Source organism: Periophthalmus magnuspinnatus, chromosome 9 (assembly GCF_009829125.3).
Source record: "Periophthalmus magnuspinnatus isolate fPerMag1 chromosome 9, fPerMag1.2.pri, whole genome shotgun sequence".
Classification (NCBI taxonomy): domain Eukaryota; kingdom Metazoa; phylum Chordata; class Actinopteri; order Gobiiformes; family Gobiidae; genus Periophthalmus; species Periophthalmus magnuspinnatus.
The window spans coordinates 12438175-12582353 of NC_047134.1; the positions used below are offsets into that span (position 1 = coordinate 12438175).

The following is a 144179-nucleotide window of genomic DNA, read 5'->3' on the forward strand; positions in this document are numbered from 1 at the left end:
ACACAATTGGTTCGCCCTGGAGTCTGTGCCACACCACCCACCTTCGCATATGTAACCTAGCAACTATTTAATTAAAATAGCATCAGCAAGCATTGAGGTTTTCTCCGCACATGCAAGTATTTCCTCCAATGCTTTCTGCTCACATTGTGAATCAAAAAACATGTCTGCCAAGCAATTTTGGCTTTGTTTAGAAATAGTTCAAAGCAATGATTGGACTTGGTGCAATTGTGCTGACCGTCACTATAACCTTGACCGGTCTATCAGCAATGTTAAGGTGTTTTAAAACATTTTGCTTCTTGCTGTCTGGCGTTTTTAGCCATGTCACGGCCTCTGTGTTTGAAGCTAAAGAAACACTTGGTTTGTATGTATGTCCAGATCGTCAAATACAGAGAAGATTAGCAAGAATCTCATCAGTGTAGATCATTCCAGACTTCATTTTGATATGAGGAAAATGCTCAATATTCATTAAGAAACCATAATAAAAAAATACACCGTTTAATTAACATACAGTGAAGCCCTTTTTACCTTTACTATCTCAAGAATAACCATCATTTTGCATCATTTTTAGCACAGAATAATATCAGTTCACTGCATTTGACCATGTCCTCAAACTATGTCTGAGTAGGAAAAAGAACTCTTTCATAGAATTAAATGAATCTATAGTTTAAATACAGGTTTTAGTGCTGATTATCTGGGTATCAGTTCATTTTTGCAAATAATATACTTCAAACATATCAAAGCGAAATACTTTAAGCTCTCTGGTAAGTTTTGTATAGTAGACATACACTATGAAGACAACCCAACTCTCAGTCCTGTGTTACTTAAGAAAAAAATGCATTGGAAAAGTCATGGCAAATGATTGTTGTAATGAGCCACTTTCCAAATGGGTATATTACAGGATAGAACTTGACCTCTATTTGGGGTTAAGCTTTTCAACCAAAAAAATGACATATTTCTGCTTCTTATGTCCCACTTTGCTGCTTTTCTCACGCACCACTTTTCTGCAAGGCGACAAAAACCACTTCAGACTCTGCAATTCGAAGAGAAAAGAGAGTTAAGAAATGTAAAAAGATAGACATCCTCCCGTCCTTCCTAATAGTCAGTGAGAGTGGATTCAGTTTTAAAGAGGTGCTGACACGGAGACAGACATTTGTGGAGATCTTTTCAATATAAAATCAATGGGCAAAATTCACTTCACTCAAGATGTGAAATGAAAATATATTTATAATTTAAATATAGGTCTGATAAGAGCTAAGGGAATGTTCATTTTTGTCTAAATGTCACTTATAATTCAAAATCCACTTCAGAATCTAAATGCGTTTAATGGCCGTGAGCATTAAAAAAAGATTTAGACGTCAGTTTAAACGGACAATGCGTTTTAAAGGTGCACTGTGTAACTTTTCTGGTGATGTTACGGGTTTGTCGGGAGTGTTGCACATTATGACATCAAAGTTAAACAACACCAGGTCAAGTTACGGGTCAAATCTGCAGAGAGACAACCATAATCACAGTGACAATGCATGTTTTTTCAAGGTATTTTGTGACAGTAAAAATACCTGTATATGTAGATAGGTTTAATGCCATGCCGTGGAACATTCCAGGCAACGCAATAGCATCTCCAGGAAGACAAACAAAAAGTTACACCATGTGAACATCTGTAAATGCATTGTAAACACGATCGCTTATAGGAAAGGTTGTTCGATAGTCCTGTTATGTGATGGGATACGAACTGCACTAAAATAATTGTTATTCACAGGAACTTTTACAATATTGCTGCAGAAACTTCACAATTAGCTGCACCATTCATCATCTCGTTATCCGATTGATGGTTAATGACAGCACCTCTGAGGCAAAGACTGACAAAGATGCTTCCTTTTCTCACGAGGCTTCAGTGACCTCCGAAAGGAATTTACAAATGGGAAGATGTAACAGCACAAGTACAACAATAAACCGTAAAAAAAAAAAAAAACACAACTCAAATGCAAAATACGCCCTCAAATATTAATGGAGTTATAAAAAAAATAAAACAGAATATGTAAATAAAAATCAACAGTAGAGTAGAGTGTGAAATATGAAAAGCAGCGAGTAGTATAATTTTACAGACAGAGCCATGACCTCCAAGGACAAATGGAAAAGCATTGTCTCGTTGGCGTAATTGTACATATGGGGCATGTAGGCATGAGATTAATTCTGCAATCATCTGGATTCTCAGAGTTGCCTATAGCGCCATATAGCCCATGTAAATCCTTGTGTGTGAGTTTGCACCGCTATTTGCATAATGGCACATGATTTTGACAGGCAGGACGAGAAAGAGGGACCCCTTGACATTTTTATAATGGCACTTTACAGGGTGGACAAGGTTGGGGGGTGGGGAGGATATGAAAGGCAGTTGTGTTGGAACAAAATATAGAGACCTTCGCTGTATATATGTGGCACTGGTGAAGCGAGACAGTGACCTACAGGACGCTCACTCGGACCTGGGTGAAAAACACATGCAAGCTGTAATTTAGGGCCACTTTATTGTACGGCAACAAATACTTTACACAGCCGTATAAGCGATATTTCACAACTGCGTCACAGACAGATGAATGTGCATGGTTGCTCTAATAAAATTTAATATGATATGTGGAAGGGAGTGGCGGTTAAAAAATGGACACAGTTATAGTCTAAGAAGTCATACGTAATCAAAAAGAATTACACACACACACATTGAGATGGTCATAAGGAAATCATTTTGCTTTTTAAACAGATTTTGCTGTTTGTCGTGCATGACCTTGATAAATGTAATCTTGCAGGCTAAAGAAATATTGAAAACGACAATAAAAACGCAGCAAGACAATCTATTGATTTCCTTCGAATGTAATTCTGCTAACAGGTCCCTTGTAAATCTCTATGATAGCAGTGGACTCCCTAATCTTGTCCCGGGACATGCTGCTCGGGTCTGTGAGAGAGGCCAGAGACAAATGAGGAGGTCACAGACTGGGATGTGGTGGTCTTTAACGCCGCACACGCCCCTCGAGTCTGCTCCAAGTGACACGTGCAACAAAGCCATCTCCTCACCAACAGAAACAGGACATATGCTGCGGCCAGCGCTCCAGTCCTCTGTCCGCCCGTCCCTCGTCTATCAGCGCGTGGGAACAGACACTCAGCCTGTCTGTCTGCAGTCACTGGAGTACATCATTTTGTACCAGTCTGGGACATGACACTGTGGGGCAGTCGTGAGAAAGTCAATCAGACACATTTGTTTGGCCACTACATAATGAGGGCTGCAGAGACAGAAGACATGCATCCATGTCACATTTATGCATCAGTAAGTCATTTGAATGAAAACAGAACTGATCCATGTGTGGAGACATTTTTAACTGAATGTAAATTAGTTATTAGTTGTATTTTTTTTTGTCTCACTCCTTTCTCTCCGTGTTTTATTTTTTAATAAACTTGTATGTGTTCAAGTTACACTTCCATCTTCCTGATAAGATCCCTTCCAGTGAATTTCTGTCACTAGTAATTTACAGCACTTTGGACCTGCAAACACATCTGCCTTTCACTCCATCTTCAAATCCTTGTCAAACTGACATACACTCTCATTAAAATGCATAAAACCCTTGCACACCCTGCTGCATGCATTAATTAGCACGCTGGTAACAAGCTAGCCTCTCCATTCACACCCTGTGCCTCTTTCATTAGCATGACAGTGGCTAGCAGCGGCCAGGGGCCCGTCGGCTGTGAGCTCCTCTCCTCGGGGCCTCTGATTAAAGGCAGAACCCCTAGGATGCAAAGCCCTCCATTCCTTTCATCATGGCACCCATGCAGCGTCTTTGGGATGATCCCGGACGGCTAACTGTCAAGTATACCTGCTTCTTTGGGCCATCTCTTTGACTCCTCTCTCCATCCCTGCATACTCTATCCTGCCTCTCTCACTTGGACCACTCAAGCCTCTCCTCCATCTCAATGTAATTGTCACCTCCTATTTCTCTCCAACCCGTATGGGCTTCTTTCCCTCCATAGAAGCTAATTTATGTATGTAAAAAGGGGCCAATGGCTGGCTGGTGCGCAGCCTGTTCTGTGCACATATACAAATCATATTGCCGTACTACTTTAGGTGGTTCACAATAGCAGCCCTAGGTGACCCGGGGTAGGGTGCCACTCTAAGGGCTTATCCACATAGGAAGCTCCTATTCGGACAGCCCACCTGGCCAACACAGAGGCTATCATCTGCAGGGCTAGCCCATCAGTGTCTTCTCCCCTCCACCATCCGGCCTGGAATTCAAGGCAAAACGTCTCATTAGCTGTGGTCCTTGAAAGAAGGGCACTCCATTTCAAATTCAGTTACACATTCCCTTTGAATGAGTCTAGGAGGCAAAGGGAGAATGCGAGGAGAAGCCAGTGGAGGTAGTTTTTGTGGACAGCACAGGCCTGGACCTGCCGCGAGGGAGAGCACTGGGGAACTCTGCTGAGGCAGCCATAATTTCACACTATCATTACCTCCACACATTTATGCAAATGGGATTTCAGGGAGACGCCGGACAAATGGGTTTAGCCAGAGCTTTGGACAGACATTTTGTCAAACAAGTAGAATGGTGATTCACACACCATAGTTCTATGATAACTATCACCTGGCACCTTTTTTCATTTTGTCATTATACAATGTTATCATTAGAAATAAAAATTCTAAACAAGTACATTTGTTTGGAGCCACTGAAGTTATTGCACTTAAAGACAATCAAAGCACAACAGTATTAATGTGTGTAATGCGGCTGCAGACCCCCTACAGCTTATGAACAACTTCCTGCTGCTGGAGAAGCTTGGTCTGAAGATCCATCGAAAACACAGAGTCCCTCAGTAATGACAACTGTACAGCAGCGGCTGTATACAACGGGGGGCAGCTCATCTCTCCTAACGAGGAAGCACCTCGTGGAGAGGGAGGTCAGGAGGTGTCATGGCTGGGCATCTATCTCAACATAGCAATATCACAGGAAAATGAATAAAATGTCATTTAGTGCTCCTTCAGCCACAGCCAAAATAATAATTAGGATCAGCCGATGTTACTATGAGCATGTAGGGGGCCGGGATCATGGTGTGTTCTATAGTTAATGACCAGTGTGCAACAGCGCTGAGGTCGCAGTGCAATAATGTGGGAATCGATCGCACTGACCTTTCCTTAATTTTCCTTCCTGACCTATCGATTATGACACCTATTGATCTACCTTTGTGCTGTGTGCTGGACATCAGACAGGAGACTTGTGAGACACACAGGAGGAGGGTGTAGTTATCATGGAGACCACCTGTCACTCCTCAGGCCTCTCTCTTCAACAACCTCATCAGGACCCTCCATACACACAGCGGGAGGTCAGGCCGCGCTAATAATAAAGAGCTGAGAGCCAGAAGGATGCAGACGGAGGCGAACGGGCCATGGCACATCTCACAGCGAACAGCCAATGCACCAATGACATTTGCACTATTCTATTAGAGTTGGGTGCCTCAGCTGCACGCATAATGACACACTTTAATATTGATCAGGCAGCAGTGGAGGAACCTCTGCCATGCATTCAGCAGGCCATGCTTTGGTTTCATTCCACTCTGAAACTGGTACAAACATATGAGACTCACCCCAGGAAATGCCCCGTGAAGCTTTGCAACAATTGTACTTAAAACATTTGATTTTGGGTTATGGACTTATGGATGCCACTTGAATTGTAGATTTCAATCATTTTGTTTTTTACTTATATTGGTTACAATTTGACATCAAATGTATTAACATGTATGAATAAGTAATAAGTACTTCTGAATCATCTGTACATATGTTTAAGAAGGCTGCACTGTAATTTGAAACTCAAGAAAAGCAGCTGTCTTCAGTCCAGACTTACACATATGTAAAAAATGCACACTCAAATACAATAAGTGCATTCCTCCCCATTTAAACCAGCTCATTGCAGTAGAACAGTGCACAGTCTGGAGGAGTGGCACGTTGTTATAAGGCCTGTAGATCCACAGTGCAGTGTGAGCAGTACAGGAGGGTGAGCCGCGTGCCCTCCGGCACACTGCAGGGGCTAAAACGCTCCTCTGCATGTGCAGCCGCTCCCACACACCGTACATGGGATTACACTGAGCGCTCTTGCCCTAGGCAGTCACCAGGAGAGCCCACACCTCCAGCTCTCACAATGCTCCTGTAAGTATACTCCAAACAAATGTGTAATACCAATGAAGCAACTATCTTTACTCCTTTTCTCATTAATGAAGACTTAAAATGAGCCTTTAGCCTGAGGCTGTCCGTGGGTTAGAGCCTCTCAGAGGACACCTCACAGTTTTAAAGAGCTTTTTCCAAAAAGACTTGAAGAGCAAACAGTTGCTTAGATAGTGCTAAAATCCCACATTAGGTCTAAGACCTCTGAGGCACAAAGCAATTTTGCCGTTCTTTTCTGTCTCTGTATATTATAATTTTTCTGAAACTTTTGTCTTGACATGCACCAGAAAAAATACTCCATACGTAGGCAGCAAGACTGAAAAACAGTTGGCATTACAAATAGTGTCATGCCTTACTAATACACCCCTTCAGGTAGCCAAACAAGGTCAATGTATCTGCTACATGCTTCTGCAGCCAAAGGTGGCTTGTTGAATGCACACAAACAACAAACATGATCCGAGCTTCATACCTTTACAGATCAAAGTGTCCATTCTTTGCAAAGAGTGTGAGACCCAAGGACTGTTCTCGGCTGTAAGGTACAAAGCTCTTATAGTCAGGTTTCAGAACTACTTTATGGGTAACAAGGATCGCTCACAAGCATAGAGAACAGATCAAGTTTTTACAAACTTGTTTAGCTTTAAACATTTTATAAAACCACATTTTCTTTGTTATATTTTACAGGAACATGAGCACTTGATACTGATACCACTGTGTGATGACTGTGTAAGATTATGGTATAGTTGTAAATCGACACATCTTCTGTGGGGGTTTGGATAATTTAGGCTATAATCTTTAGTGGCAAACTTATTGTTGGAAATATTTCTTATCCTCCTTCAACTCTTGTGCCCATTAACAGTAGTGCATGGAGTAATTGTGATTAGAATGTAACCCCAAATCTGTATAATGAGCGTGGCGATCCAGAGAGGGAGCACAGGTAAAGTGCTTTTAACGAGAGGGCCCTTATTTTACCAGTCAGAGAGGAGCACTGGAGCTATTTCACATTCACCTTCAAAGCAGCGCTTCAAATTGTGCCGACGAGCCTTTATTTCCTCTTATCTCCCAGTGTATAGGTCCTCCAGAGCAAAAGTGCACCCACTGAAAATGTGAGGGAATGATGGGTGACGCTGTATAGCACACAAAGCCACAAAAAGACAGGAAGACTTGTATTAGCCCAATATGAGAAAGCAAAATGGGGACGTAGTTAGATATTACAGCTAGCCATTTCTCACTGCTTGCTCTACAAAGCACACGCAGCAGACTGTACTTGGCTTTGCACTTAAAGAAGAAACCAATTGTTCTTTTAGGTCTCAAATAAATAACCTTAGTGTTGACATGTTGTATAGACTTGTAAAGTAAAAGGTCAAGTGAAGGAAGGTTTCTAGGCTGCAGCTGAAACGTCCTCTCAAGTCCTATGCAAAGGTTAAAAATGTTTTAAATTATTATGTTTTTAAGGGGAACATCACAGCAGTCACCAGGTCTGCACAGCTCTTTTATAGCCACATTTCCACAGAGGAGGGACAGCCTTGGCCCTGTGAAAACAAACATGGCCCCAAGGAGAAGTCCTCTGAACAGGGCCTCGTTTCAGCAGGTCAAACATGGCTAAAGTCTCACACCGTGTAATGATTTTGCAATAAACTAGAAATGACAAATTATTATTGACATCAGGAATTACAATGATTTTTTATTTTATTTTTTTTTATTACGTTTTGGTGACATTTCATGTACCTTAAGTACTGAAAACACAGAATCTATATTAATCTTAAAGGGTACAGTAAAAGTTTGTTTCAAAATTTCATCTGTGTAACAAATATTGCAAACGTGTTTGTTCCTGTATGCACAATAATAATTGCTGCATACTTTTAAGAAAGAGATAGGACCGTAACAGCCATGGCAGCTGTTTCATGTTATTTACTGTGATAATTACATACAGTTTGGAGAAGTGACTTCATGACACACAAAGTCATTTATTGCGACCCATCTGTGACATGTTAGAGGCAGCATAAATATAAATTTTGCTGGAAATGAAGTGAGTTTCCTGATTCTAAAAGGGGAGCAGTATGGGCTTTCAAACAAGGGAGTGACCAAGACTTTGCCAATCACTTGGAGATTGTAATAGTCCAAATTAATTGAAATTATTCTGCTTACTTGAACTCACAAAAACATCTTAAATGTTCATGTTTGTATGGGGGCTTCCATATGGGGGCTGCGGACATGAGGAGGAAAACTGGATTTCTCAGAAAAAGTCAATCTTGTGGTAAGCAAGTTACATAAAATCTATATTTTGTCAGTCAGATCCTTGCTTAAATCTCCTGGTGTTCCATTACCCATTGATAGAAATCCTAGTTGGAAACTGCCGCCAACTTGAATGCCCCCCTCCTATCCGTACAACAAAGCCTCCTGGACGAAAGAAATACTGCTGGAAACCTTTGAGGTTGGATTGGATGAATGAAAAAAAGAGAAAATGTCACCAATTCCATCTTCGAAGATTTCAGATAGAGAGTCTGACAATGAAAGTACATCAAAGGGACCCCACAGTCTTCAAAAGGCACTGCGAGCAGCACATTCAGGGTTATTAAATAGATGAATATTGACAGGGTTTTTCCTATTTCAGGTGAGCGGCACCTCAGCTATCTCCACTCATCCAACAGGACCGTTGAGATGGCAAGCAGAGCCCCTCGCAGCCATTCACGGCGCCTTTAATTGACAGGCAAAACCCAAACGACTCTGTGCTCCTGCTCCTCACCTCCTCGCTGCTAACTTCGCCCGCCGCAGTGAGCTGTTGCCGAGCCAATCAGGGCAGCTTTTGTTTGCTGAACTCCCGGTACGTCCTTCAGCACTTTGGCCCCATTCATCTCGCCAAACAATCCCCCTAAGAATTTAACTGGTGGGCAAACACACGGCACATGAGTAATGATGGGGGCACCTTGGCGCTTGGTTGGAATATTTACCCTGTCATCAAAAGAAGGGGCATGCATATAAATCTAACGCCTGCTCACCAAGTTCAAGTTCAGGCTTTTGTGAGCGCACAGGCCAAAGCGAGAGAGAAAACGACAAGACCTAACAGCCATATAGCACGCAATCCTGCACAAAATCTATGGTGTGGCAAGAAAATTAGCTTGCTTTGTAACATGGCAGGCAAGCAGAGGTTGTTTAAAATGTCAGATCCATGAATAAATACATTTGAAAATAAAATGGCAACCCTCCCACTCATCAGAGCCATTTGACAAGAAGGTATGTACAAAAGACTGCGTGGCAAAGAAGTGTACTACAGTTATTTTTTCTGATGTAAGGTTCAGTGTGATGGGATTGGAACAAAGTTTGGAGTTCTTGGAAAAGTCATGACCCTTTGCTTCCATGTTTTATTGTCTTGTTAAACACTCAATCAACCATTCCCGCTGCATTGTTCTGCACCTGATAAACTCAATTCGTGAGGGCCAGGAAACAATTCAACTAAAGGGAGAGCCAAGAAAATAACTGCAATCAGCTGGTGGATTGCAATGTTTTGTCTGTGATTTGGAAGAGTGGAGAGATTCCATCAGACCGGTTCTTGTGGCTGATATGCTACTGGTAATGTGTTCTGCCCAGGTAAACTTACAAAGTGATGAATAGACATTTTCAGCCGACTTATATACACAGCGCTCAGCAGCAGTCAGCATGGTCCACTGGAGACAAACAAACCAAAAATACCTCATCGCTCCTGATGTGATTTTCCTACCGTTCTCTTGCCTCATTCACACCAAACTGCACACTATTAACTCTTCCACCATTTCATTGCATTTTTATGTTATCAGTGGCACAACCTGCGAGAGCCTACTTGAGAAACAAAATGAAGTACCAATAGCATAAATAGTTTTCTATGGAGGAAACACCAACCATTTGTATTTGCTTGTTAACGGCTTGATTACAGAACTGTTAATTAAACTACAATAATTTAATGCTAGTGCTGCTGATGAATGCTAGATTCATCAAGCTGAAAATATCACCTTAGACGTGACAGTCAAAAATCTATATGCTTCGTTTTACAGAAAATAAGCATTAAAACTGTCTTTGTGTAATTAATCATGGCGTTTTAATTTATCTTGAAAGCTACGTGTGCCTTGTAACGGAAAAGACAATAAAACAACATTTTAAATTGATGTATGCTAAAAATAGTTATTGCAGTTTGCTAGAATATTTAACATAAAGAGCTGTGAGAGGACAAAATGAGTAATGCCTAACAACAAAATGGCTGCCATTTGTCAACCGAGGCACTAACTCACCAAAGATATAGTTTGCGCTGGAGATCTTCAGCCGCATCTATCCTCAACACGAGCGGCTCTGATAGTAACGCCGTGTGTGCATTTCATACCAGCATCTCTCAAACCCGCGCTCAGATCAACAAAGACGAGATACACACATTACTGTACACACTGCACCTCCAACCTGTCAGAGGCCCTGGAGATAGAGCCGGCACAACATTAAAAAAGGATGACCTTATTATGAGCCCGAATGTGGGTTATATTTTTTCAGGCATGTCGACTAAGAAAAAGGTGATAATGGTACGAAGATATGTTTTATTTATTCATTTTGCTGATGTTAATTAATTATTCAAAAGCTCAGCGTGTTGGCTTCAAATGACATGCAAGCAGTACAAGAGCTAAAATATAGATCTACACCTACGTACTGAGAGGAAAACTAGATGCATGTTTTAATATTGATATATCAGTTGTGGATGGCCATAAATAAATATACAGTAGGTAGAGTTAAAGCAAATGTACTATACTCAAATATAAAAAGTTGCTATTTTGCACCAGTTCATAATAACTACACCTTAAGAAACGTTAATAAAGCATTAACAAAGATGCAATTCATAAGGAAGAAATGGTTTATTAAGAATGATTCAGGCTTAACTACGTCATCAAGGAACTAGATTTAGGAGAGTTAAAGTATTAATTAAGGGGATTAATTAAGGGTATTAATTAAGTAGTTACAAAGCCTGAATTCTTCTAAATGTCCGTGTAATAATAAAGTCCTTGTCCAAGCTTTAAAAATGCCAAATATAGTGAACTTAATTTAAGGTGGTACTCAGATTTTTTGTAGACACTTTTAAACAGCCTTTGTTTAGAATTACATTTGAATATATCTTGATTATTTTGATTTAAATTCTCGTCTCGCCTTCCTCTACTGTCCACCCACAGAGGACAAAGGCCTTTGTACGGGCTTCCACACCAGCTCTCCTCTAGGGGCCAATACCGTGCTCCAAAGCCCTTTACATGGGCAGCAAGCCGGAAAATGACCCCATGCTGTCCCCGCTCGCCTCCGCCCCGCCTGGTTACGCCCGTTTCCCAGGAACCTGCTGTGGGTCCAATGGTGCCTGGGCCTCCCTCTCACGCCACACCACCTCCCCGGGCCAAACGTTAAGGCAGACTCCTCGCCGCGGACAATGGCGCTCGCCGAACGTGGGAAAGAAATGTCACAAGGCTCTCTGACAAGCCCAGCCCGACCCCCTGACCTCCCCATGGGCCTCTTTATGCAAACAAAGAGCGCCCAAATAAAAGCAAACCCTGCGTTAATCAGATTCATAACCATGTGAGAAGACGACTGCTGCCTAAACTTGGGAGCTATTCCACACAGACTAAACACAACATATTCCATCTAAACATGTTTTCTTAATCTAATATATATGACTCCAAAAACACATATAAATCTCACTGGGCATTACAGACACTTTGAACTCCCAATTGCCTTGTAAACAGGCTTGGTCATTTAACCTTTGACCCGTAGTGTCCTGTCACTCAGCCTGTCCAGTGCCCCTCTCCATATGGAAGAAGTGGGTCAGAGCAGGATGTGGTCAGCCAGGCCACCCGCCGCAGGGTCAGACGGAGACACCCAGAGAACACAAGAGTTAGAGGGGCAACTTGTAGTGGGGCGAGGGGTTAACTACAGAATGATTGCCACTGGTTGGTTGCATGGTGCGCCAGTTAATAAAGTAGAAACAGGCATTTTATCATATGTAAAGTTGAGGTTGAACGAGTTAACTTACACTAATCATAGCTATACTCTAATATTTAGCTTGCGACACTGACGAAACGTGAGAAAAAATGGAATTACTAGAGCGACCAATAACTACAAAATGTTACAGAAGAAACAAGACTGAGCATAATTTATATATCAAATATGTTATTGCTATTTAATTCAATTATTCAGTTGCATCTATGGCCAGATTATAACACTTGTCTGATCACTTGAGTCACAAAACACTAGATCTTGTCTCCTCTTTCCGGGATAAAGCCAATGCAGTGGGCAGCTGGTCATCCTATTTACAAACAATAGGTGTAATCTGTTTGCACAAGGCCCAGGACAAGATCCCATTCACAGAACTAATGGAACAAGGCGACAAACGAGGGTCAAACTTACTGGTCACTTGAGGTCAAAGGTCACAAACCACAGCCGATACCGTTCCCAGGGGAGAGTTTCCAATGGACTTCCCTGCAAGTTAGTGGACTTCATTAGGGTCTCAAAGTGGACAAGTGAAGAATTAATGATAACTACACTTTTGAGCCGTGAAAATGTGATGTCTTTCTTATACAATCGTAACTGTTATTCCTAAAGGCTTTCCCTAATTTTGTCAGCCAGTGTCGAGGCTGAGAACTTGGCCTCCAAAATAATGTTTTACAGTCATTAAGTAACACCTCATTTTGTCCATCAAATCCCTGATGTGAGCTCTTCCTATATAAGGCATGATAATAGTGTTAGAGACTAAAGGTGTGCATTGGAAGTCATTAACGGTACAGAGCAGTGAGTGGAAACAATAATTACCTCTCTGGACAGTCTTTGAGCATTGCATTTTCCATGTTGCACTCAAGGTTAACTATTCTGCATAGAAATGGAAGGCCAGAGGTAGTAGGGAGTGCATTTTCTGACCACAAGCTGCAACCACTATTAGCATGTTAATATATGGTTTTTATCCATATGGGCAGTCTGAGTCTACGACGGCGCATTTTCAGAGTTAGTAAAACAAAATGGGATCATAAACAGTAATTTTTTTGGCAAATTAGACCACAAAACATTATTAAATTAACTTAATACACAGTGAATGAAGTGGTATTTCGAACGGAATTAGCAATATGATACAAAGCGAACACATTATTCCCTGTTACGTGAAGAAAAATATTGTTTTGTTTAAGAGACAACGCTCCAAATCACTTTGCAGCTCTCCAACAGGTCAAAAGAAATCCCCCAACTTTTCATCCAAGTTTTCACTGTATCATCCTCCATCTCCAAATCTGCCTAACTGATGATTTCATATATGGAAGGATGCCCTGTCCCTTGTCTCCTTGTAACCCCCGGCCATCATAAATCTGCCTGCATGGCCGATGATCGTTTATGAGCACTTTACATGAAGATGACTCTCCCAAACAACGCCCTTCAGCAGTAATGAAAGCCAGGCATCAAAGCTGAAGATCAATGTCAGGTTATGAGAATGACGGGGCACGCTTGTATGTCTATATGACCCCTGTTATTTAAAGGTGGGTATTCATGGACTCAACAGTCTAGTAAACTGTGTGAAAGTTAGAGGAACCGATTGCATATGCTTTACGGGCCATCAATTCTATCTAAGGGTAAAAGACCATAGATACATTATGGAAAAACAAATCATCCATGGGTTTTCACAACGATGGAAAATCTGTATCATGGCCATAGCGATTAACAGTTTTAAATGTGTCATCTTTTGAATGGAAAGAAGTCCTGAAAATGTTGCGTATAACAGGAAATCAGGAATCCATTAATAGGCAATAAGTAAATAAACAATTGTAGTGGTTTATATTTGGATGTAGATTAATAAAAAATATATATATATGGCCAAATCTGTGTTATTTATTGTTTAAAAATAGATCTACAGTCATATATTGCATACACTCACTCTTGAAGGTAATTTATCCGTTTGACTATAATAACCAATTGTGTTGAAAACAAGCTACACCGAGTGCTTGGTAAATATACTGGGTTGGACTAAATAAAATGAATGGACATTATGGGGAATGCTTTTAGCTTGAAGCACAGGTTAAGGGTTAAATGACTGGGGTCAGAGTGTCTGATGGATACGACGAGGGACCTCTCCGATCAATGAAAGGCTGTTGAACATGTGTGCTCCTATTAGGGAGAGATGGGGAACAGAATGAGTGGATCTGGACACCATTTCCTTCTCGCCTTTCACTATTGCTTTCACCCATTCTTGTGTAATGTTGCATAATCTAACAAGGGCATGTCCACTCAGGCTTTACATGAAAATCGACCAAATATACCTTTTCCATTAATTTATGCATTTCATATTTTTGTAAGTACCTGATTGGGTTGAGGTTATGGTTGTCGGCCAATGAAAAACAGTTCTTCTTCTGATGATTGGTTTGCATCGTCGTAATTTTAGTCAGTAACTTAGCCATAAATCAAATGACAGACAATAACAGAGACTTATATTTGAGTTTTAGTCCCAACATGTTCTAGCTGGACAAATCAGAGTGTGGGGAGTCTTCGAAATCTAACACTAACTCTAAAAATAGATTAACCCAGTAGTCGCAAAACAGAAGAGATAACTATATTCGTCAAAGCCACTGAATAAAAATGTAACAGGCATTACAAAAAATTTTCCTTTCACATTGGTAACCAGCCAAGTGTAATGGCTAATTAGCTGCTCACATTACTGAAGTGTAAGATTCGGACCCTATACTGAGTTCTGACCTGAAACTTCTTTGCCCTTTTCTTGCCCTGGCTGCCTGTTGTTGCCCGAATGCTGTGCCCAGACTTGGCCCTTGCTGTGCCCAGGCAGTTACCAGCTCAGGTCCTCACACTCTCAGATTAAGAGCGCGTCTCCCCTTTGCCCACTTTCATCTTTGGCCAACTGTCCAGCCAAGCATACGCTACAGGCTTCTTCTTATCCTCTTCTTCCTGCCTTCTAGCTTTCCCCGCTCACGCCAGGAGAATCTGAGCGAGGTGCATGGGGACAAACGTGAGACCTCCAAAAAAGAGTGAGGGGTGTGTGTGTGTGTGTGAGGGGAGTGAGAAGGCGAAAAAAAAAGAGGCAAAAGAGAGAAACGCGCATTGTACTTTTCAAATGGATGGGAAATGATTCGGCGGGATTTGCTGACAATTATATGGTGGGGTTTAATCAATTCGGAGCATTCACAGCATGGAGAGGGCTGATCCCCCAGTACAAAAGAACAGACCACGGGGGGGCAGTACCTGAGAAAGCCCCGGCCTGGTGTAAGTAACATGAGGCAACACTCCCCTCCCCGCACATAGCAGCGCAGCATATGGCCCTGCTCTGAACTTATTAGCTGCCGGATTAAGGCCAATCACAGGGACTCAAGGGCCCTGTGGCTGCACCTCGCATGCACCCCATCCCTGGCCCCCTCTTCTTCTTCGTCTTCTCCTCCTTCACCCCCCAGGAATGAGCATGACTGACAGGGGGTATTGTACGGGGGCATCTAGATCACCACACCCCTCACTTACCCTGTCATGCCGTCCAGTTTGATGAGGTTATTTGGTAAGGCTTGTATAGGATCTGACCACCTAACCTTATACCTTATTCCAAAAATGAGATGTTATAACCGCTGCTGTTAAAAATGTCTACATCATAATTTCCCCAAGATAATTTCCCCCGATTGCTATGTTAATGTTACCTGTAAATTAGCAAGCTTCAAGGAGTGGATTAAAAGCACCTGAATGTGAACACAAAGATTAGCCTAGTCGATATGAAAGCTAATTAGCATCTCATTGCAGCACGACATGCAAGCTCGACGTGAGTGCAGACACGCTGGGAGAAAAGCCGCGTTGGCCAGAGGTTGATTATAGGTCCATTATGCGCATGGTACTTACTGATGGTCCGAGAGTAGGAATTAAGAGCTTGATGGCCACTGCGAATGGAGACCTGGCGCTGAAGTACTGGGGAGTTAGCCAAGGGCCTATAGAAGGCGGGGTTGTACTGTAGTCGGAGTATTCATGGAGAGAGATTTGACAAGAGAGGAGCCCCCTATTTAGTCGCTCATTTGATCTGGCAAGCGGCAGGTGATCCTTTGTACTGGACCGCAGGGGTTTGTCCGGCATTCGTGACCTGTCTTACCTGGCGCCCTTCAGGACACCTCATTTAGCGAGGCGAGAGAGGAGCTAATTCGGTCCCAGGTATCCACCCACAACCGCGCTCCACCTGGTCGTAAGGTTGAGGGGTCAGCTCCACACTGGGACAAAGGGGGGTACGCTCAGGGTCTAGTTTGCTAATCCCCTCGCATTCAGAGAAGGTGTTGGGTGACCCCGAAGGTCAGCGATGGAGCATATGAGCCATCTTCTTGCCTTTCTTATTTGGATTAAAGACGCAGCGGGAGAGAAGGGGGCTTCAGAGCTGACGTTTCCAGCTTGGAGATCATGAAGGCATTTCAGAAAGGGGCATATGATAGTTTTCCTTCGAGACCCCCTGTGATCTCTGACCTCGCAAACAACATCACCCCTAAACAACCGATACCACATAGCGAATGCAAGAAAAGAAGATGATGCCCATTGTAGATTGTATTTTTGTAAAAGTATGTCGTAGAGTCACGCCAATATTTTGAAGGAACCTAGAGGAGCGTGATTGGCAACCTCCTTTTTCCTACTGATGTAATGTGGTTTAAAAAAGTCAAAATGTATGTGTTTTTGACTGGTATATTGAATTTGATCAGTAGCGTTTTTAGAAATGTACACAAACCAATTTATGCTTTGGCAATTAATGTTTTAAACGACGTTGCTGCATAGGACGTAGCTGAAAAACATTGGTATCAGGGTAGTGTCCTCCAATTTCTCCATTTCAAGAATCTTTAAATGGAGTCTGTCAAAGCACAAAAATATATTCTTTTTATATACCGTGCACATAAATGTATCTTATTCATGAGCATACCCTACTCGTATCCTATACCAATCTACTCCCTTTCTGTTTGCCTTCAGAAAAGTTTGTCTTGTTAAGCAAAAGCCGAACAGTTGATCTTTAATGAGAGAGGAGACCCTTTATGGCAGTATATGGTGTGTCTATACCTTATCATCCGGTGGCCTCACTAGCTTTCATGTGTCTCGTCATTATGAGCTGAGTGACTGCTCCTCAGAGACATCGCCTTTCAGAAGCAAAGAAGAGAGCAGAACACGGCACCTCGCTATCTTTACATACTGAGAAAAATACTTGGCCAAACAGTGAGACACAGACACAGAAAGGCAGAAAAAAGATTATATGTAATTGTCAAGTCATTTTCTATCTAGAGCTCCCCTGCAGCCAGCTCTGCTCAATCAACGGGTTTACACTTTGTATAGTATAACTTTTGACAACCTCTCACCTCTGAAGACAGACTAGAGCTGCGTGGCCCCTCGAAAGCTTTGTGACACTCTTCGTTACAGCTAAGACATGCGAACAAATATTAATAAAAAAATGCAGAATGTGATAATAATAAAAAAACTTTACCTTTTTTTAAATAAGTGAAGTAAAAATAGCATTTGGGAGGGTGTCTATTTGCGAAACAATACTATTAAACGCATAAATGGCAAGAGTGCAAGGCCAAACGATTAGCTTAATGTCGAACCTACGCTATTAGCTTCCATTATCAACAGTCTAAGCACATTGGGATGGCGCACAAGATCAATTTCACCTAACACACGGCTGCACTTTATCCACAAATCAAGTTACCCAATCAAATCAGGTTAGCTCCTCTTTAGCATCGAACACACTTTTAATTCAAAGCACTACTCCATTGATGCCAGACGTGTTGGCATGCCACGAGTTGTCAATGCCTCTGCAGTGATCCACATCCGGTGGGGTCAGACGTATCGGAGGAACCAAAAAATAAAAGGAAGAGGGGGGTAGCTAGCGTTAGCCGTGTGAGCAGGGGTTTGGCCTGCGAGATATTTTCGGCTTGAATGAGAAGTGTTACTGACAATCTGGCAGGCCTTGACGCTGACGTGTGTGTTTGACGGTACACACAGCCTGTTGTCAGCCTCCGTGACCCAGTGCTGTCACAGGGGGGCGATGGTGTGACAACTCAAGACTGTTTGAGCAGTTAAAGTACCACGGTCTGTCGAGGGTGGGCTGGTCGGGCGAGGACGAGAGGGTGGGGTTGAAGATGCCAGTCTTGTTGTAGGAATTTTTTTTTTTTTTTTTTGAGAATGATTGTAAATTCAGAATTCTCAGTTGAACTTTTCAGCGGTTCCCGAAACAAATTCCAACATTTTGTAACGCTGGCATACATTTTTCATTTGTTTGCAGTTGACAAATGTTCTTTCTCCATGCAAAAAGGATGTACAGACATGTATACTACCCTCACGAAAGGTAAACAAGATAATAGATGGGTCAATCAATCAATCAACGTTTATTTATAGAGTGCTTTACAACACTCCAGGTGACCAAAGTGCTTTCCAGTAAAATCAAATTAAAAACAAGTTAAACACGGCCTGAACTTAACTGTGGTAGAGACTGGTCAATGTATTTAGCTTTTTTCTCACAAATGCTGCCAAAAAACCCAACGCAAAACATAGCAATCAATGGCCAACAAGCTGCTATACGCCAATCAATATTTTGAGGCAAATACGTAAGCCTGATTTGGGTTTTTTCACCCCAAATTACATGATATGAAAATACTAGCTGTAAATTCAGATACAGTGATACGCTCCACTTAAGTATAATCAGAGAAATAATACAGCATTGATTGTAGACATGCAAAGTTTCATAATAAGAGAACGGTGTAATCACATTCTGTCCAGTGCTTCTTCTTTGCAAATTAAGTGTTGTTCCCCTCAAACAAAGTCAACCCATACACTGGAGCTTTAAGGCCACCTGTCAATACACTAAACAGTGCATCTCTACATGTGTAAAGCTTCTGACTTCATGCTACTACCAGTGTGACCTCTAAAGTCTGACATGGAGTCTACAAGTGAAATCATTTTCTATATACTATCTATAATGTATGAATGCAGAACAACAGAGCAGACCTTCATCGTTGTGCTGGAACACAATTCACAAGGTCTACACACCTGGATCTATCTCACGCTATTCTAAACCACTACATATACTGCTTGCAGCCTATTGACTATGATTATTGTCCCTTTCTCTAAGCAACAAAAGGTTTCCAGAGAGGAGAGCTGTGCCAAGGTGCAAATCTAAGCGTCAAAATAAGAATTCTCTCAGTCGAACGCCTCAGGCCACGCTCAACCTACACTAAATAAGTCTTTTAGATTGTATTGAAAAGATAAGAAAGTCAACAAACAATAAATCGACTCCAGCGAATATGTGAGACCAACTCCAGCGACAAAATTCTGCAAAATCGGACAAAACATCAGACATTAACGAGACACGGTGAGTAATAATACAATGACAAATGTAAAGCGCAAAATTAAGTCCAACTTCGTCCTCTGTGGAGCACAAAATATCTGTGTTTTTATAGAAAGATTGTTGTACCTGTCATTTATTTTAGACCTCAAGACACATGCTCTAAAATTCATGGGATTCTTGTATTAGTTTATCAGTTCGTATTTCTTCTCGCTACAGACAAGTTTAAAATGTGCACAATACCAGCAAATTGCAATCCGATTTTTTTTTTTTTCCAAAACGGTGTCATACAAACAAGGTGTACATAATAAAGTGACCAGGTATGTGTACAACCGTTTGACAGACGCCTTCGACACAGAACAATGGAGTAAGTGTGAGACAGCAGGTGGTTGTGACTCACTGCGGGGGGTGGAGTCATGTATAGTTTGATTGTCTGAGGCTAATAAGAGAGGAGTGGGAGGAAGACGACACACACAGACGACACACACGCACACACACACACGCATAAGCAAAGTGGAAATGGGCTGCAAGACTTGACTAGAGCAGGTGTAGGCGGGTTTGCACCAGGGCACAGTGCACACACACAGAGCACGGAGCTGCTATTGACATGAATGTGTGGGATGTGAGGATCATAGTAGAGACCTTAGCAGCACCCGGACTGTCGCCTTAGGGTGCCCTCTGTGGATTCCTTCACTGTTCTACATCTGTGTAATCCAGAGTTGGCACTACTTTAGAATAACTCACTTATTAAGAATTAAGGGGTGGTTTTTGTGCCAGTTCAAAGCTGGTATCAATGAATTCATGGGCATCCAGTCAAGAAATATACTGACAAATCAACAATCAGCAAATCTAGTGCGTGCATATTAACAAACAAACGATCTGTGGCATTTACTCTTAGTGGGAAACACCAAAAGTAAAAAATCAAATCACTGTAAAAGCGTTATTTACTTAATGGAGTTTTTAAATATTTCTATTGTATTAGTCACCATCTCATTGTATTAAAACTGTTTATCTAAATATAAAAAACTGCAATTACTGATGGATGCTCCTATTAAACTAAAAGAATACAAGTGCTTTTTTCCTTCTTTTTTTAGTAATTGAGAATGGTGAGCCTCGTTAAAGGAACAATGCCCTCCTCTGTCCAAGCTGTGAATTAGTGCCTTCATTACAAAACACAGACCAAACGCAGCGCAGCGCCATACACTGCAATAACCCAGCTTCAACAAATAGATGTTTCAAAAATGTGTGTAAAATATGGATGACACAAACACTTTGTAAATGTAATTCTTTTGCATTTGAACTGATGAGTGGTGCAATATGCAGAAGCTAGAATCAAATAAGCCCAGTGCAGAGGAAGAGGAGCATGTAGAGTGTGAGCAGAGAGAGAATAAGGAGCTTTTTGATCAGAACTTTCTCGGGGATAATTGTCAGGACGTGGCGTTTGCGCGATGACTGACGAAAGAGAGAATATGACAGTGGGATTTGTTGAGGAAACATGAAGATGTGTCAAACATCCGTCAAACAAAGAAATGCAATATTTATGGATTCTTGAAGAACCTCTGCTTTTTCTCACACGAGTCCTCCCCACGCATTATTCTACGTCTCACATAGCCCTGCATGCATCATTGTACACAGATTAACATGCAAAAGAGCGTTTATATACAAAACACAAGCCATGCTTTAAATCAACAGTAAATAGTGTGCTCTCAATAGGCAGACCTCAGGTGGATTTAAGGAAATAAACATATCAAAATACAGCTTAAAATACAAATAAAATAACAATTAGAATGGACCGATTTCTAAAGGCTGATTTATAGACAGCTGTGATTTGAATAACAAAAACATGTTTTCCTGCCAACTTAAATATAGGCTACCCGTAAACACACATTCATCAAAGAGGGATTCTTAAAGAAAGACAAACATTTTTGTGGTGAACGCTTGTTGATTAATTAGAGCTATCTGTTTGAGGGCCTCCTGCTGCCTGCCATAAAGCTCTCGTGGCTTACACACTCTCACACACCTCCAAAGAAAACAAAAGGGGCTAATCATTTAGAGCCAGTGCTTTGTAGGTGGGGCCCAGTCATTATCGGGCCTCAGCAGTGCATGGTTTTGTTGGTTTTAGCTTTGCATCCTCAATCAATCGCTAACAGGAAGAGCTTTAATCAGGGTTTTAATGCAGCTGTACAAGAGGTGGGCAGGCCCATTGTCTGCGTCTGAAAGGCTGATCAGAGGGGAGTCCTCTGGCGTTTCTTTACATTCACCTGCTGGGCCTTATTGGCTCTCTTTCTGGGAGAAAAGGACAAGGCGAATGAATAAAGAACACAGCCAAAGTGTGGCCGAACTGTGGGTTAATCAAGGAGCTCCTTGTCAGGCCTTCCTTAAGCTCTGCCTTTCTCTTCCCCAGGCCAATAGAGACGCACGGAGGAGCCAGGCTAGGACCAACAACAGCAGGCCCAACAGCTCCATGAGCTAATGACTGTCCACCTCTGGATGAAGACCAATGTAGGACAGAATAAGGAAGAGACAAAAAGAGATTTTAAAGCTGACAAATGAAATCTGACGCACTATGGATTTTACAAGGATATTCTGTTTAATCAGCATGAGCGTAAAATGACCCTTTAAATTATCTGGAAGACACGAGATATGATGTACTTATTATAAATCTGATATTAGATATTAGATATTATTTTGCTGCCACAGTGACATATATTTTACATCACTTCCCATCAGCAAAAACTCTAGTGATGTATTTACAAATAATCATATCCTGATTTACACCATTGTTACATGTTTTGATAAAACCTGACATTTCTAGAGAAGATATTTTAAAGGAATACTTGTTTTCTAAACAAAGACGAAAAGATACAGCCTAAAAAGTGATGCTCTTACTCCATCTAGTGGTAAGACTCTGTACTTTACCCACTGACTGACCTAGTGTGTGTGTGTGTGTGTGTGTGTGTGTGTGTTTTAAACGAGCCATAAATGGACCTTTTTATCTGTATGGACTGAATAAATGCCTTAAATTGATGTGCACTTGCATGTGCAACATATTAAAAAACATAATAATATAAGATGTTATTATAACATAACAAGAATGCTGCAAAAGATGCTAGTTAATAAGGCTCTGATGCTAAATTCCCAAACTATTTCTCAAAACTATAATTTCTTAACTCACAAAATCCATTAATAATCATTGTTATTAAAGTGAAGGGGAACTGCACTTGAGGAAAAATGATGCCATTTGAGCATGTAGGAAAGTGCTCAGGAATTACCCATGTCCTTTAGACGTCAGATTTGCCTGAGCATATATGCGGACTGCGGTGAGTAATGGCTCATCCACCTGACAGGGCTTTTGTTGGAGTCTCCAGGAAGTCCACATGAAGCTCCAGCTCCTCCTGCAGGGGCCGACCATGGCGCACTTAGAGGCAGTGCTCCTTGCCAACAGAAGATATAGCAGCAATTAGGAAAACAATAGGGGAGGGAGCGGGTGATTATAGCACGAGAGCTCTAATAGGCAGCATCCGGCTTTCACATTGTCATTTTGAAAGGCCACGAGTAGCATCAGAAAAACAGGCCTGTTGGATTTCAAAATGAGATTGGATACATAAGAGAAAAAGAAAAAAAAAATCTAAAACTGCATGACAAATATAATGTCTTTTTTTACCTGCTTCAATTGTTTTTTTGTTTTTTTGTTTTTTTTTTTACTTTTGCTCAAAACTGATTTTAGATAATGTGTGTCTCGTCTGCATTTCTTGGAATTTTGAGAATTTTACACAAACCGTAAACTATTATCATCCATCCAATAATTTTCACTTAATTATAACAAACTCAAGGAAAACACAGAACACACAAAGACAGAATAATGAAGCACTACAATAATTTGAAAGCAACACTGCCATGTCCAATCACGAGTGCAACATCATTAGACACATTAGTTTAAGGTCCAATCACCATTGCAAATCGAATAGTCAACAATAAACAAATACACTAAGAAGGCATTTCTCCATTTGTGGCATACTTTTGATGCTGATTAGAAACCTCACTTGGATTTCTAAAGCAGGAAAAAACTGTTTGGCAAACCTCTCATCAAAAAGGGCCCTACCCACAAGTGTCCGTCACCTTTTCCAATTTCACATTCTTGGTTTATTCATCCATCTTAATGAGATCAAACATGCAGCTCTCCTGCAAGTCAGCTTTGATTAACATGTGTTGTTTTCACACACAGGGTTTCACTCTTCTGTGTAAACACAGAAGATTTAAGTGAATGTTGGCAAATTAAGATTTCGGAACGACATGTGGAGTTACATTTTTAAGAAACCAAACCTTACACACACCTATGGAACGGTGGTGATGCACGTCCCTGTGATGTCATTCACTTCGTGTTCAAAATATGTGAGTTCAAGTACATAACAAATGATAAAGTCTTTGTTTTGCGCACCTAATGTAACCACAAAACACCTCGCCCACTTTGCATTCAAGGTAAAGTTAAAACGTCTCATCAAATTTTCTTCCAAATGCGGCTGTGGAGAGGAGTGTGCTACATGCAGCGAGACGTTCAAGGACAGTCAGATTCACCACAAAGAGCGTGCCATTTTTACTCTGCCTACAGCTATGACTTTGATTGAATTCTGAAATGAGCTGAAATGTCACAAATCCTCCCAATATGTTTGAAAATGAAAATTGGCCTTGAGGCTTGAGAGTTTTCTATTAAAGGTGTGCTTAACACCTTCTGTTAAGCGTGGTTAGAGTGTGTCAAAAATGCAACATAATTACTTATCTGCGTGCTCTTAAGCAAATGCCCCAGTCTGGAGTCTTTTAGGAGCTTCACTCAATGGGACTGCACTATAAAGCAAAAGCAGTCGATGTGCACTGCACTATTAACACTTTCTCCTTTGCACTTCTTTTCGGAAAACAATAAATAAATCAATTAATTAATTAAATATAATCAACATGTTTTACACTGTCAGAATCGTTGTAATTTCAAAAATATTATTGGGCAAAAAAATCTATATTCTACCCTACATTTTGGCCTGATTTGACCAGAGAATTGTCGAGCCCTTGTCTGGAGCCACTCGTCATCATAAAAAAGTGGGACATCTCTACAACAATGTGGCACCTTTTGATATGCAGCATTTTTGCGTCTGTGCAATATTAAACAAACTGCCAAAAGCAAGTTTCTAAATATAAAACATCTCACTTACACAATTTCTTTTTGAACCAATAACCTAGCATTTGGAGAAGTGTGTCTAGCGCTAAAACACTGGTTTGATCCATCTATCCTCCTTGGTCTCCTGTGCTCATGTCTCAGGTAGACTGTATTTTCAGGAAACATGAAAATGACTCCCCTTGCTGCTTAGTATTCACGTCACGCAAAGTGGGTCTGTGTTCCTCATTTAGCGGCGTACTGTACAGCTGGGGAGCTGTCCTGCGCACAGCGGAGGCTCTATGCAAATGACTGTGGATTTGAATGGAGATGGAGGTAGACACAAAGCTCAATTAGAGCCTGGAGAGAGGAAGACAGAGTGTGTGTGTGTGTGTGTGTGTGTGTGTGTGTGTGTGTAGGGGGGTCTTGATTCTGGTTGAGGGGGAAGGGAGAGAGGAAAAACCCTTTGGCTGCTTAATGCCAACCTGAAGAAAAGCAGCTCAGACACATTTGAATACAAACAAATGCAAAAGCAAGAAAAATGTAGTAAATTCTGCAGCTAATCTCAGAGGGGCAAAGACATCTCACGCTATGATGTATTTCAATCACTCTAGATCCTGAATCATCCGTTAAACCCACAAAATAAAAAAGAGATTGGATTCTCTCCCTCATACTCACAGTTTAAATAATATATAGCCATGACAGAAATACACACACACACACATATGTGTGTATATATGTATATATATGTATATATATGTATATATATATATATATATATATATATATATATATATATATATATATATATATATATATATACATACACACATACATCACAATATATATTCACAGACACAGTAATATATAATTATTTTCCAAGAAATCAAAGACAACGTTGCCTCTAAAGAATAATAATATTTTCAAGCTGATCATGAGCAGATGAACCCAAACCAACATGTGAAGCCTAAAGGCCAAAAATCAATGCACTTTTCCTTATCACACTCAGAGGCCCGACCACCATTTTGATTTTGATTCAAGTCAATGCCCAGCAGCAGTACATTGCACCTGACCCAACGCCTGAATGTCCTTGGAGGAGTCTCTCATCCACACTACCATCCTGGGTTACCACAGCAACGGCCATGCAAATAAGAAGGGGGCAGGGCGCCCTTATGCAAAATGAAGGGCAAAATAATTAATATGCACCAATAGACAGTTTGAGCCCAGATTTAATTAATTTGTTCATGTGTGAAGAAAAAGGGGATTGAAGTTTGCATAGTAAAAACTCATCCCATTTTAATATTCAGAGAAGTGTGCCATATATAAAACGATATTCCAAAGAATTCAAGGTATAGGGTATTAGCTTTTGTGCTTATTTTAGAAGGCCATATGTGGATATTTTGTGCTGCTGGTCAAATGTCATTGATACAGTTCAGTAAGGTCATCATGTTACTTCAGTCTAATGTAGTAATAAAGGTAGAAATAAAAGCTTTATAAATTAAATAATTCACTGTGATTAAATTAATTTTGTAAAGTCCAAAATTACTACTGCCTTACGTGGCTTCACCAAACTGTTGATTTAACCAACCAAAACATGGAAAATAAAACAATGAAACAATTGTTGTCAGTAAGACATAATCAACATTCACAGGAAACAAACAAATTGATAACTGTCCCAAGACTGTCCTTAAGACCCTCCTTCTTGACAAGAAAAAAACTAAAAACAATAATTCAATGGTTAAGACAAACCTAAACTGCACAGAGGTTCCAGCTAAAATACAATGCCCCAAAATGCCACTTGTGGGTCCAAACTAAATGCATCATAACTGTTATGCATGTCACTGAAAAACTGAATAACACAGCAATTATAATCCCCTTTGACTATAGAGCACAAGGACATAATAAAGAATAAAAACGCACATAATATTGAATTGTTATAAATAGGTTGAAAATATTGCATCCTTAAACCTCAAAATTGTGAAACAAAAGACAGAAAAGAGTTCAGAGAGCATGATGTAGGAAAACTTATAGGCCAGGCAATCTGCATTAAGTCTGTCAAAATTGTGCCTTAGAAAAAAAAAAAAAAAAGTGTTATCCAAACTGACAACGTGAACGAGCGCATGACGCATTGCGCGCACACATGCTACAGTAAACGTTGCATTGCTCTCATCAATAATGCATCGGCGCTTCATGTTTATGCATTTTCAGACAGACACCAGCCATATTCTAGTCTTGTAGTCTTGCTTACTGGATTTTCAAAACCGAGCGCACAAACCCCATGCGTTTTACAAAACAAACAGCTGCCACAGCGAAAAGGGCACAGAGAAACGCATAGATTAAGAGAGTAAAACCGCCATAATGCAATACATACCTGTTAAAAGCGACATTTCTTTGGTTTCGCCGTTAATGCAAGCTTGAAGGGTTTCATGATAGCGCCGCACTAAGGAAATAAAAGCGTATCTGAGGTGATATGCAAATTAAAGGCTCCCGCTGAGTACACGGGCATTTATTATTCATAAATGACTCATGTTTATGCAAATGACAGTATGGAAACACGGGAGGGGGTTGAGTGGCTCCGTCTAAACATGTACATGTGATTTCTGTTCCACACGTCTGCTCTGAATCCATGCATTTCACTCATTCGTTTGACACTCATTTTAAAACTTATGATACAGCCTAGTAATAACAGTTTGTCTTTCTCCCAAACAGCGTTATTAATAGATTCGCATTACATTGTAGCTAGTAAATATTATATATTTTTTCTAAAACAATACTTAAATATAAATGTAAATAAATGCTTACGATTGATGGTGGGGTGAAAAAAAAACAAACAAAACTTACCAAAAACAACAACACGCGCTCAAGTCTTCGAGCACGTTTGTCTACGTCATCAACAGTCGACACGGGAGGGACGATGTTCTCCTGCTATATGTGTTTGCTTTGAAACAAGAGGGTATAAACTGGTTGTATCGTTTTAATTACTTTATCGTCGCAGTTATTGTGTATTATTCCTTCTACTGGTGATAGTGACACTGACGAGGAACACATCTCAGAGTGTTATAATTCTTAAATAAAACAAAAAGGTGCTAATGCTAACAGGCTAAGCACACCTAAGCATTGTTTTTGATGTGTGTTGAAAAATTGAGAGGAAATCGTGATGTTCCACAGTAGTTCTCATAAGACGTACTGGATATTTAAGAGCGAGGATGAACTCGAGTTATTAAGATGTGAGGCCAATCAGAAGTTTTGCAAGAAAATTATGGAAACTGTCAAGGTAAGAGCTTTAACACACTTGACTTTAGGGCATTTCATATATTAACGATATATATATGTATTTTTGAAAGCCTGGGGTTAGTGATTCCATATTCTTGAAGCGGCACGAAGAAGACGTTTTATTCAGACTCTATGAGAAGAGGCTTCTTGACTTCTGCAACGTTTTCAAGCCTGCCATGCCCAAATCTGTGGTGGTATGTGTAAAAGTTTTGACTTTATTCGAAATGCTCCATCTTTCTTTAATTCTGAATTGTGTAGGGTACAGCCCTCATGTACTTCAGAAGATTCTACCTCAACAATTCCGTCATGGAGTACCATCCAAGGATCATTATGTAAGTTGGTTGATCAGCACAATAGTATTCCTATTTAAAAGGCTGTATCTGATTGGGATGTGTTTTAGGCTGACATGTGCATACCTCTCGTGCAAAGTGGATGAGTTCAATGTCTCAAGCAGCCAGTTTGTGGCCAATCTTGTTCATGAGACCCCTGCGGGACAGGAGAGAGTGGCAGAGCAGATCCTGGAGTATGAGTTACTGCTGATTCAACAGCTTAACTTCCACCTGGTTGTCCACACTCCTTACAGACCCATGGAGGGTCTACTCATTGACCTGAAGGTAAAGATATGGTATACAATAGTAATGCAATACAATACAATAATCTGTAAGTTTAAGAATCTGATTTCCTTTACTTTTGCTTTCATTGTTTGTTTCTCTCACTGCTCTAAAAACTAACTTTATTTTATTTCTAGACCAGGTATCCTACATTGGAAAATCCTGAGTCTCTAAGGAAGAATGTTGATGACTTCCTGACACAGGCTTCTTTGACAGATATAGGGTTGCTTTTCACTCCATCACAGATTGCTTTAACAGCAATTCTGAGCAGCGCATCACGAGCTGGACTTAACATGGAGAGGTATGTCTAAAATGCCATACTCTTTTAATTTATTGAAGTCAAATGTCAGTGGTAAATGTCATGCATGTGTCCCTAGTTACATTACTGAATGTCTGGGCTTGAAACAGGACAAACAGAATCTCTCAAAGATGTACGATTCTATGAGAAGTGAGTAGGCGCAGCTCCATTTGATACCACCAGGTGGCAGTAGAGATCTGCATGCAGCTTTGAACTCGTTGTCTCTTTTATAGGAATGAAAATTCTTATGAAGAAATATGAACTTCCAAATCCAGACGAAGTGAACGTGTACAAGCAGAAGCTAGAGAGGATACATGCTGAATTTGTAACAAGCTCAAGCAAGTAAGGGTGGCCTTTTTGTGTGATAGTTAAAGACTGTTAGAAGAAATTGTTGCAAAATATTTAGATTATTTCCCATCAAAGTTTAATTGGCATAACTTTAAATATGAGCTTCCATTGGTTTTCTGGTCTTTAAAAATGTGTTAGTGTAGTTTTCAAAGCATTTCATGCAAGCAATCCATGCAGCAAGTAATGTATTCCCCACAACTCACTCATGTATTTTTTCTTTATTTCCAAGTTGTTGTATCTAAGATGCAAAAAGGTTCAAGGTTCAGTATCAGGTAGAAAAATAAAAAGGAACACATCAGCTGTATGAAAAAACACAAAAAGCACTACAGCACGCCACATTCCTACCTACATCATCCATACGACATAGCATAGTTGATATTGGAATAATATTTGAATAATCACTTCAAAAAGACGTTTAGGCTCAGTTGTTTGCTGTCCTTGAAAGTCTTTGAAACACTTGGTGAGGTCGGTGAGGTCCGTGGTATCTTAAGTGCAGCTACAGTAAACAGTTTGGGAACTTGAACTATGACAGGCACAGATTTAGACTTTGCAGCTGATCAAAAACTTAGACTAAAAGCTTATAATAAATCTGTGCATGGCATGTCTTTTGTGGTTTAACTACCTGAAAACAGTCAGTGCAGGGATAATAGGGTAAGGAACTGCAAATGCATAAATGTTTCTCCACCCAAGTAAGGTGATGTTAGAGCAGCATGTAGAGAAAGTAGGCCCACACACTAAGTTCAGTCAGGGTTAGCACATGCATGTTACATATACCTCCTACAAAAGTCTGGACTACCTTTTTAGCTACACAAAACCTTGTTACTTTACAGATGCAAGTATGTACGGAAAAATAACCAATGTTAGAGTTGTTTTTGGGCAACATACATGAAAAACAGACACTGGAAGTCATTGATGGATAAAACAGTGTAGTGTATATTAAGGGAGTTAAGGCTTGTGTTGTCTAGGAAAGAGGTTACAATTCCCTGATGACAGCAGATAATGCTACTTCATTGCTTTGGATTCCTATTCTCATTTTTATCCAAACCATGACATAATTTAAAGGTAAAGTGGCCTGGCTCCCCATCCTGTGATACAATAACTTGTAGCTAAACCATTTTGGGAAGCTTATTTTCAGATATGCAGCAGGTGGATTCTCACAGAACCGTCATATTGAATAGGACTGACAGGAGCAGAGGCCACATGCTTAATACAGACTCGGGTCTTCTTCAGGCTGGAGGGTGTGTGGTTCAGCTGCCACTGACTCCCAGGTGGAAGTCTGCTTACACCTCACATTACCTGGATGGCAGCAGCCAGAGACATGATGGTGCACTCTGTCCTGGAAAATAAAGTTGATAGGTTTGTCCAAAGCAGTTCTCACCAACTACATGGGTTTGGCTCAGGTGTAGGACGTTGGCATCTCTAAAGCTAGATGTTCAGTACTAAAACTAATGATGATGACATTATGGAAACTATGAAAAACAAATGGGGAAACTGAGGGGTTTCAACAACGAATGCATAATAACAGTGATATTTTCAGCAAACGGAAAAGAGGCTATGAAGAAGACGGACACGTAGCAAAAGAACCACGTATAATAGAAGAGGTAAAACTCTTTGAAAAATATTAATCCGGGAAATTGTCTTAATTATATTGATTTCTACTTTTCACAGGAGCTGTCTGATGAAGATCTGATGTGAAAAGGAGTGAAATGCACTGAATTAAGTTGTACATTTGTATGTTACTGTTCACAATAAAATAAAATTAAAAACAAAGTAGCTCTGAATGTTTGTAATGTCCTATAAAAATGTATTTTGTAGACTTTTCTCCAGTACAGCACAAATGACGACTCTGGAGTACTTTACAAAACGGTTTAATAAGTGCATGCATGTCTGATACAGTCTGGACTATTTAAAAATTCAGCTGTAAACTCTTTAACTTGGTTTCTGAGTATGTCTGGCAAAGAGGTTCCATAAAGACCAAATAATCACTGAAAGCTGATACAACTGAAAAAAGTAATAAACTCAGTTTATCTCACTTATATACTCATGATTCCAGCAAGAGAATTTATTCTTAATATAAAATAGCCATACTTTTGTAAAAGACCTTGCTCCAATCTAGATAACAAAGAAAATAATGAAACACAAATGCCAGTTTCAGCACTTTGCAGATATTGTCACAAGTTTAAAATAAATCAGTCGCTAATTACAGTATAAAAGCATAATCCAGTTACAAGAATGGTGGGGAAAGAGGACTACCATGTCCGATTCCTTGTAAAGGGGAAGGGCATACTTTGGCAACTTTTGCTATCAACACATAGCAGGTAACACTTTTCAAATTTGGCCCTTATGGTTAAGGGAATGAAATGTACCCAAAAAGTAATCAAAATGAACAAAACCATTGTTTTGCCAAGCACTGTGTGATTGTGCTTAGCTGTTGCATAGCTTTCTTGAGGCAAACAGGACAAACAGGCGGACCAGAAAGAGGGTGTGGCTACTGGAAAGACATGATGAAAGATGGAGATGTTGCCATGGTGATGAGGGTGGATCATGCTCGGTCTGGTCTGGTCCCTTGGAGACTCGGTGGGAGGATGGGAGGAGAGGAGAGGGAGGGCAGTACTACCTGTTGCTGTTGGACATGGCATACTGAGCCTGCTTTTGTTGGAGGAGCTCTGTGATGGCCAGTAGCTTTTTCAGCACATGCTGTGGCAAACAAGCATAGGAAAACAGACCATATTAAACAGTTGGTCAAATCCATGTCAACATTAACCTTGCATGGCAAGATGGATTCTCACAATATTTGTGAGTTCACAAACTCACGAGAATCCATCTTGGTGTGACCTCACTGTTAAGGTGGGCAGACCAATCATGGCAACACCGACAGACGTACTTCAGCCTATTTTAGCGTCAATATGGATTATGTTGTTTGTGAAAGATGTGCTGAGGGTAAGTGCTTTTCTGCATTTGTCAGAGAAGATGTCTGCTTTTTTCCTCAATTGGTTGTAACAAAAGTTTGATTTTCCAGGTTGTTCCACTGTTGTGACACTTCGACCAATCAGATTCAAATAATCGGCATGACGTTTTCCAATCGCTTTCAGCGAGAGTTATCTTGTATAACTATCCTGTAACATGATCTCACAAAAAAAATCATGTTCCATTCTCATTCATTTTTAAAGGCAAAAACATTTGGTAATCGTTGATTAGGACATTCAACACTGTCAAAACACACATTTTCACCCAACATGCCTCATTTGTTCTAATGAATACTCTTGTTTTCTGATTGTCTTTGTTTTGTAATTGTTGTGTGTTGCTGACCTGCTGAGCCCCCTTCTCGTTGCTCAGAGTGCGCAGCTCGTCTGAATGTGTGGCACAGACCTCATGCAGCGCAGCCAGGTCCCGGGACAAGTCTGTCCTAAAGTGCTCAGTCGTTTCAGGGAGTTCAGGGACATTCTGGAGAATAAAACAATTACTGGTAAATATTAAACTTTTTAAGTGTAGGAGGAAATAAAACTTGACTTACCCCCAACTCATCCAGGAACATAATCATCCTATGTTTGTTGTTTTTAATAAATGGATTAACACCCTCCATGTAGGGCTCCTATTCAATGACAAATCATGCAAATGAAGAATAATCTACTTTTCTTTGCTATTTAAACATGCAATATACATTTGATATGCTTTTATTAAATACCTTGGCACCAAATTCTACCAGATTGGCAAGATTCTGGACTGATTTAGCCACTAATGTGAGGGTCCTGACTGCTGTTGTAGATGGTGGATCTGAAAGATTACAATGATAGATTTGAATTTTAACATTGCATTTCACAATAAAACTGCACTTCAACAGGTTGAAGAAAACTCACCAGCAATAATATTGAACATTCTGGGATTGAGGATGGCTGGACAGATTAGCCTTAGAAAGACAAAGCCACTACAAAAAAAAGAGATATTTTTTGAGTTGCAAAAAAAATAAAAATAAATTAGATTAAAGATTGTACGGGTTTCTGGTTGTTTACCTTACGACTCTTGTCCGCATGGTGGTGTTGGTGGGCCATTTCTGCTGTACTGACTTTTGTAGACAACCATAGATATATCTCAGTGTCCTGAATGTAAAACATTTGTAAACATGAGGAAGCAATCAAAGTAATAAATAGTTTGTGAATGCGACTGGTTCTTACGGTGGAAGTATCTCAGCAGCCATGAAGATCTTTTCCACCAGTTCAGACAAGATGTTGAGCAGATGAGCCAGATTTAGATTCACGTCCTCATTCTTTTCAAGTTTGGATGGATTTAGCTAAAAATGAAAACAAACAAAGCAATCAATAAAAACACAACTTGGAACTAAGACATGAAAGGCAAAAATGAACTTTTTTTTTTTTTTTTTACCTCACACGACTGTTTGCTCTCCATGATCTTGAGGATGGTGTCTTTCAGCGCATGATGGACAAATGGAGTGGCGGTAGCTTTCATGTACTGCTCCATCAGTGTGCTGGCCAGTGTGGTGGCCCGGAATAGAGTTGTGGCCTCATCTAGTTATGACAAAATGCACAATTACACACAGTTTAATGACATTTAAAACCCAGGCTCAAAATGGTTCTGCACAAATGACTGCACTTCTCTCTTTTAATGTAAATTCTATGACGATTATTTGAGATTATTTATGTTTTGACTTGTTGTATTGTGATTTTAATGTCTTGCTTATTCTGTAAAGCACTTTGAATTACTTTGTGTGCAAATTGTGCCATACAAATAAACTTGCTTTGCCTTACACAAAATCAATGATAATATATTTAAAGTATCACCATTAGGAAGATGATTTCATAAGGTGGGTTATATAGACAATTATCAGCTTTTTGCACTTTTTGTTTCATAGTTTGATTCATAATTTCCATTCTCTTCTGACTGTATTGTGTGTCATGTTGTTCTATCAATGTTTTAAATTGACCAAAAACTAAAAATAAGAACTAAGAACTGATACATCTTTTCAGGTTTAGAACAAAAATGCTACCTATGCCCAAATAAACATAAAAGTTTAAGTTAAATAAAAAATACCTATATAATCTGCACTGTTGAATATGTTTCTTACCCTCCATGTTGATTTCTCTGTCGTTGAGTGTCCTGAGTAATGGAGCTTCAGCCTTTTCATGTCTAAAGATGCGCAGTAACAGACTGGCCAGCAGGGTGCGATCTTGACCACACACATGGGCCAGAGCATAGATAACGTGGAACTCTTTTTGCAAGATCATCTACAAATGTAAATAAAACAACAAAATATTAGATAAATACTGATCAAATTCTGTATAGAGAACCTGACCTCTTTGAACTCGCTGTACTCCTCTTCAGGCATGATCTTCTCCATGGAGTAACGCGCCCGGACCCTCAGGGACCCTGGCTCGATGCCCTTCAGAGGCACATGGGAGCTGAGGGGGAACCACTCGTCAATCATCTGGCCCTTTTGTAAACGGTTTAGCTGACAGCGCATAAACACTGGAAGAAGAGAAAAGTTTAGAAGTTACAGTATAAATACACAAATATTTCAACAGATCAAAAAATCTGGACTTACATATGTCACTTTCTTTGCTCTTTTTTGTTTTGTTGCTTAGACTTATTTCAAATCTGTTAATTTCATTTGATAAGTCACTGAAAAAAAGAATAACGCAGGGTTGAATTACAAAAGAAACTGAAGAAGATAAAATGTAAAGAGTTGGGTAAAGAGTTAGGAGTGAGACTGACTCAAAAATGAACTCCTCTGTGAACACTGGATTCTGTCCCTCTCGTGGGTGTGTCTTTGCCACTTGCACACTGTTCAGGTAGATGTTACAGTATGGGTTTGTGAAGTACTTGACAGGGAGTTTGTGTGCCTCCTCCACATAGAGCACCAGACTGCTCACCTGGAACAAGTACATATTCATATACAGGCTTTAATTTATACAGTTTCAGCAATTAAATCAACTAAAAAGAAGTAAAATAGTGCCATTAATATATTATGCCAAATGCAAATCTAGAAACCATTTGTTTACCTGTCTAAGCCTTTTATTTGTCGTGGGCGCAGTGGTTTTTCTTAGGTTACTGCAAAAATCTTGAAGGCATTTCATCCAATCCTGCAAGATAAAAATGACAATTACATGGTCTATATAAATAACAAAAAGTACAGTGATTCTAACTTAAGTGTTGTGTGTTGACTCTGTACCTGTGCATGTTCGGGAGCTTCACTAGCAAAATAGAAAATGTACTGTTCCTCACTAAAGTGCTGGACAACAATCTGAAAACAGTTTGGCCTAAAAAGGAAAGTGAGAAACATTCATGTATTTTGTCATTTTCTTCACAGACACATTTGAGTCCTGATTAAAGACTCTGGACCAGTGCAGCTCACCTGCCGAACAGACTGTCGTGAACCCCGTACACTGAGCACACACTCAGGTCGATCAGCCCTTTGGGTTTGGTGGCTCTCTTCTCACTCTCAAAGTAAATGAGCTGGGCGTCATTTCCCTCCAGAATGAAGTACAGGTTTTTCCAACGCTTTCCTTTTCCTGATGATAGAAAAAACATAGAGAGGTAGTTGTAAAAATGTCTACAAGTTAAGTGTAAAATCTAAGTATATCTAAGTATTAATTAATAAAATAAATCCATACCTTTGTTGAACAGGAGGTAGCCTTTCTTGACGATATTTTTGTAGAAAGCATCTTTTGGTTTCCGCCTGATAGTGTTGTAGATTTCTCTTCCGTCCACTGTGTCATTAATGACTTGCTCCTGGTGCTAAACAAATCCATCATCAATACTCAGTTTGGTCTGTCAGTAATAAAACTAAAATAAAACAACCTCATTACATACCTGGACTGACACTGGGTCTTTAAGGTTGTAGCCCTCGACAATTTGTTCTTTTTTATAGTGGTCAATAATGTCATCAACACTAACATAAAAAAACAAAATGCTGATTTAAAATAAATACTGAAATACCTGGAAAATTGGCTTATTAAGATTTGTGAAGATGAGCTTACACACCTGTTGTAGTACCTCCCTCCCATCATGTACTGATTATTTGAGGTGGGGGAGATCTTAAACCTTTGGATGTTTTCATTGGTGCGAAAAAATAGAGAGTAGTCTCCAGGCGTGTTGTCTGAGGGCCGCACTAGAAAGCTGCACACCTGGCCCACTGAAATAACGAGCGCATGTTCAGCAGTTTGTTTATTTATATAAATAGGTTTGTGCAGCTCACAGCAGAATTTTGACAAAAGATGCACATTAATGTTGCTCTAGGTTCATAGTTGTGTTTGATCGATGTCACTGAAGAAGCGTACCTGTCATGAGGAGGTTATAGGCCTCTTGTTTGGTAATCTTTCCATGGTACCAGCTACACACAAAATAATGCATTAGAAAATAGACAAAGGAGAGTAATTCAATAATTCTCAACAGTTTCATGAAAAATACAATTTATAAGCAGCATTGGTAGTACTACAACTATGTGCGACACCACAGCACCACTATGAGCATTACAAGACAAAGTAAAATAAGGTATTTTAAATCAAAAATTGTGAAATTGTTATATATGCAGGTTCCTACATTTATTGCTTTTCAGCTGAACTGAAATAAGTGACGTAAATAAGTGCTTAAATTGAAGTCCCACTCACATTTTTCCCTCATGAGGATCCTCCTCTCTGCCCTGATGAGAAAACACACAGTTGTTAGTAGGACAGAACCCCCAGCCTAATGGTGACACAAATGTACTCTGCATGATTTATCATCTCCTGAAAAAGTAGTGCACAGGAGAAACTAATATAGGCTCCTACATCAACCATAAAATACAGATATTGTGCATTTTACAACCATTTGTTTCATTGACATTTAAAAGAGGAAAAAAAACAAAACAAAAAAACATACCACTTCTTCCACTAGATCTTCCACAATAAGTCCCTGCTCTTCTGTGCGGACATTGGACACCCACATCCAGCCATCGTCCAGTTCATTGTGAACAATAAACATGTCCCCTTTAAGGAAGCTGCACATGTGGAAGATTAAAAAATATGAATACACACAAAATCCACTACAAATAACCAGTAGAGGTCATTTCAGTCTTTAAATAAAATGGGTAAAATTTGCATTATGTTTATTATAACATAAGAAAAGCATTAGACATATATAGCCCACCTGATTTCATCAGTATCTGGCACTTTGGTGTATGGAAGGATGGCCCTTACTCTCCTCCTGTCTTCAACAGGCTGTGAACCATAACACAAGTTATAAAATGCATCTGATAAAACTGTTTATGGAGGAGGTGACAGGGCAGTAGTCGAGAGACCTCAATTACACAAACACAGTCTAATTTGCCCACCATGGACCTTGAACTGCTTATAAAATTAAACAAAAACAAATAATAGGGGCAGTAAAAAAAAAACTATGTGGCCCATGTATTTGTGCACCTCACCTCTGGGGGCGCCACTGGAGACAGCAGTTTCTCTCCTTTGAGCAGACAGGACACGTAGCTATAGTAACCAATCAGGTCTGAGAGGGACGAGAACCGCCGCCCGCCAATGTAATAGTCCCCACACATGGCGATTATCCTGAAACATTCATTCACATTATATAAACACAACATGGTTTTAATTCAATTCCATTTAGTTTTGTAGAGCATAAAATCACAACAGCAGTTATCTCGCAGGGCTTAAATCATCCAGTCTATGGCTTTAATATATATCAATATTCTATTACTACTACACTAACAGAACTCCTGACTTAGACAAAAGTGAAAGGGCTCCTTCGTCTTTTGTACTTTGCTATTATTTGAAAGACGTAGATGACTAAGGACATTTTTTGAATCTGCATTACACATTTTCATTGATCATAAAACAGCGGCAAACATCCTTACAGCAAAACAGCATTTGCTATGATATACTGATCATGAACTTACTTATGCTACACTTATGTTTTGAAGTTCTCCATTTCTGTGTCAAAGTATGACTAGAAAGTAACAATAAACTAAAGAATGAATAACCCCATGATCACCCCATTTAGAGGAAGTCATAGTTGAGGGAAAAAGTAAAAAACTGAATGAGGTTTTCAGACAGAACAAAGTGATTTGAGCAGAGAACAGACGACAGACTGTTAAGCAGACTGTTTAGCGAGATGCGTCTGGTTTGATGTCCAGTGAGAGGGAGAAGCAGCCCTACGGTGACGCTGCTGGTCCAGAGCAGTGTCCTCCTTTGGTTCACGTTTAATGAAAGGGAGCGGAAGTAGCACATGAGTGACTATGTGTTCTACTGAAAACTAACGTCACTTATAATGAGCATGCTAAAGTGTACAGAGACACGGCATCAACAACCTTTAATACACAGCTTAGATTTTCACACTTTATTTACAACAAGATTATGATTTCTCCCCACACCACCGCATAATGAGTCATAATTAATAAGCATATAAAGGTTTGCTTAAGATGATATTTTATTTAACTATTATATTCTTATTTTATTTTACTATGCATGTCCAGATTATATTTTTTGTTGTGTAAATTTGCACGAAATCGTCAAAGACTCGCACATTCTAGTGTGCGAGTCTTGTTCACTGACAAAATAAAGCTTTTCTGATTCTCAAAACTACTCAAAGTACAGGTACGATTTACAAAGGAATAGACTTAGTACATTTGTAGGGATCAGCTATTGTTTATTTTGCAGTTTATTTTCCTCTTGTATAATACAGTTTGAATAAAATATGACTCATGAATGCCCCTGCTCTTTCCCACTACAAACTTGTCTGCAGGTTTGAGTAACTGCAGTACGGACTCTAGTTCCCAAAGGACTGAAAACTAGAAATTGAGCTGGTGTGAAAATGAATGAACGACTCTTTGATACTGGTGCTGTGTAATGGCTAGACTTGCCGACTCTTTGATACTGGTGCTGTGTAATGGCTAGACTTGCCTGAAGTGGTTGACCACATTGGTCATGCTGAGAAAGGACAAGACAAAGGAGCCAGGTCGCCGGTCACTCTCCCTGATGAGGTAACTGCCAGGGGTCCTGGCCTGGCGCAGGCGTTCCTCAGCGATGGTGCGATCCAGTTTGCCATGGTACCACCTGGAAAACACAAAAAACACATTTCAAAGTGTTTACAGAGAATATTTTCTAGCGTTTGTATAATTCAGGTGTAACCATTCTTTTTATTGTCACTTCTATACTCAAGTCACTTTATGAAGATGTTATATTAGAGTCTATTTTTAGTTTATTTTTAAGTCTATTTTTAAATTATTTTAAGCTATTTATCTATTATCTTGTTTTACTGCATGTACCATTTTCCTTCTGTTCTTTAACTGTGTGATGCAATACTGGGATTTCCCCACTGTGGGACTAATAAAGGCAAATCTTATCTTATCTTATAGCTGATACAATTTTCCGTGCCACTCACAGTACTTCATGTTAAGAGTTTTGTGATATTTGGTGTGATCAAAATTGTCGTTTTGCATCTGTACAAAAATAGGAATATAGAGGATATCTGAAAGTAAAAGAACAATGTCAAAATGCTGCACAAGGAACTCCAAATACAAAGTGATCTCAAAACTAGAGCTGGGCATTGCCAAGTATCTCACAATACAATAAGTATTCTGAGCAAAACATATCACTAATAACAAAATCCAATCGGAATTTCATGTCCACAATGAGCTTTATATCAGAACACAACTGATTTATGATTATTATGAAAACCTAACTTTAAGCTCAGCTGCTTATTGCATTAGTTAAGTATATAACTAATCACTTATATATCTTCATGGTATGCAAGTATTGAAATACAGCGTGTTGAGTACATGTAGTACCAAGAAGTGCACAGTATGTACGAATTGTGCTATACAAATAAACTTGCCTTGCCAAGAAGTGCATATAGTGCCCTATCGATATTTTGAGTACAGCTCTACTAAAAACTGCAGTATAATCTTTCAATTAAAGGGATTCAGTAATATTTCTGCATATGTGTGATTCATTTGACAGGTCAGTCCGAACCTCAACAGAGACGAATGTGTTTTAGCGATATTCTGATGGACTGCAAAGATATCATGCATTTCGTATTGGGATTCACTGTATTGTTCAATGCTTTTAACACACAAAACACAAGTGCTAAAATAAATACTGGAAGAGCATCTTTATTTCAACGGTTGAGAGGTTCAGTTCCCTTAAAAGTGTGTATCTCTCTCTGGTTAAATTTTCAGAAGGTGAGGTTGAACTTGACAGGCTTTAGCCACTTCAAGTAAAAAATTTACACGTTTTTTTTTTTCCAAATTTAGGCCACAACATGTGCCTCTGTAAAAGACACAGCAATTGTAGAAGGAGGTACAGAAGAGCAGTGCAAATGCTCCTTACTGAAGGCCATGAAGAGTGAGGTATGAGGAAAACTGCCACTATCGCATCAAAAACTGGGAGAAGCTCAGGTTAAAGTAGACTCTTAAAGGGCCATGCAGAGTTAAATGAGACAGAAGTGACATTTTAAAGCATTTAAAAACAGGGCCAACAACCTACATGATCATGAAACTAGGCCTGTCATAATAACATATTTTGCAGAAAAATATATTGCTTGACAAAATATAGACAATGCCAATATTTAAACTAATGTATTTAGTTATTTTTATTTACCGACAAATAACCCTAAAGTAGAATTACCTCTAAAAACTATTTCAAACACGCAGTATGGTTCAAAAAACAAACTGCAATAAATAGATAGCAGGATAAAACATTTTAGTAGTTAGTTTGTATCTGTAATAATATGTCACTTTAAAGGGTTATTCAACATCTAATAAAGTAAAAATAACAAAAAGCTCCCCACCAGTACAAAGAAAGTATCCGCAATAAATACTGACCCTCAAAAATGATCATTCCATCTAACATATATTGAACAATAAGTCGATATAGTAATTATCATGACAGGCATAGATGAAACATGCAATGACTTAATATTACTACTACTGCTGCTATGAGCTAACAGTGTCCTAAATATCAGGTGATTTCTGAAACGCATCACATTGGTGTCGACAAGGCTCGACCAGTGCCATAAAACTTCACTTTAGTTTCTATTGTGGCTCTATTAAATCATTTCTTGTTGTTTCGATACTTGGATCTGATAGGTTTCTATAATAAAGTTTACCCTCATCTATTGCAGGACTGCAGGATTTATACATTTTACTACGAGGTAAAGGGTTTGAAGAGTCACTGAAGCTGTTTATTTGCAGTCAGTGGAAGCAGAGTCTTGATCGTGTTGATAGAGCTGCGCGTCTGTCGCTGGAGGAATGCCTCGTCGTGTTGGTACATGACTAGAGTACAGCTCAGGGATACAGGGGTTCACTCCTGTACCTATTTGGATTTCTACTTCTATTACAGCAAAGTTTGAAAAATGGTAATTGTACACACCACAAATACACAAGTGTATACAAGACTGTCAACTAAAGTAGTTTTCAGAACCTCATAAAAATGCCAATTCCCTCCCTAAAATGAGTATGTGTCTCTCCTGCTCTATGCACATCTCACACTTTATATATTTTATTAGGTCAATGAACCTTCTTGCACATAAATAAAAATATCATCCTAATCCCAAAACCAACACTAATATCCCAAAACATTTCGATACTACTTAATATTCAATACAGATTTTGTTACTCCAAAGGGATGTTATGTCACTATATAAAATTGTTTTCAGGTTTATTATGAGAAGAAAATAAATATCCCAGTTTTACGATTATTCACTCTGACAACAAAAGGTTGAATTCCTTAATCGCACTTTCATTCACATTGTCTAATAGATTCCCTTTTCCTGTTGTGTATGTGGCCATCTTTATGACAGCACATTTTCAGAATGACAAAGCAAAGTTCAGTTGACATAAACAGATATTGTAAATACAGTTATCGATTAACCAAATAATCTTGATATTCCTATACCCTAATGATTTCAATTTCAACTTCCTTTTTTATAGAATACAATGTAATTTTCAAGACAAAATAGTTGTACTTTCTATATTACTACAATGTGGTGTTCGTCTATTTCTGATAAAGATCATTCAAAAAACATTTATGATTTTTGACAATCGTACTGACTATTGCTCTTTATCACAATCCAGTTTATAGTATTGGCTGTGATGTCAATGTTTGACTTACACTGAGTTGGCTCTCTGCTGCATCTCTGTGCGTCTGTCTCATGCGCTCTGCCCACTCCCCTGATGCTGGACCTTGCTCGAACCAAACTCCTCCATGTCTGAACGCACCGCCATGCTATGCCCCAAGCGCTGCCGGGATACGCTTCTCTTCACCTCCCATAAAGTCAGTCCGATAAGCAGCCAAAAATAGAAAGGTTGACTCCATAGTATCTGCTTGAGTTGACTAATCCCATTTGGTAGAGAAGCAGGTGGATGAAAAACCTGGGCTAACTGTAGCGCTGCGTCTTATGTCCTCGGACTTTCTCTAACTCTCCTCCGACTCTCACTCATCACGAGCCCGAGCCAGAGCAGCCCATTGGTTTGTGAATGAGTGGGACAGCACACACAGGGAGTCGCAGTCTCCACAGTGACAACAATGCAACTATTACATTAAAGCAGAAGAACTGTGGCCACCCTAGAGGTCCGTGAGAAAATCACAATATATAACAACATTTTATTACTCTGTTAACTTTAAGAATTTTAAATTAAACCTATACAAGCAACGTGGAAACAAACTGTACTCTGTTTAGCTTGTATTTCATCTACTCAATTTGTCTAAAACTTGACAGGCAAGGTACTCAGCGGCCACGCATTCATTAAGTCATTCATACACCAGAGTCAGCAGACAGCAGCCAAAAGTGCCTCGTCTAGCTTCTGATTTGCATTTGACTGACACACTAGAGCCGGATGTACACTGACTGCAAGTGCAGTGTGGAGCGAGACTTGCACGGGTCCCACAAGGCTTAAAAAATCATTAAAACCAGTGCGCCCTGCCACACTGACCTCGGCGGAGTATGGGTGAGGCGTGAGTCTCCGCAAGAAGTCTTTTTTCTGGGAGACAACATACAATGTGAGAACAAACTGAATGTACGCAAACAGTGGACAAAACACATGCATACAACGAGAAAACAACCGCAGACGGCTGTTCTACAGCAGCACTTGCTTTGGTGGCTGTGTCCGGAGTTTGTATTGCAGAGCTCACATGAATAAACCCAATTTTAATTTTATTTTTTAATTTACTGACAGAGGATGGATTAAAAAGGCCCCAACTCATTATTAATAAGAAATGATTGCATCTCCATTAAAATTTCATAAATTTCACTGTCCTACATTAAAGCAGACATGAACAGACCTGCCCACGGTGAACTCCAGCCAGAAGACACAGTTTAATCCCATCTGACCAAACTTACTCTTACACTTTCACTTTTAAGTTCATCCCTACAACTTCCGGCTGTAACAAAAGTGGACCTGATGACTCTCCTGCTAAAACTTCATTACATCTACAGTGACAAGACGCCTCCCTGCTCTCTACATGGACCATCTACTTTTTTAACGACAACAACACGATATTGTCACATTATAAAGCTAAACACTCTTCTGGAAACTGTAAAACTTTTGTACAAATTAAAATGGTGGTTCACTTAGACAACAAACAACTAACAGTTTTGTATTCCGATATTTCACTTGACAATTGTGGAATTATAAACATAATACGGTATAAACGTGAATGAAATACAAAGGTTTGTGGTGGTCCATATATTTGACCAAAGTTTGAGTGGCTGAGAAGTCTTGAAAACAGGATGCAGGAGAGAAAAGCAAGCAGAGCGTGGCTATTGGAGGGGCATGACAGGATGTGGCAGAACCTACTGAAATGTATGGAGCTTCCTTATCAATACAGCATATATACAGACGAGACAAGGCTCACTGTAATGCGTTCTATAATCTGCAAATAAAGCAGAAATGTTTTTGTGACTCCTCTTGTTCTGTAATGTTGAGGAGAAATACTGGATGTAATGCCACAGAACAAAAGCTCACAATACAGTAATGTCGTTATTAATTCAATAATGACATGGGCATCCACTATTTTCTGAATGGTGACGTTAAAGGAGATATGAGGAGGTCCAAGTGTCCCTCTCTCATTTTCAAAATGGATCTGACGGCACAGTGGAACACGTCCAGCAGAGTGGAGCTGCATCAGCCTCCTGAGTCCTGCTCCGTATTTGTCGTCTGTCACAGAACTCTGAGATACAAGAGGAACCCAGGAGCAGAAGGCGACGCACTGAAGCCCAGTCCCCTCGGGCCAGTCAGCTGGGAACTACTACTACTACTACTACTACTACTATCCAAAGTACACCTGCCCCAGTACAACTTGCCATTTTATGCATGGACAAAATAGGTCTGTAATTTTTTTTTTCAAATTGATATATTGAAATATGGATTTGTTTTTTTGTTTAATTATTGGTCATGAGTGGAGATTATACCAGCAGGTGTAGAGCCGAGGCAGAATTGACACTAGACAATAACCAGTCCCTCCCCGAGCTCATATTGTGTCACATTCATAAACCAACTGCAATATATGTCTGCTCTGGTGCAAACAAAACACATGTGCTCAGAGAACCTCCAAACCTCCTTGTGGAGAAAACAACCACAATCAATCCCTGTCATCCATCATGTGCACAAGTTTCCCTTTTAGCAAAAACAGACTTTTTATGAGTGTAAAGATTTATCCTCGGATAGAGTGTTGCATATCCAAAAAGACAAAGCAGGTAAAATCTACAAATGTGTGTCCTGGAGCCACAACAGACTCACTGAACACAACGGATGTGCTTTGCCTTAATCCTTGTTTATTTAATCAGGACTCATTTATAGGACATAACTGTCTACAGGAGTCACCAATAGCATTTAGTTAGCTCCAGATATGCTTAGAGTGACAGTTATGCACAAAGATTATATTTATCCTTCAGGTTTAGCTCTGATGGATGTGGTGGGGTATGAAATAGCACATAATAAGCATAGCTAACAAACTGCATATCAGTGAAAGCAGACAGCTCTTCCCTTGTTTAGTTGAAAATCTAGGAAGTGACTATTAATATGCAACTGTGGGTAATATTTCAACATCACCGCAACCAATCCTCAGAAACCACAAAAAAAGAAAAAAGAAAAGAGGTCTCTTTAGTTGGCTTTTTGTTTATAAGTGAAACATGTAGCAAATATGACTCTAATACAACACAATATTAGTAACATTAGTAGGCCAATATTAAAAAATACTAAATTTAATGAGAGATTTGCTCCACTACTCACTTGGCTTACTCGGAAGGTGTGACCCTAAATATGGTAAAATTATTTCTAATCACAGTATAAAAAAAAACAAAAAATGCTGATTTATATTTAGACTTTGCGCCTTAATCTGTATAAATTAACCATGTCATTTTCTAAAGTGGGAAAAGAAAAAAATGTGACAGGAGTTATAGAATGCTCCTTAAATAAGAGCTGATTCAACACTCCACACTGACTCCATTTCTCATTGTATGACATTAAATGGTAACGCTCAGCACTTTTATAATGAGAGTTAAACAAAAGTGAAGGTTTTAGTTAAACTTCATCTTTTAGGTTATGGTCTGTTTTTCTCTAAATGATAGACAGAGATCGTGCAATGTTTTTTTTGTTTTTGTTTTTTTTTTTACAGCGGAATGAGCTGCTCTGTTTTCTTCAGTTTAAACTTAAAAGTTATTTTTAATGTCTTCCAAATATCAAAGCAGTCCCCGCATCGTATTTACCATTTACTATACTGTGGGCGCTACACTAACAAGTATTTTCTAACTATTTCTCTTCAGAGAAACTGGTTCAGTCCTCCCTGATGAGTGTCCAGCTAAAGCTGAGGGACTAATACTGTGTTAGATGCAGCATCTTTCCAGGTCTGTGCTCTTGGTGGTACTTACTGATTGGTGGGAGGCGCAGACAGTGGGAACACCACCTCATCGTCATCCACCCATTCCGGTCCATCCGGCAGGTCGCCTTCATCCAGTGTGCCCCCGAGCCCCCCGCAGCCCATAGACGGGGGAGGAGGGGGCAGAGGGGGGAAGACACTGGGGCCGTCCGGGCAGGACGATGTGGGTGAGACCCGGCTGTCGGGACCATCAGAAGAGGGAGAATAACACAAACTGCCCCCGCTCCCTTGGAAATGTCCACCTCCCCCGCCACTCCCCGAGGCGGACAGTCCTGGTCCCATGTCCCCAACGGGCATGCTGAAAGCCAGGCTCATGTCAGGCACAGAGTCCGGGGATGTGTTGGAGTTCTGACGGAAGGGCTGTGCTGGTCCTTGTCCCAGATCAGACACGCGCACTCTGGACTTGGGATAGTAGGGGAAAGGGGCCGTCTCCGGGCCTCCTCCACCAGTCCCTGTCTTGACTGAGCCCGTATCCTCATTGCTCACCTCTGCTGCCATCATTTTAAAAAGATCTGTAGAGGGGAAAAAGTCCAGAAGGGAACCTGCCCTTCCCCCCTATTTCCACAACTCTCCTTCAGCGTTTGGGCTGCGGAGAAACAACACAAAAAGTTTGAGATACGCGTTGACCCGGAGTGTTAGCATTAGCCACAGAGCTAACGGCTCAGCGGGCGTTAGCTTCACTCGTCTGCTACTCAAGCTAATGCTAACTGAACGGCTAGCTGCAGCCTCGAGACACTTGATGAGTTTTTCTCGCTATGTCTTCATGGTTTATACACTTTAAAGTTGACGGAAAGGTAACAAGCACATACTTACACTTTAACAATATGAAGAAAAACATAAAGGCACGAGTATTTCCGCGTGTGAGTGTCGGGACTTGACCCTCGACACCAGGCTGTCCACTTGTCGGGGAATGTTGTTTTATTGTCACTGCTGTGTGTAATCCAGTCTTTCCCACTGTTGTTGTTTCCTTTCCCCAGGACTGTTGACGTCTTTCATTTAGTACAAAAATGACAGCATCCCGACGTCAAAATTTCCGAGATAACATTTTTCCTCGACCCATCTGCTCAAAGTGTGTGTTTTGCAGCGCGTGCGGGTGAACTTCGTCTTTATTTCTGGTTTGAGGCTGGTACTGGTGGTTCTTACTGCTGCGCTCTGCTCTGCCCTCCCTCCTCTTCCACTGGGCCAGAGTCAGAGCAGACAGAGCCAAGTGAACACCGAGCTCCCCGCCTCATCCAGGCACGCATCCAGGACTACTTTGATCAATAAATTTTTCCTAGAATTTCCTACAACCCGGAATAAAGAGCCTATTACACACGACCACACACACTACAGATTCACTAAACAGAGCTGGGTTGCTGTTGAATTACATATAAGCCAACCAGGGCCTGCTCAGTTTAAAAGCAGACTAAGCAGCTGTTTAGGGGCCCAAGGTCACCAAAGGGCCCCTGAGATCCCATACATTTATATTGGAAATAATATAATATACCAAGTTTTACTGGGCACAGAGCTTGTGTGTTTACAGCAGCCTAAATATCCTTCTGAAACAATCACATTTGTTTTATACCTATAGTAGCAAAATATCTACTGCCGCTACATTTGTTTTTGAGCTGGACAGAGGTGAGGACAACTATGTTTTTACACCAGTGCAAGGAAACTTTATAATGTAAATTTAAGCTCACTGTCAATTGAAACACATTAAAATCCACCAGAAACAAAGAAAAAATGTCTAGAATTTAAAAAAATATTTTATTTTATTTTATTTTATTTATTTATTATAAATGTTATATGTTTGTGTTCTGTTCTTGTGACTATGGTAGTTGTGACATTCTGGATGTTTTCGGTCTGATGTTGGTCATATAAACACAAATACAACTGGTCAAGGTGAGGAGGAGATCAGAGTCATAATGTCATCAAATGTGAATCACCAATAGCTGAGCCAGGAGGGATCCACTGCCAGGGGCCCCAGAGACAAATTTAGTATAGGTCTTCCTGAAAGCTACGCCGGCCCTGAGGCCAACCTAAAAAACATGCGCTTGGCAAGGTACATTTCAGGTGGAGGGGCTGCCAAAGTTGTAGAAGTGAAGACCTGGCAGACCTGGACGACTGAGGGATTACACAGACATCTTAGGATAAAAATATTATTAACCTGACAAACTGCCTAATCGGAGCTAATCAAATCATGTGGACTCATTTGGTGAAGCTGAAAGTAATATTCAATAACCAAAACAACAAAGTTAAAGAAGTAGTTGATTCAGCCTACATAAACCTGTAGCTATTGTGCATTTGTTAGGTTAAATCTGGATATGATTTATTTTGGCCATAACTACATTAGGCTACTTTCTGTCTTTTTTTTCTGGTAATAAATCCCAACATTTGGTATTAAGCGATATTGATAGGTCTAGAATAAATACTTTATATTGGCTTTACACATTTCTGGGCTTTGTAATTGACACTTTGCGTCTGGGTCATTTTACCACCACACCAACCACCATGAACTTTTTGTTCTCTTTTCTTCTCAGTGAGTCCATTGGCATAGACAGAAGCCAAGAAGAAAAGCTGGGCTGCTGTTGAACTACATATAGGCCGACTTCAAAAATACAGACTTGGTAAGGTACTTTTCTGGTGGTTGGTCTGCAACCTACTTGTTTCAAAATGTCCCACAGTATGGCATTAAACTTATTTGTCTGGAATTTAATTGACAGAAAAACATGGGGGGTGGGCCATATTTATATACTCTTATGCTCTCTGCCAACGCCGCATCTTGAGTTTTAATTGTTAGTTCCTGTGCTAAAACTGGACTATGTTATGTTTTGTATCTTCCTATATTTCTCTTCTTTCTGTTTTGATACTAGCAGACTTCTCCTGTGCATGCAAAAGTGATGTGTATAAGACGTAGAGTACATAAACATTCTCTATACCATACAGTCTATGGTATAAGATGTTCTTTGTAACTTTGCATAAATTGTGTGCAGCATAGTGTTATATTTGTTTTTCTTTCCATGCATGCCCACTTGTCTGGTAATATTCTAATTGGGGCTGCCTGCTTGCCTTAGATTTCCGCTGGCATTGCCTTCAGTGTGTGCAATATGTGCCAAACCTACATCCATGTGTCAGAGTTACTAATGTGTTGGGCTAACTCCACAGTCTGCTGCTCCACACCTCCTGGACGAGCCCCGGAGGGAGTACACGAAGGCAGATAAGGAGGCTAGTGTGCTGCTATTTCTGTACGCTATATATAAATAAATGTATGTTAATATTAATGTATCAGTTAGCAGAGGCAAGTAGTAGTTTTAGGCCAGGAGAGAAAAATGCACTGTTGCCATAGTAACTAGCAATTCAAAACTATATAGTATCTATTTTATAATGCTCTGATGGTAAAAAGTTCTTAAAATGGCACCTATAAACAGGAACTTGAAACCCATGAATACATACTTTTTTATTATTTGACCTATTTTCCCTTCTTTTAAAAATGTGTCCAGTATTTCATATTTACCAACGTAATTATGCCTAAACAGTTAATAAGTAGTATACTCGTGTACTTTTCTGTGCATATCATTGTAAGATTCTTAAAAGACAAAAATAAGTAGTTAAAAGTGTTTGGATTCTCCATCTCCCTGATCAACCATATTACATAAATGTGGTGCATGTTTTAAAAAGGCGAAATCAAAGGTCAGAACTTGTTTCCTCTTTGAGATCACACACAAACCCACACCATGGCCAAAAATGACTTTCATAGCATTGTACAGGGTTGTTTTTTACTTTCGTTTTATAGGGCAAGTGGGGGAGTTTGCAGCTGCTACTTGAATGCACATATGGACAGAGTAGTGGTGAGATGGGGGTGGGGGGATGTAGCACACTTGGACCCCTCAGTCACACTTTAGCACTGTGATGGGGAGAGAAAATGGGCAAAACACTCCAACAACGCAGAGACCAGACAGACAAACCGTTTTAGAATGCTTTCTCTGGAAGAATAGTCCATAAAGAAGCTGAATTGCATACAAGTTGATATTTAGTAGTACTGGAGCCACAATAATTGGACATGATGGTACATTGAATTTCATTTGACTGGTGTGGAAATGTGTAAAATGCATCAATTATAAAGATTCAGTTGAACAGTGAGAAATGCTTAAATTACAATTCTTATGATGATTTAAAATGTTTCACTGTGATATCGCAAATTAAGCATTTAACTGTGAGTAAGGGAAGACATTTTGTGTAAAAGTACAAGCAAAACAAAAAGGCAAATTAGTAAATATTTCAAAATAGCCGTATTTGCATTTTGCTTTTAAATGAAACTGCTGAAATAATGCTTTCAAATCCAAATGTATGTTGACACGTACCCATTATTTTGTGTGTCCATCTTAAAACTTAATTTCCTGCTGTATGGGCTCATATTGTTTGTACAGATGCTTGTTCAGATAGGCACCAGAGGGAATTAAGAGCACTCAAGCACACGTGAAATGACAACTGATACTGTACAGACAGCCTACGATTACAACTAATGGACTGCATTAATGAGGGCTTCAGTATTTAAAAAATGACCTATACAACTTAATAAGACTAATTTACTTGGCACACACTCACGCACATAATGGTCGCAGCTTTTCATTTTATGTGACAACCTATTTTTATTTCTTCTACAGGATCAATATTTGCGGACAAAATTGTGAAGAATATAAAAGCTAAAGATATGAAAATGCACTGGATGGCGTGGAGCCCATTCTTGAAGTCAGGATGAGATCAGTTTGGCAGCGGCAGACCTGGGCGGATCCTCGCTCTTGGTAAGTCATGAGGGATGGCCTTCTTATCTCTGGGGACCAATGAAAAAGGCTTGTCATTGCAGTTACTTCCTGTAAAAAGTGAGTTACAAAAATCAGCCTTATAATAAAACACAGAGCGCAGGTGAGACAAAGAAAGGAAGCAATAACATAAACGCAAGCTCTTACCAGGCCATTGTAATGTTGTGGTGCATTACTCACGAGCTCTAATCTCGGTGATGGGTTAATCCTGAGACAAATGGTTATATTTAGCATTAATATTACTACACAGCATGCAGAGAGCCCTATTGGAAAAGATATGTGCTGAGTCTAGCAAATAATACCCAGCCTTTTAAATGTCATAGCATAACAAGAAGGACATTATCTTTACAACGTAATAATTATATTGTTGTATTCAAAACAGTTCATGCTTTTACATAATGTACTCAACACTCATTATTTTTATTTACATTAACTGTGTTGCTTTAACCATTTCTAGTGATAGAATGAATCTGAAAGTCACAATCTATCTAGTGTACATGTAAAAGTGAGCATCAAATGAGATAATAACACACCCCTAACAAGCATATGACAAACAATAGCAAAGTAAAATATATCTCTGCTCCACTTAAAACACCACATGTGTCACAACCCAGTCTTTACCAGTCCTAAGATTGGATAAATGTAGGGACATTATTACAGCCATCCTGACTCACTCAGCATTTACTAATCCAGGTGATGGGTTAATCCATGAAACAACAGTAGCAATGCATGCACAAACGTATTAAAACCCTTATGTGATGAGCCTGGTAAATACTGTAATAACTATCCTTTACTATGATCTAAGCAACCATTAGTCAAATAGCCTTCACTGGGCAACAGGAAGTGCAGCGCTTGGCTCTTTTACTGTTGATGGCTTCAGTGCATCGGCATAGTGCATCAGGTGATGAGTCACAGTCTAAATGAGGTTATCCTTCTATGCGGACGTACTGTGAGTGCTGACACCAGAAGCTGCTCACTGTCCAGCCATTGCAGTCACACAATATGACATCATTGTAGGCATGAATCTGTCCCGATGAGCTATGTGGCTTTCATTTAGCATCACGGCCTTTGGAAAATTTAACACAATATCAATTTTTAAAAGCTATATGCAAGAAACTGGGGCTAAGGTTATTTTGAATCAATGAATCCAGCTGTTATTCTTTCTATGAGTTGATTCATTGTTTTGATTATGCAAGGTCCGTGAATATTAATCATTTCAAAAACTGGACCCAGATAAACCTAAAGAAGTGATGACTAAATACATTTTTCATCAAAAACACTAAACGTACATGTATCATTTTGATGTAATTCTTGCTTTGTCATAGTCATAAAATCTCTTCTCATAGCACATGACATGTTTTAGAGTCTGTGTACTTTCCAGATAACAATTATTCGATTAGTTGCAATTAATCGATTAACTTCTTTCAATTCATTATAAGAAATTAAACTTTTTGAACCCAATTAGGAGCTGTAAATTGTACCTGAAGACTTGGTATAGTCTCAGGTAATCCAGTTATTTACAAACTTTTAGACTGTTGCTATGCTACATTATATACTTGCGTCATAGTTTTCTAATCAAATGAGTCAGTAGTATCAAAATGTGTCTTATTCTTCTTCTCGTGTCCCCAAATGTCCTCCTAGTTCCACTTCTTCACAGAGCTAGCGGCAACAGCAGCGAGCGAGCGTGTGTCCGCCCATCAGCCTGTCCCCTCCCCTGTGCTTTTAGACCCTCCTGTTTAATTCATGAGCTTCCTGTGGCTCCTGTCATGTCTCATTGCAGCCAGAGGAAGGCAGTGTAAATAATGGAGCGTCCCCAAAGACGAGTCCAAAGCACACAGTCACAGCAGCAGCAGCTCACGTATGTCACGCCTGAACATTATCTTAACACTCACAGAAAACAGGAAGGGTAGTCACATTCCAGTTGGATGATATTTGTGATCAGAGACAGTTTATGTTGTTTGGCGTTAATCCTGCTCTGGCTATGGACAGAAACTTCCAGACTTAAATGATCTGGTTTACTTCACTCATTATTCCATCAGTTTGTGCCTGTTTTTATGCTAACGGTTTATAGACATTATCTGTTGCCTTTATGGTGGTGGTGCAAGGCTACAGGTTATTGCACATATGCACCTTATTGTTTAAAATAGCAAGTTTGTGTACTAAATTATGAATCGCTTGAGGGTTGTAGTTGACTAAAGGAATTCTTGGTCACCTATAGACATTCCCTGGGCATCAATTAATCAACTAAAAAGGGGCATGGTGTGGTATTGGAAAAAGCTCTCAGAATGGATCTTGCTCAAAACGACAACTATATAGAGCAATGCTAGTTACAGAATAGTCATGCTTCTTCTTCAAAACAGATGAAACTATCCAGTCCAAAACTCCAGCTAACAAATTTAAGTAAATACTGTATATATTAGCTGTTTAGTAAATTACCATATCGAGCTTATCATATATTATTGCATTCATTCTGTATCTACAGTTTTAGTGACTGCAATGTAATCCACTCATAAGAGCTCAGAATATATTTGAGCCTATCCCAAGTCTGATAGAGAGGGTTGTGTTTGGACAGTGAAAGTAAAACTTCAAGGTAACATGATTAGCTGTGGCGTGATGGGAAGGACAACTGATAGAGGTTAAATTCTCTCACTTTGAGTTACATGTCAAAATATGAACAAAACAAAAACAGTACAAATGCACTGTTTAGTTGGTTCTGTAACTGCACTCCATCGTCAGGGTCATCACTTCCCATAATGCATTACTCAGTGCATCCAGGAGATTGAATAGCTTTTTTGTTTTCCACTTACAATAAATTGATATGTAATCCAGTAATGTAAAAGGACATAAGCATAGGTTAAGAATGAGTCAGCCTAGAAATGTGACTCTTAAAAATGAAGCACCATGGTTCGCAAACATTGATTTATTCAGACAATGATTATTGCATGTACTAGCAGTTTGAGGTAACAGCGTGTCATCCCAGCATGTGCTTATTGATTGTAAGTGTTAGCAGATCTGCTGTTGTAGGTTCACCTGAGAAACCCACTGTGATGTGAATGTAGATTTATTCTGCCCCATCACTTTCCCTGTGGCAGTTGCATTTGTTTAGTGCACACAGTTGTCTGTATGACACTTCTGACACAGCAATAAGGCTTTATGATAAGATATGACATGATAAGAATGTTTGAGAAGTATATGTACATACTGATAACCACATATACATTAAAACTGTAATTCTCTCTCAGATGAGCATTGTTATTGCAAAATAATGGCATATATATATATATATAATTTTTATTTTTTTGGGGGGGGCTATATGTCATGGCATCTTAGGACGCTGTTTTTGTGTATGTGCATAAATAATTTTGTTCCACTGATGTACTGTAATTTCAATTACCATTCCAAATGATCCCTCCTTTTCTTCATTGGTTTTAGTTTTGGTTGATTAATTGGCAAACTGGACAATGCTGATGATTCACTGTTTTACTTATAACTTATTTACTTATAACATTTGAAGTCGAAAAAATAGATTTTTAGGGTGTTCTTTTGAAAGATAGCTTAATTATTTTCAGGAGATGAGAACAAAATATTTTGTTGTGGGTTCTGTACCATTTTGCAATACACTACAGGAAATAGCCGCCTACCTGCAACCACACTTTGATTTCAACTTGTGTATACTATTGTTTGAGTCCTTAAGTGGACAAGATACTTTAATTTTTTTTTTTAATTTTTTTAACAGTTTGGTTCTGTAAAGGTACATACTTAACCATTTTAACATAGAAAAATATTAAAGCTAAACACAGTTCACATCAATAATGCAGTCTGCCTTAATCCCTTCCCCAGGAAGTAGTCTGTGTCATAAAAGTGTGAGTTGGATGTGATGTAGTTGGCTGTTAGCGGTGTAGGTCCCAGGGGCAGCCTAGAGTAATGCTGGAGGAGGCTTTGTTTGGAGTTAGCAAAGGAAGTGAGAAGGAGAAGACACCAGTGTGAAAAATAAGGCCACTGCAGGTGGAGAATCTAGGACAAGCTATTAGATCACAGAGGTTATCCATCTAACTTGTTTAACACAGGATTTACACAAGTGGATGAGGTAGTGCATGTTTGCAGAAGCCGTTTTTGACGAACACCACATCAAGGCCAATTCCATCACATGGTTTGGCGTCACCGGGAACCCACCTTGGAGCCAGACCTGAGGTGGGTGTGTCTGGTGGCACAGCCTGAAGGAGCGACATGGGGGGGGTTTCCTCCTGAGGATGTTGCCTATTGAAGAAGAGGTGGCAGTGTGGCCTCGGCCGCCACTTGTTGGAGTTCACGCCAATGAATGAGAGGGTCACATCCCTGTGACTTCAGGTTGGGGACAGGTCTCTCACTGTTGTGTCGGGCCAAACAGCCGTGCAGAATACCTGGCCCTCTTGGAATTTGTGGGAGGGATACTAGACAGTGCACCAACCAGGGACCGACGTTGTTCTCCTGGGGGACTTCAACGCCCACATGGGCGACACCAGTGACACCTGGAGAGGGGTGATTGCGAAAAACTGCCTCTTTGATCTGAACCCGAATGGCATGTGGCACCAGAACACCCTCGGCCAAAGGTCAATGATCAGCCTTGTTGCCGTGTCAAATGTGTTTGCATTGCCAGCAGTAAGTCAGACCTGTTCCTGTTGGACTTTGCCAGAGCTGCCCTTTGTCACCGGTTTTGTTCATTGTTTTTATGGACAAAATTTTTAGGCGCAGTCGTGGGCCAGAGGGGTTTCTGTTTGACGACTACAGGATTTCATCTCTGCTGTTTGCAAATGATGCTGTCTTGAGCCTGCAGCATGTGCTGGAGTGGTTCAAGGCCAAATGTGAAGTGGATGGGATGAAAATCAGGTCCTCCAAATCTGAGGAAAATGTCTTGGGGTCTCCCTGAAGAAGCTGGAGGAAGTGTCCAGTGTGAGGGAAGTCTGAGAGTCTCCCTGCTTAGATTGCTGCTCCCACTACCTGGCCCCAGATCAGTGGAAAAAAGGTTAATTGGTGGCTGTATGTTTGTCATTGTATGTCCATTTATTTATTTATTTGATAGGGACAGCGCATATTAATGAACATCTGTAAACACAGTGTAAACATGCCAGATTATAGCAAAAAATACTAATTTCCATCTGTTGTCCCTAGGCAGGTACACAGACAACAAATACAACATAGACATTACAAAAATACAATAAAAGCAGCTAAAGGTGCTCACAGACCTGGTTTTCCTTCAGCCACAGTTTAAGGTGCAGTTTGAATGTGGACAGAGATGAGCATTCTCTTATTGTCAGAGGAAGACTATTCCAAATATGAGTCTTCCTCTGACAATAAGAGAATGCTCATCTCTGCCCAGTAAGACTTTTGAACACTGAGGTAAGGGGACATGATGATAACAGAGGTAGGTTGATTCTTTGTCAAGAGATCAAGATGGCTAAAAATAAATGCATATTTTGTTTTCATTTTGGTTTATTGCACGGACAAAACTTGCGTCCTTACTATGAACGGCCTTGCATCTCCACAAACCTGACTCTTATGTGGCCTGGAGAAGAGTCTCTTCCTGTTTGTTTCCATGGAAATGTTGTTCTTTTGGCTATAATATCTCTCAGTATATGGCATAAAACTCATCTATCTCCATGGAGAATATTCCCAAGTATAGTTTTAACTGTCTATTTCCATGGAATCATACAGGTGACGTGCCACTTCTAGAAAGTTACATACTGTACCTTTAAAGTAAACACATGCCAAAATCTACAAAAGAAATACCTGTGGCAATGATCTTCCCTATTTTATATTGCTGACATCTGCACATTTGCACAGTTAAATTACATAAATCTTATCATATTCAGGAAGTAATACTTTATGACAGACAAATCCAGACTTGCTAGACTTGTTCTCCTCTTTCTTCCATGTCTTTAGTTTTTCTTTTCTTGGTGAACCTCTCGGGGCCAGAGCCATTTAAAAGCTTCTTTATGAAGCCCATAAAGAGAAGTAAAGCTGCACATTCACTCACACTTCCTCAGGGGCCTGCTGCAACTCTGACTTTCAAATCCACTCTATTTAGATGTAAGAGCAACAGCTGCAATTAGAAAAGCCTGTTTTTAATCCAAGCTTTGTCCTGAGAATATAAGATACATAAACAGAAGTATTTGTGAACACAGGATATCACCAAATTAATAGAATAAACCAATATTTACTTATATCTGCTGCATTTATTTTGTATATTTGAATACATTTACAAATCAACATATTTTCACTTGGTGTTTGCCAAGTCCAACAGTTGTCAGAGGAAAAATATGGCTAAAGCTCCCTCTGCTGGCCTTAAGGTGAAAAGACAAGATACATATAGACAATAAAACTAATAAATATTTCTTAATATAAACCATACTGCCTGTGACAATAACTTTAATACTTTAATTTGTTGATATTTTAGGATTGACAGAGAAACCTTCTATTCCTGTATTGTTATTCTGTGCCATACAGCAATACAGTTCAGGTGGTGCAGCCCCCACCATAAAAAAGTGCATCTTTAAGCTGTGGAAATGCATTTACAATTTAGGTCAAATTGTAAATGCATATCTGTATTTTTATCTTTTTTTTAACCTTCAGCCAGAAGATGGCACTAACACACCAAGAGTGAAACTGTTTCCTTCTGATTGACACTGAATACTGCATTCACTCAGTATCCTAGTGCTTTGTTTCAGTTCTAAATATGTCCATAGCCATTTGCTCATAATTGTATTTAGTAGTTCTAACATAACATCAATATTCAAAATTCTTGGACAAAATACAAACTTATATGCCCCATGATATTCACCTCAGCTGACGAAATCCACCAAATTCTTTACATAGGGCACTCATTCAAAATCGTGGCCAAGCATCATTAATGATCGCTGTTGTAAAGGGTGAAGTTAAATCTGTCAACTGGACAAAACGAGTGAAGACGTTTCACTGCTCATCCAAGTAGTTTCTTCACAGCAGGTGTGTCTGAAAACAGTTTGAGTTTGAGATTCCGGTCTATTTCAAACCTACAAACACTTTAAGACAGAAACTGGTTCACCCTGAGGACAAAACCCTGAGCCATAAACAAAGTAATGTGGTCTACTCCATTCAGTGTAGTCAAGAGTGCAGTGAGCGTTACACTGGAGAAACTAAACAGCCACTTCATAAGAGAATGTACCAACCAAGAGCGTACATCTCCATCTCAAGACACTAACCACTCCTTTGAAGACACTGAGGTACAAATCTTAACCAGAGAAAAGAAATGGTTTGAGAGGAGAGTTAAAGAAGCAATTTTTGTTAGGAAAGACAACCCTGCATTCAACAGGAATGGATCTATAACCTCATCCTCAGACCCAAAGCAAACAAAAGGAACAATGAGAATCTTTAGGACCATTAAAGGTTAAATGGAAGTTTTTAAGACTGAAACTAGAGACAATACCTGTGTACACCAGCAATCTGACCAGAACTGAAGAAGTGTCTTGGATGAGCAGCCAAACGTCTTCACTCCTACAACGATTTGTCCAGTTGACAGATTTAACTTTGGCTTTTACTATGGATCAGACCTGGACGGCTGAGGGATTACACAGATATGACAGCTGTTGCAAAATTGTTAGTGGCATGTGGGGTTCTTTCCCTGAAAAGGCTTTTGTATGAGGTTTACATGTTGTTAGTTAGTAATTGTGTCTATTATGAGTTAAGATATGCGTTGTCATTATCCATTTACAAGTTCTATGCAACAACTCGGTGCTTTGAGCATGACATGAACACACAAAATAGACTCTACTACATGCAGAATTAAGCTCAGAATCAGCTCAGCACATATGATCCAAGCTAAATATTCCCCAGCAGTGTCTTGTGTTACGTTAATATTAGGCCCCATTGACTCCTGCTCTAGTCACACAAGCTTATACAGCAAAAGCATTCTTAGATTGTAATGAAAAGTGCCACAGTATCCTAAGTTCTTCACAGTGAGTTCATGCCGCATGTTTTGCCCCATTAGCGACCTTCACAAAGACAAATTGGTTGCATTAGCGTCTGCCTAATGCTCATTTATTATTTGCAGTAACATAGTGGCATGTATTTTTGCACTCTTGAAATTGATTGTGTTGTACATCGAGCCATTTAGGGAGAATGACGCCATTTTTACTCCCTCGTAAGTCATTTTAGCGGCGGTGGCAGGTATTAATGAGGCTATGAATTGAGGTGGCATTGGACGTGGTGTGAAGGTCTGCCCCTGTCCCACTCAGAGGCGCAGACAGGAAGACAACTGTGCGTTTAACTGGCACACTGTCCCGGCCCACTCAGCTGTAGACCATCAGGCCACATAACTAATGGGGATTCCCTCCATACTGAATAAATGTGTGAAATAGGGATAGCCATTAAAGATGATGCATTAGCGGTAAACTGGTGAGTGACTGTGGTGTCTGTTTGGACTATGGGAATGTACACAGCCAGATGTAGCCCATTTATCACACTCTAACAAGCTGGAGCTGCAGGGAAACTCTGTATGTTGTGTATATACTGTACTGGAGCAATCGCAGGTGGCTGTATCCTGCAAAGTTTTACGGGGGCAGTGTCAGTTAATGGGGCAACATAGAGATATAGAAACTGATAGACAAAGCAGAAGCAGAATTTTCGAAAGCTGATTCACCTGCGAATTATTTCATTTATGTTCTAATGCAAGATAGGCGTGGGATTTAATAAGTTTTCTCCTTCCCACTCCTTTTTGAGCTTATATAGGAACAAATTTGTGAGACGTGCTTTGCTTCAGGTGGGCTCAAAATGAATAAATAAATGAATGAAATGAAAACGCACGGGTTGCAGCTAATTGACCTTGTGCATAAGTAAATAACAATTGAGTCAAATGAGTAAAAGAGGGTATATACAGTATTTAGTTTGATTTCTGGACTGGTTGAGTAAAGGTTGCATCAAGTGAAGTTTTGATGGAATGTAGTTTTATACAAAAATATGAAGTACTGTAGGGTCCTGGTGTAAGGAAACATGCCAAATTACTTCTGGTTGTTTATTTCCTGAACACACAAGGGCTACTGTAGACTGTAGGCTGTAACCCACGCCAAAACAACAGCGATCACTAGAGCCAGTCTCCAAAACAGACCAAGAAATTACGAAAAGAACAATCCTGTCAACTTGTCGGAATAGGAAACTAGCGTCCATACAAAAGCAGTTACATTAACAACACATAAACAGCAACAAGAACCGCAAAACGTCTCAACTCTGAGGTAAACAAAATATCTTATCATTACAGTAAACTGAAAAAAGAAACATTGCGTGAAAAGATTTGGAGGCAACACTTACAAACTGAAATCATAAAACATAGAAACCGTAACTTTGTCTTTGTCCTACACATAGTACACAAATGGAGATAACACATTTATTTAAATCGTGAAAATCTCAGCTATATAAACAACATATACATTCCCCTATATGTGAGTTCCAGATTATTACCTTATGCACCTTGGATGGCTGTGCAGAAGTGGAGCTCTCATCCAGCCTATAACTCAGAGGTGGATTTAGAGCCCGGAGAGGGAGATTACAGGTGGAAGTGAATCCAGCATCTATCTACAGAGGCCTAAATCATCACACTGTAATGTAGCAGATGAATAATTCAGTAGGAGAAAGAAAGTCTAAGATTCCCACTAGGTACTTCCCACTCCATTTTCTCCAAATATTCTGTTCTGTAATTTAGCAATAAGTTTAAAACTGTGTGTGTAGATGTGAGAGCATTGAGAGAATTGACAAACACAGATAGAAAAGTTTTTGCTTTACAGTTTCTAGTTACATATTTTTATTAATGGTAATGGTAATACATTTCCAGCTAAGTAAAATGCACCATTAATTAGTTTGTACTCTTTTTAAACTCAAAATGAGAAGCTACAGGTGCACGTATGTAACAAGGGTCTGCCACCTGTTTGAAATGTTATTGCTTTACCATGAAATGTTCCACAGTATGGTATTAAACTTTTCAATCTCCGCAGACAAGCAGATGACGCTACCAGGTCAAGTTACTGGAGAGGCAAGCCCGGTGGCAGTGAGAATGCATGTTTTTCAAGGTATAAATACACCCATAATGACATAATTGCTTGATAAATATGTTTACTGCTGTACTGTGGAACATTCCTGGCAAAACAATAACATCTGGATTGAGACATCTAAGTGTCAGACCCCCCCACTGGAAAAGTTACATAGTGTACCTGCATCTCTAAATGTTTTTACTTAAGTAATTGCATAATATTCAGTCTTTCTTCCCCTGCAGTGAGTCTGGAAAGGACTTCACTGCCTCAAATGTAAAGTCTCTACATTAGACCCCTCCACACCTCCTCTCCCTCCTCTCCTGAGTGCACTGCTGCAGTATGTGGGCATTCTCTCAAAGAAAGGTCAAGAGGACTGATTTGGCTTGTCTCTCTCTGTGTCCAGTCCAGTCCCAGTGGTGTCTGGGTGTGATAATGGAGCGGGACTCCCTTCGATTGTAACTCTCTGACCCTCTTTTTCTGTGCGATGCCGATGCAGACGGTTTTATCCTCGCACTGTTAAAGTTTGGAATTCATTTCACGTTGTAAAACAAAGGCTAAATACGTTAAAACTTCGACAATAGGCATTAAAGTAAGCATTTACCTAAAGTTTGTAATAGGACCTTAAAATCCTAGTTTGTTTTTTCTTATGTTCTGAGTACAATAAAACAGTAAACGCAGACAACTCATGTGCACAGGGCTAAGTATATTCTGGTTTAGAGGTAATTTACCATAAGGACACAATGTTATAACTGCAGTAACTGATTATTTATTTAAAATGTTTTTGGAAATAAAATCACAACTAGTTTTGAATCATCTTGTCCACACACAAACAGCATGTTAACAATTTTATCCATTTACCAATTCTTTTTTGAAACGAAATGGTTAACTACAGCCATGTGACTTATAAAAGAATACATTATAAAGGTTATCAGTTATATATTTTGATAATATTCAACATTTTTAATTATTAAAGTACAGTACATTGATTTTATCTTTCTAAAGCCACCTTAAACAGACTGTATATGAATAGTGGAGCCGTATCTTTTTTGTAGGGATGAGCGTACAATACACTTCCACATTAAAAATACATTTTGGTCTCCTACGAATAATGAAGCTTAATGAACTTCTGCACCATTGAAAAGCCCTTGTGTGCAAAGTACAATGTCTACTCGAGGCTGTTTCCATTGGCCGTAATTTCTCTTACTGTTCAGTTCTGATTATATCCACCACAGAAGTGTCTAATTTCATTTTGCATTGAGTTGCTTAGCAGCTTTAGGCCTGGGTGAGAAGATAGGTGTCATTACTGCTGTTTTAGCTGGAACTGCAATTAACTCTCGAAAAAAAAAAGGCACAGGAAACCAAAACAGTGCAGAAAATCACATTTGCCGTGAAAGAACTAAGCTTTATTGTGTTAGCCGACTTTCAAGGTAGGCACAATTTAATTTAAAATCTCTAAAAACCCTATAGAGCTGTTTGAAATTAAGGCTACACACTTTGTTCCTTTTATTCTCATGAAAATTACACCAAAGTAATGAAATATGATGATATTGCCATGGGGTAAGTGTTTCAAGGATAGGCGTATGAATAAGGTTGCTTTGTGATGTGACGACACTGCATGGAGCTAATAGTGCTGAGAGGATGGTAAAGATAGGTTAGATCTCCTCTGCAAATGATGAAATAACTGTGAAATTCAGGCAATGTGGGGCTAAACTTTAGGCAAATTATTTCTTCTATTGAACCTACCCAAAATGTGCTTTATTACAGAGAATTTCAGCAACCGGTATAGCATGTATTCTTGGAAATACATCTTCCTTCTCTAAATTACTTGTACATTTGAATCATACCAGGTGGCCCAAGCCTCCAGGAAGCCATAGGGGTGATATGTTCTATTCAGGGACACTTAGAGAGAGTTTGAAAAGAGGCTTCACTGTCGACATACTGGATTAAAGGCCAGAGTGTGGACGATGTGAGGGTGAAAATGTGATATTCCTGGACTGCCGGAGTCAAAGGTATAAAAGTGTGGGCTTGAATGAAGAGGAACAGGATGTGCCTAGACATGGCAGTCATAGAGGACATAGGGGCTTAGAGTTGTGTCGTGATGTAATTTGTACTGCTAAACTGAAAAGGTTAAATAACAATACAGTGTTTTACAAAATATATTTACAATACTATATGTGCTCTATCTGAGAAGATCCAGCAATTATGATGAATTAATTTGTGTGTTTGTTTGGAAGGCTGACAATATGATTAGTCTTATTAGCTGATTAAATGAAAATAGAAAAAAGCACTATCTATAAGACATGCATTTTTGTGTATATATTTTGGTTGTCACTGTCATATATTCCTAAGCCATGATCCCATTACCAGCTCAGTAAATGCTTTAGTTCACTCAACTCATTTGCTCTGCACACTGAGCACTCTCCATCACTCCTTATCATACTTACTTCCTTTCCTCGCTCTTACCCTTTTCTACACTTTTCCTTGCTGGCCACCCACTGCTGCTATGACTTTGTTCACCAAATTAACTGGGGCACCTAAGTGATGGGAGCAGCCAGTGCAAAGTCAGCCTTAACCTGACATTTTAATTGGGTGCACTGACCTTTTAGTGTTTGAGCGAGAAGGACGCCGAGCGGAAAGATAGAGTTGTTACAGTGAGCAAGAATTACTCACGCAATAGTCTGATCAGACAAGTGGATTTGTGTGCCATATCTGTGTGTTTATAATTACAAAGAGGGATGAGATTATCAGGTTGGACTCACTTGATTTACCCTTGTCCAAAAGTGAAACAGATTAAAAGTAGAAACTTTAGAAGTTTTGCAGAGCTGCTGCAGGTTATTTCTGACTTCACAATAAAAACAAAAACATGTTGTTTTTTTTTGTTTTTTTAACAAAGTACACAACAAGAGTTTTTACAGCTCACACTGGGATGATGAGAGATAATTATGTTTTCCTTTTTCTTCTTTTTCAGATCTTCAACAAGGCTTTAAAATGTTATTATGGCTTACATTGCTGTGCATATTTAAATGTGTACTAACTTTACAGTGAGGGTTCGCCAACTTATCGCTTTAGAGATGTTTGTGCTTTGCCTTGTAATTTTCCAAGGCACAGCATTAAATCGTCTTGCATTTACTCTATTACAGGTGTTTAGCTTGTAAAATGTTCACTGTGAGCACTGTTGCCTCTCCACAGATCTGACCTGTGGCCTTGTAGCATCATCTGCTTGTCTCCATGAAGGTAGAAAAGTCATACTGTGGCACATTCTAAACAAAGTAACATCTTCATGGAGACAAGCAGGTAACCCTCCCCCTGAAAAGTTGCATATTACACCTTTTCTAGACTTAAGTGAAGTATGTATGAGCTGTAGAGGTAATAATATTGCATACGTATAGTGACAGTACTAAAGAAGTATTGGTAAGTAGTTAGTAGTGGTTGTAATTGGATCATTGTTTCATTTGCATGAGTGATTGTTCTACTAGTGTAATTTTTTTCACTTGTCTTTGCATTGGAAGTAAAGCCTAAAGTTAGTAGCAGCATTGCCTAGTTTTCTTCAGCTTGAGTTGTAACACATTGCAGTACTTTGACTTGTCTAGAGCTTGGAACTACTTCCTCCACCTTTGTGTGTACTATAGTCTAACACAGCCCCAGTTGTTCTCCTGATTGCTCGTATTGACTGTTTTGTCTTTGTGAACGTGCTCCCAGGTTCCATGTGTTTCTGTGGGACAGAAAACCATGTCAGAAGTGAGTCCAAGACTGCATTGTGCCTTCATCCAAACATCTGTGCTGTACCAAAGAACATCCAGGACGGGCCCACTCTGAACCATCCCATTGTGTGCACCCCCTGCCCGTCTCCCCCTGCCCCAGTTTTCCTGTTAGCTCTTCCTGTCTTTACAGATACAAGCCTTTCATTCACGGTCCCCATGTGCTGTCAGCCTGCCTCTGTGCCTGGTGGTGTGTCTCCGTTGGTGCCCTGTTCCTATTTTCAAAAGAAACAATTATTGCAGCATCCCTCAGCTGTGAAAAAGTGAGATCAAATTGTGTTTTTGTGGACTCTTACAGCGCACCTCTGAGCTTGTTTTCATATCAGGGTAGCTAGAGGTGAGGGGATAGGGTATAATGGACAGGAGTGGCATATTCAGGTCACAGTTTTCACAAACATGAAAACAAGATGTGTAATTCTAAGTAAAGACGCAGACATCTGGAGAATGAAAAAGATCTTTATGTTTACAACTTGGCTATGATTCATGTCACTGTTTGAATTCATAGGGCTATTCATTTTGTTTTCTTATAACAGAGAATATTATTTAGATTTTTACAATACAATGTGTGTACAATACTATACCAATACTATTACTAAAACTGAAATAGTTTCTCTGTCTGTTTGGCTCTTGCTTTACATCTAGAGCAAACAATGCAACTTCAACTGAAACTTTACATCAGTCCAGATGGGGGCGCTATTAGGCTGTCTCTTTGCTCTGTTGCACCTCAGTCTTGGAAGTCTGCCACAAGTCTTGTCTGGGCTTGGCTACAAAATATAGAAACTAGATTAAGAGAAATTTCAAGTGTTGTCTGTTAGAGATCTGATGAGTAGGGTGAATGTAAATTTTCCACATTAGGCAAGCGAGTAATGAAACATTAATCACTACGCAGAAATACAGCGCAGACAAGAAAATCACCACTTAAGAAGGAGTTTTCTGTGTCTTCTGTGCTATATAACCCCACAGATGCAAAAACAAGAACAACATGTCTATGTCCATATTTCCAAAACATTGCACAGATTCCTCAGCATATGTCTTCACGAGAAATAACCATTTTCTACTACATTTTGTATTACTGGGAAATACAGCTCTATTCAAACTGTGTCTTTTCCCCCAGAATTGGCAGTGCATTTGCCTTTAGACACTTCCCAACACCCTTCTCCCATCCAAGTTTGAAAATCACCCACAAAATTATTATAAATGGTTGTGGTTGGAGTTCTGTTGCAAACACAATCAATACATATCTAAAGTAATCAGTGTTTATTATTATTTGAAAGTCACAGCCCAGGAAAGATATAACCTGTAAGTGAAGTGAAGAGCATGAATCTGCTTTTTGTTAAATGGGGAACAAGACTAACTTCAAAAACGCCGTATTAAAGCCTAAAGACCCAACCATCACCGAGTCCATCAGTGGTGTTAATACAGGCTTTATGTGGGAGGATGGAGACTGAATGCATGACTATTTAACATGGAAACTTTTCTCCCTCAAACTCAATGCAATTAGCTCTGTCCGTCTGTAGTATAGTGCTGCATTATTGAACTAAAGACTTTTTTGCTCTGGCGTAAGTAGGCTAAGAGGATGCAGAGATTATGCCTGCTTCAGATCTTGACCGTGCATGGGCTCTTGGTATCTGCCGCTGCACCCGCTATTTTCATATCAAAGTGAATGGGCAAGAATCTGAAGTGACACGTAACATGTTTCTCTCCATTTGCTTCATAACCTCTGTCATGGTGAGAAGAAGTTGTGGGGTTATAAAGTCCAGCATTTGTTTTGAATAATATAGGCCTACACGTTGTTGCATGGAAGCTGGCAAATGGATTTTTTTTTCCATCCAACTGGTTTGAAGCCAATGTATTATGCAAATTTGACTTTTCAGAGCTTTTACCCATGTTATAGTGTTTTCCTCTCACCATTAACACACTCAGAGTTGTATTAGGAGTGATTTGTGCTTATTTAACCAATCTTTAATCGCAGTATACAATTTTATTTTCTTAATTTCCGATGCATGTAAAATTCAGCAGCTTTGTCTAGTCATTTTGGTACAAATGGGAAACATCTGCTGCTTGCTAGAGTGAGCTGTAACTATCCACTGGAGGTGCAGACAGCTTCACCGCTCTTTGTTGTGATGATGTTTACTCCAATGTCAGCTCCTATTGGGCACTGCGGTTTTCTAAGGCGGAAATCAGCTGACTTATTTCTTTTATTAAGTTGTTTTTGATGAATATTGCGTTTTAAATTGTGCAAATTATACCAAAATGATCAAAGAGTGCCATAGATTATAACTATATAGCACATACAAGCACAATGTCTTCTTTAATTGGCTATAAGGTCTATATGGATGCAAAAGACACATAAAGCATCTACTGGAGAAGCTACAGTTTTCTCCTTAGCACATTTTATATTCAGTATTACTATTACTCATGTCAGAATTTGACCTTTCCTTGTACTGAACCAACTGCACAGCTTCTCCCAATTTACGTAACCTTAAAATCTGCACTTTTGGAAATAAGGCTTGTTAAGTTAAAGTCAAAACATTCAGTAACCAGTCATGGATTTAATAATAACAAACTGCAAAACTCTGTTTTTCATATTCAAACATGTTCTTCCGCATGTTGCTTTTGGTCTTGCAGGTACCGTGTCTTCACAGTGGTATTCCTGCTGTAACCATTCATCCAGGAGGGAGCCTTCCCAGGAGGTTTTGGTGGACTAATTGTGTGGAGTTTCTGGCTGAGGTAGTGGGAGGTGCGTGCACACTTCATCTTGTGCACTGACAGTTCCCTACTTCTCCAGCAGTCAGCATCTTTGTGGTGGAGTGTGGTAAACAGTGAGGTAAGGGAGAGTGAATGGGTGTAGTTAGTAGAAAAGTGCCAGGACTTCAGCTTGCCCTTGAAACTTTATTGACTGACAGTGCCTTGCCATATTGTGAGGAGATGTGGTGCTACCCTGCTGGAACACCTGGACATCAGGTTTGTGGATGTGAGATAAAACGCAGCTGATGTGTGGCTGCAAAATGAGGACGCTGGACAAGCAGTTACAAACAATACGGATATAAAAAGATAATGGCTAATTTGGTCGAGTGGTATTTGCTATACAATTGTAATTCAGGGTAACAAAATAAACTCTCTCTCTCTCTTACTGGATCCACAGCTGGATCCAGTTAGTGTTCCATTAGGGGGTTGTACATGGTTTATGGCAGGAGAAGCTTTGTATAGCTCTTCCTCTGAAGTGCAAATGAGTTCATAATTAGATTCCTCACATGAAATGCACAAACTCTGCAAAACAGTAGGCTTTATACTTTAACCTATTGTAAGGTTGTACGTTTATTTTATTTATTTTTTTAATTTTCAATTTTATCAGGATATCCGATTGAGGTTGCATCTCATTTTCAAGGGAGCCCTGAGTATTAATTTTAAATGTAAAACATTTACAATTAATAAAATGCATTGTAAAATGTACATTTACATATTTACTGAACTTGTGGTCCACAGGCTTCAGTTAAAGCAATTACAACAATTTGAAAAGATGACAGATATAGTGTGTTTAAATTCACTGTTAAGTTTTAGTTGGATTATGAGAGTGTTCCATAAATCTAAAACCATTTTTCTCTTACTCTGTGTTGATTTGTAGTACTACTAAGGTCAGTCTCTCCTGAGACCTGGTATGATAATGTTAAGTATTGAACTGAATCAGGGAGGTGAGATACTGTGGAAGTTTCGTCATTATAGCTTTGTAAATGGGTTAGCCCTAAAAAGTAACCGAAATAAAAACTCACATCTGCTAAGGAAAATATCTTTATAGATTTTTTTTTTTTTTTTTTACATAAAATGCCCAGATGTATTTCTCCTTCCATTTGCATTGGTGGATTATAACTTGGAGGCATCAGTGGCTCAGTGGTTAGAGCTCTTCTAACTACACTAAACCTCTTTGCCAAGTATGAATGTGGTGTGATCAGAGGGACTGATGCTGCAGACTGGCAGCTGTCAGTCTATCCCTGAGCAGATGGTTATTTAGTGGCTAATGCACTTTGAGAAGCTTCAACAAGCCTGTAAATTACATTACTGCTTTTAACTAATATTTTCATTTTATGTATTTCCTTATTATTGATAGAAGATTCTACTTAATCAATTCTTCAGTAAAATGAAGGCATCAACTTGCAGCATGATTCATTGACACATTGTCTGTTGGTATCCTCCACACTTGCATAGTAAATTCACCATGACAAACCCCTGCCACAGTCTTGGCACAGCAACAGCATAATCCTGCAGAAGTTCCTTCCTGCTGCCTCAGTGCCACACGCTCAAACAGGGAAAGGCCATCACTAGAGTGTGTGTACTGTATGTGTAGGCTATTGTGGGCGCTCGAGCTCCCATCCCACTGCAGCATGCCAGCACACCCTCATGCACTTTTCATAAGTCGCCAGCTTTTCTCTGCAGCTTGGTCCATATCCAGACGAGGGCTATTGTCTCTAATTGGACCTCAACGCCACATTGTGGCAGGGACTTGGATTCTTACAACCATAATGGCCAGGAATAGATCAAACATTTATGTACCTGCTGCTTTGAATGTTCTCATAATGTGCAATTTCAGTCCATGCAGTGCTTAAGAGAGTCCATTTTAAAACAAAGAGCCAAAGAATGTCTTCTTAATGCCCCGGTAAATGGCTAAATGGTTGCCATTCTTAATTTAACAGTCTAGCGACACTGTCTAAGATAACATTTTGTGATAAAAGTTTTAACCGTTTAAAATGAGTCCAAATGGCTCAGTCAGTGTTCTAGCATTGACCATAAAGGGAAGATTTAATATGCACTGTTCTTATTTCATAGGGGCTGTCCTTCTGGGTTTATGGGATCAAGTTAATTGTACACACTGATTGAATACATTTTTATTGTAGTTACTAAAATGTGCAGACTCTTTAAATAATGATATGCATTTACATTTCTGCATTAGAAATGTGTGTGACTTCATGTGTGCTTTCAAACTTGCACATTCACCACATTGTTGAGCAACCAGTTATTAAATTTGGAGCTAAACCTGGACTACAGCAAGAGTAACACAAGACTGGAGGAATGAACTGATCTTAAACCAGGACAAAACTAGGACAAGTGTCAACACACCCTACACACTTTTCCAAGTCATAACTTCACTATTATCCAACAGAGGGGCCTGGCCTAAAGGTTTACTCATATGTGAGACTACGTTTAAAAAAGATAAATGGAAAAGGTGGAATTAATGTGCTACTCAGCCAGTGGGATTTTAAAAAGCATGGAAATAGACTTTAGGCTGAAAGTCAAGCTCTTTGCTACATTTTAAAGCATACCTACTTGAAAATTCACCATAGCTGCCATTTAAAAATCTCTTCAGGCACAAACTAATAATGAGTAGAAGTGCAAAGAAAGCCCCTTCACTTTTATACTTGCAGTCCTTCCCAAGTGGGCATACACACCCACCATTCTAATCCTTTGTCCTCAGATTATTACGACCCACAGTTTAAGGATGTAGTTGAAATGAAATCAGTTATTCAGAAGGGCTGGCCTGAGTGCTAACATTTATCGAAAGGGGAAACAATACCAGTACTAATCAAAAAAGCTGAAAGGCCAAGATGACTGGATTGTTCAAGCTCCATTGGTCTTCAATACTCACATTTTATTAATGCTCTGGTTCCAAGGAGCTGCTCAGCTTCCTCAAAGTCTTTGAGTATTAACTATATACAGTTAAAGTATCTCAGAGTTTAAATAAATTTAACATTTACTCTGGTAAGGAAAGCATACTATCGTTTTTCATTGAACGCTTGTTGCATTGTTATATATTGTATTAAAAGTTCATGAGTGCCTTTTTAGACATAAATATATACATTTCTAAGTAAAACATGATTGGTGCTAATTTCTTAAAATACTATAAAATGTACTTATACTTCCAAATCATACTTTAACTACTAATGCGAAATGAAGCCTTTATAAGAATAATGTGTTAAAAAGTACCAAAACATGTTATCACAATTATTATTAAAGAATCAGCAGTGTCAGCATTAAGAATGGTAATTGGTATGATATAGTCTTAGTGAGATTTTATTGTGCAATAATTGGTCATTTGTAGTGTGTGAGTGTGTATTGATTATATTGCATTTCTCACCTGCTCAGGGACTACAGATTGAAACTAGCTTCAGCTATAATCTGGTGTTAAGCATCTTTAATGTTTTTGCACATTGTCCCCATCAAATAAATTAATAAAAGAAAAGAAAGATGTGAAGTTGAACAAGGAGGAGGCATGCACATATTTTAAGGGCATTTATTTACAAAGAAAAATTAACTGGTTCCATTTAGTTGCAAGGATAAAACTCTGATGGATAAATATGTTCCGGCTGATCACCTGCAGAGAGGGAGACAAGAAGAAGAGACTGATAAGGTGACATTTGTCTGATGACAGAAAAGCAATTTCTGTGCCAACATGAGATAAATGCGACAACACAACCTTGACCTGCTCCACCTGATATGTATCAAGTCTGCATTAAACTGTCATCTGTGATCTGCATGTCTAAACTTGCTACTGCATATAAATAGAAATGTGTGCTATATAACCTGTCAGCAGTCTGACATTTCAGGGAAAGCTGATAAGACAAAGCTGAAATAATTACCTCTGTGATGAAGAAGAGCCATTTTACTTCTTCAGAATTTGATGTCTGACAACGATGAAGGGGAATGCAAAGCCACTGCCGAAGAACACCACCATCATACCCAGCAGGCGCCACTTGTTTTCCACAGAGAATGGCAGGTTCTACAAAAGAAAATGTTTAATTTGAAAATATTGTTTGTTTGGATAATGAGTACAATTAATATGAGAAATACTATTAAGCTCCTATTGGCTGGTACATGGAGGAAAAAAATAAAATAAAAAAATAAGTGCACACATACGTCTCAATCACCTCCCTACTTGTTTTTCATTATCTGAGTTAATAAGCCAAAATAAAACAAGGTGACCTTATAAAAAGCAGCCTGTGATGTTAGACCACTCTGCTAAAAAACTAAATACAATTTTAAACTAAAGTGAGTGTTTGCAAACGCTATTCTTAGACGCACACTGTCTAGTGAAATTAACTGTTAAAAAAGTTGTAGGAACGAAGTGTTGGCTGAAAATCATTAGAAGCTTGAGGCAGCTAAGCTAGTTAGCTTGTAGCCTAAATGCTAAAACAACACACGTCATACAAACACATCACACCAGTGTTTATTTTCATTTCCAAATTGAATATGCAATACAGAGTGAGATCTACTTAGATTATCGTATAACATTACATGTTTTACTCATTGGTACGCTATAGAAATGTTACTGTCATGACCTCCAAGTATCCAAGCGACTAATCGGCTAAATCCAAGCTAACCGGCTAACCCCAGGCTGCGGCTCCTCAGATAGGCCTCGTCGTAAACAGATAAAACAAACTTGTATTTTAATCATTACCTGTCCGGGTCCTTCGGCATAATGCGAAGAACGTACGGCGGAGGTTGTGAATCTCCTCACAGCTTGTCCCAGCATGATTTCTGTCTGGTTTATCCTCTGGTTTCTCCTCTGTCACAGCGCTGCTAACTCGACCTTCTTGTTTCGGAGAGCGGTGAGTGTAGCGCGCAAAGACTTGTGGGTAAATAGAAGCGCAGGGACTTCTGGGACATGTAGTTATGTGTCGAGACAGAACTGGCCAACATCATCAACCATCGATATACAGTTCTTCCATTTCATCAACACATCGTGGTATTATTGTGGACATTTCAATGTATTTTTATGAACTGCAACGAGCCTCATATACAGTCTATGCTCAATGGAAAAGTTTTGATCTGTCTGCAATCTTGGCTGTAACAGAACAAATTGAATTTTTTATGACAAGCATTGTGAATAGATTTGCAATTTTTATTTTCTTAGTGGGCTGTTCAGTTCAAAGTGCATCAACACGTGCAGGAGAATTATCATCATCATCATCACCATCATCATCATCATCATCATCATCATCATCATCATTATTATTATTATTATTATTATTATTACAAATAATCATCATAAAAGTAACAAGAGAAGAAAAAAGAAAAGAATAAAAAAATATATAATAATTCAGTCATATACACAGAACCGTTCTGAGCCTGGATTTAAACCTTGTCAGAGTAGAGGCCTGTCTCACATCTTTAGGAAGACTGTTCCAGGTTTTATCTGCATAAAACTCCAAAGCTGATTCTCATTTCATGTTTAGTCCTGACTCTGGGACCAGCAAGAGGTCGGCCCCTGAAGTCCTCAGAGCGTAAGATGGTTCATGCGGCACTAACATGTCAGAGATAACAATATAGAGGGAACCAGTCTGAACAACTTTTTAAAATGTTGTTATTTTCTCTCTCTCTCTCTCTCTCTCTCTCTCTCTCTCTCTCTCTCTATATATATATATATATATATATATATATATATATATATATATATATATATATATATATATATATATATATATATATATATATATATATATATATATATATATATACCGGTATATATATATATATATATATATATATATATATTTTTTTTTTTTTTTTTTACAATAAAGTAGACAAAAGGGAAAACAGAATCAAATAAAAAGAAAAGTCCATCTATCCACAACAGGTGGTCTTGTAATGGTGATTGTTGAACCTGTGAGACCTACATAAAATTCCACTCCTACAAGATTTGTCCAGTTGACAGATTTAACTTCATTGTTTGCTATGGATCAGACCTGGACGACTGAGGGTCTACACAGACACCTACATAAAATAGCCTCTGTTTTTATGTTCCTAAAATGGGATATCCTAATCTTTTAATCCTTTAAGGAAATATAGCCTATGTTAAAATAGGGCTGGGCAATGTAGTGACAATATAGAGATCGACTCGTGATTGCATTCCTGTGAGAATATGCTATTTTGGTAATATCACCATATCGTGATTCACTATTTATTTCTGGAATACAGCTCTATGATCCAAAAGAGACATTTTTCCCACCCACGCCGCAGTTGGCTCCAAAAAAATTGTGATATAAATTTTTTGGTATATCGCCCACCCCTATGCTATTAAAATACTGTGCTGCTATATTATGGGGTGACTTTATGTGTGCCTGCCTTGTTAATATAACAGGTTTTACTCAAAGACTTCTGACGAGAGGCTCTCTTTCATACCATGTGCTATGATGTCGACAGCACAGCACGCTGGTTACTCCTCGTCATGGCTGCCACATCCATCAGCAATGGGTCATCACTTCTCCTGCTGCTGCGCATCTGCTCCCTCGTCTTGGGCCCTCAATCTGCTAAAAAAAAAAGGTAAAATGTTTTCATCTAGACCAAAGCTCACAATCTCACACACAATTAGGATACAGTTGAGACTTTTTGTTGAGTGCCAGCTTGGCTAAATCCAAATTTAAAGGTGCACTGAGACACTCTACTACTTTTGACAGAAATAATGCAGAGAAGTGAAGAAATTGGCTTCATAAACGGAGATTATTTTTCAGCTTACTACATGATCCTTGATCCTTTTGGTCAGAGTGAACATTTCTTTTATCCCGCTCATTTATCATTTAAAGCAGCGTTAAGCCCATATTGTTGTTACATCAAGAATTCTCGGATCTGTTGGTATTTTCCTCATTTTCATACTGTATTTCTATTGTATTTAGGTCACAGAGTGCGCAGGGATTTAAGAGCACTAGGGGTTTGTTTGTATATTTATATGCACTATGAAATGACAGCCTATAAAAGTAAGTATGCATATATGAGTCTGCAGAGAGTCTCAGTGAAGGTTATGGCATGCTCCGTGATATGAATCTTTAAAGTGGATTTGAGGGAAATAAACTATACGGCTTTTAAAATTCATGACCTTTAACCTACATTATTGTAACTAGATTTGTACCGAATTTTGGTCCAGTGCAATAGGCTCCGTATACAACTGTGCGCCTGTTCTCCTCTCTATCTAGTCACAGTTACTCAGGGATCAAATAGATGATTGGGTGCTGTATTAAAGTTGCCAGGCTGGAGAGAGAATTAGATGGAGAATTATGGTGAGCTGAAGTAAAAATGACAAATTCCTCTTGTTCCTGTGTTTTCCGCAGACTACAGTCTTACTGCAATAATCCGGGTTCATTGTGAGGGTTTTGCATCATTTTACATTTATTACAGCTGTGCATATTTGTTTTGAGGCGCAATATTTATAAAGACATTCACTTTTTATATAAGAAAATGAAAATATGCAGTGATTCATGGACAACTATGCAACTTTTCTTTTTCTGTTGGTTAAATGTCTGTGTTAGGGTCTATAACTACATCGCTGATTGATTGTACTTAGTTAGCGCAAAGACCTTTATTTTTTTTAGTAGTAAGTAAATTATCTTGGTGATGATTTAGGTTTTATTAAATCAAATTTCCAATATGGACAAGGACTTTGAAACTGAGGGTGGTTGTTTTTTAGGCAAATTAAAAACGTTTGAAGCTAATTTAAAACAGATTATCTCTTAAACAATGGCGCTAAAACAAGTCAATTACCACTCCCAGGCCTTTCACTTGTTTAACTCAGCCTCTTTTTGATGGTGTCTATAAAATATCAGTCGCCCTTGACCATTTGAGCTCTCCGCTGCAGTTGAGCTCCGCCCTGTCAGCCATGAGACAGAGAGCCACAAAGCCACCTGTCAGCGTGCCGTTAAGCAAAGCTCTGGGCCTGACCACGAACTGACCGGGAGCATCTGTGTGCCTGTTTGTGTGTAATACGCTAATGAGAGCTGTCAAGCTGTCCACTCCACTCCCCTGGCCCTCCAGCGCTAACAATGGCACCTACAATTTGCCTGTCTTCAGTGACATTAAGCGGCACGGGCACAAAAGGGAGCAGTCGTATCCTGGCGACAGCATGTTCACAAACAAGACACAAGGAAAATCAAGCCCAAACACACAAACAGACATCCAAAGGGTTTAATACTAACAGTGCATGATGGGAAGTAAATGGACTATAAATAGAAAATGTCATCAACTGTATAACTGCCAAATTGATTTCTTGTGTTAATAATAGAGATATGTGCCTTAAATCTCAAGCAGAGGCTGATATTTTGTTTTGGCCGTCCCGCTGCCTGAAGAATAGACATAATGCTTTATTTGAACACTTTAGTGAGAGAGACAAATACACAAAACCTGACTAAACTGCTCTCTTATAGGTTTGGGGTAAAAAGGGCTGTGGTGCGAGTTTGTATTCAATTTAAGTTACATTATTTGGGGAAAATAATCAAAATTGTCTGTACATATCGGTCCAAAACTATGCCAAGCAGAGCACATGAGCCATTGGGTTCTCTGGAGACTAAACAATCAATATCAGCCGTTTAAAAAACTATATCAGTTGATCTCTAGTTAATAATATGAACTGTGGTGAAAAGTTATATGCATGTGTTTTACTGCATATTTTTGTAGCAGTGGTCCATTATGTATTGGTTCCAGTTGATAACAATGTCTTATAAATATATTTTTTGTTGTTATGACTGATCGTGGCCATGTCAGATGTGGAGGCAGCTCATAATAAGGACGCATGATGTTAAAGGCATTTTAGTGCGATAACAACATCCTGATTGATTGTCATCTATTATTTGGCTAAAATGTGCTACAGTGGGGCTTTAAGAATGTCTCAATCAGCCCATCAGATTGTTCTATCTAATCGGACAATTAACAGCCCACTTTTTACTATCTATTATTCAAAACCAGAATTTACAGCTTTGTCTTTGGTAATACCATTTACTATTATTGCCTTAACACGATTAGTGCTCCACTCCCTTTTCATGTATATTTTTACATAAATTAAACCTCTCGACTGTGTCCTGCAGTAATCTACAGAGGCACGTACCTCGTAGTGCATATATCATCATTTATGACGTGATTTAAAGCCTTTGAAGTCATGTGCTTGGTATAGATCTAAAAGTTTTACACCGCTGCAGTAGGGGTCATGAGAGGTCATGAGAGGTCATGGGGTCATACATGTGATGTGCAGGATCCTTGTACACACTGCAACATGTCTGTAGCCTCTCTGTATCTACACATGAAAACGGTCATCTGCTTAGCCCACTTGAGGGAGCAATAGACCAGTGGTGATGTCAGTGACCAGTATCTCTGACCTGTATCTCAACATCAAATCGTTAAACAGAGAAAAGTGAAGGAGCTTTGTTGTGTTATGAAGCATTTTACTCAGGCAGCAGTTCTCCGCTCTAAGGAAATCAAGTCATACACTTTCTTAGAGTCTATAGTATATTTTCTGAGCTCTAAATTTGACCGTTAACAGTCAATAGACTCTGTGCACAGATTAATTAAAGTAAAGCCTACCCAAGTATTTTTATATGTAGAATATGTTTGTGGTGTTGTTTTAATATTTATTATACCTCAAAATGTGTGTAGTGTTTAACATGTGATCGGTGACATCCACCTGCAGCTCTCTGTCCACTGCCTTATCTTGAAATATTTATTAATTTTAGCGAGACTTGGTAAAAACCTCACAGAAATACAACTGGACTGGAAGAAGCGATGTTAATAGTGAGGTTAGTGTCACTATTGTGCACAGAGCCATCGTCTTTGGGGTTGTATTATTTTGTACAAGGCTGCGGATATTGACAGCAAATCAGTTCTACACAGAATACAAAGCTATTTTTTAGCGCCAAAACTTTTCTCAAATTCTCTATTGAAATGAATGTGATTGCTGCTTAACCGGAAGAAATCGTGGTTTAGTAGTATTTATGACAAAAGCGAGTGGGGCGGAATAGGGTTAGTTTTTTGTGGTCATGTGTCTGAAACTAACAGTGATATTTGTCCATAGAAAACCATAAGGCCAAAAGATACTGGTGTTTCTGTTTCATTTTTTATTTTTTTTTATTGATGTGTGAACAAATATTATACTGTCATTTAGATAACAAATACATACACGCCTTTTCATTTTTTAATATAATAAGATCTAAAACAAAAATAAATCAATCAATTAATGATAATAATAATAATAATAATAATAATAATAATAATAATTCACACAAATCTTGAATGAATAGATGAATAAGAAGAGCATCACACAGTAAAAAATAAAAAAAATATATTATAAATCATAAATAAAATGATATGAATGATAATGATATGATATGAATGATGAAAAAATTGAAACATAAATAATGAAAAAAAAACAAAAAAAACGTGGGGAGTGGGGGTTTCAAAAAAGTCAGTAAATGGTTGCCAGTTTTTTTTATAAAATTTGTTCACAACACCCTTCTTGGAATATTTAATCTTCACTTTCAAAAAGAACATAACCTCATTAATCCATTGTGTGTTGGATCTGGAATTTTTTGATTTCCAGTGTAAGATGACATGGCGTCCTGCAACAAGAGAGGTAAATGCCAAAACCTGTAGCTGTAATGTTGAAGTCTTCTGGTAAACCAAAGATGGCCAAATACAGAGAGGATTACACAGACAATGAATGGATGTAAATTGTAACATTCCCCATAAAACCTTTAACTGCACGATGACACTTAACGACTTGTTTGTTACCCAGGGAACAGTGCAGAGGTTTGGTGTCTCACTTTCAGTTGAATTCTGGCCATCGAGGGGATCCTTTTACATCTTTTTATTATTTAATGTTTTATTCATGAACTTACCAATACTATCTTTGAAAACTTGATCAAACAGTGTCACTCAGTCAGCTGTGTGGATGCTGGTCCTTATCCCCTGCCCTCAGCTGCAGCACCAGAAGAGAACACAGGTGGAGCTGGGGGAGCCTTTGAAAAACTAGAGCATGCCAAACTCTAACAGATCCTTTTTATTGTGCCAGAGATTTAACTCTTTATCCGTCTGAACGCGGGGGTGGCAGATCAGGTGGAGCTGACACACACCTGCATTGGCATGAATTTGACGCGTTTTCTGTGTTTTGGCTCAAATCGGAACGCTGGGATCTCTGACATACGGAAAATACAGGTGCTTAGCAGACAGTGGAGGTGAACGGCATCTGTGCTGCCATTCACAACACATCGATAAATAAATTTGCATTTCATACATTGTATAATCCCCAACTGTTCACTGTGCCGTCAAGTCGCATTAAAGACTTTGAAAGATTAAATGAATTGCACACTCCCACAATATGAATCTGTGAGCACAATTGGTAATTAGGTCCCGCAATTTGTTCACATTACTTTTGACGAATGAGAACAATATGCAAATTTGATCTGTGTTTATCTGTTTTGTTTAAAAGACACAAGGCAAATGATTTCAAGCCGCTGCACCGCGCTTCAAAGAGCTCAGGATTGTTGTAATTAAAGTGGGCATAGGATTCATTATTATGCTCAGAAATCTCCCCTTGATTTCCCCTCGCTTGCTTTGCTGACTCGCGTTTGAGCTGTGAAGAGAGCACGGAACGGAATAGCCTGGCTAACCGTGCAACTTTCATGTTTTAGACCAGTGGTGTTAAACTCATTTTCACAGAGGGTCACATCAACAAAATAGTTGCTCTCAAAGGGCCAGATGTAGCTGTAAGATAAATGTAACTAAATGTAACCAAATGTAATGTAAAAAAAAATGCAACTACTTTTCAGTCTTGTTAATGAACCGTTTCTATATTTATTACTTATTCAAGTTACAAATATTGCATATGGATTTGCATAGATATGAAAAAATGGTTGTGTAACTCTGTGTCTCCTGATAAACTGATATTTTAAGACAGTCATACCTTTTAATTTACTTTGTCGCGTGCCACATAAAATGACATGGCGGGCCACATTTTGCCCACGGGCCTTGAGTTTGACACATGTGTTTTAGACAAAGCAGCTATTTGCCAGAATGTATTTTTGTTTGTTTGTTTGTTTTTTGTGATGCAAGGATATATAGTATTATGGAGTTTAAGTGTATGAGGTTGAATCTTGAAGCAAAAAACACCGGAAATTTGTCAGTTTAAATCTATTATCTATCAAATCTATTCTGGATAACACGTTTAGCCATGAACGTCTGAGAGTCTTGAAGCATTTAAGTGCACATTAACGTCATTACCCACTAAGAACCATAAGAAAACTGAACAAAATAGTGTTTTTACTGCAGAACGGAACTGAATAATATAAAAACTTGAGTAAGGATTCATTCTCTACTTGAAACTTTTGCTTGTCTAACCTCCTGGTGCACAGTGCATTTGACCTTCTTCTGTGACTATGTGTGGCTGCAGATGTCCCGCGCATAAACCGACTGCGGTACAACCTTCAGAGGGCGACGTTGAGGGGCCGAAATCTCCCGCGAGTGTAAGCAGGGCGCAGCTTGATTGAGAGAAGCTCACAAATATTTGATGAGTGCCTGAGCTAGCACTGCATTAAAGATGCAGCAGGGTGTCGGACACAAACTTTGGAGAGTTCTCTGGGATCGGCCGAGGTTCAGGTGTGGGTACAAAACACTAGGGATAAACTTTGTGTGCGCTCGTGTAAAGGTCATTAAAGAGGTGTCTTACGCATAATTTTTTTTTTTTTTTTTTAGCTTTTCACCGTGTTATAATGCTGTTCCCTCATCATAAACACGCCTGAAGAGGTTTTAGATGTCATCCATGCATGTTTGAGTATCGATCTCTCCTGGGGCCTGTTCAAACCATCCTTGCGGTTTACTGTAAGATTCTGTCCAATGCTCAGCCCACGAGCCAATGTCACCTATGATACAACAATAAATCTAATCTCCATAAATACAAAAGTAGGATGCAAAACTGTGCACAGCGACTTGACAAACCTGATGCAACGTGCAGTAGATTCATTAGCAGGATGCAGCTGATTGTGAAAGTGAAATTTATAAAACATGTTAATATGTTGTTTTTGGCAGATATAGCATTTTCAAAGCAATAAATAAAAAATAATAATAATTAATTAAAAAAATAATAATCAATGTCCCATCTTGATCGACCAAAACTTGTATTAGTAGACAAAAAATTGTAAAAAAAAAAATCTAATTATAAGGATTTGTATAAGACAAGTACAAAGGAGATATTAGTGAGTGAGTTAGCTGAAAATAAAGTATATTTTGTTATTTATACGTCAAAAATGTTGCGTTAAAGTCAAACGTGAACTCATGATTGACAAGTTTGTCATGTCATCATGTCTTTATATAAATACTGTACATTTTTCCTAGTGTTTTTTTTTTTTTTTTTTTTCTGCATACATAGTTGTGTTTGCAAGTCCTCTGCTGGTGTAATTTTGTGAGTGCAGTTTGGGTCAGATACATAGATACACATGTGTAATAGTTTTGAGAGATTTTGCCACACCCCCTTTTTAGTCAACTGATCCAAAGGACGTGTCTTTAGTCCACCAAGAATTTCTTTCGTTGACTACAGCCCTGTTCTTTTTAGAAATACCATACATTTCATTTATCTTTATTTATACTGGGTGAGCCCAATGAGAGCGCTCAGACTCTCCTTTTCTTGTTTAAAATACAGAAAAATACAAAGAAAATCAAACAAAAGAAATAACAAGAGCAGGTGTGATTATAAATGTTTGTCACCAGATTATTAAACTGCATTTTTGATATCCGTGCATCCAGTTTTGCAGTTGTTGTCTTTTTTGCCAATTTCAGCTCTAATACAGCCAGTTTTTATGCTTAAACAATCATGAGATCTTGTATTAAAACTTCTCTTATCATAGTTCAACAGACAAGTGGGATATTCAGGCCGTGTAAGAAGCAATCCCTTATAAATACATTTTATACAGTGTCGTTCTCCGCAGACAGATAGCGACGGCCAACCTAATTTTTCATAGTGCGGACAGTGATGGCTTTTAAATTCATCACCTGTTATGAAACGAAGGGCGCGGTGAAAGAGCGTGGCTAAAGATTTCAAAGTAAAAGCTGAAGTCTGCATGTGTATTACTGCATATCTCCATTATCTAATACAGAAAGAACGGCTGCTTCAACTATTTATTCAGTTTTTATTCCTAGATTCAGACCTTGGTTTGAAACATTAGGCATAAAAACAAGCAAGAATGAAGACTCTTGGCGCTCTTGGGTCTTTAGGTTTGGGTAATTCTTTCCCATTGGCTGCGTCTGTATAAAACATCATCATTGGATCATTCATTTCTACACTAATGAAATGCCTGTTTTTGAGTACTATTGCCTACTGTTAACTTTAACTTTCCAGTAGCAGTATTAATGTAAACTGACAAATTGGGTCATAAAACAACATGCCAGTGGCTATATGTGAACGTCTATGTCAGGAAGTATAATTTCCAATACCCCTGGCTGTAACTTGGCCTACTATGTGCACAGTAAAGCTTGATTAGTGACCCATAAAATTGCTGCAGTCATGTAATAAATCTAACTGTCTTTACTAGCTCCCTGATAGATATTCTATACCAGCTATAAAAATCACAAGTCTCCTGCATGCTTCAGTAGTCGCTAGGAGATGCTGTTGTGTAGACTTTGGGATTGGAAAATACCAAACGGTTACATTAAAATGCTCGTCCTGTAGCTAATAAAGGGCATTCATTAATCAGTGCTTTAAGTTAAACAGTCAATGCGATGGTCCCGCTCGGAGCTGCAGCATTTTAGGTGTTTTATAAGAATTCCTGGATAGAGTACGAAAAGTTATCGGCAAATAAGGAGAAAGCAAAGAATACAAGTGAATCCAGAACCTGTGCCGTATTTTATTTAACACAATTATGCCTAACCATTAGCCCGCAGTTACATTCATTGAAAATCCATTCCTGTGTTAATGGAATTATAATGATGTAGTGTATGCCGTGGCACCTAATCAAAGGGAATTGATTTAAGTTGCATTTTGGCCCAGGTTCCTGCGAGTGCTAAAGGGCTTCACTTGTAATGTCAGTGTGTGATAGAGCAGGCTTTGGAGACGTATCTCTGTGTGTAGACCTTAATATAATTCTGTGCCCCTGTGTCTGTAGCAGTGAGGCTGTGGGTTGTGTTCTTGGGCTGAATGTCCATCCCGAAATCAGTGTCCTAACAGCGTTTAAAGAGTTGGACAAACTTATCCAAACCAGTTTCACACAATATGTCAAATGGCATTGCAACTAAAAGGCCTTTGTTCAGCATGTGTCCCTCCTAAGGCCCGTGGCTGCTGAATCGATGTTGAATTTACGTTTGGGAGACGTTTATGAACTATAAGACTTGGCCATGTCGTATCATGCATGTCATAGATTTGTGGAGAGAAAGGAAAACTTATAACTATAACAGACTGGACAAAACAAATTAGCACAAACATAGTAACATTTGCAGGATATAAGTTATATTGTAGTTATATTGTCATTATCACAAATATTCTCTTTCATATTATGATTAGAATTTGTTCAAAAACAGCAAGAGAACTAAAATATGCAATCAAAATCAAGACAAAACTAAAAAAAAAAAAACGTAACAATAGACAACACTGTTTCAGCAAAGTGAAGTTATAAACCTTTATGCAATAAGTAGTGTTAATCTACAGTGCAGCAGATTTATTTGTTCAACATGTGTGAATTTACCTTTTAGATTTCACAGTAAAAAACAACAGTATCAAAAGGGAAAATTGGCTCTGGGAATATGACAACATCATGATTCATAGATTCATAACTAACTAAAGAAATATATAAATAAATAACAAAATAACACACACACACACAAAATTAGAATTACATACTTAATAAAAACATGCGCAAACCTTTTACTCAAAGTAAATTTCTGACCTAGAGCATTTACTAAAAATAAATGCGTTTTATAGTGGAGTTTTGGGAGCCCATGGTCACCCCTGGCTTCCTCTTGCTTTGTCACTGGCACTTGAAATAAAATAGATGAGTGGAGTAGTTTCTGCGCTGCCTGCAAAGGTCATAGCCCTGTAACACTGCTTACAATTTGTTCTTATCGGAGCAAAACTGCATGAAGAATCAGTGCAGCATGAATTGCCCCGGACCCAGGCCTCACTGTGTCTCTGTGCTTAGTGACCAGAAAGAGGAAAGAGGCAATGCAGTGAAAAGTCCTCTAAGTAGTGTTGTCATAAAACTAATATTTCAAGCTTGATTTCTACATCTATAATAAAAGAGATACTGATTTCCATACCACAGTGATAATAAAAACTACATTTTGTAGTAAATATATTGTGATTTCAATGTTTTAATGTCATTAGATTGTATTTGGGTGTACATTTTTCTGACAAACACACATCTTAGCAACATACAACGTAAGTTTTACAGAAGACAGACGTGAACTAACAAGAATGCATGTCACTTTGAATTGTATTTTCATAAATTTTACATATTAATGAACATATTTGCAAGCTGGAGTGTCTTGCTCCAAAACACTACAGCAGTTTATCGACAACTGGATCAAAAGCAACAATTAAAGTTACTCTGAAAATGGCAAGTTCCAGCACAAGAAACACTCACCAATGTGTCCCTCAATCAGAAATTTGCATATCTGTTACGCGGTGAGCATACAATTTTGTGTCGAGTAAGTGAATAAAGTTTCTCCTGCTGTTTGAAAATGGGTGTAGACTACAAAACATCTTTTGCTTGCAGACGTTCACTTGGTTTTCTGTGATGAGAATGAATCAGATAAAGGCCAGCGCTTGCATAAAACATCCTTTTCTCTTTGCTCTCAGAAAACGTGCAGCCAATTGTGTTTGACAAATTGAAACCATTTTAAAGCCCCCTCTGCCGTGCGTGGAGCAGCGAGACGTGCCTGGTTCTCTCTCCTGTCTCCCCATCACAGACAACATGTGTCTCCTGCATGACTTGTGTCTCCTGCATGTGTTGTGTCTCCTCCATACCTCGTGTCTCCTCCATACCTTGTGTCTCCTGCATGCCTCTTGTCTCCTGCATGCCTCATGTCTTCTCCATGCCTCGTGTCTCCTCCATACCTCGTGTCTCCTGCATGCCTCTTGTCTCCTGCATGCCTCATGTCTTCTCCATGCCTTGTGTCTCCTCCATATGTTGTGTTACTGCATGCCTCGTGTCTCCTGCATACCTTGTCTCTCATGCATGCCTTGTGTCTCCTCCATACCTTGTGTCTCCTCCATGCCTCTTGTCTCCTGCATACCTTGTGTCTCGTGCATGCATCTTGTCTCCTCCATACCTTGTGTCTCGTGCATGTCTTGCTAACACAAAAAGAAGCGTTGACATTTGTTGGGCCAGGGTTTATTTGTATTCCTTCTCTCTCCTTGCGACACGTCGGCTTTTATGAGCTCACTCAGGCAAAACATTAAAGTCGCTCATTCTTTATTAATCTGCACAATGACAATTCAAAGCTTCCAACACACAGCTTTACTGTGGGCATGCACTTTCTGCTGTTGTAAGAAGTCAGGTTAGCCTCATTATTTTAAATAACTCTTTACTTGATGCTATAATAATACAGTGAATGAAAAGGTAAGGCCTTAGAAAAAAACTAAAATTCACAGCAGCTTAACAGACATTAATTGTTGTGAGCCAGATCAAATGGTTTGTTGATCTTATTTTCATCAATTTAATGTTTCAATGGTGACTCTAAGAAGATAATCCTTTTTTAAAATTCTATATTTTTAGTTTTGTGTTGCCATGATTTGTATTTATATCTTCTAAAGAAACTCTGGGGCCAGTACATCTCGTAATTGTTCAATATGTCAACTCCTTTGAACAAGATGTCTGTTTATTTCAGATAAAAGCTTTGAACACATCAGAACAGAGGGATCTTTAGATCATATTTTCTTTCTTATTTTCTTTTTATTTTTTTTTAGTTCAGCAGAGGCAGTAAAGCGGTCTATGTGATAAAAATGGCTGAATGTGGTGCACACACTGAATTGAACATTGGCCTTACATTGAACATCAAGAAAGTTTCCCTGGTGTCTGGTACCATGTGTGACTTTGCTGCCTCTAATGTTTCAATTAAGTTGAGTGATAATTGAGTAAGTGAATGTTAGGGGAGCATGGCGCAGGGCCGGGCAGCCTCTCCTTCAGACATAATGATGGATTATGACCAAAGCCGACCGCATGTGGAAATGCACAATCAGCTAAATGTGAGCCAGCAGCTGGGGATTTCATAAATATGTATGGCATCTTACATATTGTTAAGAGCCTGCAGTGAATTACAGATCAGCTTTATCAATGCAGAAATACATAATTCTGCTGCGGTACATTTCTAAAGTAAGATGCAAATACAGAAAAGTACGAGAGAGAGGAGACGGAGCTGACTCGAGCTGCACAGACAATGAGATCAAGTGACATTTTGCACCGTCCGCTTCCTGCATCTGAAACATCTTTGTCAGAAGGACTTCATTACTCACTTGAAACTTGTGGAAAAAAAAGCTTTGGAAAGTCCAGGCGTGATTGTGGGGCAGGGGGCAGGAACTGTGGAGCAATATCTGCTGCAGTGCCCCATACAATCTAGCTTTCACTTCTGAAGCAATCACGAGCCAACAGAGCACAACTGCAAAGCAATTAAGCTGTCTGTGATTTTTAATTAAAACTAAGAGGCGTGATCTGTCTGAAACTTTGTTTGCCTTTTAGCCAACATGACTTATCATCTTTATAATAACATTATTATGGTGTATGTAAAACAATCTCATTACTTTTCACAAATGCAAAAAAAGACTGAGACAAAATAAATTCTTTGGTTCATCTGAGTAGTTTGCCATCCAAACATTGTTCCAATTAGGAGAGTAATTGTAATAGAGTCATGAATTATTCAGAGGTGAGGAGAAACTTTAGCTGTACCCATTGGGCATAATCAATATGCCATCTGACGCCTGTGCCCAGGCAAAGTCCATTACAAGTTCTAATGTAGCTTGTGAACCAAAAAGCAATTTAACATTGATATCTCCGGGGAATGAACACAAGAACAGCCAGTGACACATAAACAAAAGCAGTGCAGCAGAGAGAGGAGCATCTGTGTTGATAAGCTGCTCATCAGACTTCTGTGTTCACACAAAATGTACAGAAATCTGTAGGAGCAGGAGAGGTCACATTACACTGAGGCTGCAGTCTGTAGCTATATTAACCTTTATCCAGTGTGTCTCTCCTTTAGTTTGGCTCATTTGTCATATTTAGCAAATCCACCTGGGGAGGCCATTTGGAGGCTGCTGCGCTATGATAAACACTGCAGGAGCAATGGACCAATAAAGTCACATAATGGGGATAAAAATCACAGCTAATACTCAGAGTTATTGTGGAGTCACAAAATGACGTCTCAAGAAACAAACAACCAAGAGTCAACTTCTTAGTGTCTGACTCATAAAAGGTCTGTTGTGGTGTTACAGTCTGATCTGAGTACAGTAATGCAGTATCACATACTCCAAAATGGCTGCTCGCTGAATAAACTAGATTAAGATGATATCATTATTATACAACTTCATGTAAAATAAGTCTAAGGGTTGGCAAAAAACAATTGACAATAAAACTTGTATTGATTCATCATAAGTGAAGTATTGATACTGAAGAGAGAAAAAATCACATAAATAGGACAGTGTTCTCCTTTCCTTAATAGTTTTAGTTTTAGTCTGACCTAAGCCATTTCTTTTCAAAATTGAGTTGTAAATTTGCGTATTGTCACTTTTCCTCGCAATACTTTAGTTCTTTTTGGTTTGTAGGTGAAACCTGCTTCTTAGCATTAGAAACATGTTAATACAGAAATGAAATATAATTTGTCAGCCCTGACATCAAATTTCCAAAATGACGAGGCCTGTGCAGATCGCAGACTTTATTGGCTGTGAGATGAATGGACCACACCAGTGATTCAAAGTGAAAAATCTGTCCCTGGAGAAATAGATCCTTCCGTTCAGGAGGCTGTGGAGGAATTTCTGCAGGGAATGGAGCCGTTTTTCCTTGGCTGCCTAATTTACAGTTGGCAGTTAGACTACACATTAAAAACCTAACTGCACCGCTCAATAGCTCCAGACCAGATTGATTCTGAAGGCACGAAATAACAATTATAATTCTTCCTCTGACGCTTTTCAAACATCTCCATGTGATCTTTTAACACAAGCGGTGGGGATAAGGACGCTGTGAACTGTGATCCCTCAAGTTCTTTTAGGCCTATTTGGTTTGTTTTAACTTGGGAAGCTTTACTTTTATATCAAAAAACACAACTAATAGTGGCCAGGGGTGGGATTTAATACGTTTTTCTTCTTCCCACTCCTTTTTGAGCTTATATGAGGATTCATTTGTGATTTTGGTGTACCCCATACATGTGCTCGAAATAAATAAATAAAATAAAAACATATAAATATACAATGCATGGGAAGTAGAACAGTAGTCATATTATCTACTGTCATACCACATGGTCCCAGACTACTGCGAGTGTTTTAAAGCCCCTAAATCTCTGTTTAAGAAAACTCTGAAAGCCTTAGATAAAAAGCCTTTAAACTATCATTTTTGTAACATTTTGAGGAAGTACAATATCTTAGATTTTGAAAGTTATCAGATGTTCCTGGATGCTTGTCTCATTTTTAAAGTTTTAAATGGGCTTGTTCCTCCACCTTTAAAGGATTTTATTAATAAAATAAAAAATAATACTGCGATAAACACCAGAGCATTAACAAGAGGAGACTGCCATATACAAAGGCGCAGAGCTAAATTTTGTCAAACTGTGGCATCTATCAGAGGCTCAAAATTATGGAACACATTACCAGAGCACATTAGAAACTGTGGACACTACTCAACCTTCAAACAAACCCTTAAGAACTGGTTGAATACGCAGTAGTCCTGTACTCATAGATGACTATCCATTTGTCTTGGGCTCTTTATACTCTAGACTGAGGCACTTCTATTGTAAACAATGTAATGTCATGTTATTGTGTTCTCATGTTGTGTGTTTATGTCTGACTGCTGTAATGTCTAAATGTCTGTTTTCATATTGAATGTTTCATGTTTGCACCTGCCTTAGGACAACCGATGAAATTTAGCTCCAGTGCTAACTCCGGCATATTTATGTGGAAACTTTTTTGTAGACGCATTGATTAATATGTACTGTCCTAATTCAAATAAAAAGAAAAAAGAAAAAAAAGAAAATGGCGACTTGTCAACACATTTATTTGAATAGACCTAGATCAGAAAATGGCGACTTGTCAGATCAACAATTAGTATTACAAGAAAATAACTTATTCTGAGTTTGTATCTGATCTTCTCAATAAACAGCATCGAAAGCCCATTCAAGTTTGTCCACTTCCAGTCTTTGAACAGTTCTATAGCCTATCATCTGTCTTCAGCGGTCTTTTTATGTCACTCAGCCGTGAATTCACACAGCACCATGCAGTTATAATGGACCATTTATCTCCTATTACATACGCAAATGCACAAATAGTATAGGAAGCCACCGCCGTATTACCTCATTCATATTCATAGTGTGTCAGAAATCAGAAATTGCTGTGACATTCCCGGTGTGATGACTATTAAAATTAGCTGTTTTTTTTGTTTTTTTTTCCTTTCATGGGTGGAGTGACTGATGATCATCTGTTCATATTACTGTCTGGCATTTGGGAGACGTAATCTTTATAAGCCGTATCTCCTTGTAATCACCTTTTAGCCCAGATTAATGATAGAAAATGGGTCTTTGGGTGACGCGGAGGAGATGTGGGAGAACGAGGCAATGGCTGGAAAATGGTTGCAAAACACATCTAAGCTTAGTATTTTCAAAGTGCTATTGAAACTTGAATTTGTCGTGCTATTTCAGAACGCGATATCTGCTGTGGGGTTGTAACAGATCCACCTATAGTCCCACGGAACAACTTTCGGAGCAATATTATTTGAATTTATTTACTGTATAAGGGACATTATCTCCTTAGAATCACCGCTTTTATAAATGTAAGTGCGTGCAAACCTTTAGAGAGCACATTGTAGAAATATGTCAGTGTGTTTTATTTCATTTATTGACAGTATGGAAGATGCACTGTTTAAAGTATCATGCTGTTGTTTTGTATTTTTTCATTTGTGCTATCAGGAAGTCCTATTTAGATTGCGTGGCTCACAGTTTACAATTCATAAAATGCATTTACTAAACCTGTGGTCCACAAGCATCAGTTGAAACAATTAAAACGGTGTGAAAAGATGACAGATGTAGTGCGTTTAAACTCACTTAAGGGAATTACACTGTTTAGTTTTAATTGGTTTATTAGAGCGTTCCGTAAATGAGCAGCATAAAATCTGATACCAGTTTTCTCTTGCTCTGTGTAGATTTGTGGTGCTGCTAAGGTCAGTATCTCCTGAGACCTGGTGTGGTAATGATGAGTATTGAATCAGGGAGGTGAAAAACTGTGGAAGTTTTGCCAGTGTAGCTTTGTAAATGAAGATGAAACAAAGTGCACTGTGGTGAATAGTATCAAGGTCTTTTAAGGTGCTGTGCTGCGTGTCCATAAATAATAATAATCATCATAATCCAGTGAAGAAAGGGCTGTAGATTGACTTCATGTTTGCCTATTTTTATATGAAAAACTGGCTTTATTCCTGTAAAGAAAATCTATTTGAATCTTATGTTGCTATGAAAGGTTTTCAATGTGTATTTTAAATGATAGCCGTGCATTTTAAACAATTTTAAACAATTTACCAAGACATCTGGTTGGATACCTTGATATCCAACCCAATATCAAGGTATTTATAATAAGGGACTGTTCATGAGGTCACCATTTAAAGTACAGATGGGGTCATAGGAGCCCAGGATATGAGATCTGGTAACGTGCATAGTTTTAGTTTTGACAGATTTAGGACTAGTTTTAGATTTATTAGTGAGAGTTAAAAAAAAAAAATATCATGGATTTTGTAATTTGGGTAGAGCTTCATGAGCAGTGGGTACAATAGAATACAAAACTGTATCATCTGCTTAAAAATAGGCAGTGCAATAGAAAGATGAGGGGAAAATATTAATATACAAAGTAAAAAGTAATGGGCCAACGACTGAACCTTGGGGAACACCCTTTTTTATTATTGACCATGGACATATGTATCCATCTGCCATTACAGATCTATTTGAGGTGAACCAATTTAGAGAAGCCTCATCAAAACCAGGGGACACAAGCTTATTTAGGGGAATAAATAATTAAAAATAATAAATAATTGTTGGAGGAATCGGTTACCTTTGTATTTTAAAAAACTAGCTTGTCTAAGAGTATTGGTGATTTATAAATAATGCTTTTCCATGACTTTTTTCGCAGATTTATAACAGGCAAAGACAGGTTAAGTTAAATCAAATAAAAACTGTTTACATAGCCACCAGAACCAACATGGCGGCAGGTCACATGGCAAAAAACAGGCCAGTATGTTAAACCCAGGTCCACAACTAAACTAGATCTATGTTTTCTTAATCCTTTGACTGGCACAAGGAATCACTGCTACTACATTGCAAAGCCCAATTTCACTTTGAATGTGAAATATGTGCGCAGTCACCCACCAAATATTTGATTTCAAGATTGTGATAAAAAAGTAAAGCTGCTGTCAAAATAGGTAAAAAGAAAATGCCTGTGAGGATATAACGTGTGTGGTATGTCTCCTTACATATCTGCACGGGGCTGTGGACACCAGACAGTGAAGAGACAGGGCCGATCTTGTTGCATTTGTTTTAACACGTGTCAAAGTATTATGGAGCGGAGGAGCGTTCAGTGCTGCTTTAGACTGGTTTCTGGTCACCTGTCGCTTGTCAGAAGGTGTCAGTACTTCCCTTATGCGAGAGGTCTGCTTGGTTCATATAAAGTTCAGCTTCATTTGTATTAATAATATCCCGAGTCTCGCTGCTCAAGCCCTGAGTGACTGTTACTCCAGCTCGACCGGCACAACGGGCCAGTTATAGTGCTCAGTGAGAGCCCTGGGAGAGTGGAGGTTAAAAATGACTTGGCCTAAGCTTACCTGCGATTTGCTGTACTTTTCTTTATATTACAAGGTTGATTTACTTCAGGCTCTAAGGGAATTTCATCTATTAGCCAGAGCAGCCTGTGTGATCTTAAGGTCTCCACCTAATGTAAAATGTAAAATAATGTAAAGCTGTTAAGTAGTATTGAGTGCAGAGAATACTGTGCGTTATTCATTTTTTACAGTTTTTCATTTTGTTTTATTTGAGCAAAGAAACTATGCAAACTCCCATTCAAACTTCATTCAATTACTGTTGCTCTGGAGGAGACATTGTTTCATTATTATGCATTATACAACATTTTTTGGACACCTTGACTTTACTAGAGATCGACCGATATGTGTTTTTTCATGGCTAATGCCGATATCGATTGTTTAAAATACAGGGCAACCGCTGGCCGACAAGCTCTATGGATATTTTTGGGATAATTTTGATTATTTTCCTCAATTATGTCATTTCAATTTATTACAAACTGATCCACAGCCCCATTTTTAACCACAAACCTATAAGAGAGCAGTGTATCACATTTAGTGCAGGTGTGTCGTAGTATTAAAGTGTTAAAATAAAGCTTTGTGTGTATGTTTCAGGCAGCAAATCAACCAAACAAATTGTTGGCCTGTGCTGGAGATGTAAGGTCGATAACCGATACACTAAAAAGTCCAAATATCAGCCCGATATATAGCCCAACTGGTCTGTCTTTACATTTTACATAGTGTATCTTGTTGATTTATTGCCACAGTGATTGGGCTGTAGTTAGTTACCCCACAGGTGTAAGGTAACATCATGTCTAAGGGAGGGCAAAATGCGATTTCAGTGTTATCACAATCGATGCACCTGTCACTCATTCAGAGAGGTGAGGAAAATGGTCTTGTTTTTGAGCAAAGAGCTGCATTTAACTGAGAACTATGATATGAGACTATCCCAAAAATAGCATATTGTCAAAAGGATGTGGATTTCTAAATGGGAAAATTTAATTGAAAACTTCAGGAACCAGAATTCTGTCTACAGCTATTAACAACCTCTGTGGTCACAACCTCTTTGATACTGGCTGTGGCTATACAGTATTTTTCAACACTGTGAGGCAAAAGCGCTGTAGTGCTTAAACCTATTTCTCCTGACCCGTAAAAGTATAGGATCAATACATTGCTATGAGGCTGTTCACAGCAGTGATCCTGGCTCCGCTCTGCCTCAGCCGGCACAATCTGCCTCTCCGCATGTGGTCGGGCTGCATGACACGCTATTCTTAGAAACGCTGTCCTGTTTAAAAGCTGGGTTTGTGCTGGTTCACCTGCAGCCTGACAGCGTCCTCTCAAACATTATTGGTCAGGAATAGGACAAGAGAAAACTGACAGTTAAGCTGCTCTGTGCCTGAGTCCTGTGAAGAGAGTTACAGTAAAAAAAAACTCATCATGTGCTGTTTAAGTTAATACAAATTACTTACATTTCAGTGTCATAAAGCCACGCACAACGGTAGGTTAAAAAAAATTCAACTTTGATAAAGGTGCAGTATGTAACTTTTCCGGTGGAGTGTGTGCCATCTGCTACTCTCTATGGAGATATCACCAAAACACATTCTCAGTTTGTTTTGTTTTGTTTCTCCACAGAATTGACCTGTAAGTTGGCGAGGTGGTGTCACTTGCTTGTCTCCAACTGTTTGTCTTCACCTGCTTATTTGGTTATATTATTATATCAGTTAGATATAAAATAATAATTATCTGTTTTTCTGCTGTCACCTATTCAGTTTGTTGTTGCGGTAAAAAATAACCTGCTTTTTTTCCCTCTTATTCAGTGCGTGAGGCCCTTTTTCTCAAAACAACAGCTTGTTAAGCCTACACATGTTCTCTCAAAGTGCAAACACCTCAACACCTCAAGAAACACATTTTTAGGCCCGAAAGGATTTCTTTGGATTTATTAGAGTTTATTCAAAATGGTTATTTTGGGTGAAGCAAGATGATTTATTAAAGAGCATATTGTTTTCAAAGCTGTTTCTGTGTCTTCTGTGGGTTGTTCTGTCAGAGATGTCGTCCTTAACCCACTTCTTCAATCATTATTAGTTTTTTAATGATTCATACTCGACTAAAATGTTGGAGATGGTCGTAGTAATAGAAATAAAACTAGTCAAAGTAATGGCTGGTTTAAAACGGTTGCTATATGGAAAAAGGATGTGCTCTATTCACAGTCTATATAAAACCTTCATTTCTTTTCAGCCATGTCCATCACAGCAGACTTTTCCATTTGTGTCAGTGCAATTACACTGAGATCAGATCTACAGCACAGGGAGGCGTGTCGCTCCGTATGTGCGTCTGATTCTTCACATCTAATATCCTCGTCAGACACCTGCAGCTGGTGCGGACAGTCTGGTATCTCACCCATGGTCCAACACATTATTGACTCAACCATCGATTTTCACCCGGCGGGGCAACGAGGAACAGGAAATAAATAATTATTCCTGTCTGGACACCCAGGACTTTATCTCACAGAGAACAGGGAGGCTCACACGAAATATGAGTAGGTTATGCTTCTCGGTGTGGAGTAAAGCAGCAAATAATCGACTGAGATGAGAAGTGGTATTAACGTAACTAGATCTACAGGCTTAAAGGTGCACTATGGAACTTTTCTGGTGAAGGATCTACCACCTGTGTGTCTATATGGAGATGTTAAAAAGAATTTGTTCTTAATGTTTTGCCTGGTAAAATAAAGGTTAAATAAATGGTAAGTGGATATCGATTTTTCCACTTTCAAGCGCTTTACATCAAGGGACCACTCACCCTTTCACACCGAAGTCAAACTGTGGGAGCTGGAGTCGCACCACCAACCCGTGGGTCAGCGGATCTGATCGCTCAACCAGTGAGGCTTGTGTCAAGAGCGGGATTCGAACCGGCAACCTTCAAATGAGTGAGCCAACACACTACTCCACCAACTGAGCTAGAATTACTACTTTACTTGGAGTTTTCCCCAGTGTGATATTACTGTAAAATTACACCTTCATGTAGATAAGCAGGGGATAGCACCAGGCCAAGTTATAGGTGAGTTCTGTGGAGAGGCGAGCCCACTATTAATAAAAAGTGAACAAATGCAAGATGGATACAGTTAATGCCATATTGTGGAGCTTAAAGCAACAGCAGCTCCACTGAAACAGGCCTGCAGCTGTGCCAGTAATGTTACATAAAACACCTTTAAGTAAATTAAAGCAGCTACAATTTCTACATTTTGTGAACTTAGACGAAATGCGAAGTTGTAAAAATAATTTGTCATATTTAGTGCTGATGTCGTAGCTTCTTTTTCCAGATAGTTTGTGCACCAGATGCCTTTCCATATAACAACTTTCAGAGCATTGAAAAACGTTATTATAAAAGAAATTTGCCATGTCACTACTTTCCAGTGTTGCTAATTTGTCCTGTTATTATTATTATTCAAAGTGTTTCTGAAAAGCTCACACCAAGTTCGGTCACTAACACCTTCTGCAGAGCTCATTAAAACCCCAAAATATTTCCCAGCAGAGGGTCGTCCTCACTGAGCGGAGCCGAGCAGAGCCAGAAAATCACAACACATTCTCAGCAGGATTCATGACCTTGGCTGATTATAAAGGACATCTGTCTCTTATCAGTTTAGACGTTTAGTCCACAACAGCAAACATCCTGTACAATGAAGTAAGTCTGTCGAAATATTGTGTTTAAATGTGTTTTTCTACTACTTTTGTAATTACTTGCTTTTCACATCATTCTGCAATCTGTAATTTTATTTGAAAAGAAGTGGCGTACACCTTTTTCCTTTTAAAATGTTTGTTCAAATAATTGACTACACAGCAGACAATGTCCTGAGTTATGCAAATAGTCTAAAAGCAGCAGCGGAACAACTTTGTATTTTGAACACTTCTTGGGAAAGTTTGCTATGTAATTTTGTTATTTTGTAAGGCTGTTGTGACTTCAGAAGTGTTTTGTTCTGTTGTTTTTTTTTTTTCCGTTTCTGAAGTGATAAGTTGTAGCTATGATTCAAAACAACTTTTGATCACAGTCCTTCCCATGTTCGTGCGTTGCCTGTTGTTGATTCACAACCAGGACCTTGTCAATAACATGGGAAAGAAATTGTTCCCCGTCAGTGTGTGATCATAGTGTTCCATCTTAAAAGCACTTGATGGAAAGGTGCCTGAAAACTCAAGCCGGATCAGGTCAGAACAAAGATGAGTGACAGGTGAACGTGCTAAATAATATTACTTATGATTTGGTGCAGAACGCAGAAGAATGCAGAAGTATAGTGAAGTGGTAGAGGTGAGACAAGACCCAAATGTCACAAGACAAGAAGAAAATGGATGAAAATTGTGCGGTTCAGTACACATATTTTGGCCCAACATTTTGGATTTACCTTATTTAATATTTTTTCTGTCATTGTTGTCCTTTTTGAAACTACTACTTCTCAAGAAATGTCTTGTGGCAAGGTCTTTTGGCACGACCTCTCCCTACAAAGTGGTGTATATACTTTTTCTTGTATATTTACGAGCTTAGTGCTTCTATAATGCTCCATATTCACGTCATAGCTTATGTCAAATAATTCCTACAGCTCCACACCATCTAATTATCCTCAAATCTGAGTTGTTTACATCTTTACTGAAATACAATGTTCTCCTATTTACACCAACAACAACTGTATTTGACATTTGACTCACATTTTGGAGAAACCTGATTATATTTTTTACACCACACCATTTTCTGAGGTTGAGCTCAGTGCATTTTCTAGAGGATCAAAACAGAGCCTTTTTTTTCTCTTTCTTTACACTATGACAGTAATTATGTGACATATTTAGCAGAGCGCCGCAGCTGCCGCCTGTGAAGACACCATCGAGCAATCAGCCCAATTATGTCAACATCTGCAATCATGTGCACAGCTGGGGCCTGTCATGACCTTCTCTGCGTCTCCGAGACACTGGAGCAATAACAAACGCTCCTCCACTACATCATTGTGCTGATTAGAGCTGATTACACACTTTTAGTACTTTAGTCCAACAACACGGAAACTTTGAGGCTGCAGAAGTGATGTCTCAATACCATATTTTAGTGTGATGTGTATTACAAAATGATTAATGACTAAATAATTGTGATTATAACACCAAAAACCAAACAATGGACCCTTCATTTTCTTTCATTCACATTGTTAATTACTGCCACAACTGTAATTAACCTACTGGTTTTTCTACTCATACTGTATATTTTTGTAAATCAAAGTCTATTTTCATGCTTATTTATATTTATTTTATTACAGTTTACATTATTATTATTGGTTTAATGTTGCACCATAACAACAAAGCAAGTTCCTAGTTGAATGATGCAGTTAATGACATTTAAACGGCCCATATTATGCTATTGTCTGATCTATGTTATAATGTTTCCTCAAAAAAATATACCCACAGTTGTGTTTTGTTTCATTCTTACAATGTACCTAATCTTACACCTAAACCCTGCAGATTTATCCTGAGTTCTTCTCACAAACAGAAAACATGCAGTTCCACCTTGCTATGTCATGTGGTGATACAGGAAGTGCTCCACTGTGTTTTTGAACTCCACACACCTTCACTAGAAACATGTGGATGATTTCAGCTCTGAAATGACCAGTCTCTGCTAGACAAAAGGTAAAAGAAGCTGTTTGTACTTGAAAACCACCGACACAGACTAATAATGCAGGATTACTCAAACGAACAAAACAAAGCACAACTCTAGGTAATGTTTTTAAGGAGGTAACAACATTATAACATGGCTGAAACCTCATAGGAGTCGATTTTGCGTAATACAGGACCTCTGATGAATGTTGAAGCGAAGACAAAGAGTTTATTTGTTGCATGAAATAGATCCAGCAGCATCAGACCCTGAATGATGGAAATCACCAGGTTTATACAGTTTGAGATGAACCAGAGGACACACATTTCAAAGTACGGATGTGACGCTCCTACTGAGGCGTGGTCAGACGAGCTCCTGGAGGCTTCAGGAGCTGGATCACCTCAGGATGGAACATGTGGAGTCAAAACAATACAAGGTGATGTCTAATATCTGACCAAGTGATTTCTAAAATTCATAATATTTGAATTTCCTTTACAGACCTTTAAACAGCCAGATAATAAAGTACTTTACATATACTTTACGTTTTATTAGAGTATAAATGCAACAAGCTGAAATAACTTAATCATTCTTCTTAAACTGATGCAATTATTATGTTTTAGTTCTTATTATGTTTTGATCTGAATAGTTTTGATTACAGGTTAACCGAATAATCCTGGCATCGCTATGGTTACGGAAAAAATTACAAAATAACTTGCTTTTTCAGATGGATCCGACGGTAATTCAAGAGGTGGACGTGCGCTCAGGACCGATCACAGATGACACGGCTCTGCTTCGGGTCACAAGGTAACGGGAAATAATTCTAACGGCTCAATGTGGCACAACAGATAATTAAAGTAAACCGTGTTGATTTGGCCGTGCACAATGGCGGCGTGGTCTTTGTAATGAGGTCAATATTTGGGCCAAGCTGTTTCTCTGTTTTTCTCTGGGTGATACGTGTCATCCAGGTTGCTTCCGCTGATCGCACAATGCTGTTTTTTGCAGGTTTCATCTGTGGTAAAATTGGTTAATGTGAATCCCACCATAGTTCCTGACATAGTAGCGCTTAATAAATGGATAAATACATAAATCTTTGAAACGCCAAGCCAAAAAATGGATCTGTAAAAGTTTAAATGAATTTTATTGAATGATTAAATTATTTTCCATAATAGTTTGAAAGTCCATTGAGTACATAAGCTGTCTTTTGTCACGCATGTTGAAAGAAATCCCTTCTTTTCACCTGTGGGAGCCTGTGCTGAAGTCCCAGAAAGGTAATATAAGGGCATATTCCTTCTCCTTCAAGCCTGATTTAACGCACCGCCGTGGAGGCCTATACAATCATGCACAGCTCGAACTCCCCCGCTCACAATCCCCTCCCCGCAACACAGAGAAAAGTCTTTGAGATCTCCAGACCCCTTTTTAAAAATGACCTACACCACGTAACAAAGTTTGAAACTAGGCTAATTCGAGGATTTAGCGAAGGCGCAGGGAGATTAGGCCTTTAGGAATGACATTACTTTGAATTAACGGGGTCTTACTTTGTATAGTCCGGTGTGACAGCAAAGTCGGACATTTTTCTAGCGCTGAATGAGTGTGTGTGTGTGTGTGTGTGCGTGTGTGCGTGTACGTGGATTTTAATAAAGGTAACACCTCTAGGGTCCGCTCTGACATTTTCTTAATTTATTTTGGTTTTGTGGCTGACTTGCTGCTTGTTTTACTGCAGAAAGACAGCTTATTTTGGGAAACTTGTTGAAGATGGCCGAAAGTAAGTGTCCGAATATTCTGACTGGGTTTTTGGTACTGTGTTTTTGTGTCCCTGTACTTGTTTGTTCAGTTTTTTTCACTCTATTTCTCTATACATAGACAGAAAAGCTAATGTAATCTTTCCTAAATCCTATCATAAAGTAAAGCTGTTACCGCTGTGGCATTTGTACCATTTTCCCAAAGCATTTAGTTACTTCTACATAGGTCACTGCTTATTATTTGTGTGTGCCGGCAAGTATTTATCACATTGAGGTGTCTTAAATCTGTATATGGGGACGGCCTTCCTTATGGGACAAAATCACAAACAAAACATGTTTTTATTCACAACATGCTTTGTCATTTTCAGCCTTTTTAATGGTTAATAATAGTGTGGCCTGTCCTTGCACCTCTCTTGGCAGCCTGCCTATGTTTGTCATCTTTGCTTTTGGCATTTTGATTTCCCATTTGGGACAGTGATGCTGCCTGTGTAAATTTCCATCACCTATCACTCCATATTCAGAGGACCTTGCGTGGGGAACTTCTTCTTTAATGTCATTTTGTATTGAAACATTATAAACAACTCAGGAATAGCCTTGTAAAAAAAACATTCCTTGTTCCACATGTTGTACAACTATGAACATTAGGCCGAGTAAACAGACCATGACTTTTACATCTCCGGCTGGTCCACAAAATACTGAATAATTCTGCCCCTACCCCGCTCAGACACTTCGTCAAGTGCGCATCCACCATCTCCTCCAGAACCACACGAGCTTCCACCACCGGACAATGTATCACCCCAAAACGGAAAACTGCTTTTGCACAAACAGCCTTTTCCTACAACGCAATAAAACAATGGAACAACCTCCCACCTGAACAATCACAAAACATACTACATTCTCCTCTGAACTGAAAAAAATGGCTTTGGGACAATTACACTTGCCAGCACTGAGGTTTTTTTTATTGTGTTTTAAATGTAATATGTAAAGTGTGTTATGTATTTTAAGTATGGTAATGTGTGTGCATCAGAGTGTCTGAACTGGATGAATGACTGAGACGTGTGAATGTGCATATAAATTGTAAGTTCTTATCTGTTTTTTATTATTATTGTGACTAGTGTATTTTTTCTCTGTAAACCAGGGACTGCAGATGGAAATTAGCTACTCAGCTATAATATGGTGCAGAACATCTCTGTTTTATGCTTAAAGTCTCTGTACATGGTCCCTTAAATAAAGACTAAACTAAACTAAACTAAACTAAATACTGCCAATGATTTAATGTTATTAGGCCCGAGCCTGGGACTACGTCCCGGCGAGGGACTCATTAAAACCGCGTCCATGGAAAATGGCAAAAATCAAGTAGTAAACATGCCCCGACATGGCAGTGAGTGGTGTCAAAAATTAGAACTCGACGAGCTCTAATTGTCACAAAAGACCCCGAGAAAAAATAACAAAAGACGACTCAATATCGCCATCTCAAACTTTGATTTTCATGGGGCCAATGGGAGCCCGACTCAGAAAAAAGTCAACGTAAAAATCTGAAACTCACATCAAAAAATAGAACATATCAGGACATGACAAAAATGATGTTGTGGCCCTACCCTAAAATGTACAGGAAGTCGGCCATATTGGATCAAACCCGGGAATGACAAAAGTGCACACCCTCACATTCAGGACATTTTCTCGCACAGTTTTCATCACAAACACTTCAAATTTGGCCAAATCTCACTAAACCCATGTGTGATTAAAGATTATCAATTACATTTTGATTATGACTTTGGGTGTGGTCAGGGTGAATTTTCAACAAAATTGCAATTTTTGGAAAATTTCAATAAAATATTTCTCTTTCATACATTTTTTTGTTGGGAAAACGCTAATACAGCGTTTATGCACATTTGTGAGCTGAACGCAATGATATGCAAATCAAGGCACTCTCTCACAAAATGGCTCTCTAGCGCCCTCTTCAAATTTCATTTTCAAAAATTTATAGAACACAATGGAATTGTCGTGAACCTGTGAAAAAATTCACAGCAGCCTTATTTGTGATGGGGCAAAATGTGAGAAAGTCACATGACTGTAGCTTTTACAGTTTAGGAGAAAACTGTAAAATTATCCCCCTGAACGTTAACGAAAAGTCAATTGTATTGCACCCAAAATTCAAGACTGGTGAAATTTTTTTTCTTTTTACCTGTGTTTATAAAAATTTTGAAAAATGACTTGGTAGCGGTAAACGTTTTATGAAGTTTTAAATGGTGCGTTTCTGATATTAATATACATTTTTTTTCAAAATCTTAATCTGAGTGCATAGATATGCAATTTACATGTCAAATACTACATTACTCCACAGCGCCCCCTTGAAATGTTAAATGGTACTCAACAAAAATTATATTCTCACAAACATTTGAAATTTGGCATGGACATCGCTATTCCTATACTGAACAAAAAAGTCAATGACAACATACCTCTATTTTCAAAGGTTTCCCATAGCAACGTCTGACATTTCTCTTTGAAATACATGGGTTTTGGTTAACAAGGATGAAAAATAATTACTTTGTCATAGACCATTAAAATTTGGTACACCGAATCCTCTCATGATACTGAACAAAAAAGCCAATGAAGACATACCTCTATTTCCAACTGTGCAGGCATGACAATATCATAAATGCTCCCATTGGAATGAATGGAGTAGTATTACTCAGTCACTGATTTAGGGGGGAGGGGCAATGTAAGCGGGGACAATAGGCAGGATCTCCATGGTGGCGTGTACCCCACGGTCACAAGGGGTAGCGAGGACCTTTATCACTGCTTGCAGTTTTAATTGATATGTTAATTTTGTTCATTTTAGTCAGTCATTTAGACACAGGGTACAGTGCCTCCATTGTCGTGGGCATGTCCTTGTACAGGGAGTAAAGATGACATTTGTGGCTTGTCATGTGGTGAGCAGTGAAAAAGCACAAGGCCGTGCTTGGAAAAGTCACCTCTCTCTAATCTGACATCCATTAGCCATGACCTTTTCGCCTGAGCAAACACTCTTTCTCTTACAGCTCCAATAATCTGACAGCCAGATTCCATCAAGTCACACAGGACACAAGATGGAAACTGCCGTGACAGGTGCTATACTTCCTCTACTTTTCAAAGTGAAGTTCATATCTGGAGCTGGGCAGTGCCTATATACTGTAATCGTCTAATGCTGAAATATAAAAGAGAAGATAAAAGGTAAGACTGTGTGTTGCAATAAAAGTGACTGATGGTTCTGTTTTTGGCTGGTTTTGTTCAAGTGAAACTGTGACACAGTAAAACTCTAATCAAAACTCTTCATGTTGCTGTATTTAAGTTTTTGAAATAATTCTTGTATTAAAGACAGTTCAGGTCAGACAAATGATGGTCATGAAACCTGGTATTTTAAAAAGAAAATGTATTTTACTACACCATTATATCTATGGTTTGGTTACTTTGTTTGGCATCTTAAATCAAATCAAACTTTACTTGTGGATCAAAAACCTACAAAACGAAGTTGGTCTTTGTAGAAAGAGGAACTGTGTTATCCTATACTGCTAATGTGCTGCTTTGTTTATGCAGCCTAATTTGGAAACACTCCCATGGTTCATTTATTCATGTCTGCGTTGATTAATGTAACAGTGGAGCTATAGTCACCGTGAACATGAGGCGTCCTCATAAGTGTTTCCAGCGCTCCGACACAATTCTAGTTATGAAGTTCATAAATCCATGTTTGGGGAACTCTAAAAGTTCCCCTCTGTTTTGTGTGGGCATGTACTGATGTGTGCTCATTATGTTGTTCAGTAAATCAACCACCCAGCTGCAGTTTCTTTCTTTATTTCTTACACACAAGCTGCCATATTTGTTTTGACACAAACAAACCATGTGTTTCTCTGATTGACAATTCGCCTGTCAGTCACATCTAACAAAAATCATGAAAACAGCCTGTACTTCCAGATATATGCCTTTGTAGTTTAAATAGTAAAGGTAAAGTATGTCAGGATGCATCAGCTGCCTGTTAAAGAGCCATACCTGGTGTCACTTGATATTACCTGTATTACTCACATGGCAGCTCTAAAATGGAACCTGCAGGACTCTTTACATGTGATATCTTTACAAATGGAGGACACTGGCTCCAGAGACACAGTAAAGACCTGAGGGAGGCTGCCTGGGGGTTTGTGAAGTCTCTGTAATGTTCCGATATGTTTCGAGCCTGCAGAAATGCCATAGTGTATCACCAGCGGTCCTGCCCTTTCCTGTCATTCACACAGGCAAAGGCCTTACAGGGGAGAACAGTCTGTGCCTCTGCCATGTACACTCTGTATGTTTTTATGCACCAACGAGTATTTGTCATCTGGACTGCAGTTGGCCTGTTCATTTAGTCAGCATAAAGCTCAGTCGGACCAGCGAGGAGGCGTGTCCGTGAAGCCTAGAGGGAGAAGAAACCTGAGTCCATTCAATAAAAATGAAATAGATAAGACAGCGGCACTTGCACTGCTAAAATGCAAGCGAAGCAGCGGCCGTCTGATCCTGCCAGCTCTCCTGAGGTCACAGAGACCTTGGTGGTGAAGCTTTAATCTGAAATAAAGGGAGATAGAGCGGAGTTTGGCGCCTTTAGGGAGCTCAGGGTGCCGCTATAGGACAAGATAGGGCTGAGATAAAGTCGTTTTTGCTTTGAATACATTAACGAAATGTATAAAACTGTTGTTATAGGCCATGCATAAACAGTACTTTCTGTCTTTCAGTTATAGGAAATGAGAGAAAAATACAAATAAGGTTTCAAAATTCACACACATGATTTCACATAAATAAAGGTGCACTATGTAGTTTTTCTTGTGCAGGGTCAGCTCCTACTTTTCTCCATGGAGATGTTATTGTTTACCCTGGAATGTTCCAAATATGGCATTAAACAAGTCTGTCTGTCTGTCTAGTTATCCGTCTGTCCGTCTATCTATCTATCTATCTATCTATCTATCTATCTATCTATCTATCTATCTATCTATCTATCTATCTATCTATCTATCTGTCTGTCTATCTCTCTGTCCGTCTGTCTGTCCATCTCTCTATCCATCCATCCATCTATCTAAAACATCACTCCCAGGATGCAGCACAACAGCGCCCCCTGCTCCGGACCCAGGCTGTCCCGGTGACGTTGAAGGAGGGGACAAATACAAAGGACACATTTTCTTACATTAAACTGAACCTTAACTTTAATCTGAGCTGGAACTTGGCCTGTCTCCACTGAGATAAATCCAGTTAATGCCATACTATGAAACATTCCAGGCAAAGCAATAACAGCTCCATGGAACAAGTTACAAATTACTGACCCTCTACCTGATTGTAGTTACTAATACATTATGGAAAGTAGTAATGGGAATGAGTTTATGAGAAAACAAAAACACACTACAATACAGAATAACAACTAAAACCCAGTGGTGGAAAGTAACGAAGTAAAAGTAGTAAAGTACTGTACTTAAGTAGATTTTTTAGATATCTGTACTTTACTTGAGTACATTTTAAACTGGATACTATTTACTTTTACTTCACTACATTTGAGAGCAGTATCTGTACTTTCTGCTCCACTACATTTTAAGCAGGACTGAAAAGTAAAAAGTACTTTTCTTATGATTTGAGGGGTTATTTTTAACACGTTCATTATAACATCCTGACTGAAGTTTTTGAGTTCAAGCTTCAGCTTCAACAAAAATAAACACACGAAATTCATCAGAAAATCAAGACACTGATTCTTATTGTAATAGTTGATGAAAATATGTGTTATTTTAATCAATATATCACAACATTTACACTTCAGTTTTTGCCATTAAAGTACATTTTTAAACAGGTACTTTAATGGTTTTATTTAAGTTGATTTTTCCATGTGATACTTTTACTTTTACTCGTGTATTTTTAGTTAAGTAACAGAGCTGAATACTTGATCCAGCACTGCTAAAACCAAAAAAATCAATTAAAAAATGCAATGTCACCAAATCGAACGTGTTTCTTTTTGCCTGTTTCACTTTCAGGCTCTTGGGAAACTAGAATTATGTGGAATCATCTGCTTTTGATGCATGTCCTGAATCTGACAAAACGGCCGTCAGCGCCCAACTGTAGGTAAAGTAATTCTCTACCCAGGACTGTACACAGCCTCACGTCATCGTCATGTTTAGATCCGGACAAAGCACTTCATCCTCCCAGCATCTGCACAGAGAGCTCTTTTTCTTCTGTTGACAGCAAACGACAGCCATCACAGCCTCGGTTCATTTGCAGAATAAGCCTGACAAAAATAATGTCAAACAAAGGGATAGGCGTGTGAAGCGGGGGAAAGCGCTGGTATATTTATCTGAGAGTGAATATTGACTGAGGAAACGAGAAAAACACTTGAGAGAAAAGCCAGGTGGGATATTGTTCATGTCTTCAATAACAAACTATTCTGAGCAAAACTTTTCACTGTAGTCTTGCGTGTTTTATGACTGAAAAAGGATAGCGGTTAAATACTATGTGGAAGTTCTGGTGAAGGCTGAGAAATTATGATGCTTTGGGATGGTTTTGTTGTGAAATGTGAATCTGTAGTGGTGAAAAAGACTAAATTATTTCTTGTGATGACATGATTTGAGTGTTTTTTAGTGCCATTTTGACATCCAGACTACAAAACTCCCCCCTTCAAATGATGTAAAACTCAGAACTTTCCCTCCACTAAACTTACATTTCATTGTATCTAGGCCTGACACAATAGTTTCTATATCAATTCAATGTATAAAAGCTGGAACAATAGTTTATGCGGGTAAATATGTATCGTGTGTACATTTACTTTACACTACTGGGGATTTTTTGGTTTATTTTCTGGCAAGATCACATGTGTCAAACTCAAGCCAAATGTGGTTACACAGACATATTTTTACATCTTTGCAAACACATATGCGATATTTGTAACTTGAATAAGTAATAAATACAGAAACAGTTAATTTTAAAAAGCAGTTACATTTATTTTACTTCTGGATCTTTGACAGCAGCCATTTTGCTGATGTGGCCCTCAGTGAAAATGTGTTTGACATCCCTGGGCTAGATAATAACATTTAAGCTGTAAAAGGTTGAATAAAATCACTTGTACGACTCATTATAGATAAAAACTAAGTACTAAAGTGTTTCATTCTGCAGTTTATTTACTTTTTAATAAGATTGTACATTTAGATTAGGTTTTTGGGGGTAATATTGCTTTATGGTTATTGTGTCAGTGGTATAAATTTGTTTGTTCATCGTGTATATTTTCTTTATCAATATATCGCACATTTTTGTTATCGTGACAGGCCTAATTGTAACAGTTTCATGCTATAATACTCCAATAAGTTATTTATTGTGTATTTATAAGTCAGTAGTCTAATGCGTCTTATTTGTCACTTTGGTAAATGGTAAAATTTGTATATAGCGTTTTTCCACCTTCAAGACAGTTAAAGCACTTTACGTACATTCATTCACCAATGTACGCAGACACTGGAAGAAATGTGGGTTAAGTGTCTTGCTCAAGGACACAGTGGCAGTATTCAGCTGTGGATCAGTGGACGAACACTCACTGAGCCACCGTCACTGACATTTATTGACTCATTCACTCCACTCGTTTAGTGTTACGTAAGGCACGAGTCCAAACGCCTTCACCCGCCTTGTTTTGATTAAAGGTGCCTCTGTGGAGATGTGAGCGTTTGGCAGGAATATTCAGAAATACAGCATTAAACTTGTCTAACTCCATGAGAGAAGCAGGAGGGAGGAGAGGTAAAGGCACGAGGGAGGAGAGAGCACGAGAGAGGAGAGAGCATGAGGGAGGAGAGGTCAAAGCACGAGAGAGAAGAGGTAAAAGCACAAGAGAGAAGAGGTAAAAGCACGAGGGAGGAGAGGTAAGGACACGAGGGAGGAGAGGTAAGGACACGAGGGAGGAGAGGCGAAGGCATGAGGGAGCAGAGGTAAGGGGACGAGGGAGGAAAAGAGGAGAGGGGAAGTAAAGGCATGAGGGAGACGGGAGAAAGACACAAGGGAGAAGGGATAAAAGCACGAGGGAGGAGAGGTAAGGACACAAGGGAGGAGAGGTAAAGGACACGAGGGAGGAGGGGTAAAGGGCACGAGGGAGGAGAGGTAAAGGCATGAGGGAGGAGAGGTAAGGACACGAGGGAGGAGAGGTAAAAGCACGAGATAGGAGAGGAGAGGAGAGAGCATGAAGGTAAGGGGACGAGGGAGGAAAAGAGAAAAGGAGAGGTAAGGACAAGAGGGGGGAGGGGTAAAGGCACGAGGGAGGAGGGAGCATGAAGGTAAGGGGACAAAGGAGGAAAAGAGGAAAGGAGAGGTAAGGACAGGAAAGAGGAGAGGTAAGGACACGAGAGAGGAAAGTTAAGGGCATGAAGATAAGGGGACGAGGGAGAAAAGGAGGAGAGGTAAGAGCAAGCAGTCTGTAGAGAGGCGATCCCGCTCACTGTATTATTAAAGCTGTTTGTTTTTGGGTTTTTTTAGCATTACAGATAACATATACTTTTAATGCCATACTTTGGATCTTCCAAGTTGTTCAGTGGGGACAAAATACCATAATTTTCTCTATTATGTTTTATATTTTACTGTCTAACATTGTTGTAAATTAGTATAGAATATCAAGACCTTTCTTTAGTATTGATGTTTTATTTTATTAACATTTTTGTATTGTGACAACTTTTAATTTGAATATACAGCAAATTCCAAGGATGAAGTCTCCAAAGTAGTTTAAACACTGCACTATTGTATATTTTCAAAGTAGGCCAGTCCTGCGTTGCACCTGTCCTTTTGACTGACTGCAAAATGTACAGTGATCCATGAAAAAGTAGATACACACAATGGAAGTAATAGATTTGCTGCTGGAACATAAATGAAACACTTGGCCTTTGATACGTGTAGCTGTCAGAGGCTCGGCGCCATCATTGATGCAATAGAGAGAAATTCGAGCGCTGTGATGTTTATTTGTTGTGAAAACCGCTGACAGCACAAGCCCCAGAAATTCATTCATTTAATCAGAGAATACGTCCAAAGCAATGCACACGCTCGCCCCAACCAGTAACTGTTTTTCAGCTTGGCCCGGACACCACCTCCAAAAACACACTCCGCTTAATTGAAAAACAACAGTATAGAAAACAGAAAGTGCTCTATTTCTAAATGTCATTCAGTTTACCCAGGTCCACCACTACGACTGCGTCAAAGGGAGAAAAATCAATTAAAGCTCTCAAACACTCAAACGTAACCTCTGGAATGAAGCGCGTGTGACACTGGGGGATGTTTTAGAAAGGAGAGGTAATCTGGACTATTAAGTCATCATTGACAGAACAAGCGGGGGGCAAACACAGTTGAAAGGTTAGCTGACAATAAAGGAACATTTTACTTACTTGGGCTGTGAACTTAACACTGTTTGTACAATCGATAGCGCTGTTTGAACCTGCGGGGAGAACGAGCTCGTAACTGAAGCTTGCAAAACATACATACTTTTATACTGAAGTCATTTTAGAAAACAATCTAACGGGTTGTTCCGCAGCTCTTTTGTTGACTTTTTCATTCTGTTTTTGCTTGACATGACAGATTTTGCCAATAACATGTGTTTCAAAAATTCGATCCAGAGCTCTATAAACACACGCGTCCCCTGGAGAAATATTCGCTTAGCCTAAATTGTCTAAATTGTCTAAACTGTCTACATGCTGGCAGTGATATCTTCCCATAACTCGCTCTGTGATCTTTAAGTATTTTTTGAATTTTTTATGAAACAGCCATAGACATTTAACAGGAGTAGAAAGGGTGACAGTAAAAGGCGAGGAGACATTGTGCACAGAGCAAATTGCCAAAAAACAACTATTAGAGAAAATGCTGCAGTATACAGTTGGTTAATAGAGGTTTGGACGATGCAGCACAGAGACACTGCGTTTAATATGTTATTGAGCTTAATGGGAACAAAGTGAGGCCTGATTATAGTCGGTGAGTGGATGTCCACATGTGTACTCAGGCATGAGAGCTGTGGAAAACTCAACAGAAAACAAGACAGCAGCATCTGTGAGGTGCGAGAGGAGAGGTATAAGGGAGGAGTGGTAAGGGCTTGAGGGAGGAGAGATAAGGGCACGAGGGAGGAGAGGTAAGGGCACGAGGGAGGAGAGGTAAGGGCCATGAGGGAGGAGAGGTAAGGGCATGAGGGAGGAGAGGTAAGAGCATGAGGTAGGAGAGGTAAGGGCATGAGGGAGGAGAGGTAAGGGCCATGAGGGAGGAGAGGTAAGGGCATGAGGGAGGAGAGGTAAGGGCCATGAGGGAGGAGAGGAGGAGAGGTAAGGGCACGAGGGAGGAGAGGTAAGGGCCATGAGGGAGGAGAGGAGGAGAGGTAAGGGCACGAGGGAGGAGAGGTAAGGGCCATGAGGGAGGAGAGGAGGAGAGGTAAGGGCACGAGGGAGGAGAGGTAAGGGCCATGAGGGAGGAGAGTGCAGGATTAGCTTGAGTTCATACAAAGAGGCACTGCTCAAAAATTGTATCTTTACTTTTTTGTGCTGAGTTTATACTAATTTAATTTAATTTGGGCCAGAAATAATCAGCTATAGGTCGCTCTGAAATCTAGAAAACTGTGCCGAGACTGGCTAACACTATAAGAGTCTGTCTCTAAAAGGCGCCGGAGGAGAGGAGGTGAGGAGAGGTAAGGGCATGGGGGAGGACAGGAGGCAAGAAAAGGGTTATGAGTGCAGTGAGATCAGTGACAACCAGGAGCTCCCTCCCCTGAGTGAGCCCATTACAGAGGGCTACAGCGCGGGGACATGCTGCTGGGGCCGCCACCCAGCTTATTGGCAATCTGTTAGCAAGGCCCGCGGCGGGAGGAGAATAACAGGTCCACGGACACGAGAAGAGAAAAATCCACTCTCCTCTGGATCCCTCTCCTCCTCCCCTCTCCTCTGGCAATAAGAGAGAGATGTGCGGTGGGTGGTGGAGAGGGTCAGCAGTCAACAGCACAGAAGGACGGCAGGGACACAGAATGGAGCTGAATATATAGTGGCATTTTTGTTCAGGTGTAGAGGCCCCGCGCACAATGCCCTTACAGTGGGATTGGCATTTGAATTTAGTGAGCTATGAGAGCGGTGAGACTGGGGGGATTTGTAAGTACAGAAGATGAATTACAAAGAGATGCATTAGAGCTGAAGGGGCATAAATCAAAAGGTGTGGCTGTGTGTACTCTTATAGTGAACAAGTGCAGTTGTTTTCAGTGCTTAATGCTACAATTATTGTTGGTCCATGCAGTGTCACATATCTCTGTGAAGTTTTACGGAGCACAACTGACACTTTTAATAGTGATATAGTGACAAATTGAACTGGGAAAATATGGAAAAAAAGAATAAAGGTTTGCATTTTTGGTAAGAATTTTGCCAGCATTGCTTAATTTAGACAAAATATAACAATTTATATATTAAAAAAAATAAATAAAAAATTTAAAAATCTATTACATTGTGTTTGTTTATTTATTTATTTATTTTTATTTTTTTTTGCATTATTATTATTATTATTATTATTATTATTATTATTATTATTATTATTATTATTATTATTATTATTATTATTATTATTATTTTATTTTATTTATTTATTTATTTGCTCACGATCCCTGTCTGTCCTGCCTTTTTTTTTGGTCTTTTTCCCCTCCCTTCTGTGTCTGAGCCTGGAGCTGGGGGTGGAGATCTTGGCTCCTCCCTCCTCTACCGTCATTTTTGCACTTGCACAACACACTCTTGTAAATAAACACTGTTAAACCTTTCCCCGAGTTCTGTCTGTTTGGTCCCTCCTGTCAGACGTTACGACAGGATGAGTGTTCCGATAACCACAGGCGCCACTGATGCCTTCACCTTCCATGCCTTCTCCAGCTCTTCTTTGCGCCCCTGGTATTTCTCTAATTTCTCCTGTTCCTTTTCCCGGATATTCGCATCACTCGGTACAGTAATGTCCACCACCGCGGCTTTGCTCTGTTGTTTATCCACCACCGCAATGTCCTGTTGGTTCATCACCATTCTGTCAGTCTGTATCTGAAGTCCCACAGGATCTTGACTTGATCATTCTCTTCTACCTTTGGAGCTGTTTCCCACCTTAACCTTGGTGTCCAGTCCAGTCCCTGCACAAATGTTTCTGTACACTCTGCCCGTCGCTTGGTTATGCCGCTTTCCCTGCAGCATCTTGGCAAGTTGATATTTCTACCTCAAACTTCTAATACATCAAGCACAAAACCATCATGTGTCTTTCCCTGACTGAGTACACTTTGTTTTTGTTTTCCATCTCTTTTGTCACCACTAGATGGCTGTCATCTCAGAAAAAAATGCTTTTAAAATGAAGCATGATTTAGGAGTTTAGAATTTAGTATCTGCCATGTGAAATCTACCATATGATTAATGCATGGGGACGTGGGCCGGATGCATTTGACATATCTAAATGCAGCAATAAAACTGTCATTGCACTGTCACTATATATGCATATGACGCCAGAGATGTAATAAAAGAGAGTTAATCTTACAGTGAAACATGGACAGCTCGGAGAAATTGGAGAAATAGCCAGGAGTTAGCGATGATGCCAGCAGGATAACATCTTTCATAAGCATTCAAAACAGACACTTCATTTCAAGCTGAGCTAACCCTGGTTTCTGCGGAGAGCTTGATACAGAACCATTGTGCAACCTTTCATAACATTGTTTCCGGCGAATAGTCATTTCACTTTTCCACATGAAGTAAATGACGTCCAGTGAGAAAATGAGAAGCATCAATCAATACCCACATGACAGGACGTATACCAGTCTATTACTTACTACAGTCGATGTCATATTAGCTACATCGTCTTGCTCTGCCCACTATAGATCATTAACTATTTTTGTGCTATGGGAGACATTCTCTGGAAATTATCGATTCTTGCACAGAACTCAATTTTTCAAAGATTTTACCTCATGTGGTAAGAAAGGGAAGGGGGGAATAGGAATGCTGCCCCATACTGCCATAAAGGAGTCATTTTTCTCTCTAAGCGATGGGGACCCAACATATTTCTGTTCTAAATGGGCTCGGAGTTATTAGTCTGGTCGCGAGCTCTTTTGTCAATGTCGTATGAAAGGAGAGAATTAATTGTTGAAATAGAACCCCATGAGCCGCTTGTGGGGTAAAAATGACATTTTTGTAACCTCAGGACCTTAATCAAATGCAATGAGGTCGAGCACACCTACCACGAGAGGGGAAAGCGCCGGCAACAGGTGAACCGAGGGCTTTAGAACAGCTGTCAGAAGGCAACTTTATTTATTGTCTCGTGCCAATGTAACGATGCATTTTTTTTCACTTATAACGTCTTTGGGTGGTAGGAGGAAGCGAATAACTCAGAGAGAACGTTCTGACTTCAAGAGTGTGGGCTCAGGAGTCACTGCACCTGATTTTTAGGATCTTAAAAACATCTAAAAAACAAAACTAGTTCACTGTAAATAGTTTCCAGTGGTCCAAAGTTGTCCCTCACTTCCCTAATGCACACCTAGCGTCGTAATTATTAAATTGCAATGAGTTCCTAAGCGATTTTCTCCACTTTCAGAGGCCAGAGCAGAGGTTTGCAGTCGCAGTAAGCCTAAAAACAACTAGCATGCCAACAGTAAACCAGCATTACTTCCTGGTTTGTGCATGAAAATAACATTTTTACACTGCTTTTACAATATATATGTACTGATGCAATTTAAATGTTACTTTATTACATTTTAACAATTGGTTTTAGCCCCTTTAATTTTGACTCTTGGCAAAAGTGTGCCGCTGTGTCCTTCCATTGTGTATTAGACCTCTTGAAATGTAATCATGTGTTTAATTAAAACAGTGTAAACACTTAATTTTCAGAAAAGGCTCGGAGCTTGTGGCTGAATGACTTTCACACTTGAGATACTCGTGTGAAATGCGATACGTTGTGAAGTGGAATGCACAAAACTAATTTGTAGCTTTTGAGTGCAATCTAATTAACCTCTTGCTTGGCTTTTTTAAATTTACATCATGTATCTGTTTGAGAAAAGCCAAGACTTAAAGAGGACAAGGTAATGCAGAATATCAATAATCCCAACACGTAATTCTGTCCCAGTTGCCCTCGGAGTGGTACACGCACTTCAGTTTGAGTCCTTAGTGTTAATTTGTTTACCAAGTTTAGGACAATGTCAATTTTTTGTTGTATTTTTGTCAAAGTTTACTCTTGTGTCAGTCCTAATATATCAATTACATTTCACAAAGTGGCTCTTTAAGATTAAAAGCATAAAAATTCAGCTGAAATATGCCCTGAAATACCTGCACTTACTCAGATTTTCAGTGTGTTACCAAACATTTCCACTCAACTAGGGTTAATTTTGCCTCATGTAACGCAAAGACAGCCTGGCCTTTTAGTTACCTTTGAATTCCTCTTTGCTCTGCGTTTGTTCCTCTATCTCTGGCCTTGTCGGCTCGAGTAAATAATTGATGCTGCTCTTGCATTGTGTGAAATTTATGAATACAGGAGGCAGAGGGATGGTTGTATTTTTCTCCAAACTTCGTGGTAGCCCTTCTCAGACTTATCTATGTATCCACGCCAAGGTCAGAATAAGTGTATATTTTATAAAGATGGATTGCCCTGGCACAGCTTTCGTATTCAGAGCAGGTGAGTTCTCTCCATGCCAAGACGCTGACTGACCTCCCCCAGCCCCGGGCCAGCCATTTCTCATTGGCTGTTTGTGTGCTCGTAAACATCCGGCCACGAAATATGAAGCGTCACACGTGATTTATCCTTTCAGCCTATCAAATCAGCATCACTCTTCTAACAACCACGAGGAATACCTAAATAAATGTCCTCAAAATGCATTTAGCCACTTGTTGAGATTTACAACCTGCCACGCTGCCGCCATCAGGAACCAATAAGTCTCTAACTCGTGTTTACACCTTTTTAAGAGCTCATACTTGTATCATTTTATTGCGAAGCTGTTGGCAAAAGAAAGAAATCTTCATATTCCACCAATATATTTTAAAAAGTTCTCATTTCACAGTCCTCAGTCTCACTTAACATCAGACAGAGAGTTATGGATGTGCTCTCAGTGGAGTAGCAAACATCTGTCAGCTCAGCGGCGTCAGGCTGGCACTTCCAAGTGGATTCTCAGCTCTAATGTCACTGGGCTCAAGCTGTTTCTTTAGTTACTTACTTAAAAAGGACATGTTTGTTTCAGCCTTTATACAAACTTTACCTGTTTAATTGTATTGGTTTATTTTTGTAGGTGCAACATGTAGCTTTTCGGGTGGAGTGTCAGTCACCTGCTTGTCTCTGTAAAAATGTTATTGCTTTGCCTGAAATGCGCCACTTTAACATTTCTATTTCTATGAACACAAGTCGTTAACGTAGCAAGCCAAGACACAAGTCAAATCTGTGGAGAGGCAAGCCCGCTGACAGCAAGAATGCATGTTTTTCAAGGTTTTTTCTATAGCAATATAAACATCTGTAATGAAATGAATGCAAAATATGAATTCTAGTGTCAATTTTTTTGGTTTTTGTGAGGTCAGGAAGCTGAGTTGTGCGGTGGTTTCGATGGTCGGGTGCGAGGGCATGTGGGATAGTTTTGAATCCTCCAGCTAAGGTAGTCCTGACCAAGCCCAGTGCAAGTTCATGGAGTTGGTTCATCGAGCTCTGTGCAGCAGAATCTCACTGCTGCTGACAGGTTGCCTCAGTGGCTCTGGTTGAAGAATGGGTCAAATGCAAAGAAAGAATTTGCCTCATGAAGGATCTATAGAGTTTTCCTTAACTATTTATTGATTAATTGTAGAACATTCCAATCAAAGCAATAACATCTTCACGGAAACAAGCAGAAAAGCTACATAGTGCCCCTTAAACGGTACCCAAAAAATGATGGACTGGGATCCATCTTTTAGCTTTTAGTTCAGTCAGTTGGCTTTTCTTCCATAGATTGAACAGTATTATATTTCCCTGCCGTACTATCTTTGCTCATTCACCCATTGCACTTTTGGAAAGGAAACGTCAGACAGAAAAAGCTTGACACACCCAAAAGTAAATATAATTAATTTACAAGGATGTCATTGACACTACAGTGTTTTTACATCTACACAGCATCTTGCGTCAAAAGAATTGACTGTGATCTAAGCTGGCCCACCGAGACGTACTGCTCTGACACTGCTTGCTCATCTCCAAATTTAAATAAGACTTAAGGGAAATAACATCTTGTCTTTTTGTGTTATAATGAACCAAGGCCATTAAAAACAAATCATTTCATTCCACGTAAGACACAAAATTAAAATTCAATCTAGTTTGATATTTTGATGCATATTTATCACCTCTCTTGGACAGCTCTCTTGTTCTTCCGTTGTTTAGTGTGTTGTTTACAGTGTGTTGGTTAATGAAGCGTGCCTGGAGTGCTCCTCTGTGCTCCTCACTCCACAGTGCAGCGATGTAGCTTAGCCGTGCTTTTCATGTCGAGCCAAAATGATCTTTCAGAGGGACAAAACAATGTACAATAGGTTTAGCGTCGGAGGTGCAGGAGGCTACTGTGTGAAATGGACCCTCAAAAATGGCTGTGTTTTATGTCGGGTCATTCATCGTGTGGAGAGGTTCGCAAAGAGGTGGTTTATGTGCACCGATTTTTCATATTTACCTACAGCTATATCCTTACGTATTCCCCTTAATGCTCTTGTTCGCCTGCTGCTGTCACCTACAAAAATGTGAAACTTGAGTTCAGGAGTTGAGGTCTTTTCCGCAAGATATATGTTTTGTACAAGCAGCACTTTGTGACATAATCAGACCTCTTCCTGCTGTCTGCATGTAAGTAGCCTATATCTATCGCTAACCCTAAGAGCTGTAAGTAGAGCTAGGATTGTCTGCACTTTGGTGGTCTGCACTTTGCTGCATGAAATAAGCTGTTTTTAAGCAATGCACAAACCAGAAATATCATGCATTTGAATATTGGTGCATGAGAGCTAGGGACAGGTTGGATATTTAAGTACAAATCTCCTTTTATGGTTTGGAAATTAATGCAGCTTTCTTAAAAAAAATAAAAATAAATAAATAAAAATTAAAAAAATAATTAATTAAATAAATACATTAATAAATACAATAATAATAAAATACAGTGATAAAAAAATGAATGAATGTATGAATATGAATTTTTTGTCTATTTTTGTATAAACTTCCTGTAACTTTTTTTCTTTTTGAAGCCTTGTACTTAAGGTCATGGCCAGCTTATATTGACTTGTTTAAAGTATTGGCAAACCCTTTCCTTTTTAGCTTTAGGTTTTAATAATGTTGTCTCATGACTGACACATTGATGCCAGACTAGAGGCGTCTTAGTTCCACATCAGTCCACAGCTGACACTCTTTATTTCAGTCTTGTCTCTTGACTTCATCTCATTTCAGGCTCTCAGCAGTCACATTGTCGCACCATTGAAAACTCACTGCTGTGTAAAGACTCTTAGGTTTTAAATTTGGAATAGATTATTTATTAATTTGACTATTCAGATCTTAGATTTGGCTCTGATTTAGGCTTTTCTTTACCCTAAATCTACTTTTTATTGTGTTGTTATGTATGTCTTGACCTATCCTTCACAATAACATCTGTTGTAATGCGCAGGTGTGTCTCTTATTTGTACTAGACTAAACGGTATGATTGTTTTGATGGTATAAACACACTGTACGTATGTCCATTTGTAGCTGAGGGCGGGACGACGCTATTAGGGACAACAGCTCTTTGACGATTGTGCACAATTGACTCAATAAACCAGACGTTTTGATTCAATACAAGGTTTTTTAACGTTTTTAACATTAGAAATTCCAACTGTAAAATGCAATTACTGTTTCACGTGTGTATTTCTCAACATTAGCAGCCAATGTCAAACTTGTGTGAATTAAATCCACGCTGACTGGACTATAACTAAGGTTCTATTCATTTTATCTTAATTATTTCAGTGTATCCGCTCCAACCTTTAGCTGGAGCGAGTCCCTGGGCTATCAAGTGTTAAAGGTATAGGATTCCAACAAATTACATGCGTGTGTGTATGTTCCAGTTAGTGAGGCGTTTAAAGCCGAGTAATGAAGCCAGTGAAGGAACTGTTCCAGGAGTGAATGACTTTTTAATTACGTTGCCTAATGTAATGGTTGTGGTAAAGTGCTGCCTTCTTAATTCTGATGAGAAAAATGAATTGACGTCATCACAGTCATCTGCATTGGTTAAAAGCAGTGAATCAGATCATAAAAAAACAACAACAGTACCATTAAAACCCTTTGTAAAGCAGCGATAGGAAGTGTCCGAACGTATTTTCTTGAGACATTATTATCTGTAGCATAGTTAATCCCAAGTCAGGTGATGTTTTTTTAGTCCTTGCATCATGAATTAAATCACATTCACTTTTAATGAATCTCCTGGCGCCTAGTACAGTATTTTAAAATATATTGTAATGTGCACTTCACTATTGCAAAAGCCACAGCTGAAGTTACTGCCATAGTAGCTTATTCAGACATTTAAGTGTTTGAGAAAAGTCTTTACTCTGACTCTCTCCTTTGTGTATATTTGTCTGTTGGCGGTTATTGGCGAGCTGAATTATTCATTTGGAATATTTGTCTGACTTATTGCATTTCTGCATGGAACAGAGACATCAGGGTTCACACGCAAGATATTGTTCAAATGATCAAAATTCACTGGCGCCGTCCATATGTTACGTGCACCTATATATAGACAAACCCTCTGCTTTATTTTATATTTTATTTTTTATGATCCTTTTCGTGAACTTTGTATCATGAATTATACATCGCTGCTTCCTTTCTTCTTTCTCTTGCTGTCTCCATAGCTTTCATGCACTGGTACACCTCCACCTGCACTTTGTCATTTAGTCTACACCAATAAATAAATAAACTTCACATTCACGCCTCATTTCAAATGCCATTTCAATTTCCTTCTCCATCACTTTTCCCATGCACTCTTTCTCCGACTATCATTCAATTAAACAGCATTATCTGCCCGGTTCACCTGCGGGGCCCTGCACACCCAAAAGCGCCCTCTAGACTCAATTCTTAATCGTCAGCAAGAAGCCAATTAATCAACAGCTCTCACCATTATGGAAAACAAACCTGGGAAGGCCTTATCTAATTTCATTTTAATTAAGTGGGTACTTGAAGGGAATATGATGTAACTGCCATTGACAAAAACAGTGTTGAGATTAAAGTGTTTCTGAGCGACACGTTTCAGACCTGAGCGTATTGTTTGACATTCATTTAAAAAACTCAACAACGTGGGACACATACATCTTTGCGTTTGTGTCCCGCAGCGCGACAAGTCCTGCCTTTTGTCACTTATATTTACTTGTTAACGATTATAAGAAACTGCACTCGTTCTCGCACCACACTTCTACTCTTTTCTATGTTTTAAATGCAAGTTTAAAGCTGTTCTGTGATTTTTCTGGTAGAAGATCAACCATCAGCTTGTTTCCATGAAGATGTTTTACTTTTCCTAGAAGTTACAGGTCAGATCTGTGGACAGGCAGCCCCGCTGTACAGAATAAGAAAAGATATTAAAATCACACAAATCAAAACATAAATAATCAGAAATGATTATTATAAAATTAATATTAAAACAGAAGAGTGCAGAGTAAAAAAAAAAAAAAAGATATTTTTTAACAACAAAAATATTTCTAATTGAATAAATGTGAAATAAGTTTGATGCCATTGACAATTAGATTTTTTTTTTATATTTTATTATTATTATTATAGTGATCTGTGTGTTGTATTGTGCTTTTTTTTTTTTTTTTTTTCTCAATTCAATGTGTTTAGAAGTTCCCAGAAAATACGTTTTTTACTTTGGTAATTTCTTGGACCTCTGCTTTTTACGTCTGTTTCAGTCACATTATTCTGAAGAAATGGTACTTTTACTTAATACAATTGTGACTATCGTTCCATTAGTGCATTTAATTAGTGTGTGTGTAATACTTAAGAGCTAGTCCATCATTTAAAGTATCTATGACGATGTCCCTTCAAAACACTATGATCTTATTCCTGCTCCACTGCACCTCCAAGCACCTGCCCTACTTTCATCTGGAATATTTTAAACACTGCGCAGCTGCCAGTTTGTTGTACACCAATCTGTCAAAATGTGAACGTTAAAAACGACACATTTGTTAAACTTTGTCGATTTTAGAGGGAGAAGGCACTGGAGTGATATAAGTGCATGCATTTTAAATCCCGGAGAAGCCAGGAGGATTTCCAGCTCTTGCCACTAGACTCAGCCTCGGTTAAGAATCTAATACCTCAATTGAGTGCCTGCAGCCCAGTCTAACACTCCTCTTTCACATATTCATCTGGAGCACATAGAAACCCTGCAGGCGTGAGAGAAGGAGAGGTGTAATGTTCAACACCAGTTTTATTTTTGCCCCCAAGAGGCATAGCAGAATTTGTCATATGGAGGAGTGGAGTTTGCTGACAGTTTCCTGAAAGCTGCGGAGTTGGATTTTACACCTCCACGTTCAAGCCTTTTAGCCGAGTGTTTGTGTGCGCTCCTATGAGACGACATCGCGTGTCAGAGAGAGATAGTGTGTATAAGAAATGAGCTTATTTTTTAGCTGTCAGAAAATGTTCAAATACAGTACACGGGGAACGTTGTGTCGTCAGATACACTCGAACGCGGAGATTACGTGGGCCACTTGCACTGATCTGATAGCATGCTCATTAGTGCTGGTCATAAACATAAACTGCCCCATTAGCAGGTGCTGTAATGTAAAGTTATTCCCTTTTTATCGTGGCTTTAATCGATCCCCAATCACCGATGTGTTTTGTATTTTGTGTTGACAGCCTAGAAACCGTCTGAACCTCTTTCATCTAACAATAAAACAACCAAACTATTGTGTGTCTGCCAGTAGAAACCTCAAAATATGAAGAAAAAGACAAAAAAGACGGCTGATAATTACCATGGAGATCGGTGTTGGTTGTGGTTAGTTGGCGCGATCTCTAACGTACCCCATAATTTCATATTTCGTTGTGTTATGAAGCATCGTTGGTGATCTGATGTCTGAAGTGTATAGTGTTTCCCTTGTATTTGCTGTATGTAGAGGGACCGTTTTAGTGAATGCAGTAGGATGTGACGTGGGAGGCGGCATGAGTCACTTGTGCTGGCTCTTCGATACTATAGACCCCAGGAACAGCATGGTGCAGGATATAAATACTTTTGGATATAGCGCACTACGTTGTCTCAAACTTTCTACACCAGCAAACAAACAATAGTACATATTCACTATATATTATGGCCTATGTATATTAAGCCCCTCATGGGACCCTCATGGGAGATGGTGCTGTGTGCTCAGTGCAAATATAAAAACGTTTCACCTGTTTTTTACTACTGGAACACACAGTACAATGTCTCAGTAAAAATCTACCTCAGCACTGTATTCTTGAACCACTACTGCGTTTGGTGTCTTTATTTTTGGATTGTGTCTGTTGCATGTTTTGGTCGTAAAAGTTCAATTTAACTGGAGTCACTGATGTGCCAAAGTCAGCGAAGCCTTTGCCTTAGTTTAACGATGTGAAATTTGTCTTTTTAATACAGTAGCAATGACGAGTCAAGAAGATACTATAGTAAAAATACAATAACGCTTTGACTTTCTGCGTGACTTTGCTCATTCCATGTCTCAAAGTGCCCGAGGAAAAGCGGGTCTAGGGAACAATAAACTATTCTGCCCATGACCAAAGGAGAGTTCAATGATCCGAGAGAAGAGACAGGCTGACGGAGTGTCGCCTTCCCGCTCTGCTCCTTGGAGCGCCACAAATGAGATTTATTCCTATCAAACCATTCAAACAACTACTTAAAACAATCAGAGAGGGAGATATTTAACAGTCTCTCCAGGCATTGTATACATGACTCTGCTTCCCCGTCTGAAATGTTATTATTGTATTTCCATCCAGGACATGCATGGCCTAACCAAGCTTTAATTATAACACACCAGGGACATGGGAACTGTCACAGAACTCAACATTTCACACACATTGTTCTAGAACTTTTCAGTTTTTTCTCGATGTTTCTAAACCAAATGTTCTTAATTCTTAAACACACTACATGGGGATGAGACAGTAAGCAATAATATTGTTTATCATAATAAAAAGGCTGGACAATAATCAGACATTTTATATAATTGTGATAATCACCAACAAAGATAATCACCATTATCTCACCAGAATGTGCAGAAAAAATCGATTTATCGCTGATGAGTTGAGATCTCTTCTAGATGGTCACATTTTTATACAGTGCTTTTCCACCCTGTAAGCTCTCAACGAACCACTCACCCAATCACACACACACTCATACACCAGTGTACGTGGATGAAGTGTTTTGCTCAAGGACACAACAGTATTCATCTGTGGGAGCTGGAATCGCACTGCCAACCTGTGGGTCAGTGGATCTGACCGTTTAACCAATGATGTTTATGTCAAGAGTGAAACTGCCAACCTCCAGATCAGTGGATAAACACTAGGTGAGCTACAGTTGCCTGGATCATTGTTGTTTTCACTTACAACAAAGTACATTATTATAACAGATTAAATATGGAACTTATTAATAATTAGGCCCGAGCCTGGGACAACATCCCGGCGAGGGACTCATTAAAACCACGTCCGAAACCCGGAAAATGGCAAAAATCAAGTAGTAAACATGCCCTGACATGCCAGTGAGCATTGTCAAAAATTTGAACTCAACGAGCTCTAATTGTCACAAAAGACCCTCAGAAAAAATTATGAAAGACCACTCAGTAGCGCCATCTCAAACTTTGATTTTCATGGGGCCAATGGGAGCCCGACTCGGAAAAAAGTCAATGTAAAAATCTGAAACTCACATAAAAAACCATGTCGGGACATGACAAAAATGGTATTATGGTCCCACCCTGAAATGTACAGGAAGTCGGCCATATTGGATCAAACCCGGTAATGACAAAAGTGCACACCCTCACATTCAGGACATCTCCTCGCACAGTTTTCATCACAAACACGTCAAATTTGGCCAAATCCCACTAAACCCATGTGTGATTAAATATTATCAATTATATTTTACATATGACTTTGGGTGTGGTCATGGTAAATTTTCAACAAAATCACAATTTTTGGAATATTTCAATAAAATATTTCGCTTTCACACATTTTTTGTTGGGAAAAAGCTAATACAGTGTTTATGCACATTTGTGAACTGAACACAGTGATATGCAAATTAAGGCACTCTCTCACAAAATGCATCTCTAGCGCCCTTTTCAAATTTCATTTTCAAAAATTCATAGAAGACAATCGATTTGTCGTGGAGCACAATGTGAGAAAGTCACATAACTGTAGCTGTTATGGTTTTGGAGAATTATTATTATTATTATACTTACCGCTTTGAGGCCATTTTTGACCCCTTGAATGCTAATGAAAAGTCAATTTTATTGGACCCAAAATTCAAGTTTGGTGAAAAATTAATTATTTTGATGTTCAAAAAAATTTCTCTTTCAGAATGACTCAGTAACACCACCTCAAAATTCAAAATACATTACGGCAATGAGACACCTTTTTTATCGTAGACAAATGACATTTGGTACAAACATAGCAGACATCAAGACAAGTAAAAAATTATAATATGACCCCACCCTAAACCCTACAGGAAGTCGGTCATTGTGGGCGGAACCCAAATTTTTCAAAATTTTTACTCTCACATTTGAATTTTTGCGCTGTGGATTTTCATTCAAGAAACTTGCAAATTGCTCCAAATGAATTAGACCCATGTCGGATTATAGGTAACTCTGTTTAATTTTTTCGAAGTCATAAAATGTGCAGCATTAATATACATTTTTTTGTAACTGTTGATCTGAACAAAATCATATGCAATTTACATATGTCAAATATTACATTGCTCCACAGCGCCCCTTTGAATTTTTGAATGGTACTCAAAAAAATTACTTTGTCACAAACAATTGAAATTTGGCATGGACATTCCTATTGCCATACTGAACAAAAAAGCCAATGACAATATACCTCTATCTCCAAAGGTGTTGCCATGGCAACGTCTGACATTTGTCATTAAAATACATGGGTTTTGGTTCATTGGGATGAAAAAATGTTGTTTGTCATAGAACATTGAAATTTTGTCCACTTATTCAACTCATCACACTGAACAAAAAACCCAATGAAGACATGCCTCTATTTACAACCGTGCAGGCGTGACAATGTCATAAATTCTCTCATTGGAATGAATGGAGTAGTATTACTTAGATGCTGATTTGGGGGTGAGGGGCAATGTAAGCGGAAATAAAAGGCAGGATCTTCACTTAAGCATGTACCCCGCAGTCACAAGGGGTGGCGAGGGCCTTTATCACTGCTGATCTCAACATTTGTGTTTCTTGCACCGCTCTTCAGTAGTAGTTTCCCCAAATACATATTAGTATAAATACTCTTTACTACTTAATAAGATTAAGAATAACCCAAGAAATTTGTTAATACAATTTGTGGCCAACTCTTACCAATTTGTACGGACATCAAGGAACCAACATTTGTTAAACAGAATATATTTAATATTTTGTATAAAAATTAAATGTAGGTAAAGTATAGTAAAAAAAGTAAAGTCATCTGAACTAGTACAAGCTGAGAGAGAACTTGAGGCCCGTTGAGTTCAAGATCCGCTGAAAAACAAACGAAGAATTAGCCGATTAGCTTGATGCTATTAGCTAGTTAGCTTAGCTTAGCTTCTCTCTCTGAGTGCAGAGAGAAAATGGCAGAAAATCGGAATGCAAGGGCTTATAAATGCAACTATTAGCAACCATGGAATGTATCTGGTTACCATGACAGCGGTTAGCTTGTTTTGATTTAATTTTAGGTTTGTTGTTATGGTTTTACATGGTGAAAAGAGTGCTAAACATGGTCAATTCTTGACTCACATGTTTGTAACTATATAATCTCAGGAACTTCTGCTGGTGTATTTTTGCCTTATGCTCATTATATGCAAGGTTTTCTTAATTTTAGCTAAACAAATGACAATATATTCCCTTCTTTACCGTTAACAGGTATCAGTTTGGTTAAAAATAGAGACACCTGACCCATTCTTTCCCACTGTGAGGAAGTCTATAAGCAGAGATGTGTAGTACTTAGTTACATTTTACTTTTTGAACAACTGTCTCTTTACTCCTACTTAAGTAATATTTATTTTGACAGTCAACAAGTGACAAAAGCTTTATGTTGACAATATAAAATAATCTGAACATTTGTGTTTCTTGCACCAATCTTCAGTAGTAGTTTTACATGTTACCGTGGTAACATAATAAATGTGTCATTGAAATGAATGGGGTTCAGGGTACTGGTCTTTATTGTAGACTAAATAGATACTTTACACTAATCAAACTATGGCCTAAAATTCAAGATTGGTGAAAAATGTTGTATTTTCATGTGCAAAAAAATTAATGTTAAAAAATGACTCAATAGCACCACCTCAAAAATCAAAATACATCACGGCAATGAGACCTTTTTCATCCTAGACAAATGGAATTTGGTGCGAACATAGAACATGTCAAGTCAATAAAAAAATTATAATATGACCCCACCCTAAATCCTACAGGAAGTCGGCCATTGTGGGCGGAACTCCATTTTTTCAAAATTTTACCTCTCACGTTTGAATTTTTTGCGCCTCCGATTTTTATTCAAGAAACTTGCAAATTGGTCAAAATGTACTAGATCCATGTGGGATTATAGGCGACTCTCCTGAATTTTTTAAAGTTGTAAAATGTGGGTGTGGCCAGCCTGCAAATAATATACGTTTTGTTCAAAATCTTGATCTGAGTGCATAGATATGCAATTTACATTACACACAGCGCTCAACAGCGCCCCCTTGAAATTTTTTATGGTACACAAAAAAATTACTTTGTCACAAACATTTGGAATTTGGCATGGGCATCCCTATTGACATACTGAACAAAAAAGCCAATAAGAACATACCTCTATTTTCAAAGGTGTTCTCATTGAAATACATGGGTTTTGTTTAACTGGGATGAAAAATTGTCATAAACCATTGAAATTTGGTACACATATTCCTCTCATCATACTGAACAAAAACGCCAATGAAGACATACCTCTATTTCCAACCATGCAGACGTGACAATGTCATAAATGGTCTCATTGAAATGAATGGAGTAGTATTACTGAGACGCTGATTTTGGGGGGAGGGGCGATGTAACGAAACGCAGGACTATAAGTCGTACTTTTTTCATAGTTTGGCCAGGTTCATGACTTATTCTCAGATTTGAATTATATGTGAAATTATTAAAATATATAATTCCACATCTTCCTTATTATCACACTGACAACTGCATGAGGGCACTCTGGGCTTGTGTACCAGCATTTACTGCTCCTGTACAATTGAATATTTTAAATTTCAATATTACAGTAATTTAAAAGACATCAGAGAAAGACTGAACAAAAATACATTAGCGTGCTGTACTGCTATTCAGCCTGTTGTTCTCTATTTTATTTTTTTTTATTTTTTTTTTACTTTCTCTTGAAGATAAAATGTCTGTTCTTGGCCTTGTATTTTGTAAAATAAATTTCCCTCAAAAATGCGACTTAAAGTCCAGTGCGACTTATATATGGTTTTTCTTAATTTCTGTGCATTTTTTGGCTGGTGCGACTCCGGAGCGACTTATAGTCCAGAAAATACTGTACTCATATTCAAAACATTTTTAAACTGTCAGCATCTTTAATAATTATCGTGATATAATTGTTCATCGTTAAAATTTCAACATCATCCCAGGCATAACACACACCTGCTTAAACACATTATTACTAACCTGCAGTGTGTTTTCTGCTCAGTCCTAGGAGGAGTTGTGTTATGTAACTTTTCAGGTGAAGTCTGGTGGCATCTAATTTTCTCCACAGAGACCGACGTTACTGCTTTGCCTGGAACACTCCAAAGTACGCCAATAAACTTTCAATAGAGATAATGTCCTTCAAATACTGTAACTTTGCAATAAAAAACACAATGTAATACTATACTGTCCAATGTAATACCATCTCAAGTAGCCAACACCCTCACATGCATTTCTAGAGCACACAAACATACATATTATTCTTATATTTCATAATTTACAGAAAGGATGAGATGCAAAAAGTCATATTTTACAGTTCAATTAAATGATTTCTCCTTCCTCTGTGATAAAAGCAAATTTGCAGTACCGCAGGAAAGGTATATACGACTCGTGAGATTAGTCTAGGCTTATAAAACAAATGCTTAGTTTTAACTGTAACAGGATTTGAGCCAAAATATTCCTCCTGTTTAAAGTTCACTTGAGGTTGGCTTCACAAATGTCACAAGTATTGACAATGACCTGCTGAAACTCTGCTCTTCAGTTCTTATTGTTTACTAACTTGGATATTGCTTGCTTCTGAATCAATACAGCTGCTAAATAACACTGGATGCACCAGACTGTGGAACAATTGTTATACACTGTAAATAATTTCATTGCTCTTTTCTGCTCCTTTCTCGTCCCTGCTGTTTAAAGCGCGTCACTGCAGCCTCTGTGCGCCGCCTCAACACGAACATTTTCTCTCTTCCATCTACATTATCCTGTCCTCATTTCCACATCAATATCCGTTTGATCCTCATCAGAAACAGCAGTCGAAAGCGGAGGCCTTTGCGTTTGGTTTTGCAACGAAGAGAATGTTTTAAAGACGAGGCCATATATCGTTATCGCCTGCCGTTCCTTCTAATTAGTTAATCGAGAGGACATCTGGGTGGCATCTCCGGTGCACCACTTTGTTCCAGCAGATTTGACTTGCTGCTAATGCGGTTGGTTGGTTCTTTTGAATTGCTAACGGTAACATTTGGCGGCGTAGTGGCTGAGAGGCTAGTGTTCACGCTTCACGGCCAGAAGGTTTCCAGGTTGGATTCCCAAGTTGCGCGGGCTTTCTGTGCAGAGTTTGCATGTTCTCGCTGCGTCTGTGTGTTCCATGTATTTATTAAACTGAAGCATGCACAGTACGTCAATACGGCAAAGAATTTATCTCACAAGGGATCAATTCTTTTAGCTTTGCCTGTGATAATTAAGGAAGGATCATTTTCAAGCATAACATAAATGTATTTCTATGGAGATAAGCGGGAAATCGCTAGTAGTACAAGTTACAGGTCAGATGTGTGTTAATAGTGTCTTCATAGTAAAAATCCATGTTATTAAGTCTTTTTGAACAATAAAACACCTGTAAATTAATAAAACAAGGTAGACGTTTATTGCCAAACTGTGGTGGAACATTCATCTCCATGGGGATAAGCAGGTACGCTCTCTCCGACAGAAAAGTTACATAGTGCACGTTTAAAATGCATGATACTGCAGCGATTGTATCACAGAATCTTTGACTTTACTCCAGCCCATAGCAAGTCGTTTAATTCCTTCTCCCCCAAGTCCCCTGCTAAAACCTCAATGTATTTCATATGGATTTTTTCATAAGCCCCGATCAATAGGCTCATGTGAGATTTGTGTTTGCTCCTTAAGCCAAGTAATGGTGAAATACAAAAGCTCCAAAGATGTGATAAACAACAAGCTGGAATGAGCTGAGACAATTACAAGATTCTGCTTCAAAACACCCCCTAAGTCCCTATTAACAATAAAGGAAAGAATGCTATTGTACAGAAAAGTTAATGAAAGTATTAAGTACTTTGAATGTCACTGAACCGCGCTATAATGTTCAAGTAGTGACGTGTAGAGTCGGATTTCAATTCACATTTATTTATAGCTTTGGTTTAGTTTGGGTAAATACTCTATTCACACTTCTTTGACAAAAAAAAATAAAAAAATTCTTGTTCAATAGTGTAATAGCTGTATGTAACCTGTACATTTTGAGATATGTTTGGCTTAATTACTCTCTATTTCAGATTTTGACTCATTAGTGTGTTCAAAAAGACAGCTCTGGTGCATTGAGGTGCCCCCTGATATCACCAATACTCCATTTTTATATCAACATTTCGTCTAATTCCAATTTCTTTTCATACTCAAGCGTCCAATGAGAAAGTAGCGTTAAACATCATGTGGAGGCGAGCAAGCACCATCCATTACAGCATTGTGCAGAATTTTCTTTAGTCACCTCAAAGGACCTAGAAAAGAAGATTTTTTTTGTGGTAAATGTGCATTGTGTGACATGACTCAGGCCAAAGCCTTTGTGTACAACATGGGCATCTAATTAGTACATCCACCCTCTAAATCTAATTGCTTTGTCTGTGTCGGTTCATTCATTACTATAACATCCGCTCCTGCTGACTAACGGCCAGCCAAGACGGGAAATGCATTGTGGGATACACTGACACCCCAATTACCTGCAGCAGTGGTGTCGGGGGCAGCTCCTTGTCGTTGTCCTTGGCTGTGACATTTTCCCTTTGAGCTTCCCTCAGATTTACTGGAATGAGCAGGGTTGCTGAGCCAGGGCACTTTATAAATACATCTCTTCTCGATTACTGAGACCAAACCTGCCCCGGGCTGCTGGAACGCCATGTCTTCATCCCAGGAGACCCCACAGCCGTAGATCAAGCCCCCAAATGGCCGCCCTAACTCTCCTATCAATCTGTGTTATTGCCTTCTCGGTGTCATGGAGCTATGGGACACACAGGCCGGCCTCCGCCATCTCATCAGCGGGCCACCCTATCACAGTGATAAACCTGAGACAATGTGTCCCCTGCTCCGATGGGGAGCAGACTGAAGGGTGTCATAACAATTCATTTATCGATACACTGCAGGGAATATAGATCTTATTATGGTTTAGGATGTCACTTCTCATGTTTTTATATTCATCTGTTTACCTTTACAACATTGTTAAGGCAAGGCAAGACAATTCATACACAAACTAACTCAAAGTGCTTTACAAAAAAAGAAATACTTTAAAATCACAATACATAAATCAAAAATAATCATCATAAAATTAACATTAAAGGAGAAAAGTGCAGAATTAACCTTCCAGTCGTATGCACAGATAAACAGAACTGTTTTGATCCTGGATTTAAACATTGTAGAGGCCTGTCTCAGGGAGATTGTTCCAGGTTTTAGCTGCATAAAACTGAAACACTGATTCTCCATGTTTAGTCCTGACTCTGGGCACCAGCAGGAGGCCGGTCCCTGAAGTCCTCAGAGTGTGAGATGGTTCATGTGGCACTAACATGTCGCAGATGTACCTCAGTGCTAAAGAGTGTTATGTTTACTGAAATATATTTGTCTTGTGTTGCAAAGAATAATAAATGCAGGCGTGCCGGTGTGACACTCGCATACAAGTGATAGACTGTTGTAGTCATTTGTTGCCTATGATGGACTTTTTTTTTTTTTTTAAATGTATCAAGCTTTCCAAAATACGCTCAGCCCTGATGGTCAAGTAACACCCCAAATCTAACATGTTCAGCATTTTCCTCTCACCACTTTGCCTGTCGTGCCTTTCCTTTTGAAATGGAGTTTGTAGCTTTAGGGACAACATGAGCTTTGCTCTGATAATTGCTCTTGTAAACAGAAGTTGTGTGCTACTGCACCTCTGCATTGTTTGCACAGATAATACAGGATGTTAAACAGCACCTAAGTATGCGGAGCCTCCCAGGCTTTTCATACTCAGAGGGGAAAGGAGCTGTCTGCCTTTACACAGTGGATTTTTGCAATAAACTTTAAGCTAATTATGGCACAAAATCAATGTATAACTATGAGACTTTGTGCTGAATTTATAGTAATGAGATAATGTAAGTATTAACAAGTATTTCAATTTACACAGACCTCCTTCTGTCATGATTCTGGCATTTAGCAAATAGAAATAAAATTGGCAATCCTAATTAATTTAGCTTAGCTAAAAAGCTTGGACAGATTTCACATCAGACAATGAGAAAAAAAGCGTATGTGTCTTTTTATATAGTGTATGTCTGATTTCAGCTGTATATCCACCAAAGGTTGATGCTGTGGAGGTTTATCCATCTGTCTGACTGGAACAAACCATGGAGTTCTACTGCAAACACTGGCTTTTGGTTTGAGATGCTCGATGAGGAGTCAGGTGACGAGTTCATCTTCAGACATGTGAACAAATCCTCCATCCTCACTGAGAACCAACAGTTTGTGGACAAAAGACCCACAGAGGAGCTCCAAACTTCTCAGAAGAAGAAGCAGTGGTTTTGGTTGGAGATGCCAGAGACACTGAAGAACAAACTAGAAATGTAAATCCTCTTAGGAGGAGTGGACTGGTCATGTTTAGACGTGCTGTAACAAATCTTTAACCAACACAAATAAGGCTTCAACAAATGTCAGGAGAAAAGACACAATCAAACAGAGAAAACCCAAGTGTAGAGCTCCCATGCCAAATATCAAGACCCCAACAGAGGTGAGAATAGAAGAAGAATATCCAAGTTCAAGGGATCAAATATGTCCCAGTACTTGTAGGAGCTCAGAAAACAACACTAGACACTGAGCCAAAGAAGACAAATGTAGCATCAGTCAGCAGCAGTGGTTTCAAAAGAAAAACTAAAACTAAAGCAGCAGATCGCTTTTAGTTTGAGATGTCCAAGGAAGAATCCAATGATTTGATGATAAAATCTACTTCTCAAAACTCATCAAAACCTAGATCAATGATTCAAGGGAATCTGTGGTTGAATACCACTCGTGACACCTAAATAAAGAATTTATCAAGCAAAATGAACTCCTCTGTATTGTATAGTGGATAGTGCAGTAAGTGGCATTAGGCATAAAATCATGATATTTGCTGCTCAAGAGTTGATAAGCTCATTATTTGCTTATTAGCAAAGATTAAAGTGTTAAGCCTTTCCTGTTTTCCAGCAGTGTTTATTGTCAAGTGCACAGTGAAAAATGTTCATTTACACAATGAATTACATGAATTACCAAAATCCCCATGAAATCTTTCTTTACTTTTGCTTAAAATTTGGAGATTTGGATGATATATTGAAATTTGAAGCATGTTTTTAACAGAATTACACTGCTGGAAATATAAAGTAAATTTAAACTATACAATACGTGTATGTGAGAGAGAGGAGTGAGGGGCAGCCACACGTCTCTCTTCAGGTCTGGCTCAGGTCTGATGTTGAGGCCCACGTGGATAATCATTCTATATTTTCCATCCATCCATCCATTTTCTTCCGCTTATCCGGGGCCGGGTCGCGGGGGCAGCAGTCTAAGCAGGGACTCCCAGACTTCCCTCACCCCGGACACATCCTCCAGCTCCTCCGGTGGGACCCCAAGGCGTTCCCAGGCCAGCTGAGAGACATAGTCCCTCCAGCGTGTCCTGGGTCTTCCCCGGGGCCTCCTCCCGGTGGGACATGCCCAGAACACCTCCCTAGGGAGGCGTCCAGGAGGCATCCTGAGCAGATGCCCGAGCCACCTCAGCTGGTTCCTCTCAACGTGCAGGAGCAGCGGCTCTACTCCGAGCTCCTCCCGTGTGACCGAGCTCCTCACCCTATCCCTAAGGGTGCGCCCGGCCACTCTGCAGAGGAAACCCATTTCAGCCGCTTGTATCCGCGATCTTGTCCTTTCGGTCATTACCCAGAGCTCATGACCATAGGTGAGGGTAAGAACGTAGATTGACCGGTAAATCGAGAGCTTCGCCTTCCGGCTCAGCTCCTTCTTTACCACAACGGACCGATACAGCGTCCGCATCACTGCAGACGCTGCACAGATCCGCCTGTCAATCTCACGCTCCATCCTTCCCTCACTCGTGAGCCGCGGCACGCTTGGCCCGCCGGTACTCATCAGCTGCCTCAGGAGTCCCACGAGCCAACAAGGCTCGATAGGACTCCTTCTTCAGCTTGACGGCATCCCTTACTTCCGGTGTCCACCACCGGGTTCAGGGATTGCCGCCGCGACAAGCACCACAGACCTTACGACCACAGCTACGAGCAGCCGCATCGACAATAGAGGTGGAGAACATGGCCCACTCGGAGTCCATGTCTCCAACCTCCCCCGGGATCAGGGAGAAGCTCTCCCGGAGGTGGGAGTTGAAGACCCCCCTGACAGAGGGCTCCGCCAGACGTTCCCAGCAGACCCTCACGATGCGCTTGGGCCTGCCAGGTCTGTCCGGCTTCCTCCTCCGCCAGCGGATCCAACTCACCACCAGGTGGTGATCAGTTGACAGCTCAGCCCCTCTCTTCACCCGAGTGTCCAAGACACGCGGTTGGAGGTCAGATGACACGACAACAAAGTCGATCATCGACCTCCGACCTATAGTGTCCTGGTGCCATGTGCACCGATGGACACCCTTGTGCTCGAACATGGTGTTTGTTATGGACAAGCTGTGACTAGCACAGAAGTCCAATAACAAAACACCGCTCGGGTTCAGATCGGGGAGGCCGTTCCTCCCAATCACGCCCCTCCAAGTGTCACTGTCGTTACCCACATGGGCTTTGAAGTCCCCCAGGAGAACAACGGAGTCCCCGGTTGGTGCACTGTCTAGTACCCCTCCCAGGGACTCCAAGAAGGCCGGGTACTCTGCACTGCTGTTTGGCCCGTAGGCCGACACAACAGTGAGAGACCTGTCCCCGACCCGAAGGCACAGGGACGCGACCCTCTCGTTCACCGGAGTGAACCCCAACACGCAGCGGCTGAGCTGTGGGGCAATGAGCAAGCCCACACCAGCTCGCTGCCTCTCCCCGCGGGCAACGCCAGAGAAATGGAGAGTCCAACCCCTCTCAAGAAGTTGGGTTCCAGAGCCCAAGCTGTGCGTGGAGGTGAGGCCGACTATATCTAGCCGGTAACGCTCAACCTCCCGCACAAGCTCAGGCTCCTTCCCCTCCAGCGAGGTGACATTCCACGTCCCCAGAGCTAGTCTCTATGTCCGGAGATCCGGTCGTCGAGGTCCCCGCCTTCGACTGCCGCCCGGATCTCTCCGCACCCGCCCCTCATGGCTCCTCCCGCAGGTGGTGGGTCCACGGGAGGACGGCCCCACGTCGTTCCTTCGGGCTGGGCCCGACCGGGCCCCATGGGGAAAGGCCCGGCCACCAGGCGCTCGCTGCCGAGCACCCACCCCAGGCCTGGCTCCAGGGTGGGGCCCCGGTAACGCCAGTCCGGGCGACGTAACTGGCCTCGTTGTTTCTCTATTCATGTTGGGCTTCTGAACCGCTCTTAGTCAGACCCGTCTCCGAGGACCTGTTTGCCATGGGTGACCCTACCAGGGGCATGAGGCCCCCGACAACATAGCTCCCAGGATCATTCGGGTGCTCAAACCCCTCCACCACGTTAAGGTGGCGGTTTTTGACATTTCAAATAACAATATATGTGTGTAGAAGAAAACAGGAATTTTTGGAGCGAAGGCAACTTGAATGAGAATAAAGATACTCAAACATGCATGAATCATTCAAAAATACAACTTCAAGTGAGTAAATTAGAATGGAAAGCAATTATAAGATGATTAAAACCTCTTAAAAGTTGACTTGCAATGAACTATGCTCAAAACCTAGACTGAGATCTCTGTATTTTTCTACAGAGATACAGAGAATCACCTTGCCCTCGTTTCAAGCCAGAACAAAATGTGATCATACGATTAGGTTTATTTTTTGATGCATGTGAAACAAAGAAGCTCATTGGTCACACAAATAAAATTACATTTTCCTTTCCTCAGACTAACAGAGTTTAGCACTTCGCTCATTGATTCAGCAGAAAGTGTTGTTGTTGTTTTTATAGTCTCTGGTGATTTTTCTTTCTTTTTTCCTTGTATGCAGCCATATTTGTTTTGATATGGATGGATCATGTGTGTCCCTGATTGGCTAATCCACCTGTCAATCACATTTATCTGAATTTGTGGAGATTCAACAGTGACCAGACTCACAAATGTGTATTCTGGATTTCAGGCAAATATAGCCCCAAATGGCAAGAGCCTGTCATCAAGCCTAAATGTATTTAACAAACCTTCTTTGTAGGCCCTGTTATATCAAATAAGTATATTTTTATGTTTATAGTATTATATATATATATATATATATTGTATCTTGGGCATTGTTTCTGGTTATACCATTAATAAAATTAATCAAATGCATGAAAACGCTGTTGCAGTGAGAAACATAAAGGAGGCTAAAACTACCAGAGGAAAAGCCATTAACAGCTGGTGACACATGACACATAACTGACAATAACATGGCGACTATTGAAAAGTTAATAATAATTACACATGCATAATTTTCAGTAACATTTGATGTTGGCAGTGAAACAGGTGTGAGAAAACACCCTCATAAGTAAAAAAAAAAAAAAAAAAGAAAGCGTTTTCAATCTAACTTTATATTTCATTTCAGTTTCAGTGTCAAAGACCATCAACCTTCGTGTGCAATGATTTTAATTTTAACCTCATAAAAGTCCACTACGCTCATCTTACATAATGCTGAATGTGTAAAAATCTTTTTTTTCTTCCTGAGCTCATAAATCTGAGAGCAGGGCTCAGTAAGTCTCTGTGATGTCTCCATTTGTACAGATAGTTTATATTGGTGTGCCCCCGGAGCCTTGGGTCAAGACAGCATGATGTGTGGCTCTGGTCAGTGTGTGGGATGTGCTGCTGAGCTATGTGCTGCTGGGACGTGGCTGCAGAGGAGAAACAAGTGCATAGAGCTGTAAAGTAAACCCAAGCAGGACTCGTGTGATGTCTGTGAGCAGCACGCGTGAGTGGACCGGCTTTGTTAATAAGGCACAGATCGAGATGCCCTGGACCTGAACAGCACTGTATGAAGTTTATCTATAAGGGACTACTTCAAAAACTGCCAGAATAACTCACCTGTTTGTTCATCATTGATACCGGAACATTTAATACCAGATCACATGACGACGTAAGGCTAAGGACGAGTCGCACCAGGACTGAAACGGGAAAGAGACTTTTAGCTGTTCCACAATTTTTCTAAGTGAGGACATTTTGGGTGGTCCTCACTTTGTTAAAAAAAAAAAAAAAGTATGAGGAGGTTCCTGATAGGTACCCTGAATCTTCCCAGAGAAAGTTCTCAAAATAATAGCAAAATGAGTGTTTTTCACCAGAATTTCACACAGATTTGACTCTGGCAGAAGCTGGTACTGCAGGTAAAATACTCAAGTGCGCCATAGTGGACAATACAAGTACTGCACTACATCAGGGTTTTCCACTGTTATCTGCTTCAAGGGAATACAAATATTTAGAGATTTTAATTTGAAACTTTTGCTGTAGATTAATGACATAAATGAGAGGAACAAAATATCAGAAGTTTTTTTTCCACCAGAAAAGTTTCAGTTTTTCTGTTAAAAAATTCTTATTTTTATAAGTAAAAAATGTAGATGAGGCTTGGTAAAACTTTATTAAACAAAAAAATGAAAAAAGAAAAAAAGAAAAAAAAGGAAAAAAATGAAAAAAGAAAAAAAGGAAAATGAAAAAATGAAAAGGAAACAAAAGGGAAAAAAAGGAAAAATGGAATACACTCCAAGGAAAAGCAAAACTGGATACGCTATTGTCTCAATTTAGTGATCTGATAAACTTTTATACACACACCTGCACCTGTTTTTGATGGTTTGTATGGCCTTGTTTGTTTTAGATTGTTATTTTCAGTTTGTTTTGTATTTTGAACAGGGCTCTCTTTGGGTCCCCCTGTATAAATAAATAGGATAAAGATAAAGATTCACACTTGAACATAGACAACATCAAAACTGGAACTAAACCAAGACTAGAACAGGACCAAACCAAGTCTACATCAAGACGAAAATTAGATTAAATGAGGACCAACTGACAAGTGTGAAGCGAACACACCCTGAACCTTCGCTGTCAGCGTGTTAAATATTCACAACGTGGTTCAATATTAGACAAAGCAAACAATACCCAACACTAGATTGGTGTTGCGCTGACAGAGGCTCCACATGGTTTCTCACGTTTTATTCAGCAGCATCTACAAACAAGGAATCCAGCTGTTCAAAATAACCCCATCCTTCTGCTTGTTTTATCAGTTCATTCAATGTACATGGGGTAAAAGCAGTGCAGACTCTATTGTTGATGTTATTTCATGTTATTTGTGTGTTCTGGGATTGTAAAAAGTCTATAGACTGCGTGAATACTACTCAATACTAAGACTACATAGTCATTTGAAAGGCAATGTAATGATAAAAAACAAATGAAAGCAAAAAAAAATCACACAAATTGGACAAAGCTGGACATCAGAATCGAGCTTGGTGTAGAGTTTTGTCATTATCATATCAAATTCACCAAGTTCCTCTGGTGGCGCTCTCTCATCTGGTTCATCTTTATCCAGCCTATTGCATTGCATTAAACATATTTTAAATGAAACCACCCCCAAACCATGGGGGGTGGGAGTGTGCGTTGGGGTGGGGGGTTGTTTGGTTGTGTTTATTGATGTGTTGGGGTTGGGTTGTTTGGCTGTGGGGTGGTTGGGTGGGTTTGGTGGGTGGGACTGATTTTAATGCTTTGTAAAGCACTTTGTGTTACTTTTTTTTTTGTATGAAAAGCGCTTTATAAATAAAGTTTGATTTGATTTGTCGTTTTCTTTGTAAAATCATATGTACTTTCTTTCATTTATACGTTTTCTGTCAAATCACATTCAAATTGGTCCAAATACATTGTGATTTGGGGTTGAATTTGCAGATGTCAGTATAAAACTACACCTTGCCAACCTATAAGTCCTATTATTCGCTCCCCTTGATGCTTTAGTATCGCAACTTTTCCTCATTCGTTACACCCCGCTGCGTTGACCCGGCTACATACTACATAAGGTCAACGTAAATCTGTTTGTAGAAAATCATATAAGGGAAAAAAAGAATAAAAATCTGATAGCTGTTAGAAATGTGTTGTGCAGGTCAGGCTTGTTAAAGTTCTGACAGCTTACCTGGTGGGTCTAAAGCTATTCAATAAGACCAACGGGAGCACTCTCAGTTGTTTGTCTTTCTCACAAAAATCCATTAAAAAGTTCCCTCTCCCCTGGTTTACAGTGCATTCTACTTGTACCCAATAAATCAGGGCTGTCTCTAACTCCTGCCTACTGTGTTCTCCCATTTGTACTGCATCGCTGTAACACTATGTCAATGAAACACTTATACACGCTACAGCACAAATGCATACGGCAAGCAGTCAGAAATCAGCATGCCGTACGCATGTTAGGGTGAGTTTTAAATGCTTTATCAGTCGTTTTGAGCATTCAGTCCTTCTCGCAGTTTCAGCGAGTGATGTCGTAGCAAATTACAACTCAGAACAAAACTCTTCTAACTTCTATGCTCTGTATAGACTGTATATATAAATGGTCGTAGCTATCCTGCCACCCGCCGAACGCTGTGGGTGACATTACACTCACTTAGTCCACGTCTTTATACAGTCTGTGATGCTGTGTCCATAAGTGTCACCCCCTGCAGGACGGCCCTTCAGACTGTACAATGAACACTTCTAGACCTGTACATGCTTCTCCTGTAGTAATCATGTGCAATTACCTGCCGTTTATTCTGTCCATATGCTGCACTGTACAGAATCATAGTCATAGCTACTCAAACTGGCCATTTTACGCTATTTTCTATGTTTTAAAGTTGTTTCCTCGTCAAAAACGTACCTGGTGTTTTGTTTTGTTTCATTCACACATGTCTAACACACAAATTCGCATGTTTTGGCTGAGTTCAGACAGGAAACACTCTGTTCCACCTTGTGATGTCATCATGTGATAATACAGGAAGTGCTCCACTGTGTTTTTTTTACTCCACACTCCTTCATTTCTAGAATCATTTGGATGATTTCAGCTCTGAAATTGCCCATCTCTACCGAACTAAAGGTAAAACGTAGCTGTTCACTTGAAAACTACCACTTCATGACATCACAAGGTGGAACAGAGCATTTTGAGCTTTGGAGACTAATAAACCAGGATTACGCAAATGTGTGAATGAAACAAAACACAATTCTCGGTCTGTTTTGAAGACGTAACAACATTATAACATGACTTAAAGCTCACAAGTCAGTTTTGTATCTTTAATGTTAGTAATGGTGTTGTAGCCTTATATTTTATTTTACTTGTGCAGTGTTGAATTTAAATCTATTTACTGATATTTATTTATCTTGATGTCTCAGGGCCTTTTTCTATCCTCTTCCTGTTGTTGAACTCAACTGTGGGACAAATAAAGGATCTTGTATCTTGTCTTGAATTGTTAAAAGTACTCGTTGAAAGTTGAAGAAATACCAGTGCCATTTCTATTATTTACATTTCTTATATTCCTTCCGTGTCTGAAAAGCTCTGTGTGAGTGCGTATTGATACAGGCCAAGAACGTTATAGTCGTGTTTTGTCAGGCTGTGTAAAGAACAGACAGAGGATATGACACTTTAAAATGCTGTGTTAAATTTGCAGATCAGTTTTATACGCCAGGCCATTCCTTTTTTATATACTGTAAAAATACACATGAACTTTTATATTGTTTAGAATTCACAGCTCAGTTTCACAAAGTTTGAATCCAAGTCTCCTGATATCACGGAAATGCCAGTGTTTTACAAAGCCTCTTCGCAAAGACCATTTTAAATTATCTTATTTTTATATTACTCCAGGAAGTCAGTAACTTTCCTAACAAAACATACAATATTGGAAGTTAATTTTGGACTTAAGTGCTTCTTTCTACAAAACATTTACATATTCACAACATTTAAACATAGATTTTTGATACTAATGTCTTGAGTCCAAATCCTAGGGACTTATTTACACAGCGAGGTGCTATTTTTTAAATTCTTCTGGATGACCATTAAACATCGGAATATAAACATACAAACTTAAGACATGGGTTGGACTTGTTACTGGTGCTGGGGGCGACTGTAGTTCAGTTGGTAGAACAGCAAAAGATGAAGTTTAAATCTGTCAACTGGACAAATCATTGTAAGAGTGAGGGCGTTTCGTTGCTCAGCCAAGACACTTCTTCAGTTCTGGTCAGATTACTGCTGGACACTGTTTCATATCTATCTGAAGGGAGGAGCTAACTACACTGAAACTGTAAACAGCTGTTCTCTCCAGTTTCAGGCTTTAACAACCCTGCTATTGTTCTCTTTGTTTGATTTGGGTCTGCGGATGGAGTTATAGATGGGGATAGGTGATGTCTAAGGCCCCTATTCCTGTTCTCAAACCATTTCTTTTCTCTGGCTAAGATCTGAACCTCACTCTCTTCAAAGCAGTGGTTAGTTTCTTTGAGATGGCGATGCACAGCAGACTGGGGCCCTGAGCTGCTCTTGTGACAGTGTTGGTTCATCCTCTTATGAAATGTCTGTTCAGTTTCTCCAGTGTAACGCTCACTGCACTCTTCACTACACTCAGTGGAGTAGACCACATTACTTTGTTTGTGGCTCAGGGTTTTGTCTTCAGGGTGGACCAGTTTTGTCTTAAAGTGTTTGTAGGTTTGAAAAAGACAGGAATCTCTTTTTTCTGCTCTGTTGTTTTAGTTCTCTTTTATCTATTGAAGGGTAATTTTGGATATCCACAAGCAGAGACGGCTTTCTCCATCTGTTGTTCCTGTTGGTAAATGTTTGTCCACTGATGCAAAGGTTGGCAGTGCGGGTCCAGCTCCCATAGGTGAATGCTGTTGTTGTATCCTTGGGCAAGACACTTAACCCACGTCACCTCCAGTGTCTGCGTACACCAGTGTCTGAACGTGTGTGTGAATGGGTGAGCGGTTCCTTGACGTAAAACTGCAGCTTCTTTCTGTCCCAAGTGTCCGCACAGAGAGTGGTAAAGTGGCATTTCAATTTTCAGGCCTTCAACATGGAATAATTTACAAAAAGTCTTGAAATTACAAGAACTGACTTCAATAGTTCAGTTTAAATCTATGTTGAAAGGTTTGGAAATGAAGTCTATGATTTGTAATTGCTTTTAAGAATCCATTTTGCCATGTGCTGGAATGTCTGTGTGTAATGTAATGTGAGTGTGCTGCTGTCTTGGCCCGGACTCCCTTGAAAAAGAGACTTTCCTGGTTAAATAAAGGTTAAATTAAAAAAAAATTTAAAAAAATAAAAAGCGCTTTGAATGCCTTGAACATGGAAGATGATTATATAAAAATGTGACTGTTTACCGTGCATGCATTTACATCTTTGAGATCAAGAGAGTAAGAAAAAATAAAGTAATTAATCAGCTTTCGGAAACCCATTTGTTCAAGTCTCTTCATTGTAAATTCTCAGACCATCATCAGCTCCTTCCTTTGCACTTTGAGACCACATGTGTTTTTGAAATCCACTTAATGTTACTACTCCCGCTGAAGTTCTTTAAGATCAGACACAGGTGCATCTCTCGTGCATTTAAGACCTCCAGATTTTAAAGTGAAATTGAAATACCCACATTCCTCCAACGCTTTAATGAGAACAGTGAATTTGGATGACTAAGTATCCAATTTCAAACCCACTAGTGATCCACCGCCTCACAGACTACAGGGGCATCAATTTGCTGCCTGACGTACTTGGCACCCACAGGGCAGAGATTAAACGTGAAATTATTGGACATCTGTCATATTAAAGAAAGTTGAGACGGTCCTGGGTCTTTGGAGACTGTGTGAAATGAAATTACGATGACGCGAAGGCAGGTGAGGCAGCAGCAGCTCGAATCACAGCAAAGATTTCAACACTATTAAATCAGATGTTTTACAGAGAAATCCCCCCACGCTCACCTTTTGTCTCTGTCCTTTTGTTAAAAGAAACGCACCTCTCGTCTCTCTCTTGCTTAATTCCGTCATAAATCATGTTGCGTCGCTGACGCGTGTGTTTGATTGCGCAGCCTGAAAGATTCCTTGTTTGATTCAAGTGCTGATTCACCCCATTTCTCTTTACTTCATCAGATAACTTTCTTTCCAGATGGTGAATCCCTGTGGTGGAATCTTTTTGGAACACACAATTCACAGTTTTTATAGAGAAGTGTGTTTAATAAATCTGTTTAAATGATTTTAAAGTAATTGCCAACAAAAATGTTAATGTTTAAACCATTAATTCGAGCACTACTTAACGTGATCAGAATAAGTTTGGCAAAAGTAAAGAGTAAAAAGATGAAGGAGGATCTTGGATTATAACCTGCAGATACAGAGGAGGCGTTGGGAGAAAGAAAACACTGAAAACTAAAGATTAATTCTGCAACGAATGATTATTTTAACGTGTAACCTACTCTATTAATGTTAACATGATATATATATATATATATATATATATATATATATATATATATATATATATATATATATATATATATATTATGATGCAGTTGTGTCAAGTTTTAAAGTCAGTATAGTCCAGATATCGATTATTTTAAGTTGACTAGTCACGAGTCACTAGTCTAGTGCAGTGGTTCTTAACCTTGTTGGAGGTACTGAACCCCACCAGTTTCTTTATTGAAAAATAAAATATTATTTTTTTTCAAATTCAAGACATATGTATGTTTTACTAGTGCACAAAATGAACCGTGCATTAACATCACTGTGTTCAAAGAATAAAACCACAACAAATTACATACATACCTTTTTACAAAGACTTGACCTTTTTTAATACTACCACACTGAAATGAGTTTAATTTTTAACCTTATGTATTCCAATAATGAACTTATTGTATTTATGCTATTTATTATTTTTAACATTTTAACACACACCCATCACCTAATTTCCATCAGGCTAGAATAATAATGAATATTTACTGCAAATCAGTGTGACTTCTGCTGTTGCCTTTGAGACCAGTTCAGAAATGCAGGGCTTCACTTTATCCTCTCTCATGTCATTTTCACAGCAAAGTCTGTTCCTTTTCTTCGTTTTTATGTCATTTTATGTTTTTTTGCCGTTCGAACGGCTCATTTAAGTCGGGTGGGTTCTTCGATAGGCACATTAAAGGGTGCATTTGTCAAATTGGGACACGGCCAGCGTCTGGAAACGCTCGCAGTCCGCGAATCATGTGAGTTGGGTGCATGTCTTGACCTCTGCCGAACCCCTGAGACTGACTCACCGAACCCCTAGAGTTTGATCAAACCCAGGTTAAGAACCACTGCTCTAGTGCATATAAAAGTTATTGATAATAAAAAGTCACATGTTATATGTGTTATATATATATATATATATATATATATATATATATATATATATATATATATATATATATATATATATATATATATATATATATATATATATATATATATATATATATATATATATATATATATATATATATATATATATATAACAGAATTGTAAAGCACAGTTTCAGTCGTACCTTCCTCGGTTAACGTCTCAAAGTGGTCTTCTCTGACTGCTGAGACTAAAGCTCTGCAGGCTGATTAATTACATGTGTAACGGGCAGCACCTCAGGGGGGCAGTGCAACAGCCTGACCGGGATGAGCCTGATTTAAGCTCTCGCACAACACTACCCATGATGCCGAGGGGAAGGTCAGCGCGGCCGAGTTGGAAACACGGGAAGGGGGCAGAAGAGAAGACAGACTTATACCAAGTGATAAATGGAGGCAGCTACTCACCAGCGTTTCCCTCTAGGACCAAGAGCGCGGCCTTGATGTGAACCAAACTAAGTAAATACACCTAAGACTTAATGGAAATGGCACATCAATTTATCGAACCTGAACTCACGTGGAAGAAAACCCAAGCGGTACAACACTAACAACAAAAACCGCAGAGGCTAATTGGCTAACGACCTCATTTGATATTCAATTTAGATTAACACATTACAGTTAAAGACAAACAGTGCAGAAAACGAACATGGTATGATTCATATTTGTGCTTATATTTAGATACAGAACTTCGCAGACCTCCTCTAAGGCATTAACTTTTCTGCAATGACAGCTAGCATCCGTTGTTCATAAGGATGTTCTATAAACTTGGAAGAAATACTCAATCAATTTATGTTTTCCAAGGATCCACATGCTACACACTTGTCCATTAACACGAAGATGTGAGTCTGGACACCGGTTCCATCTCCCTGAGTTGATGTAGGTGTGATTGAAGGTGGATTACGCAATCAGGGACAAAAAAATATATATCACAGGGAACTGAAAAACATCCTGATAACACATATAATAATACAGAGAGATATCATTCTGGACTTGCAGAAATGATTAAGCAAAAAACCTCACCGAAAGTTTTGTAACCTTTTTGTAATTCACAAGCCCAATTTTTACTCCTGTTTTTAACCTGGGGATCTTAGCACATTGGTGGTTTTGTGATAAATGTCAAATAGTGATTGGTTCTTTGATGCTTTTGATGAAAAAAATGGTGGTATTGTGATTCACTGCTTCTCTTTTTAACATAAGATAAGAGAATGTTTTTTTTATGCAGCTCTATAACACGAATACGTTTGCACGTTCTCCTCCTACTGGTCAAATTCTGCCCTGCTCTGACTGAGTGACAGGTGCAGTACAGTGAAGCATGAACTGTCCGAAGAAGCAGATTACTCTTACGGGAGATATAAAGTTACTAAGTGAACATGAATGTAGATGTACAAAACAAAGCTGGAGGTTGCACGGGTCCTATCTTGCAATACCAATGAACGTTTTTCCCCTTTTTTCATTTCTAATAATTCACATTGTCTCCAGAAGTGCACACTGGCTGCAGGTCATTGTAGTTTGTGTTATAGTACTGTCATCGCTGCAAAAGCACTTCCCCTATGGATCTGTGCTGTTCATTTAGGGGATGGAGTCGAGGTGAAAGTGTTCCAAGAAGACCTTTTTAAACAGAGATAACACTCACAGCACTCATTGTGTTCTACACTGTGATAAGAAATGATTTATTTGGATGCATACGTAAGCTACAAATTTCAAATAGCTTATGGACTGATAAGATAACCGGATTTACACCTGCTATAGGGAAAGCAAGGCACGCATTATTCATCATTATTCTGACACACAAAGAAAGAAAGAAATGTTTGGAGAGTTGCTCAAAAGAACCGAAAACTGAAGCAATGCATTTCTTACAGTGCAGTGCTTTGCTTTTTTTTTTATTTGACACTGTAAAATGAGGCTGTTTCATCTTTTAAAATGTATTTATCAGTTTGTTTGTACTTTTGCATATTTCTTAAAAAAAAACAAAACAAAAAAAAACAAACAAACAAATCCTAACATACAGTGCATTTCCTCCTATTTGCTTTCTTAATACATCATTTCAAAGCCTCATCAGTCTCCTGCCTCACCTGCCCCAGGGACCATCACTATTACCCTCCCTCTGATTCTTGCACTCACTTCACAGTGTGGTTTTAATAGCAATCAGACAAAAGCACTTTGTACAAATAATAACTCTGATTGCACCAGGATATTACATCCTCGTGAACTATTTCAAAATGAAATAGTTACCTTTGAGAGCTGAAAGTGCTTTTGGACCTTAAGGCTTCAGTCGGGTTCACACTTAATACTGTTATAAGTGTTGCCTCGCATGAAAAACTAGTGCATGTAATGTGAGGCCTTATCTGGACAAATCTCACCTACTATAAAAGAATGACTTTATGATTGCATCAGCAGCACAGAGTTTT

General features: G+C 39.3%; 3 protein-coding genes across 4 annotated transcripts; 1 reads left to right on the forward strand and 2 right to left on the reverse strand.

Annotated features, from left to right (window-relative positions):
• Positions 1 to 27512: 27512 nt before the first annotated feature.
• Positions 27513 to 111858, forward strand: ccnh (cyclin H). 2 transcript variants are annotated; one of them, XM_055224358.1, is made up of 10 exons: positions 27597 to 27916; positions 27987 to 28109; positions 28174 to 28247; positions 28316 to 28529; positions 28664 to 28827; positions 28904 to 28974; positions 29058 to 29166; positions 30710 to 30773; positions 30841 to 30862; positions 111848 to 111858. In XM_055224358.1, exons 1-10 carry the CDS (start codon positions 27800 to 27802, stop codon positions 111850 to 111852), a joined length of 963 nt encoding a protein of 320 aa, XP_055080333.1. In that variant the 5' UTR covers positions 27597 to 27799; the 3' UTR covers positions 111853 to 111858. The 2 variants fall into 2 exon arrangements, with proteins under 2 accessions (XP_033829315.1, XP_055080333.1); XM_033973424.2 differs by lacking the exon at positions 111848 to 111858 and having other exon boundaries at positions 27513 to 27916; positions 30841 to 30915.
• LOC117376873 (ras GTPase-activating protein 1-like) lies at positions 31025 to 47289 on the reverse strand. The gene is made up of 26 exons (XM_033973423.2): positions 46863 to 47289; positions 46042 to 46635; positions 39075 to 39227; positions 37589 to 37724; positions 37312 to 37382; positions 37045 to 37162; positions 36795 to 36826; positions 36465 to 36517; positions 36169 to 36319; positions 35998 to 36076; positions 35799 to 35922; positions 35540 to 35696; positions 35357 to 35444; positions 35187 to 35267; positions 34900 to 35057; positions 34730 to 34806; positions 34481 to 34653; positions 34253 to 34412; positions 33553 to 33695; positions 33345 to 33460; positions 33183 to 33269; positions 33030 to 33097; positions 32858 to 32946; positions 32687 to 32764; positions 32482 to 32616; positions 31025 to 31869 (listed from the first exon to the last, which is right to left on the reverse strand). The coding sequence occupies exons 2-26, from the start codon at positions 46548 to 46550 to the stop codon at positions 31786 to 31788; spliced, it is 3120 nt and encodes a 1039-aa protein (XP_033829314.1). The 5' UTR covers positions 46551 to 46635; positions 46863 to 47289; the 3' UTR covers positions 31025 to 31785.
• Positions 70908 to 72250, reverse strand: LOC117376336 (cytochrome c oxidase subunit 7C, mitochondrial). Its single transcript, XM_033972782.2, has 3 exons — positions 72088 to 72250; positions 71270 to 71409; positions 70908 to 71004 (listed from the first exon to the last, which is right to left on the reverse strand). The coding sequence occupies exons 1-2, from the start codon at positions 72160 to 72162 to the stop codon at positions 71293 to 71295; spliced, it is 192 nt and encodes a 63-aa protein (XP_033828673.1). The 5' UTR covers positions 72163 to 72250; the 3' UTR covers positions 70908 to 71004; positions 71270 to 71292.
• Positions 111859 to 144179: the final 32321 nt, after the last annotated feature.

Excerpts from the sequence above, each read along its gene's own strand:
- ccnh (XM_033973424.2), top strand. The coding sequence starts at position 27,800 with ATGTTCCACAGTAGTTCTCATAAGACGTACTGGATATTTAAGAGCGAG. Across the intron at positions 28,975-29,057 it reads GATGTACGATTCTATGAGAA|GAATGAAAATTCTTATGAAG; the intron begins GTGAGTAGGCGC and ends TCTCTTTTATAG. Across the intron at positions 29,167-30,709 it reads TTTGTAACAAGCTCAAGCAA|CAAACGGAAAAGAGGCTATG; the intron begins GTAAGGGTGGCC and ends TGATATTTTCAG.
- LOC117376336 (XM_033972782.2), bottom strand. The coding sequence starts at position 72,162 with ATGCTGGGACAAGCTGTGAGGAGATTCACAACCTCCGCCGTACGTTCT. Across the intron at positions 71,410-72,087 it reads ATGCCGAAGGACCCGGACAG|AACCTGCCATTCTCTGTGGA; the intron begins GTAATGATTAAA and ends TTTCTTTTGTAG.
- LOC117376873 (XM_033973423.2), bottom strand. The coding sequence starts at position 46,550 with ATGATGGCAGCAGAGGTGAGCAATGAGGATACGGGCTCAGTCAAGACA. Across the intron at positions 37,383-37,588 it reads CTCCAGTGGCGCCCCCAGAG|CCTGTTGAAGACAGGAGGAG; the intron begins GTGAGGTGCACA and ends TATGGTTCACAG. Across the intron at positions 36,077-36,168 it reads GGAGGGAGGTACTACAACAG|TGTTGATGACATTATTGACC; the intron begins GTGTGTAAGCTC and ends TTTTTATGTTAG.